The 117,330-nt window shown below is 41.8% G+C and overlaps 3 protein-coding genes across 8 annotated transcripts; 2 read left to right on the top strand and 1 right to left on the bottom strand.

Moving 5' to 3' along the window:
- Positions 1 to 21,870: 21,870 nt before the first annotated feature.
- Positions 21,871 to 106,355, top strand: LOC139622941 (A-type potassium channel modulatory protein KCNIP2). 5 transcript variants are annotated; one of them, XM_071480672.1, is made up of 9 exons: positions 21,892 to 22,175; positions 101,885 to 101,983; positions 102,805 to 102,929; positions 103,166 to 103,235; positions 103,620 to 103,690; positions 103,899 to 104,006; positions 104,578 to 104,682; positions 104,867 to 104,929; positions 105,034 to 106,355. In XM_071480672.1, the coding sequence occupies exons 1-9, from the start codon at positions 22,103 to 22,105 to the stop codon at positions 105,079 to 105,081; spliced, it is 762 nt and encodes a 253-aa protein (XP_071336773.1). In that variant the 5' UTR covers positions 21,892 to 22,102; the 3' UTR covers positions 105,082 to 106,355. The 5 variants fall into 5 exon arrangements, with proteins under 5 accessions (XP_071336777.1, XP_071336773.1, XP_071336776.1 ...); XM_071480676.1 differs by lacking the exon at positions 101,885 to 101,983 and having other exon boundaries at positions 21,871 to 22,175; XM_071480675.1 differs by lacking the exons at positions 21,892 to 22,175; positions 101,885 to 101,983 and adding an exon at positions 59,924 to 60,263.
- A 920-nt stretch (positions 106,356 to 107,275) lies between these two features.
- Positions 107,276 to 111,232, bottom strand: cox15 (cytochrome c oxidase assembly homolog 15 (yeast)). Its single transcript, XM_071480671.1, has 9 exons — positions 111,018 to 111,232; positions 110,057 to 110,244; positions 109,852 to 109,974; positions 109,397 to 109,583; positions 109,044 to 109,211; positions 108,836 to 108,917; positions 108,515 to 108,669; positions 108,269 to 108,382; positions 107,276 to 108,175 (listed from the first exon to the last, which is right to left on the bottom strand). Exons 1-9 carry the CDS (start codon positions 111,090 to 111,092, stop codon positions 108,044 to 108,046), a joined length of 1,224 nt encoding a protein of 407 aa, XP_071336772.1. The 5' UTR covers positions 111,093 to 111,232; the 3' UTR covers positions 107,276 to 108,043.
- A 330-nt stretch (positions 111,233 to 111,562) lies between these two features.
- cutc (cutC copper transporter homolog (E. coli)) lies at positions 111,563 to 116,106 on the top strand. 2 transcript variants are annotated; one of them, XM_071480669.1, is made up of 9 exons: positions 111,563 to 111,694; positions 111,818 to 111,896; positions 112,158 to 112,217; positions 112,340 to 112,549; positions 113,698 to 113,733; positions 114,923 to 115,056; positions 115,177 to 115,204; positions 115,291 to 115,396; positions 115,504 to 116,106. In XM_071480669.1, the coding sequence occupies exons 2-9, from the start codon at positions 111,827 to 111,829 to the stop codon at positions 115,613 to 115,615; spliced, it is 756 nt and encodes a 251-aa protein (XP_071336770.1). In that variant the 5' UTR covers positions 111,563 to 111,694; positions 111,818 to 111,826; the 3' UTR covers positions 115,616 to 116,106. The 2 variants fall into 2 exon arrangements, with proteins under 2 accessions (XP_071336770.1, XP_071336771.1); XM_071480670.1 differs by having other exon boundaries at positions 111,568 to 111,694; positions 111,771 to 111,896.
- The last annotated feature ends 1,224 nt before the right edge of the window (positions 116,107 to 117,330 follow it).

Below are 117,330 nucleotides of genomic sequence, written 5' to 3'. Positions count from 1 at the left end.
TTATACAGTAGTAAAGAAACAAGGAAAGTTATAGTAACAGACATCCCTCTTAAACTAAAGCCAGAATGAGGCAAGGGGATTTTCCTTATTCGTACAGATCTGGGCTGGCAGAGCTCCAGCCTTGATAAACCACAGCCATTCCTCTCTGTATTTCACAGGCCAGTGACCAGCCACCACTTTCATCTGTGAAAACGGCTGTCATCCATTCCCTCATTCCACTCTTCCTCATCCACGACCCCATTCTCTGCGTGTATAATAGTCCCCTCTCCTCCGCACAACATGTAGCTTCCCTCTCCTACAGCTCGTTTATCAAGAGGAGGGGGATGCCTCCACTTTGCCGGCTTCCCAGGGGAGAGGGAGGGGGAGGGAGAGGAGAACTGTTGATGGCTAAAGGATGGTGGGCTTCCACTTCAGTGTGGCTGCGGTTTAGCAGAATAAGGAAGCCAGAGACTGATGAGGGGTTTGTGTAAGGGTGGAGAATTATTATTTTTTTTTAAAGAATACAAAGAAACACAAATACCTGAATCATAGTTCTCCAAAGATACACATAAACATCACTCCGGGTCAATGCAGAAAAAGGCGTCATGTGAATCTGCAGGTTGCAGAGGCTTGCAGTATCAAGCAAGCTGATCGATTGGACATAGGTTGAATACTCATTAATGTAGGTTTATTCATTCATTTGGAGTTGATTTTATTGTGTATTATTTACATCCATTTGCATTGCTATTAATTTACTTTTTGTTTGATTTGATTTTGCTTTGCATGTGGTTTTGCTTTGTGTTCCTTTCTCCTTGTGTTTTGGTCGGTGTGTTGGTTTCTCAAGCCTGTGTTCACAGCTCACTTTTCATCAATAATTGGATTGTTTGCACCTGTGCGCTCCCTAATTGATTTGACAGGCATTTTGCAGGCACCAATCCCTGCAAGGCCCACTGTGGCAACAAGCCTATAGGAGAACTAGAGAGGCGGGGCAGGTGCCCTCAGGTACTAGAAAAGTTGCTGGCAGCAGGAGTATCAGAGAAGCAGTACCTTCACACTTTAGTTTGCTGCAAACAATGTGCACATCCTGCAGACATGGAGCAACATTAAAGTTCTGTAAGCAATATTTTAAACCATAACAGCAAAGAAGGAGATAATTTTTACAGCTCCATTAGAGTCTTTACCAGGCTTATCAGTGTCATTCATGCGGTCCCAGCTGGATTTCTTTCCCAGTCTGACCATTGAGCCAACACTGGTGTGGCTTTACCAAGGTGGAACACCGTGCTAGCTGCTAAATAGGTTAGTAACCTGATACCCACACAGTGTTGCATATCAGTTTTCGTTGTGACCAGCAGTAGCATGATTATAATTAGCTAACTTGCTGTTAGCTGGCTCACTGCCAGCATTGCTGTGGAGCTATCATGACAGTGGGCCATGGGTCATGGACCATGGGCTAATGGTTGTGCCTAGTTTGTATGTTGTTGGCTGTGTTGTACACTGTAACTTTATTCATTTGTGGCTCTTGATGTGTGTTCAGTGGCCACTGTCGCAGGGCTTTGTAACACCCTGCTGACTGAGAAGTGAAGGTGTTGGCGGCCAAATGGAGGCTGGAGCTGGGGCCGACTAAGGTTTTGTTTTGGTTTGAGATGCTGGTGGTTTAATGCTACACTGTGGCATTGAGGATTTTTTTAATAGAACTTTTAACATTTATTTGGCATGTTTCTGAGCTCCTGAGTATATAAACATACTATATTATTGTTTTTAGTCAAATACCTACCCACTCTGTTTTGGTCTTCATATACACCTGAGAAAAGTGTCTAGATCTTAAAGTTAAGTTTATTTCCCTGTAAATCACTGTCATTGTAGTGACAGTGTCTCTGTCTGCTGTTTGGTGCTGAAGAGGTAGTGAACACAGGGTTTATCAGATGTCTTTTTTTTCCTGACAGCTGCTGCTGCTGGAAGCTGGAGCAGTGAGACTGAACAGGGATGCACATTTTTCAGGCCATAGAACCAAAACAAAGAGCTCAAAGAGAATAAGTCTAAAAAGCTGCAGAGTAATGCTTTGTTGGGAATGAACTCAGTAAATCTTTGATACTTCTGTACTAAAACATACTGTGGATGCTAACCAGTTGAAGGAAAAAATTAGGCGTGATGTGTGGACTAATTACTCATATTTACTGTTGCATGGATCATCACAGATTTAACCCCTGACACTTGCCTGGCTTTGTACTCTCTGGATGGGAGTGTTGGAGTAAATACTAAAAGTTTTGGTAGGAAAACATCTTTCAGTAGTTGTTCGTTACTTTCATATTAGCAGGAACAAATCGACATCCTTGCTATTCTGTGATTCTGGTCTTGTCTCCTCTTTTTCCATTTATGGTCTGGAAAACATTTCATTTCTCTCATCTTTTGTGAATGGGAGCATTTATCACAAAACTGAGCATAGATTCAAAGAGACCAACCTGAGTGCAAAAAGAATAATGTTCAGTGCAAACTGTTGCCAAGCTCCTGTCTGACATAGACACAAGGCAAATGTTTCATCTCCCTCCGCTCTGCCATTTAAACTTGTCTTGCATGAAATATATCAGAGTCACCCCTGCCTCTTTGCTGTGCTCTCCTTTTCTTTTGTCTGTCATTCATTAATAACCTCAAGTTCTGCCTCCTCATGCCTCCTGACGTGCTCCTTTCCCCTCAGTTCCTGCTTTCCAATTTCCCTCTCCACCCTCTGGGTTCCTGCTTTGTATCACTATTCTCTTTCATTTGCTCATTTCTATTCTCCTTTTCTCCCCGGCATGTTCTTCTATCAGCATCAGATTCAGGGTCAGCACTAAAGGGACTGCTGTCCAGTTTTCAATGAAACCAACTCAATTAGGAGGTCTTGCCTTTCCGTATTTGTAGCTCTGCCCTATCTGTATAATTCTCTAATGCCCTCTTATTTTTTGTCTTTCTTGTTTTAATTAGTTTAGTCTTACTCTTAATGCATTGTGGTATGGGAAAAAGGTCCCCTTTTAAAAATTAGTTGTGCAAATGAAAGTTTAGTAGCCCCACAGGACTTTGGAGTGTTTCCAGAGAATAAATATTGCAGGAGCCTCAGTTCAACTTCCTTCCATAGATGTTTCATTGGTGCAGTAAACAGTCACTCAGGTTCATTTGAAAGCCACACCTTGCTCTCTGTAGGGGCTAGTCAACTCCATATTTCCTAAAAATAGCTTTGTTTTCTACCTTCCTGTCAGTCACTGAAATATTTTCAGATGGCAGCCAGAATACTTCCCTGCAAATTCACTGTAGCCAGGGGACTAAATATAAATTGCAGCAAAGCGCTACTGCTGCATCATTAGCCGAGCTATGATTAAACACTACTCCTACCATTCACTGTTTACAGACTAATAGATTTATACCTCTCATTAGCATGAAAACTTTAACTTGGCTAATGATAAGTGAGACTTGCACAACCCTCGAGTCTTATTAAAAAAAGTAATATCACGAGAAATAATAACGCTTAATTGACTATGTGCCTTTAAGGCTTCAGATTTGCTTGAGGAATCATTGAATACCCCCCCCCCCCGGCCCCGCCCACACCTTTACGATACTGGAATTTCTGATGATTTTTGTGAGTTTGGAAAACCATTAATCCAACAAACACGCCCACTTCAGGCAGCAGTTGGCCTGCTCTAGCTCTTTTATTTATTTTTTTAATTCTTCACAGAATCACTTCTGTCATTTTTTCTGAGCACAAACAAGTGCAACACTATGATCGTCTCTGATCAGATAATGTCCAAAAGTGTGCCGCTTTGAGTGTGTCCAGGTATAAACACTTTGACACACGAGCCATGTTTGGAAGGCACTTGTGAACCGTGTTTTTCTCACCTAAGGACCTCTGTGTTTGGGAGCAAAAACATCACACTGAAGTCCTAACTGAGATCTGATTGGAGAGTATGAAACAAGTTTTGGATGCAGTAATAATACTGCAGACACAGTACAATACAGTATACCAAAATATGTAGGAATTTACGCTGCCTGTTACTGGATACTACAGCTATGAGGACATTTTTCAGATTCGTTTTTCAAATATTAAATAGAGTATATACCAACTGCATAAAACGCATATGTAAATCATATAGTCCAGCCTCCTATTATTTAAAAAAAATCCCAACCATTATTAAAACTCAATTTATTTTAAAAGTACAATAGTTCTAATATTTTTCAATGAATGACTATCAGGCCCGGTTACATGTTGAAATTGAATCTTTTAAGTAACATAGCCCAGAAGTATTGCAACAAAAGCCAATTAAAGTCATGCTCTATAGTGTAATTCCTAATCTTTTCCAGGTTAAAATCAATCCCTGACTTAATCTTGTATCTGTCAAACCAGCACATACTGTTAGATGCAGATCTCTCAGTCACAGTCATGGCTCAGTTCCACTGCTGCACACTGTTGGAGTTTGACCTTCATCTTCACTGCAAGCAGGGAAGTAGTTGCGCCCTGCCCTCGGTCACAGGGGGAGGATTAATCTACACACCTTCATGACTGATTTCACACTAGATTAGAGAATTTCAACCACTGCATCCCCTCCTCCACTCATTCCCACTCTGTTACTGAGGTGGAGAGTGAGGGACTTCAGCCACTGTGGGATTAGAAGGGCAGCCTTCATTATGTAATGGCTGCACTTTAGTGTGTGCCTGCGAGTGCACGAGTGTGAACATTCCTAATTGCATGTGTGTCTCTGTCTTAAACATGTCTGTGGACATTAAGTGTGTTAGCTAAATGCTATACTGTACATACAGTATGTGTATGAATGTGTAAGCGCGCAGGTGTGCCCTAGCAAATCTAATCCCCTGGAGAAAGCTCTATGAAGGTCTGATTTATTTGTGGAGTAGATTCATCTTCTGGATGGCACATCTGCCTCTGTGCCTAGGGCACTGTGCAGGCTCTGGATTTGTTGGTCCTGTGCTATGCAAACGCAATGAGTATGCATGTTCAGTGCCTGTGTGTGTTTAAAAAAAAAAAATAAAAAAATTGAAAGCCCTGCCTAACTGTAATTGCGTGTTTATTGATACACAGCAACTCAGCCCGGCTTGCCTCAAACCTTTCAGTGTGGGTGAGATTGAACCTGACACATCAATATTTACTAAATATAGAACCAGCAAGCCCTAATCCAGCAAATACTACACATAAACCGAAGCTTTAACCCTCAGTATTAGCAAATCATTTCTGAAGGGAAAGTTGCGGTTTCCTCTCTCCTGATATTTCAGTTACACAACTGACATGTCTCCAATTTACAACCGATGATGATTGTTTTGTGAGTGTGTGGGAATGCCTGTGTGTATGTGTCACTCTGGGTGCTGTTGCTTGTTTGCGTGGGGGATCTTTTCTGACACGTCTCGTGCTGTCAAAGCATATTGTGTGTGAGTGATTACCTGTCATCGCAAGCCTTGAGCTCTGCTCACTCCCCAATCACACCATTGCTGTTGCTTTTCCATTGCTCTCCAACTGTGTCTTTCCTTCTAACCCCTGCCAGCCCTGGTTCTCTCCTGTCTTTTCTCTCTCTCTCTCTCTCTGGTTCTCATTTTCTCCTTTGCTTTGAGACTGTGTATTCTGCCAGAAAGGTGATACAAGGGTATGGAGGTTTGTGGTTTCTTTGATCTGTTTATTTTTTTTTTTTCATAGTATTTTTCACCAAGGAATTCAGCCACAAAACTACCAATGAAGGACTTCATGAAATCCCTGCTAGGCCTGGCTGCAGCTTCCATTTGAAACAATGTAAGACAACCAGGTCCAGAGGTAGTTAGTGATGAAGACAGGTCTGCTGGCAGTCTCTCTACATGTAGGCTGTGCAGATTACCGACCAAAAACCAGCCTAGTGCTTTAATGTTGGTCTGGGGCAACAGCAACACGCAGTGCACAATATGGGACGATGGCACTTTGTTCCGTTGCTTTTGGAACTGTTCAGTTTTATTTTTTTCTATATTTTCTTCTTGGTTTATTCTGTGTCTTGGTTTTCTTTACGATATACTGACAGGCTGATAGGAGGTGAATATAGTAGACTGTGCACAGAATCTGATTCATGTTTTTGGATGGCTTTTTAATAAAGTTGGATTTTTAATTAACCTCTTTTCTTCGGCCATATATATTTGACTTGGACATTGCTGTGCAAGTCTGCTGTTTATGTTGTATCTGCATTATGAAAACAAACTGCCTCTGCTTTCCTTCTCTAATCAGACATAAATACCTGCAGCTAATGGGAGGCAGTACAGAGGCAATGGTGTATTGATTGTGAGGACCGCCTCTCGCCATAAAACTGTTCCTACAAATCCCTTTCTAATGGCTGCTTTGACGAATAATAAGTCTCTCATTACTTATTATAGTAATGAGACTCAAGACTCTCATTACTGTGTGCGTGCATGTGTCTACCTGTTCTTTCTAAAGAACAATATCATTAATGTGATAGTAGTTAGAATTGGAGCGCTCAATTACTTTTTGGCAAGAGCAAAACAATAAAATTGTGTGTATGCTAGTGGGCATGCCCGTGTGTGTATGTGTTTGAGTGCTTTTGTGGGTTTGACCCTGCCATCTGTCAGGTCGACTTCACGCCAGGTGGTAAGAGAGCTGTATTTTCTGACGGACACTGCCTCTGATGCTCTGTGACGTCTTCTTATTGTCTACTGGATAAAAAAAACTTGTCTCCATATGTGTTAGAAAGGCCGAGGTCAGTGATTTTCTCAATGCAAAGTTAAGGCAGAGTTATTGAGCATGCTGGTGATGGAAGTGCCCGTGCCTCATTAAGGATCTAGCCCTGGCCAGTTTCACGCAACTAGAAAAGACTTGCAGTTCTACTTAACCTGCAGGCAGGAATATGGTCTTATTTCACTGGAGACATGTTGACCTGGAACAGCAGGAAAAGCACAGCTGTAAATAATAAAATGAATGATGGCTCGATTCCATTTAGCTGATTCAGTTTCGGGGTCCTGGTATTGTGCATGCTGGCACACTCATTGCTTACAAGGGCACATAAACAAAACCAAACTATTGTTAATGGTTTTAGTAACACCTGTGCTTTCTTACTATAGAAAGTCAAAATACCTGCTCATGTGTATTAAAAGCAGTAACCGTTAAAACCTGTGGATGTCCAGGCAAAATGATGCAAGTGTTAAAGTTGAAGCAGTTTTTACTCTCTTGCTGTTCCAAGAGAAAGTCTGGAGAACCTGAATGGCTGCTGAATGTGAATTAATGAGTTTGTCAGTCAAAGGAGTTTTGTTTAACTTAGGGTGTCAAATACTTACTAATTGGCCTCACACTTTAAGTTGATTGATAGCCACTGTGTGCTTCCTTACTGTCACTGTCTCTCCTACTGCACTTTAATGTTTGATAAATGTGCTGTTACTTGTTTTACAGATTAGGCATTGACTGACTTCTTATTACTAAGAAGTGGAAGCAGGAATGAAAACTTTGTATCTGAGATTCACTCTCCTGCAGGCCTTTCCTTTGTCTGTTTTACATGTTCACAGCGAGGAATCAGCAACAGCAACTACTGAGCTCTGTCTAGGGTTTATTTACTGCATTGTTAATGGGTATATTCATAGATTCCTCTTGTGCAGACTGTATATTTCTGGACACATTCCCGCGTTTGGTGCTGCCATTTCTGTGCTGTACATTGTTACATTACAGCAGAATGATATCCATCTCGTCTTCCTGTGTTTTGATTGCCACCATACAGATACAGGGTCACCATACAGCATGTATGCATGTGTGGCCATGTGGCACGGAGCTGGTGGTTCGATGACAGAGATGGGGTGAGCTCCAGTGAAGCATCTCTGTTTGATGAAAGCTCTGCCCTGTGGGAGGAAACAGCAGGATGCCTGAGACAGCTTGGCTCTGGCACTGCTCTCTCTCAACAGGTACAGGGGAGTGTTGAGCCGAATGCTGATTATCCGCTTGGATTCTGTGTGAGGCCAGGAACGACAAAAGCAAATACGTGGAATAAATGAAATCCTGAGGGAATTTGCTGAATCAAACAAATGTCACATTATTAACATATTGATCTTGACTTATTTAATATTTGTTTAAAACATTTCTTTGACGTTTGCTCTTTGGAACACAATGGAACCTCTCGACCGGGGAAGGACTTGTGAGCGCCAGTGGGATGTGAAAAATGTCCCTTCTCCTTTGCCAATCGTATCCCACACATCCCATGTGCATCCACCATTGCTAGGTCATTATAAGCCAGGACCACACACAACCACACAGTGCCAGCCGGCATTTAAGGGCAGATGGAAGCCTTAGGGCAGAAGTTTGCTTGCATTCAGACAATAGATGGGGAATCTATTTTCATTCCCTTGTGTTGATCAGGGACATGACTTGCATAAATTAAAGTGATGGCACCTCACTAGTTTATAATAGTATCGACCACACAGAGTAAATGCCAGTCTTAAGTGGGACGACACACAGAGATCGAGACTTTACGGCTGGCAAAGCACATTAGTTACAGTGCACACTCGTGTTTGAATCAATAGACCACCAAGAAGTTTGGAGCTGTGGTTTACAAAGAATAATAGATAAGAGATGCACACACAAATTGGAAAGCAGATACATAATTTAATGCCCGAATTAAAAAACACAAGTGTAGTGCTGGTGTCAGGAAAGATATGGTTTCATTTAAATCCTAAAATAAGTTTGGATGTTTTGAAAGCAAGGTGGTTGTCTCTCTCAAGGCCATCCTGTCTTCATCAAGCCCAGGTTGGTGATAAAGCCTCAGGGCAACATGAACAGTGGCAACACATCCTTGTCTTTTACACTAAAATAATCAGACAACTTCCCCTCAGACTTGTTTTATATGTGTTATCCATCACAGTAAATATGCTGCGGACCATTGCCTGGGCCACACCTAATGATTTACTACCCCGAGGGGCTGTGTGTGTCAGTGTGCATGATGGTACTTGTCTTGACTGAATGTATACAGTGCGGAGGGCGACCACTGTGCTGCATATACACTGCATTAGGAGACCAGTGGTCAGTGGTGTGCTTCAGCGACTGACATAATGAGATACTATGGTTGGTAGTTTATCCATGTCTCAGGTGCCGCTTCATGCACGGATGCTCCTGTGGGTGGAGGTAAAGCTTAGATAACCTCATACAATAGCTTGTGAAAAATGAAACACGCTGTACATCCGAGATTGTGACCCAGTGTGTGTGGTCTTATCTGTGCAGCAAATGTACTCTTGTGTTCACCAAGCATGTGTTGGTGTCTTCAGTCAGGTACTAAATCTGACACTGTATGTCCCTCCTAGTTGGTCTGGACACCACAGTTAGACTCACTGTCTTGTTTGTCAGCTCTGCTCACCCATGTTTCAGAGTTCACCTGTGTGTCAGTAGCTTGGTCAGTAAACACATTTAACTGGGATTCCTGCTTCCCTGTAGTGGTTCTCTTCTTACTGGGTCTGGCACCTTATGTCTTTTTTTATCCAACAGTTTAAAAAAAGATCCCTTCACTGAATGTATGTTGTTATAAGTTAGTGTCATTGTACTAGGACTGCAACTAAATTGATAATTTTATTTTATTTTTTTCAATTAATCTTTTAGTCCTTGAAATGTCAAAGAACATGTGTCAGATCCAAACCCTGGATAAAACCCAAAGACGTTCAATGTAAAATAATAAAACATACAAAGGGAGGAAAACTTCATATTTGAGAAACTAAAACTACAAATGTGTCTGTAAACAAATTAGCTGATCATCAGAGTAGTTGCAGATTATGTTTCTGTTGACTGACTAATTAGATGATTATTATAGTGCAGTGGAGACTTACAGGAAAGGGGGTAGAGAGAGGGGAAGGACATGCAGGAAAGAGTCGGACCGGTCGGAAGTTGAACTGGTGACTGCCTGCTAAGAAGTTGAACTGGTGACTGCCTGCTAAGAGTGTCTTGCGCTCACATGGTGCGCGCCCTAACCACTCGACTACCGGGCCGCCGCTGTCTTGCATTCTTATCCTTCTCACTTCATGTGTGCTGCCGTATTTAAAAAGATTCAATTTCTGCTTTAAATGGAGCCCTGACCTATGTCTGACCTCTTTATCTACAATTCTTTTCCCCATGTGAAGCAGTGTCTCTCTCTCTCACACACACACACACACACACACACACACACACACACACACACACACACACACACACACACCTCCTCGATTCAAGCTGACATGTGGTCGGATCATCAGCAGTAAGCACTGATGAGACGTGTGTGTGTGTGTGTGTGTGTGTGTGTACTTCCTTAACTCGTCTTTCACTCCAAGACCCATTCATTCACTTCTCCTGGCTGATTGTGCATTGTTTTGATTCAGGTTTGAGCCACATCTCCATACAGCGACATCAACACTCATTGCGTCAAGTATTCAAAATTATTCTGTAGGGGCTCGGTCTCACTGAGGAGGAAAGCTGTTGCCAAGATTAGTGGTAAGAGCTCTTCCTGACAACGATGTGTGGTGAATAAAGCAGAGGCTAATCCTCCCTCCGTAGCTGTTGGCTAGATGGCCATTTATGGGTGGTTTGGCGGTTGTGTTCTGTTTCCATCTCCTCCGTTAATCCACAGGCAGCTGAAGTGGTTGATGAGACGCTTCAGCACTTCTCGGTATATACACAAACAAACCAGCACATTCACTGGCACCCAAGCTCAGCCTGAGCATAACACACTCAGCATTGAAATGCTTTTGTATTTTTTTCCCCTGTGTTTATATATGTGTGTACTATATGTACACATGAATGTCTGTGTGTGTGTGTGTGTGTGTACAAAGAAGTAATATCCTCCAGTATGAGTCACAGGGTGGAAATTAAACCTAGGGATGATCCCTTCCTCAATAAGCAAACACTTCATTTTGACAGATCATTAACTAGACATTATCTTTCATTAGGCGCCTCTGAATTACTTATTCAACACCCATAGGACACACATGCACATTTACAAATGGAGGCAAATACACACACACACACACACACACACACACACACACACACACACACACACACACACACACACAGCTAAACCATGGACTAATGTAATACAATGCACTCGGAACACTATGGCTGGATTTGACTCTTCCAGGAAAAATGTTCGGACCGTTGATAACAGTCGTCATGTAGCCTGCTATGGATCGACACATCTAATATATACTCAAAACTCTTTTTTTGTACCTCCCATTCATCTCACTCATTCCCCACTGGTATCATAGCACACTGATCACACAGCCACTTTACAGATGGTCAGAGTGATTAGATTGACAATGAGTTTTATGAGAGAGAAGAGCAGACAGTGTTCTAAAGAGCATCCTGATAAAAAGAGGGATGCACTTAAGAGCGGCATGAGAGAGGAAATCATCGCATCGTGTAGTGGTAATTCAGATGCCTGCTGCTCCTGCCTCTCACAGTGGAGACAAGTGGAGAGGGACTGAGCTAAAACACCCGCGATGCAAGCCCATCCACAACAGTATTAAAGATACAACATTTGCTGCAGCATGAAAACAACCCTCTGGCGACATTAATGGGTCACACACATTTCGGGGTAGAGGCTGGGACAGTTTTCGGCCCGCCAGACTCCATCCATCTGTCTGCACGGTACATCGGCACTTTCCCTGTTTGCTCTCTCCATCATATGCTGCACCTACCCACCAGTATAGCTGCTCTCCATCCATCTCTGTTAGCGGCTTTTTTTCGCCTCTTGCGCCTATAAAACCCATGCGTCTGCTTCGACCAAGCACACCCCAGTGATCTATCAGAGGGTGATTTTATGGGCTTTTTCCCCCGACTGATGGCTGTTTAGCTGTCCTCACCCAACCCAGGACAATTTGTTATTGTAAGTGTTTGTCCAACTCATTTAGATTGTTTGCTCTGACGGTACACCAATGAAATACGAGGAGTGCTTATGGAAAGTTATGACAATTTATTGTGTCGACAGATCAATGACGCATCAGGGAAACGGGAAGTGATAATGAGATTGCTGTGAAAGAATATTGAATAGATAGATGAAGGATGTGATGAGATGTTGCGATAAATGGGATTCTCTCTAGAGTCACCGTCTAACCAATGATATCATGAAAAAAGATCTCCAGACTTTAATTCCACCTCTGCCTCCCTCTGTCTTTCCTCTGTATTGTTGACCGTGTTGGCTTTCATGGACACGTGGAGGACTTTAACTGGATTCTGTGCGCTTGGCTGCTGTCACTGCTTCAATACACAAGCTCAGGTTGCATTGCCGTGATGGAAGAGCACATACACACACCGACACCACTAGAAGAACATGAGCAGCTGTGTATCTCCTCACGCGATGCCCATTAAACCTCAATGAAAAATCACTCTGAAAATGGACTGCTATGTCCCACTGGGAAACATCGGTCGGTGATTATACAGTGAGGTTTATATGCTTCCAGTCTTTTATATTAGCTTTGAATTCCAGTGGCGTTCTCATGTAGGACTGAAGTGAGAACAATACAATCAGGTCTCCAATAAGCAAATCAATTAGAGGTTTGTGGTTTGTAGCGTAAACAACAGCCTCTCGGTCCAATAAACACCACTTTTCATTACTCTGGGGTAACACACAAGGTGCATGTTTACATGTGTGAATGCACATGTGTATACATGTGTTTTTGCACAATGTGACACGTCTGTTCTCTCCCTGTGCAGACACATTATAGCATTTTGATGCACCCTTTCCCCAAAAATTACTTTGTATATACCAGACACCTTTTGGCTTTATTTGAGAAACTCAGTAGAGAGATAACCCAGATAGAATAAATCTGGCCCATACTTGGGCCACATGCTTGTTTTGGTCTGGCCTTGGTTCCATGGCCTGAATCTGGCTCATTTACAGTATTTTAAGATGCTACTTCCACATGTGGACCAACTCTGGTGAACACACAGAAAATCCTCCAGCTCTCAGTCAATACCAGAGGGTAACAGCCAGACTCTGCCCAGATGTGGGAGTATATGGGCCGGACTTGGGCCGAGGACCAAGGCATAAGTTGGGCCTGAAGTTTGATGTTGCTATCCGGGTGAGGTCTGGGGACGTTGGGGCTCATGGTTAGCATACCAACTCCTAGACCTGCAAGGCACCCCATCAGCAAGTGCCCTTTGGAAGAAATGGTGAGTCTCTTAAAATGTGCTTTTCAACATCATGAGGAACCATTTAAAAAAGAAATGCTGCCAGTGAACATAATCCAGGCAACAATTAGGTTTCCTCCAAAATATATTTGAGAAAAACATTCAACAGTTTATAAATGACATTTTCAGGGGACAGGTGGGGACGTATGATGAAGAGGCAATACTTCAACTACAGTCAGTTTTATGTTGCTGTGAAAGCCTTCTATAAACTTACTGCCAGGACATAAAGAGACTTTTAAAATGAGAGCCCACTAAATCGAGTTGAGCCTTTCACTGTTTGTGTATGTGAGTGAGGGATGTGGAAGCAGATAGATGATTTGTGTAAACAGCAATCGTCTGCTGATTAACCATCATAGAGGGCACCTCCACGTAATATGCTCCAGTTCAAATGTTTGTGGGTGTGTGAATCTGTTTGTCTACCATTCCACAGAAATGCCCCCACTGTCTGGATGGAGAGGACATGTCTGGGACCCACTTCCACAAGGACACACATAGCAGTAAAAAGAAAGATGGCAAAAAGGAGCAACCCCCCCCCCCCCCCCCCCCCCCCCCCCCAAAAAAAAAAAACAGTAAGGGGAAATGAAAATGAAAAGTGAAGCAAGTGAATCAGAGAGAGAAAGCATGCACTTTACACTCATGAGTAATTCATACGGGTTTCTATTCTGCCTGGTTTTCTTTCCTCCAGGCCAGTAAACATAAGGACATGCAACATAATTCAGCTGCTCTGTATAGAGTGCTAGACCTAAAACACATGCTGTACACACTGTAGTGAGGCAGAATGGGAAAAGGGAGGTCATAATTCTCGCACGCCCACTCTGTCACAGAGTCACTACTACCCAGATGACAGACAAGTTGTGGCGTGACAGTGTGTGTGTGCGTGTGTTGGAGGGTGTCATCCCTCAGGCAAAAGGTGATGTCGGCAGCAGCCCATCTGACATCTGTCAAAAACTATCACAGGTTTTAAATGCTCGCTGCAGACAGCAAACGTATCTGGGGGTCGGAGGTTATGTTATCCTTCTTTTCCTGGGACAGCAGCGGGGGAGCAAAATGAAAACAATTACAGTCAAGTGTGATTACAGGGGGAAAGCGTTCGACATGTGTGGAGAGGGATTCTGTCCATGTTTCCTGAAGGTCACACTCACTTGTCCTTTCCTGTATGGCGTCATCATGTGTCTCTGGCTTAGAGGAGGGGATGTGCAGGTTTCAGAATGATGGAGATACAGAGACAAAAGAGAGTCAGAGTATGGTGGGGGCAGGTGGAGAGTCAGTTATGATTAGGGGGGACAACAGGCTTGACGTAAACAGAATGAACTGATACTAGTAGGTTAAGATGGGTATAAACAGTTAAAAGGGAAGGGAGGGGGACTGCAACAACTGCAAAAATATATTTCCTTTAAAGTTCAGATGATGGCATGTGGTTTGGAGCCAGACTGCAGCTGTGGTTATTAGGACTACACATTAGAAAGTGACATTTATGGATTTTTTTTTTATTGTTCTGTTACTCCAGATGCATACATCACACACAAAAGAACAACACCAACAACATAATGAATCCACCAAGAAATCTATATGTAATTTTTTTCTGGACGCAAAGAGCCAAAATGTAGCACTACATAGAAACAGTGATTACAGTAACTCCTTGATTCTGTCTGTCATCGTTTGCCATGCTGAAATAGAATCAGATCAGTTACAAAATGTATCGTTATACATGTATGTATGTGTTAATCCATTGAGTTTTTGTCACTGTATGCAGAGGTTTTAAACGTAAAGACGGCATCTTTTTTTGGCAGCAGTGATGCCCGTTAGAATATGTCTATCCAAACATGTTAATTTAAATGAGGAGAGCATGGCACAGTTACATCCAGTACATAAAGAGTGGCAGAAACCTCATCCCCAAAAAGCCTCACATCCCTGCATTCCTAATACATATGCATGTGAGAACCTGTAAGTCCATCTGTGCACAAGGTGCAGTTGGGAGATGATAAGAGTTTCATGAAATAACCCTTCCTCATAGACAATTAAGTCCTAGAGTTGAAATGAATCTACTGATGATCTGGCTTTTCAGAAGCAATGACAATCAAGGACAGTATTGTATTCCAGTCAAGTGAATCCTCTCCAATATAGTGCTTCAGCTCCTTAGTCTATATATGTATAATAGAGAGAGCTTTATAGGAAGTAATCCAGAAGAATGAGTATGTTTGGGAAACCAACCCCCCTTTATGCTGATGGGGGGTAAGGGATGTGTGGTCAGTGGAGTGTTCCACGTTACTCCATATTTCATGGATGATTGTGGTTGGAGATACAGAAGAAAGGATAAAATTTGTACATTTTAAGACAGTCTCAAATCATTAAAGTGGTTGAAGCTTGTTTGCATTGCAAATGTTGGCAAAAGTATGGACACCTTTAGTACTCCAGGCTGGCTATGAGAATAGGACAACCCCAGTGAAAAGAGGGTAGTTATTAAAAACTGGGCTATATATATATATATATATATATATATATATATATATATATATATATATATATATATATATATATATATATATATATATATATATATATATATACACACACATACTTTTATGAATACAGAGCTTATCACATTCCCACAACTAATGTTTTTAGAAAATATAGCTTTTGGCCTTTTGTCCACATGCAAATGGCGTTTTAGGTCACTGAAAACATCTTTTACAAAACTCTGGACAAGGTGAAGATTTTATGAAACTGTGTATTCAGTGTTGTGGTGTAGCTCATATCATTGGGACAGCAGAGTAAATCAGGTCCTCCTTACTGGGGTTTGCTAAGTTACTCTAGGTTTCCAACAGGCAATTTTTGAATTAGGAACTGAAAAACAATCCTCTGATTTGTGATGCTGGAGAATTCTTGGCTTTATATGTGATCATTTCCTGTCCCAAATAAATGTTTAAAGACTGAAGAGTGAATTCTATCCCAGTAATCAGTTGGGGGTGGTGAATGTCACATAATGGAAAATTATGGTATCTGTGATAGTATGTCCATTTTAAGAACTGCCACATGAGCTTTATTGCTTTCGGGAGGTAAGACCATCTATCAAGATCGGATTTAATTTTATTATGTTATGTTGTTTTGCTTTATACAATGGTCATTTCAATAGTATTAAATGAACAGTATAGAATAATGAAAGTTGAGTCCTGGTTGTATTTTTAGATAGAGAATTTTTGTTTTGTAGCAAAATCAAGATGTTTTCAGTAAGAATGAGCCCCTGTGATTTGTTTTCTGTCTTTGTCATGGAAGATAAGATCAACTTTACTGAAGGGCCAAAGCAGCAAAAGGAACTACAAGAACTGATGCATAGTTTAGATAAGCAACCTCAGTAAACTACGATACTAATATACATCATGAGCATGTACACGAGACTTTATATATCTACACAATAAAATGTACAGAGCAACAAAAGTTACTGAAAGACAAATTTATTTAAATTTACAACACATTGATGATTCATTGTTTGTGACGGCATGTGTTTGTCAGTGTGTGTGTGTGTGTTTCTGGGTGCTTGTGTCTCACTGGGCACCATCAGTCAGTCACTCAGCCGGTATTGGCTGTGTGACAGAGGCCAAACTGACAGCTCTGCGCTGGAGGTCGCTGGCTGCAGTGAATAATGAAAGGAAATGTCATTTAGACGTTTGAAGTGCTTTTTAATTCTGCTTAACAAGGAGGGTTTTCTTTCTGCTTTGGGAAACTTGGCTTTGAAAATACCAATAGTGACAGCTCTTTCCAAGTTAATCCTTCTTATTGCATCTTTTATGCTGAGGTGCAGAATTGTTCCGGCAAAGAATCTTTACGTCTCTGTCCCTGTGATCCAACAGAAACTGCAAATATTGAACATTGTGTTTGAGGAAAAACAAAAAGCTTCACATAGAAAAAAAATCTGCATTGTTTTGCTGTTACAGTGTAGTATGTGACATACTGATGTGATTCTCTTTGGCATCACTGATTTGAACACACACACTCTCACACAAACACCTTGGTTTGGGGATCCCGGGGTTTTGTGCTATTAATATTCACAGTGCAGTTTTGCCAAGGACAGGGGACTGACCTTGGGGTTGCAGTGGGAGCCAGAGGGAGCATCTCAATAGTTTAGTGAGTGTCCTCCCCCTCCTTTCCTCTGCATTCTTGCCATCTCCTGCTTTCACATCTATGCATTTTTTTATCCATTACCTAGAGAGACCAATGACATGACCTGTCTGTCCGAGCGTCTGTTTGAGCTTTTGAGTAGGTGTGAATAATCCACGCAGTTGCAAAATGGGATTAAAAACTTAATTTGGGTTTGATTAGAATTTTTCCAAGTTGCATTATGCAGCTACACTCACATGCACACTGACAAGTTACTCAAGTTTTACAGTATCAGCGTGGGTATGTGTTCCAGAGAGAGGATTTGTGATGACCCGGATCATAGACCCACACTGATAAATCACTGAGAATATAAAGATGTTGTGTGAGCTGAGAAACCTGTCACAAAATCTCCCAATCAGTCAACAATAGTGTCTTTAAAAGACTCTTCTCTTGTCCTCAATGTTCTCTGGTGTTGAAAATATGGAGACAAACAACACCTCATGAACAAAACAACAGCAGACCTCGCTGCCCAGCTGGCATCATGCCCGGTATCTGCTATTCTGTTGTAGGATACAACAAGGTTGTCTCTGGGTCACTGCACAGCTGCAACATGTGCACGTCCATATCTAGCTTTATCCCGAAGTCCTGACCCCATCACTTACCCCTGCAGTAACAGACAGCCCCCTCATCAATGATTTGCCAATTCTCTTTATTTTACCTCTGAATCACTAAATCCCCTCTAACTCACCATGAATCGATCTCTGCACTTCCCCTTGCCTCCATTCTTGCGCACTCCCCCTCGCCTTCATTTAGAATCCACCTCTCCTTGTCTCCTTTCATTTGCCACACACAAAAATCCAATCCATATCCAATCGTCCGTATCTGTGAAATATTTTGTTGGTATTAGATGACAGAAAAAGCAGGCCTAGTGATTATTGTGGGCCTCCTCCTGTTTATTGGCAGCATGCAGGGTTCAAGTGAGGCTTAGCAGGGGGAACATCCAACTCCTTGTGACCTTAACTTACCTCAAACTGTAAATGATCACAGATAAACAACCATGTAGGCATCTATATGATAATGAGAGTGGTGGCCGGGGACTGTTTATCAGGATGTTTGTCCACTTGCTGCTCTTGAAGTTTCATCAAACAAGCAAAGCCAAGAGAGGCAACGTTAAGGCTTCTTATTGTGTGACGGATTAAAAAAGCAAGTGGCAATAATCAGGGATCTAACCAAAGAGAGCTGGCTTTACACACTTGGACAAAATTGTTGGTACCCTTCCATTAAAGAAAGGAAAAACCCACAATGGTCACTGAAATAACTTGAAACTGCCAAAAAGAATAATACATAAAAATGTACTGAAAATTAACTAATCAGACATTACTTTTGAAATGTGGTTCAACAGAATCATTTTAAAATACAAACTAATGAAACTGGCCTGGACAAAAATGATGGTACCCTTAACTTAATATTTTGTTTCATAACCTTTTGAGGCAATCACTGCAATCAAGCGATTCCTGTAACTCTCAATGAGACTTCTGCACCTGTCGACAGGTATTTTGGCCCACTCCTCATGAGCAAACTGCTCCAGCTGTCTCAGGTTTGAAGGGTGCCTTCTCCAGATTGTATCTTTCAGCTTCTTCCGCAGATGTTCAATAGGATTTAGATCAGGGCTCATAGAAGGCAACTTCAGAATAGTCCAATGTTTTGTTCTTAGCCATTCTTGGGTGTTTTTAGCTGTGTGTTTTGGGTCATTATCCTGTTAAAGGACCCATGACCTTCGACTGAGACCAAGCTTTCTGACACTGGACAGCACATTTTGCTCCAGAATGCCTTGATAGTCTTGAGATTTCATTGTACCCTGCACAGATTCAAGACACCCTGTGCCAGAAGCAGCAAAGCAGCCCCAGAACATAACCGTGCCTCCTCCATGTCTCACAGTAGATACAGTGTTCTTTTCTTTGTATGCTTCATTTTTGCATCTGTGAACATAGAGCTGATGTGACTTGCCAAAAAGTTCCATTTTTTTTTCATCTGTCCAAAGGACATTCTCCCAGAGGCTTTGTGGCTTGTCAATATGCATTTTGGCAAATTCCAATCTCGCTTTTTTTATGATTTGCTTTCAACAGTGGTGTCCTCCTCAGTCGTCTTCCATTAAGTCCACTTTGGCTCAAACAGCGAGGGATGGTGTGATCTGACACTGATGTACCTTGACCTTGGGGTTCACCTCTAATCTCTTTGGAAGTTGTTCTGGGCTCTTTGGTTACCATTTGTATTATCCGTCTCTTCAATTTGTCATCAATTTTCCTCTTGCGGCCACGTCCAGGGAGGTTGGCTACAGTCCCGTGGACCTTAAACTTCTTAATAATATGTGCAACTGTAGCTACAGGAACATCAAGCTGCTTGTAAATGGTCTTATAGCCTTTACCTTTAACATGCTTGTCTATAATTTTCTTTCTAATCCCCCTGAGACGACTCTCTCCTTAGCTTTCTGTGGTCCATGTTCAGTGTAGTGCACACCATGATACCAAACAGCACAGTGACTACTTTTCACCCTTTAAATGGGCTTACTGACTGATTACAAGTTTGAAGACACCTGTGATACTAATTGCACGACACACCTTAGTTTAACATGTCCCTATGGTCAAATTATTTTAAGTCTTTTCTAGGGGTACCATCATTTTTGTCCAGGCCAGTTTCATTAGTTTGTTTTTTAAAATGATTCTGTTGAACCACAATTCAGAAGCAATGTCTGATTTTCATTAGTTAATTTTCAGTAAATTTTTCTGTATTATTCCTTTTGTCAGTTTCAAGTTATTTCAGTGACCATTGTGGGTTTTTCTTTCTTAAACGGAAGGGTACCAACAATTTTGTCCACGTGTGTTTGTGCTGAGGCCAAGGTCATCTGTGTGTGCTCCCAGTGTGTCATCAGCACTTGCAAATTCAGCAATTTTCACCCAGGAGGAATCTTACTGAGTCAAACCCACATGTCTTTTGGTCCATCAGCATAAAAGGACTCACAGGAACAAATGAATTCAAAATGTGGTGTGTTACTACACAATGGCCAGTTCAGACACAGGAGTGACTCCGATTTTGTCCCTCAGAGAGAACAGCAGCTGTGGCCAGCTTCAATTCATATCAGTTACAGGTGACAAAATCACACCTGCTGTGAAATATTTTATATTTTGGCAAAATCATTGTTTGGAACACACTTAGCATAATGGACAGAGTGGATGATGCTGCAGGAGTTATTTGAAAAGTTAGACAGACATACAGATTTTGATCCTTCGTTCCACTGTGACAATGAGCACTATTAGCATGCAAATGGGGATAAGGGCACGGACTTCTGGACAGACTAAACATTAACAGTGTTTTGGCCTCTGGCGCTGTTGAACAATCCCACAAGCACTTAATTGAAAACACAATGAAGCCTTTAGAGTCTATTATAAGCAGCATGACTTCCACAGCTGACATCTGTTCTCTGTGACAGACGAACAGTCTTTCAAGGCATATTTGATAGCAAAAACAGTTCTGTCCGGGTATCACTTTGAGACCTCATGTAAAACAAAACCAACTGATTAGATTACAACATGTCACCTCTTACAGAAGCCAAACATTCATCAACAACGTTGTCTTCAAGAATCTACTTACCTGTAACTGTATAGTGACGTGGTAACAGGCAGGTCAAGGGCTACATGCCATGAGATTTTCACGCAGGAATTATGGGACCGCTACATGAGAGACATGTACGCTTGAATGGTGATTTCAGTGACAGATAAGACACTTGAGGCAGTCCCATCTGACGACAAGCATCCTTTCAGTGACGTGTCTGATTCAGATGTCAATTGATTCCTGAGAGAGCCACATGGACGACTGAGCAGAGTGGCCAATGAGGAGGGAGTCTAGCACCCAGTGCACTACAGCTCACGCCCTCCCTTCAGCAGGGGTCAAAGGGCATCCACATCTAAATAAAAGAATAACTTCACCACACAGTAACAGACTGACAAATACTACAACTGTTCATGTGGATTTCATGCCTGAAATGTATAAATGAATGGAGGCACAGACGGATGGAGGAGGGTTATTGATGCAAACCCTGATATAATGTAGAAAAATATGGCATCAAAGACAGATTGCCTGACAGATTGTGACCAAATGTCATAGTGTAGTAAGCAAGCAGGAGAGGCGAAGGGAGGCGAAGACACCGATGGGGAGAGAAAGAAGAGGGGGAGAAAAGGGATAGATACAAGGCTTCCCAGAGCCAGTGAGTATTTATAGATCTGATATAGTCAGAACCTCTGCCTGGCAGCAGCACTGAGCTCCTTGTTGCTCCTGCTGATGTCTCTGTACACATCTGACACTGCTCTGAGTCAGTGGAGAACATTAGGAGAGGATGTGATGGTGATATTAATGGCAGAGAGGCAGGCTGACCACCAACTCACTGAGGGAGATACTGCAGAAATGAAGCCAACTTTATATCTCTTTAAGCCACCGGTGGATGTTGGAGAAAACTCACTATTCTCCTGTTCACATTTGTCATAATCTCCAAAAAAAACCATAGCAATTTAATATAAAGATTTATTTTGTTTACTCTCCGTCTTTGTGTGTGTGTGTGTGTGTGTGTGTGTGTGCGCTTAAGTGTATGCGTGAAGCGCGCCTGGTTCACTCCGCTCCTGGATGCCGAGAGCGCACACAGAAACAGAGCTGGGAAACAGCGACTTAGATGGCTCTCTTTTCTGATTTGCTGCAAGTCAAGTATGACTCGTTAACGGTAACATAGTCGTAACCATCCTGCGCGAAGGCGAACAACGAAACCGCTGTTGCTTTCGCAGCCAGAACCGTGAACGTATCCGCTGTTTTCACACAGTTTCCACATTCCGGCGCACAGGGGTGAAAATGAAGGCGAAAAACCGCGACCAAAGCCTGTCGGACTCCAGAGAGCTGGACGGATCCTATGACCAGCTAACGGGTGAGTGAACCGGCGTCTGAAACACAGCTGAAATGTTGTCTGATTTGCCTGCAGAAAAAAAAAGATTTAATATGCAAAGCAGATAATCTGGAAGGAGTCAGGTCCACCTAACTTCTGGTGGCTTTGAAATGTCACAACCTGTTCGCCATTCATCTCTTATGAAAAAGAACTATTTTTAAAAAAATGTTTTTTTATTTTTTATGACTGTTGACTGTTTATTTTTAGTGCGCCACCGTAAGTTTATATGTAAGTTTATATCATCTTTGTCGCACTTTAATTTTCAGCTTCCATGGTAACACCATTTTTCTGTTTTTATTCCCGTAGCTGTTGTGTTACCTCACTGAAGTAGTGGCATGTGAAGAGTTCTTTTTTCTAAAGGAATAAAAAAGAGAGAGGGGCGACTAGTTGAAAAACAATATTTGAATGGGGGGGAAAAAAAAAAAAACACATATTGAATCTTTTAATGTCAGTGTTGCATGTCAGTGTGGTTGCGTAAGTGGTGCGTAATGTTAGTGAATGATGCTTGGTCTCTGTCAACAATTGAAAGACAACACAGTGTGTGATTCTGCCGGCCTGGCTCAGCGATGGGAGACCACCTTCACGTCGCTGTCTCGACTGTCGACAAAAGCGCTGCCGGGGTAGAGAACACCTGTCCGACCGATCTGATGCTCACGTCGTGGAGGTCGAGCAGATTCCTCCGCTTTGGTTTGTTCATCAGGTTTACACAGAAAATCTCTCACATCCGTGTCAGCTTCACCGGCCGACGTCTGTGCCTGTAGTTTATAAGAAGGGGCTGATGTTCTCTGCACACACAGCGGGCACCCGAGCGACACTTAATGCCATGTGGGTTTTCAAGCGGGGCGGTTGTGTGCGTAATTTCGCTTGCGAGCATCTGCTCTGTGGTTTTAAAGCGAAATTAAACTTGGTCCTGTTTCGTGCTTTCTCTTTCTCCGTGTATGAGTGCATTTGAGGAGACTTTATCAGCTTGACACACATCGGCGTTATAGCGATATAACGAACCCGTTCATTGAGCGACACGCAGCGTATCTGCGCATACCTGTGCTCTGTATGTGCTCCTCTGAGAGCTGAGCCCCCCCTGAGGTGCTTTTCCTGTCACCACGTCCCTCCGTTGTCACATTATAGCTCACAGGCTCTCGCTGCTTATGTGAGCACCGTTCGCCCGTTAAGTGCCAGCTGCCTAAATAAAAATGTTTGCTTTTATGCCTGAGCACATCTCAGGCCTGCAGAGGGAGGTTGTGCGTGGCCAGACAGCTGTGCGCCTTTGGGCTCGACGGGGACACTGGAATCTCATTTGCACTCGTCCACGCATTAGCAGCTAAGCAGTGCTTTGTCACAAATTTAATGCATCCTAGATTACGAAATGACTGCAAGGTGTCTGGGTGACACCATGTGTGCTGATGTGCAACAGACATCCAGTATGTGGGCATCTTCTGCTGAATTTATCTGTGAACATGTTTTTTCAAAGCATGTGTGGGTATCTATGTGTGGGTGAGCTAAGAAGCAGCAGATTCACTTTTTTCTACAGTCTATTGGTGAAAGTTAAAAAAACAAAACAAAAAAAACAAAAAAACAAAACAAAACAAAGAAGAATATGTTCTGCTGAATTCAACTGCATCCTTCAGGCTTCACAACTCACCATATTGTAAGTCATGTCAACCAACCCACACAGTGTGCTGCCCGTCATGCTCGGACGAACAGTGAGCATGGCAGAGCTTCTCGGGAACACAACACACTTGAGCAGCAAGACTGTCTTTTCCTCTGCAGCCTCACCTTTGGCTCTGTAATCAGTTTCAGATCAGTATCTCATACACACCCACCTACCACATGATTACCAAACGTGACGCTGGGGGAGATGAAACTTTCTGTGATGTAAATCTAAACTCTACAGTCTTTTTTTGACATTGCGTGTCTTCCGGTGTTTCAGTCCTGCTGAGATGGTCCCCTGTGCCTGTCCACAAGAAGTGATGCTGCTTTTTTAAGAGTTGCGCAAGGGGAGAGAGAGTGCGACCAAGTCATCCAGTGTGGCGGAGCAATTTGCTGCTGGCATAGTTTTTAATGACTTCTTCAAAGCTGCGAATTGCATGGTTAATTCATCTTTGTGAGACGCTGTCAACTCTGAAACATACTTAGCCCTGATAGTTGCATGGTTATTAAGGCTGGCTCTTGCCAATGAGAGTCGGTGTAATGAAGACGTGAGGCAGCTAAAGCTGTGGAGCAATACTGCTGTGTGTTGTTTATGGCACTTTTGATATTATAGAAGCAGTTGACCGCAAAGTGAGCCGCTGTATACTGTGTGTGTGCGAGCATGACAGACGGAGAGAGAGTACAGTTGACTGGTGCTTTTCTGTGTGATCCCCTCTAAAATGAAAAAGTATATAGTGTGATGTGAGTGCATGACTTGAGAATGGATTCTTAAGTGGGTTTTTTTTTTGTGTGTGTGTGGGAAGCACAGGTGAGTCATTCTTCTTACTTACAAGCAACTTGTGTGAGTCTGTGTGTGCGTGCGTGTGCTCGACGCAGAGCTGACCTGTGTTGCTTAAAGGTAGTGTGGGTGGTCTCCAATCACCATTTGAGTGAGATGTAACCCTCTAGAAATAACTCCCTCTCAGCCTGCCACATTGTACAGAAGTGTGACCCACTGTGTGTGTGTGTGTGTGTGTGTGTGTGTGTGTGTGTGTGTGTGTGTGTGTGTGTGTGTGTGTGTGCGCGCCTGTATTGGAGTGTGTGGCAGCCTGGCATTCCCCGTTGTGTTTAAGAGCACCGGCTGAGAGATGAGAGGTAATTATAGAAGCGTGGTGCAGTAATCTCCTCTTCCACCTCACAAGCCACACTCAAGAGGAATCATATCACCTACACACACGAATGAGCACGCACACACACACACACACACACACACACACACAATGGCTTCTCTCCACATATGCACACGCAGCTATTATCTCAACCTCGTCATGATCCCTTCTCCTCACCGCCAGTCCAGAATATTATCTAGAGGCTAATTGGCAGCCAGTCTGCCAATCATCCCTTTGTTCTGTCCGATATTCAGATCGTCTCATGTGCCGGTGAAGAAAATGAGGTTATTAAATTAAATTTTCCAAAAATACATTTCATCAAAATATTTTTTCTTCTTCTGCTGTATCGTGCCACATCAACCTGCTGTTCAGATGGCTTCTTCTTTTGTTCCTTCATGCATCAGATTATCTGTAAACTCAAAAAAGGTTAAACATATATGTAATAATGTGTGGAAGGATATTTCCAACCACTTTTAATAGAAATCTGGTTTGTGTATAGAGGTAAAATTATTAATCAATAAACAGGAAGTTAATATAGAACAATTTTGATAACTGATTAATCATGCAAGTTATTTTTTAAAGCAAAAATACCAAAAATTAGGTTCCGGCTTCTCAAATATGAATATTTAATGGTTTCCATATTATGTTAGTAAATTGAGTGCATTTGGGTTTTGGATGTGTGGTGGATAGCGGTCATCCTGGGCTCTGAGAAACTGAGATTTCTACCATTTTCTAACATTTTATGGACAAAACTGAAAGTGTGTGTTTATTCCGAGGTACAGTCAGACTCTCTGCTTCAGAAAAGGATCATATAGAGGTCAACTCAATGTAGCTGAAAAGTCAGTACGAAGGACTCAAGAAACAGAGAATTTAAGTTAATTAGTGAATGTGTACACATGAGACAGACACTGTCAGGAAGAAAATATTATAGCGTACAAACACTGTCTTGTTTGCGTCGGCGTTGTTTGCTTTTAGAGGATACAGTAAGTGGTACATTGGTTACACATCGACGTCCATCTCTCAGAATTAACTGGAGATCTGTTCTTTGCAAAGTGAGCTAATCGCTAATTTCCCAACAGTCAGCACAATCATATGGACCTAGCACTCAGACTCATAAGTGTAGAATTGCACTCACGCACACGCACAAAGCATGCACTTTTATATACCATTATTGTTGTTGTTATCATAATTGAATCTATGGCGTGTGTGAGGCTGCACAGACATAAACTCATTAGGTTGCTTGGGGTGTATTGTTGTTTTTCACTTGGCCTAACTTAACAAACATGTAGAACTTCCCTAGAGTTGACTTTTCTCACACAGCTCTCCGCTCGAGGAGAGATGTTTAGCCTTTGATTCATCTGGACAGTTTATTTCTCACACACGTAGCTCTTAATGAGAGATGTTAAGGGTATTGGCATTCAGAAGTGTGCCAGGCTTAAAGTCAGGAAAGGCCTCTCACACAAGGACGATAGCCAAGAGAGAGGGTAGACGTGTTGAGGTGAAGGGTATTAGCTGGTCTGGAACCCGCATGACACACACCCCAGCCTACTGACTGATGCAGAGCACCCCATGGTGAAAATAATAATTCACAATTGCTAGACTGAAATGATTCCAGGGCAAAGATTGCTTTCATAATTGAGCCTGTCAGAGGGAGTTTCGCCTACAGTCACCTTCTCGGCACGGCAGTTTTTGCTGCAGCTGGAATCGTAATGGCCACTGGCACTAATTAAAATCCTTGATTCAATGTGTCATCTGATGTGCCAGGACACGTGTGACACGCGTTGCCTCATCAGGGATCCTCTCTGGTCCACGGCCCGGGTTCCTCCAGGAAGTGCCAGAATTGCTGATGTGAAATGACGGGATTCCTGTGTGAAGGACTAAGGCTTATCTGTCACATTGGTTACATCACTGATGGAGGGAAAGAAGGAAAGAATCATGAAAGACAGGAAGGAAGGAAGGAAAGGGGCAAAGGAAGGACAGGAGCAAAGTGCAGGATGATGAATTAAGCTGCAGACAGTATTGGGTTTGCCAGGTAAATCCCAGCGATGCTCTTTGGTAGTCTGTAGGCGTCGTTTGCCCTGTTACCGAAGCTCCTTCTGCCAATCTTATCCTGTTAATGCACACCTCCCATCCATCAGTGTAGTCCTGTAATGATACAAGAGCAGCCCACCTGAGACCTGAGTTCTACTTGACATTCACATCTGTGCCTCTGAAGGTATGTTTGCGTGTAGAAATAAAGAAGTTTACATAATTACCCATCCATCCTCACCCGTCTCCTTCCTAATGTCTCCACTACACGTCTAAATAATCTGACTCGCGGTCCCCACTTAAGCCGCTCTCTCATTCTCCCTTTTTCTCTAACTCTATCAAACTCCTCCCTCTTCCTCTGTCTCCACTCTCACAGATCAGATTATGTAATAACACCATACATATTTCTGTCTCCAGCAGTGTCTTCAGCGTCTCACTTTCCGTGTCCTGATTCATCCCGCCTCTCTTTCAGTGCCCCCTCCTTTGTCTTTGCCTCCCTCCACATACCACAGCCTTCACTTCTGAGCTTTCCCATTGTCCATTGTGCCAGACTCCCTCCCTGACCCCCTGTCCTGCCTCCCTCCTCTCCCACTCTTTCAGGCCACGGTGGGACCCTAGTTTAATGGGGCTGGAAGCCAGAATCGATCCTAACGAGTTTAAATCTTTGACCAAATCTACAACCGATCGTTAATTAAAATAAGCCCTGCTCACCTCTCCTCCTCCTCCTCTTGGTCCCCCTCACCCCTTCTCCTCTCCTCACCCTGCCACTTCTCTGTAAACACATTCATTTCTAAATGCCTGCAGGGGGAAGAGGAGAGGCGAGGGAGGTGAGAGGAGGGAGAGGAAAGCAATGGGAGATGAGAAGACGGGGATGGAGGAGCAGAATTTAGCTGGGAAAAGTCAATTTACATCTTAGATTGAAGACCAAGGAATTAAGAGGCGGTGGGGAATATACATTGAGAAGAAATACTTGATTCTAGACGTTACAAGCGTTTCTCAACATTGGTCTGATGCTGTTGCCTTGTCAGAGATGTTTATCAACAAGCAACTGACTGATTGATTGACTGACGGAAAGTGTCTCTGAGTGTGACAGAGCCCCATGTCACTCACTGTGAGTCTCTGTCTCTCTCTCTCTCCCTTTGCTCTGCTGTCACTCTGAACATCTGATCTGCATTAGAGGATGATTTTCTGTCCATTAGTTCAGCTGTTCTCCATTAGGCTGATAGTAACTCATCAGTATGGAGAGGAGGAGAGGCCAGCAGATAGCCACACTATGTTATTGTGTATTACAGTGCAGGTTGCAACCCTCGCTCCACCTTCTTGGTGCCCTTTGACTCATTCTGTATGTGAGTGTATAAAAGAGAGAGAGTCCTTTGTCATCAGAGGTTATTATCAGCTGGCACGTCTCAGATTGAAGATAAGGGAGAACTGTGGGTGTGCGTGTTTCTGTGTATGTGTGTGTGTAAAGATCTACGCATTTGTTTAGAGGTTGTCTGAAGGGCGTGCGTGACTGCCACTGACGGCTTCGGGGGAAAGGATGTCTGGAGGAGCGTGTGCGGCTATCTTTCCCCCCTTTTCTTATTACTACAGTGCAATTTGGTGTCTCAATTTGAATTTGAATAGAATAATGTGATTTTTAAGAATATGTTGTCTTCCACTTCCTCTTGTCACTTTGTGAGAAAAGTAGAGACGGCACAAACAAGCAGACAATAAATGAGTGTAATTTCGTTGTGAACGGGCCCACTGAGGTTAGAAACTCTATTCATGGAAGGTTCTTGAGTAACTACTTCAGTGTGACGGACAGCACAGCAGAGAGTGATAAAGACAGAGGTGGGGGTGATGGGCTTTGTTCTTGACAAAACCAGAATCTCTCGTGCACACAACACACATGCAGGCATATACATACACACACACACACACACACACAAACACACACAGGCATGGCGGTGCAGCTGGTCTAACAATCAATCACTTAGTTCTGACAGAACTTTGGACAAAGTCTAGTCAATAACACAAAGCCGTGCACATTCACACTAACACACATACACTTACAAATGCATGTGCATATACACACGTATGCGCATGCGCATGCACAGCTGTGAAACAGTGGGAGAGGAAAGCACAGTGGGTAAACCTGGTCAATATCTGTCAGTTATCCTACCAGTCAAGATAAACTCAATGTCTCCCAGTGCACACAGTGTCTAACGGACAGTTCAATGGAGAATGCTGTACGGTTTAACCTGGACTGTAGGTATCAGAGGGATGTCTTGAATTAGTCATTGAGGGTAAAATGTTTTACATTAACCTGTTGAGATGTGAGGGAAAGATTGAGGTTTATTGGTAAAACAACTTGTATCGATTTAGAATTGCAAAGAATACTGAAGCCTTCAAAGACTGAACACATCACATGACTGATGTGGATACAGGATGACACACTGATCAACATAGGCAACCCCAAAATCTTGCAAGAATGTGCAATAGTTAACATGATAGACTGAGAGTCAATTTGAGTTTCCCATTTGATGAGTGAGGAGTTTTAATGTCTATCCCTGTTGCATCGAATGGTAGCAGGGACTGTTGAACCAGCTGTCGTTATAAAAACATCTCTCGGACAACGTGATATTGTGTAACCTGCCCTTGCTCTAGCCCCAAAGTGGCTTCACCATTGCTCCCCTCTCAGCCTGAGGCCAGGTTGTCAGAGGTGACACTTCCTGGCAATTTGGTCTTTATCTCTCCCAGGAGAGATGCTGAAGTCAGCGAAATTCTCAGCCAGCTAAATATGCACAGGCAAGGTAGACAGAACCAGGACCAATCGCATTTTGGTGGCTACGATATGGTTTGAGGTATTACAATTGTGTGAGAGAGGGTTATTGAGAAACGTTAAAATGCTGAGGCTGGGAATTTTGTGTTCAGCTTCACAGAGCTGTGTCACTGTGTCCTGACTCGAATGTTGAACCAGCCTGTAGCTGCTTCCTCTCCGGCAGCCACACCAACACTGCACACTTGTAAATTCTAAGATGCGGACTTTAGGAGTCCGACAACATATTTGTGTTCTTGAAAATCCATTTGCTTTAATCATCTCCATTGCACACTGTTCGCTCTGGGTGTTTGCTTGTTGGCTGTGGGGCTTGAAAATCCTATTTTCCCCCTGCTATCTCCCTCTGGCACTGGTAAACCGATTACTCACACAGCAACCTGACGTTCCATAAGTGCTTCTCCCCAGGCACCGTGGCTTGGCACCAGAATTTCGTAAGAGTTAATGGAGTCTACTAATCAACACGAACACACACATAAACACACACAAAGGGACACACACACAAACTGACACAGAGGCAGGTTTGATTGATTGGTGGAGTGACAGTCATGACAGCAATGGGATCGTTACCGACCTGCAACAGCACAACAGCCACTGACATTACCTTCAAAGGGGGACCTGGACCTAATACCATGTATAGAAGGGAGGGAGAGAGTGAGAGAGAGAAAGAGAGAGTGAGAGAAAGAGAAAGAAGGAGAGAGAGAGAGAAACAAAATGCACTTTGGACTTTTGAAGAATGAGAGCACTTTTGTTCCACTCTGCTGCAATATACATAAATATACAAATGATACTGCATCATATTATTAATATAATACATCTTATATTATATTGTATTTATAGTTGAGTACCTGCTCACATTCACCAGCTGCTCATCTCATCAGCTGCGATGTGACATTTCAAATCAATCAAATCGATCGTTCATGCATAGTCACAGTCAGTGGAGATGGCTGCATCTTGTGCAACTAAAAGAAACTAACTTGAACTTCAAGTATTTGTGCTTTTTTATTTAACCACGAATAACTTTGTACACTCATGTTACCTAACAAAGAATCAGTTCCTTCCCTCCATGTATCCAGACAGATCTGTTGTTGTATCATTGGCTAGCAGCTTGTTAGAGGCAGTGAGGAAAAGTAATAAGTTACTTGTTCTAGCCCCAACTACTTATTACGCCTTTACTTATTACTTCGTATCAAAACTAATTAGTTGAATTACTTGTTCTATTACTGTATTACATTAGCTTTACAACAATATTAAACATTACACATTTAGGGTGATACTGGCGCATCCTGTTTTGTTATTTCAGCGCCAACATATTAAACAAGGTCCCGATGATCCCATACACAACTCATTACTGGGGAAAGTAATGATATTACAGTAAGGCGTTACTGAGTAATATATTACTGCCCAACACTGGAGGCTTGTAGCATTTAATGCTAGTTGCTTTTATTTTACTACCAGTAACATAATAGGCAGTAAACAAATTATTTATTATGAACATTTCCTGGGAAAGGACTAATCGGTCCCTGATTAGAAACATAGTGTTTTAATTAAAACTAACTAGTATAGCAGGCTAATTGTTATAGAAAAAACTACGCAGTGGCCTGTTAACAGCAGGTTCCTCTCTTTATTTTTATACAGATGTGTCTAAAAAAACAAACCAACAGTGAGAGTGATCTCATCTCATGACCAGTTTGCTATCATACAACTGCGACTCTAAAAGGGAGGGCTGCACTAAAATATTTTAACAAATTTTATCACATTCAAAGCATTTTTTGAATGTGTGTGTGGTACTTGAGAAATTTTCATAGTTGTTTCTTATGCATTAAGTCTCTCTGGGCCCCAGGGCCTCACCTTACCTTACCTGCAATTTAAGCTGTGGTTACCAAACTCATTGCACACTGCACAGCTGTCCTTGGTGGCCTGCTCAGGCCACTTCCTGACAGCTTGGTCCTTATCTCCTCCCTGGAGAAAAGCTGAGAATGTGCTTTTCAGCAGTCAGCCACATTCTCAACCTGCAGCAGGTATTTATATTTATTTTCCTGGCATTTTGGAAGATTTTGACAAGCTCTAGGTGGACAGGCAGAGATGAAAACACACAAGAGGATAAACTCAGAGAGAATGAGACACTTTTGTCCTCACGAAACACATAAAATATAAAAGCTAACTGAAAACGCTTTCACTGTATTTGATGCAGTTATAAAATCCACTTTGCCATGCATGACCAAGCGTGATATTGAACAGTGACTCTTAAATTCACAGCTTACTCAGCAGCACTCATATCCAAACTAAAATTACCTGTAATTATAAACTTGGTAATGAAAAATGTACTTGAGAAAGTCATGGGGTAGCATCTGTGTGAAGGTTGTGTTTTTGGTCACAATCTTTTTTTTTTTTTTTTACAACCACAAGATGTTTGCTTCTAATGAGGGTGAATTAAGGAGATGCGGTGCACACGTTCTGATGCACACTCTGAGAGAGTCATTAAAGGGGGTAACGATTATTAATGAGGCCACTATAAAATTCATGTGTTGAAATATGGGCCTGTTGTTTCCTTCCTGTGTGTTCATGACTGAGAGCGGCTCTGCTGGAGTTTGGCATCAAAGGGGACATTACTGACGATATATGATGGCACTCCTGACTCTCACTGAGCACGATGGGCACAATTTGGGGATTGAACCAGTTAATTAAAGTTTCATTTTTATGTCCGTTAATAAGGCTGTAAGATTCTCACAATGCTTTGACATGACAATCATATTCTTGTTTACTGTGGCAGGAAGTCTGTGGATCTCAAGCTCTTCCGTCCCTCCTCTCCTTCTTGTCTCCTTCGCTTCTTACTGTAATTACTCATTACCCATTTATTTCTGTTATTTATGACATTGGCTTCATGTTGGAATATTAATGTAGCCTAGTGTTTATGTCAAAGCTGTGATGGGGAAATCCTGGACTTTCCCATTAGAAATAATGGCACAATGGCTAATGTAGCATCCTGTAACATGAGAAGAAATTAAACTTGGATAATGTGCAAGGTGCCGTCAGCCAAAGGTTTCACAAACAATGGTCTGAATGGGGACCTTCCATATTTGGACCAAGTAGCTTGTGAAAAGTGTGCAAATGTTGTTATACGTGTTTTTATGTATCAGATACATGTCTAATGCAGAGATGGGTTTCTCATGCTGTTCATCCAATTTTGAAGTTGTAGCTACTGGTTGTGAACAATAATGTGGCTCCCATTAAAAACTGTATTGTTTCTGCAATCTTTGCCAACAAAACATCATTAAAGATCTCAAATAGGCAATGCTTGAATCAGTTTGATACTGGATTATTGTGTGATAAAAATGCTATTGAAACCAACCCACCAGCAGCCACACATTAATTCTTCATTCTCCTTCCTTCTTTCTCAAGATTTTCTTTGTGGTTTACTTCATGCTGACAGTAGTAGTTGCATTTAGAGCTCAGGCAAACTGCGAGCAGTACAGAAAAAACATCCTGGTTGTTGTGTGCATGTTTGTGAATGTCTTAAGTAAGTGTTTGTGGGAGTGTCTGTGGGTACAATACTCATTGGTATTCCTGAGTAGATCATGACATTAGGGAGTCATTAGAGTTTGACAAGAGAAAGGCAGAGGTCTATTGCAGATTCTTCTCACCTCTTCTGTCACCTTCACTTTTCAGCCACCTTTATCCCTCCTCTCCAGCTTCCTCCTCCTTTACATGCCACACTTTTATTAATGAGAGGTAGCATCAGTGATGATGTTTTGCCTCTCCTCTCCTCTCCTCTCTTCTCCTCTCCTCTCCTCTCCTCTCCTCTCCTCTCCTCTCCTCTCCTCTCCTCCTCAGAGGTGGAGAAGGTGATTAAAGTGGATGTGAAGCTAATAGTTTCAGCTCCAGCTCTCATGCCTGGGTGGGCACACGTCATGAGTGTGCTGGGCATGCTGATGGAAAACAGTGTGTGCGTGTGTGTGTGTAGGGGCTGTTTGTCACTAAGGGAGATTTATTCATGTAAGCCCTACAGTTCAGTGAGGGTAGCAGCTGAACTCAGATTAAAGTTGTACAGTTAAGGCAGTGAAACAGCATCTTTCTGCCTGTCAGACGTTATCTGACAGAGAAGAGTCCGTCTGAAAGGACATTACAACTTGAGATAAATAACGTCAGTAAAAATGTTACCCTTCATGCGTTGTGCCATGAAGTGACATATACAGTACAGACAGGCCATCTGGTGTACTTCCAGGGTGAATCATTTCTAATGCAACAAGCTGCCCTTTATTGTCATTCCAAATTTATGAATTTTTAACATTTCAGTCTGTTAATAGTGGAGAGTGCCAATGTGAAGAATTTGTGAAAATAATCACAAACATCACTGAGATTACTTGTTAATATGATGTAACATGCACATATGTTCACTCCTAATCAGGTTTTTTGTCATTAACTATTTTTTAAAATGTCTCTTGAATTATTCATGCACTCTTCATGTTAGCCCCGCCTCTCTGTGTTCATCTATTCTCATTCAAACAAGTTGTTTGTGAATCCCGTCTGTTTTAAGTATTGTGTTGTGAGACCAGACACCAGTAATTACAGGCTGCTGTTTTGGTTATGTTTTCTATTGCCAGGAAAAAAAGTTACAAATATCATGTTTTGCCCTTGTTTCTCACTGTGCTAAATTAGAGTTGACAAAGGAACAGCAGGTGTTCTTAGGCCTGAAAAATTAAGCTTGCAGTGAAAACCCACAGAGGAAACTGCATCATTTACATACGCACATGCTGATTATCATGAGCACAGACACACATAAATCACAGAACATGCTCTGCAGTAATTTTTTCAAACATTTTTTTTTTTTATAAAAGCAAATTATTACGCTTTTGTTGAATGAAAAAACTGTTCTTATTAAAGATACATGGAACATCCAAAACCTGTGTATTTTAAAATATCTTCAGTGGACGAAATCAGAGTTAGACTGATAGATCAACCTTTATTTACTATTATATTGCTGATAATTCTGTATTAGCGTTGATGTCGGTGAACACATGATAAGAAACTGCAGTGCAGAAATGCCAAAGTCCTGTATACCTGTGGTAATGTAGAGACAGAACACTGTTACATAGTTTGTCCACCAAAGGACACTGACATGTTTTTTTTTCAACTGCTAAATATTACATATTGTGTCACAGTCATTTAGGAGAAAGAAAAACAATTTAAGGAATCCCAATCAAAAGATTTGTTAATCTAATCTGTATATTAAAAAAAAAAAAAAAATCACTATCAGCCAATATTTCCAAATCAGATTCTTTTAAATTTTCAAATATTGATGTCAAATGTTGTGTCGGCCTAAAAAAATCTAGTATCTTTCAGACTGCAAACAAAAAACCTACACAGATGCCCACACAATGCTACATTGAACAGTCTAAATTTTGACACTGCACTCCTATTTATTTATTTATTCGCAAAGAGTATATTCGGGTAACATGGTTTTTATTTTTACTATCAGTTTCACTGACCATTGGTTTTGCCTGTTAAAATGAGGTGGCAGCAGATTATATCACCTACTGCTAATTAACACAAATGAAACTTGGATAATGTATAGTTACAGTGTTCTCTGCAAGCTGGTGTCTGTACTCAGCCAAAGATTGTTTGTTAGAGGAATAAACAACGTTCTTCATCTGTGAGTGGACTGTGTGTTTGATCATTTAAACAAGACAGAGGCAGGAGTCTTCTCTGCCAGAGTCACCCAGTTAAACCTTTACCATATCATTTCAAGAGTTTGTGCTCATCAGCTTAATAGTTCTGAATCTGGACCATCTTTTCCATATTTGAAGCAGGAAGCTTGTGAAAGGTGTGCAAATGTATTTAGGCTACACCTTCTTGTTTTTTTTTTTTTTTAGATGTGTCAGATACATATTTAATACAGAAATTCATATAATCTAATAATAGAAACCTGTGATTGTGATGGTCATGTTTGCTGAATAATCTCATATCAGTTCTGGGAACCTTATTTTCCCTTTTGAGCGTTTTTTTAATTTGTAATTCCTGGGCATGTATAAAAAAAATCTCTGAGCTTAGTGTGAAGCAGATCAAAGATTCATGTCTCCTGTGAGTGTGTGTGTGTGTCATCTCCAGAGGCCCACTCAGTTGTTCCCTCTCTGTGATAGTGATCATGGTATAAAAACTATTCATCAGGCCTCAGATCCTTTTTTCTCTGAAACTCTCTCATTTCTATCAGAGATTCCCAGAAAAAAAAACACATCAAACATGCATTTAAATGTGATTGGGGCAGACAGCCAGACAAAAAAACACACTGTCTCCCACAAACACACATAGACTATGGGCAACAGCAATTTAATAAGCCTAGGTATGACTGTGTAGGTCACTGTTTTGACGAAAATGAAATAACTTCAATCTTGGAAGGCTCCAGTATCATCTGGTCTTGGTTCTCCTGTCATTTTTTTCTTTTCTTTTCTTTTTTTTGTTGTTGTTGTTGTTTGTAACTTAACATGCTTCACAGGCAGTGAACCAAATCAAAGATTTATGGATTAATGCAGCATCCATTTACTGAGTAGTAAAGGTACCAACTGTCATTTACTACACACTAACACACACATGCACACACACACACACACATATACAGGTGAGACTGATGCCCATTGATCTGTTCATTCAGAACTATAATACCACAGCTGCTCTCTGTCAGCACCTCCAAGCAGCTAGAAAAGAACCTCTGTCACCACTCGCATGCCTCTTAGTCTGGCTTTATGTCAGCATAATGCTTATGGGGAATGTTTTTAGCACCTGACTCATTTTGTCTTTGGATGAAGTACAGTATTACCAAGGCTGGAAAGAAGGGATGGGGTTGGTTATTGCATGAAATTAAACTAGTCTTTGGACCTGGCTTTGGGCTGCAGAGGTGTAGATATAGAGACAACTGGATGACGTCCTCATGAACCTCCGCCATTATTAAAGTGGGTCGAAATGTACTTGGGCAGCTGCTAATATAGCTACTAGTTCAGTTGCCCAAATATAGACTGTGTGGTGAGTAATGAAATGAATTTAAGTGTCCCTGGGACTTGGGTATGGTGAGGACAGTACTGGATACTTTCTGTGCTGGATGCATTTTACTCCTAATCTTAGTCCCACTACTCTGGTCCTTGAAAGAATGTCTCATATAAATTCTTTATGGGGAGCTTACATTAGATATGAATCATGTCAAAGTGTGCCACCACTTTCAGTCTCAGGAAGTACTGCCTGTGTTATATGCATGAGTGTTTGTTTGTGTCTTTGAATCAGTGACAGAGACTTTGTTATCCCTGTAACAGAGGGAAACTGTGCGCCTTCCTGTTCCTCAGCTCTACATCTCTTACTTTCCTTTATGTTTTAAGAGAGAGAGAGAGAGAGAGAGAGAGTGACACACATGAGGGGAAGCCTGTGACAGATTGTGAGTGTGTGTGTGTGTGTGTGTGTGTGTGTGTGTGTGTGTGTGTGTGTGTGTTATGCCGTCAACAGAGGCAGAGAGATAAAAACAGACAGGTGTGTGTTCCTCTTTCTTAAGTCTGCTTCTCCTGCTTGGCTGTGCCTTTACAGCAGCAGAGACGAATTGGTGCCTCTATGTCTCTGTTTCATAGCAGCTCCTTAAACAATCCTGTGCGCTGCTCTTCACTTTGCTTTGAGTTCGACAGGCAGTCTAAAGATAGAATGGAACGATGAGGGCCGCTCTACCGCTCTGCTCTAATGAGCAATGATTGGTACTCTGCAATTTTTTTAATGGCTCAAACTTTGAAATAAGAACAGCTGAACCAAGCCTGTTGATAGGCACTTCTCCTACTGCTGATTACTGATTATGCATGATGCTGTTCTCTCTCCTAGATACATAGGATCACTTATTATCATCAGTAATCATGTGTATGTGTAAGCGTAGGCTATCTGTAAGTTGAGAATAGGTATTGTTTGATTTACAACACTAATTCCCTAACTCCTCATGTGAATAAACATACATTTCCCAGGTGTCTCTCCTAGGAAAATATGTGTAGCACACAGGAAGCGCTGCCTTTTAGTCCGACTTACAGCATCAACGCTTTATTCTGTTATAGATACAAAAGAAAAATTGGGTAGTTAGCATGAGCAGTTGACAGTTACCATGGTTGACCAGACAAATAAAATTGGGTATTATCATGAGACAATCTTTGCAAAGTGCAAAAACACTTCAGCAATGAAAGCCAGGATTTCATAAATTGCCACTTTAAGTGTGTGGGTGTGTGTGCATACAGTAGGAAAGTGATGAAAGGTTTTGGCAACTGCTCTAACTGTCCTGATGGTGTGTGTGTGTGTGTGTGTGTGTGTGTGAGTGTGTATATGAGTGGAAGAAAAATGAAGGTTCAGAGGAAGATAAGGACTGAGAGGAATAGTGAAATGCTGGTCAGTGCCTCTCTCTTGGCACAAAAATGAAATGACGTGTCTTGAGGATTTTAGGAGCCTCTAAAGCCTCTCTAACGCTGATGATGCCGGTCGTTTCTCATTTGTTAATCAAAGTGCAGGCCGTCTTGGCTCAGTGGGAAATCCTCCTCCCCTCTCCCTCCCTTCTCCTCTGACAACCCTCTCTTTCTCTGTGGAATTTGCGACCTGCATTGTGGCAGCGATGACAGGAAAGCTTTGACAATAATCCCCTTGCCTCTGTTCTCCTCCTCACCTCCTTTATCAGCCCCTCGCCCTCAGCCAGCTCGACAGAGACTCTTTTCTGCCACTAGAAGACAGCTGCTGTGTCGGAGTGTCAAAGTATAGGTTTCCACTCAGCTCACTCAAGTAGGAGTGCTTTTCCCATTGTGTTGTGGATGGAAGTGATACGCTCTGGTGCAGTTAGAAATACTGGGATGTATGCACACACACACACACACACACACACACACACACACACACACACAAGGACTTCAACACAACTCATTCTTGCGGGTTATTTGTTATGGTCACTGTAGAAAGATTTCTTAATACCACGGATCCTCAGCATCATCCCCTCCCCCATACTCAACTGTATCATCCACAAAACAAACACACACACACACACACACACACACACACACACACACACACACACACACACACACACACTTGAAGTCACCCTTAAGACTGTTGTGTGACCGCACATCCATCAGAGCTTTAATGACCGCCTGCATCAGGAAGTTGTGTGACATGAATGAAGAGAGTGTAGTTTTCTGTTCAGAACGTAATAGGCCACCTCTCACTATCGACTCCTTCTAGGTGTGAGTCATACTTCAATTGTTACACTTACAAATGTGGGGGGTGAGGTGGGGGGTGGGGGTTCTTTCCATTATTTTGTCTTTCTCACCCTGTTGAAGTTCTGCATTTTGAGTACTGCACTTTGGAAAAAAAGTTACAGACAGATGGGAAATCAGACTGGGTAATGGCACTGGCTGATGGCCCAATGTGAAAGTATGATTTCAAACATACGCCCACATGCACACATACACGCGGAAATGTGTGCGGGCACATACACACAGAGGCGCCGTCCCTGTGTAAATCTTATAAAACTGTGACATTTCTCTGCCGTACACCTCCCTCTCCTCCTCTCCACTCATCTTCTCCTCCTTCTGCTCCTATTCAGCTGCGTCCCGATGGGCGAGCCTGTTTGTCTTATCGCCCTCTGCCAGCTGTGGTTCGGATTTGGGATCTAGGGGTCTCTCCTTCCCTCAGCTCTCCCCACGCTAAAAAGACAGGGGGACAATGATTTGGCATGCTACACACACACACACACACACACACACACACTCATAAACAACTCCAGCACACATGCCAGCACACAAAGACACATAAACACTGACGGACATCAAGCGGACGCACACTCACACACATTCATGCAGCTCATCCAGATTTCATGGCTGCAAGTTGTGTGGACGTTTCAGGCAAAATAATAATATTGAAGAGGAAATATTGTCTGGCTCCTTTCAGATGGCTCTCTCCCCTTTTCTCTGTCATTAGATGCTCTGCTGGACTCTGTAACGCCACCTGCCTATGGCTGTTAATGACTACAGCCACTCTCTATTCCCCCATTCTCCTCACTCGCTCCAGCACCTTAATGAACCACCTGTACAGTGTGCATGTGTGTGCATCATTGTGTAGGTGTATATTCATGTGTTTGTGTGTGTGTGTGTGTGTGAGGTATCTAAACTGCTGGAGGGTTGCTCCCTTTGTATATGAGCCAATTATCTTTACTTACTTCTCTCCTAATGACTACTTTGAAACGAGCACAGAGGAGGTGGAACAGAGATAACTCTGGCAGCCACAAGGAGCACATGTGCCGGTGTGTTTGTGCGAGAGGCCAGAGGTTGGAGTCAATCATGGAGATGACTCTGGCAAAGAAATGAGCCCAGATTTGGATAGTTTCATTACTTGGATCACATCAGCAGACCATTTTCCTTATTATTGGTTTATGATTTCATTATTTAAATCATGAATTTTACTCATTTCCTTTTAAATGCCCACATTCACTTACAATTTTCACTCTGGAATCTCAGAAAGGATCAAATTGATGTAGTATTGACATACTTTAAAAATGTGACAGTAATATTAAGCAGACTTTTAAAAATAAATAAATATAAATAAATAAAAAAAGTGGATATTATTGTTGAAAGTGAAGGACAAAGCATGCAGAAGCATCAAGATGTGCACTGCAGACATGACACTATGCTTCCTTCCTTGAGCTTTGACATGGTGAACTGGTCTCTTGGTGGATCTTGAAAAACCTCAGAGAGACAGTCTTTGTATTAATAAGTGATTGAGAATTCACCAGATTATAATGACAACCTCACAGGCTTCAGGAACTTAACTGGTAGCTTATTTGACTGTGATTGTTTGTTGTGTGACTTGTGCGTGCTCTGCGAGAACTAACATGATGCTGCATTAGTTAGCATTTTTATATTAACATTGAATCACATGACGTCTGCCATGTGTCTGCCTGTAAACTGAAAGTGGTTGCTGAAAATAGTGGACAGAACCAGAATTATCACCCTGCTCCTCTGCTGTAAGAGCTTTTACCTGCTGTGTCAGGCAGCTTCATTTAGCAGAAAAGCTACCGTACACTATCTGCCCAGCAGACAGCAAATTTGATGAAAAAATGTCAGACATCTAGCAGATATTTGAACCTACATTAATTATTTTTGTCTACCACTAGGGGGCAGCAAAATATGTTGTAAACACAACTCTGACATTATTTCTCTTTATTAAGTTGATGAGATTCATTTTGAGCTGCGTTGGTGCGTGTCGTCTCCTTCAAGCTCTGTTTTGGTCTCCGCCAACCCCTGTGGAAAAGAGCTGTTTTTAGCTGCTAAATGCTCCACTATGTTCACCAGCTGGTCTCTGCTTCCATCTGTCTGCTGCTTGGTGCTGGGCTGGTAGCGTACAGTGGGTTTTGAGAGCATATTTGCTGACAACAGCTGCCTGCTGATTCGGGATGAGGACAGTCAGAGCCAAAACAATAAAGACTGAGACACCAAAATGCACCATGGAGCATGAAACACACAGCTAGAAGACCAGCGAATATTGGACTTGTGTTTGCTAGAAACCAGAATTCAACATGGAGAGGATGTTGCTCCATAACGGCTCTGTGTCTGTCAGCTATTATGGGATGGGGGGGGCAAAAAATTCTTAATGCAACTTTAGTTTTTAGCTTAAGTGTGTTCAGCAGGATGGAACAGATTGCCTTTTTTTTCCAATAAAAAACAACTCTTGCCAGAACTGAAGTTAGTAATTGGGCTGTCTCTTAAGATTTTTTTCAGACCCTCTTCCCACAGACCTGCCTCATTAACCCACACATACCTCTGACAGTTTCACATCACTTTCCCTGTTCTCTGACCTTTTCTAATAAAACTGAGATGTTAAGAGCTAGTGGTGGTGGTGGTGTAGCTGACAATAATACCTTTGTTTATGCTGCTTTCCATGTCACTTTCAAATTATCTGAACACCAGAGGCAGCAGCCCCTATCCACTGGAACCTCTGTTTAATAAACAGAATTCATTCCCTCTGTCTCTCTGCATTGCCACAGGTGGAGACTGTGTCATGCTGTGTTGCTGGAGGCACAGTCAAATGGTTCAAGTATCCCAGCTTGTAATGCCAACGGGACTGTTGTTTTTGTGGGTTTTTCTCTCTGTTTGGATATCAAATGGCTGTCTTTTGTTATTCAGGTCGTTTCTTTGACATGCAGATATGTTCACATGGTGTTAATGCTTTCTTCAATAATCGCTTTATGCAGCCTTATATTAACAGAGACACATAAACAACAACACAAAGAAGCCCAACAGCTGGCAGAAATCCAGCACTGTCTAATACTTTAACTTGCCAACACATCACACAATCTAATTTTATCTCTAGGACTCTTTCATGGCTCCATAACAAACTCTAGGATTAGGGTGGTGTTAGTTCTCTAAACAAACGCGCACACGTACTCTGTGTGTGTTTTTGTTCTTTCCATACTAAGGCTTTTGCCAGACTTGTAATGTCTCTGAGGTGTTTGCTTAGATAAAGGTCATCCCAACAATTAACCTTGTGTGACGAGTATGGTAGCAATATAAACATCAGGACAGCAACGCCTCAGTAAGAGGCAGACAGTCTGTGCTTAAACAAACACTGACATATATACCCATACGCTTGGCACACTCTCACCTGGGCTTTGATTTCAGCTGGCTGATAGGTCTGAGGGCTGAGGCGGGTGACCCGGTTCATCATATGGTTAATGCCCGTCTGAACAGCAGACTCGATCTGACAGAAACCCAACAGAACAGAAGAGCTGCACCCGCTTGGAGCCCTGGAGGAAGGACAATACAGCTGCAGCCGACAGCTTGGAGGCAGGTTAGCTTTGTTATTGAACACCTGCTGGGCTGTTATAGGGCTTTGCCTTCCAGTTCTCTGGGGTATCTGAGCTGAAATCTGTCCAGGGTTAGTTAAAGGAAAAATGGGAGGTGTAAATGAAAACACCTGGAGGTGATTTTATTACAGTTCATAAAAAAATTGGTTAGATGGAGACTAAAGTGACAAAAATAGTGACAAAAACTGCCCACACATTTATTTCTTCATAGGTCTAAAAAAGTGATATACACATTATATATGACAGTGATTTATTTTTTAAGCTACTGCAACACTGTAACACTAACGCTGAGGAAAAATGAATGGTTTGAGCACAAGGCTTCAACATAACAAAATGTGAAAAAGTGAAAGAGTCTGAACTGTATACGTAGCTTCAAGAACGCCTGTTGTACAGAACATGCATGCACATTGGAGAGACACAGCTGGTGTGTTTTGTCACATGTAGAAGCTCGATTCCTTTTTCATCTTCCATTGCCTCCTACACCACCATACAGTATGCTCTGCTTTACAGTCTGTGTGCAGGAAGCTGCTCCGCAGGGAGTTGATTTCCAAAGTAACAAGACGGCAAAGTCTGCAAAACTCTGTCCCACACACACAGTACAGTAGGTGGCAGAATGGCCTTTGTGCACAAATGTCACACCTGCTCTTTTCTTTCCTGCCTTTTAAATTCTAATCTTTGACACCCAAATAGAGAACCGTACACCTACACGCTGCACACAAAGGGCTTTCATGATACCTGTACTTTGCACTTGTCTATAATCATAGTCTTTCTTTTATTATAGCATGACATTGGTTATTGTTGTTTCAACTTCAGTGTGGTAATACAATCTCTGTAGACTCTTGTACTTTACATCCTCAAGCTCAATGCAGTGATGATCACAGGAAAATCATAGGTAAACCACTAGAAATTGATTGGCTGTGTGTGTGTGTGTGTGTGTGTGTGTGTGTGTGTGTGTGTGTGTGTGTCATTCCCTCCAAGAGGATGTTACTTGTACAGTCAGTAATGCTTGCTGTCAGAGACATGACACTTATTCCCTCTGTACTGGATCCTCTCCTCACTCCCTGAGCATCTCTGTTGTCATTTCTCCTGGTTCGCCCACTCATTTTTACATCTAGTTTGTGTGTTTCTGTGTTTGTGCACAGTGTCATATGTGTGTGTGTGTGTTATTTAGGATTCAAGTGTATTGCCTTGGATGCATGCCTGTTTGGATAGAAGTAATCTCTCCCGAGAGATATAGGATATAATAGAAAGTTCATTCAGGATTTATGAGTGATGCACAAACATACGTTCACATTTACACAAACACACACACGCACACACACACACACAGATACAAACCCACTCACACTGTCTGATGCTCTTAGAGCTGGTCAGTGACCTTCCTTGTCACTTCCCATTATTCAGGGCTGCAAAAGCTGTCTATTTCTGTCTTTAGAAATAGATGTTGTACTTATATTGCAAACACACACACGTGCGCACACACACACACGCACACACACACAACAGCCAGATGTCTGCCTCAGAGTAAGAAGGCTTTCAATCAACATCAGTGTTGCTTGGTGAGGAGGCTGCTGCAGACACAGATGAAAAGAAAAGTAAAAACCTCCCATCTTTAAACCATCTTTGATTAGCTAATTAGACTTTAATGATGCATTTTATTGATGTAAATTCATAGTATACATTTATGAATTTGTGTCAAATATAAGTAATATAATGACATACTCTACATTTCAGAAAAAAGAACGGAACGGAAACCATTCATTTAATTCTTTGAAACACTGAATAGCTTAATTTATTGACAGAAAATGAATCCTAACCCCAAGTCTAATCGTAACCTTAACCATGTTGTTCTCTAAACCTCAGTCTGTGGTGTGACAGTCATATGCTTTGTACATCCACCATCCACCCCAACCACCTTGTGGTGACTCACATTTCCTACTTAACATACTTGCTGTTGCAGTTTAGTTGTATAGGAACCTAATTTCTAGGAGGCAGGGCTGACTGCTCTGTGAGGCTGCACACAGTCACAGCTGAGACTGATGGGAATGTCGTTCGTTTTTGCTGGTATGTGTTTATAAACCAAAGTATTAAACTTTTTATACAGTAATGGTTGGTTGAAAGTTAAAGACCAAGTTTTTAACCTTCTTAACATCTCCATATATATATATATATTTATACACACACATATGTAATACAAGACATATCATGAGTAAAATAAGCAGTCAGCGCTATGGCTGCTCATTTCCATCTTGGAACTGCACTGAACCAGTGACAGTCTCATAAAAACGGTTTTAGACAGCCAGGGTTTCATATGTCATATATCATAGGACCCAATCCTGTCAACTTTCAGGAGCAAGGGGAGGGAAAAACAAACCCTAAACCTTCTCAGTACAGCGAGCTAGAGTTTGCATTACCACAACCACTAACTGTATCAGCCACTGCCTGTTGCGAGCTAGCAAATAGCATAAACAAATAAAAGATGCTAACTATGCAAACTTTTTTTTTTTTTTTATCATAGCAGAGTATTTTTACATAGTTCGAAAAACATGTTTGGAGAGGACATTTAAGGGATCACCAAAATTATTACAATTTAACCTGAGGGGGACATGAATGTACGTGGCAATAAGTGGTGGACCGATTCCAACAGACACATCTATTTTACCATCACACCACCATTTCCATCAGTCCCTCTGTGAATAACAGGTTTCCTCAGTAAGTAGTCCAGTAGTGACATGGTGCTGTGGTCATCTGTCCTTGGCCATCTCTTACAATGAACATGTCACCTCAGCACTATAGAAATAGAAGATGGTCTTGCAGAGACAGCTCTCCTTATCCATCCTTGTTTGGAGACTGTCAGAATATTTTGTTTCTCCCTGAGGCAATCTGCCAATTTATAAACAAGAAAACTGTCCTCTACCTATGCCAATATGGAGGCTTGTAGTTTAGGTGTGTGTGTGTGTGTGAGTGAGCGCATGAGTGGGTGAGCCTTTTTCTCACCACCTCCAGGATCTTCAGTTTTTGTGCATGAATCAGACGGACAATTTCTCCTGATCTGGTTGAATCTGAGTGTTGGTATGAGTAGTGTAATTGTGACTGCCTTTTCTATTTGTTTGTGTTTAAGGATTTGAGAATGAAAGAGGCAGCAGGAGAGCAGCAGGCTGTTCAAATTGTGCATGTAATTCACTGCATCATTCATCTTTGCAGCTATTTGTGAATGCTCATCTCTGTTTTATTCTGTGCCTACTCTCAATTAGACACTCCTCTCTTTTTCTCTCTCTCTCTCTCTCTCTCTCTCTCTCTCTGCCATTTTTCCCACCACTGCCTCTTCCCTTTCCCTTGTCCAGCCTTCCAAACTGCACGTCAAGACGTAAGAAGTAGAAAGAAAAAGGATGGCAGAGAAAAGATTGAGTCAGAGATAGTGGGTGTAATAGACAAAATTGGTTGGCAGAGATGGGTCGATAAGAGGGGGATGGATAAATGAACATAAGGGGGGGAAAAAAAACTCTCCAGCATCCTTTCAGAGCTACAGGGTTGAAGCCCAGCCTTTTCACAGAGAGTTTTGGAATGAAAATGGTTCTGCAGGGGAGAAGCCAAGAGACTTAGTGAATTGGGAACAAGGAGCAGCACTGCTGCATTTATTAACAGCCCCACTATATTCTAGATAAAGGAAGCTTGTTGTGTGAGGCCTTTAGAGTTTCCTCCTTCATCGCTGGCCTGCCTGCTTCCCCTCGTGCTGCTTCCTCACCGCTCTCACTTGTGCAAAATAAAAGAGGAGGGTAAGCAGCAGGAGAGAGTAACACATGGTCGACATCTCAGAAGGAAACTGGAAGAGTAGAGCAGAAAGGAGGTTGAAGAAGGCAGCGCTGACAGAAAAGGAAAACAAGATTGTAATAGAATGGTCTTATACTTTAAAACAGTGCATACACAGGCTGTAAGTAAATTAATATAGTACTTTTGTGAAGCTCAAACTGTTTGAATTTAGTTGCCAATGTCAAAGTCCGTAGTTTGTTGAATTCTTAAGCACATAATATCTTATGTCAATGATGGTCTGATTATGACCACCTTGCAATGCATAACTCATCAGAGCCTGTGCAGGAGTACATTATTTTGCAATGACTAAGACTATGTATGACAATTTGCCAATTTCTGTTAGCAAAATATATCAACTTCAAAGGTCAGGTCTGACAATCACCATTTTTGTGATTGACTTTTCAAAGTGAAATAGGACAATTTTTGTCAAAATCATTGGACAGAGGACACAAGAAGACACACAGGTTCAACTGGATGGTGTTTCTGTTATTCTGTCCACCCCGTACAGCAGAGGAAGACATAACGAAGGAGATGAAAACAATAGTGAGAGTCATTGCGGGGTTTGAATAAAACATATAGACACTGACTCACACACAGACACACATATCCACAGAAAATTACCTCCTGTACGGTTTTGACGAGACCTTTATAGACTTGTTTTGTTTGTGTCTTCTTCTCTGTGAGGCATCAGATACACAGGCCTGTCACAGAGACTGATGAAAGCAGAAAGAGCTGTGCTTCTTTTCTTTGTATTTTTGGAATTGGGCTGTTCCTTTCATGTTTTCTTACAGCTCAGGGTTTCGCCACTGAAATAATGCATTTTAAAAAATGGCAGCTTATGCGTTGAGGTGTTCCTTGGCAGGTATCCTGGCTGATGATTTAGTCTGTGTCCCTGATATTAGTCAGGAAATAAACCCTGGATACATTTATTGTTAGAGGAGTAATGAGGTGTAGCTAAGAGCTAACTGGATTTATTTTATTTCTGTCTTTATAATTTGGTTGAACATATAAACACCTAGAGAGCAGGTGTGCCTCCTCTGTTTATGGGCAGGCCAGAGTTCATTGATAAAAATCATTTTTTTCTATGTGACAGCAAACACTTATTTGGTTTTAGTATCTGCTCCAGACATTTAATACAGTAATTTTACACAGAAAAAAAAAAAAAATTAGGCACAACAGCTCATGTTCTTCTCCAAACTTCTCACAAACATGCCCTTTGAGAATCTGACAGTGCGTCTTTTATTCCTTGTGTAAGAAATGTGTGTGTAATCACAAAACAGTTTGTCTTACACAGTACGTCCAGACAATGATCAGGTTAGGTGTTTAGAGAGACATGTAACTGTTGAATGTGCAGCTCCTCAAAAGAAGTGAACCACTGAACAGGTGCAGGTACTTTGAAGGAAAGAAGAGAGAGAATCCCTAAGAGACAGAGAGAGACACTGAGAGAATGAGAGTGTTTAAAAAAAAAAAAAAAAAAAAAAAAGTGTTAGTGAGTGAACCCGGTCCAACCTACCCGCTCTCCTCCTCCTGTCACCGATCCATACCTGTCCGCCCACTGATTTCCCATGAGCCTTTGGGTGATTGTGTGAATTCAGCCAAATCGGGCTCCTTTCTACGGAGCTACCGTTCATTCACACAAACGCACAAGCAAGTACACACTTGTGCAAGAGCACATACTGAACGCAAATGCTCACATTAGCATTCACTCCCACACGCGCGCACGTACTCACTGTCCTCTGTGTCTTACATAAGAGTTGTGTTTACAATGACGGAGGATAGATGAGCTGCTTGTTAGGAGAAAACTTGCAGGCAACAAGTTTAGCGTCCTCCAAGAATCAACACAACACAACACTTTTTTTTTTTTTTGCTGTGAAAGACAGTTATCTGTATAGTGTGCATTTGCGTTTACATTGTCAAGTCTGTCTAAATGCTAGAGAGTCTGCTGAGTGTCTGGTCTTTCATCATTGTGTTGTTATAGTGGGATGTAGCTCACCCCGGTTCACCTCTGGCTCCCTGCCCACGTGGAGAAACACAAGCACAGAAAGAGAGATGGAGAAACAGAGAAAAACTATTTTCCATTGCTTCAGTCCACAGGATCTCTTGTTTTTGAAGCTGTGACCCCCTTCACGCCATCATCCCAGTGCCATTAGACTGAGGCGTCTCCTGTGCACATGTACACACCCACTCGGCAGATATAGTCAAGAGGTGGAAGCACTTAAGAAGCCCAGCAACAGCAGGAGAAAGAGCTCTGAAAATTGAGTTGAGAGCGAGGTGGAAAGTTCAGTGGCAGCTCCGCTGGATAGACAGACACAGAGAGAGCTCCTTGAGAAAGCTGTAGATGATGTCAAGAGAAGTGAGGGATTACATTAGGAGAGTTAGTGATTGTGGTGGTGTAGTGTAAGTGCTGCACTTGTCACCATCAAAGCTGCTATTAGTGCTCTTAGTGAGGATCAAATCAGGCTAATGAAACATGTAACATGAGCACAAACGGAGGAGCTGTCAAGTCGAAGAGAAAAAGAAGGGGAAGTTGGAGAGAAATGGAAAATATTTGGCATGTTTTTTTTTCCTTTTTGAGGGAGTTTGGTTGTTTTTTGCCAGTGAGTCGGGGCAGTGAGGTGTAGGTTTAGTTCTTGCTCAAGGAGACACTGGCAGGACAAATGGCTCATTTGGGATTAATGTGGGCTCCGTCTGTCTTGGGGCAGTGACTCCAAACCACCCTGCTTAGGCGCAGGTTCAGCATGCTCTTATGTCTGTATAACCTTTGCGCTGACACTTTTTTGATGAATTATCCCCTCGGGGTGCAAGGTGTAAATACTTTCCCATCAATAATTCCCATCCACCCTTTCATTTTCCCAGCAGAGTCTGTGACAGCCTCCAAATATCTGCACTGTGGCACAGAGCATGAGCAGAAAGTTGCTGTAAGCTTGTTGAAAGACACACGGCATTCTTGACACTTTGTATATAGCTCACCCACTCACACACACACACACACACACACACACACACACTGACACAAACACACCATCCATGCACATGTAGACAGCTGCACCGCTTCAGTCGAGTCTCTCTGTGGATTCCCAATCAAGTGGACTGTGCCTAAACCACAGCGAAGGTGACCTCTTGTCCTCTGATGGTTGACAGCTACGGGACTGATCTGTCCCCGTTCTATTAGGACTGATTGTATCATTTGGATACAGATGGGTCGTTTAACCCAGCAGCTGTCCTCATCAGACACACCAGACTGAGCCCCCTGGTTAATGGCTCACACGAAGTCATAAGGGGAACAGAGGCTGGCAATGAAGAGGAAACACAAAAATTAAACACATAGGCTCCGGGGTGGCGGAGTGGATGGAGTAGCCAACCTGTTACCAAAAGGACTCGAGCTGCCAAAACCACAGATGTGGGGTCCGTGTTGACTGAAGCAGCATCCTGAATCCTTTTCTTTCCACTCCAGCAGTCAGTGATTCAAAGTTATTACAACAAAGTTAAACTTGTCCCCAGCAGGGGGGACAGCAGCTCTAATTTTAAACCTGAATTGGTTGTGTCCAAATAACTTTAGAAAAGAGCCGTATTTCCACTAGATTTAGTTTTGATGTGAAGTTTAAAGCAAGGGTCATTAATTGCCCAAGTGATCAATGATCTGACTATTGGGTGATGAGTTACATCAGCTGTCTTTCAGATTGAGCAGTTCTGCCATTCGATTTATCACATGGTTTTCTCCAAAGAATTGTTCCTAAACTGCAGTAAGTTTATTTTGATATTCTTGGGCAAGTATTTAGCATGTTTTGGCTGCTGTAGACTGTGCTGTGCTAGAACCAAACTTTGTTTCAGATGAAACAGGCCATATTGTCTGCATCTCCAAGCCATCTGCAGCTCCATATTTTTCTTGTTTTCTATTCATAGTTGGCTTGCACAAAGTAACACTTCTTACTTTTTTCTGTCAACATTTTTGAGGAAGCTGTCAAAGGGAAAAAAACGATCAGGGATTTTGTGTTTGCATTCAGTGTAAGTGCACATATTGGCACCAGGTCGACTCATCTCTAAGGTGCGAAGTTGTAAGTTTTGGATGTGCAGAAATTGCAGATTAAAAAACTTAGTGTGAGTTAACACAATTACAACAGTGTCTGCCCGGAGTAATGCAGCTCACGGTTTATGACCTTTTAGAAAGTGACTGTTACAATTACATCTGAACAGTGGATTTATTTTGAATGAGCTGGCAGTGAGATGTACACAAAGGCAGTGAACTGGAAATCCAGTCATGTGATACTTTAAACCAGTTGGACACACAGTGGTGATTGGTGGGCGAACAACTGGACATGCTGTGTGTCAACACTGATGATGTGATTGATCAGTTTAGAAATTATTTCTTTGAGTGAGAAATTACTAATTTTGTCTAAGAAATGTAAAACATATAAACCAAAGGTAACACAACACAACTAACTAACACAATCAAACAAGCAACTCCATGCATTTAAGAGGCAGAAACACATGTTGTTATTTAGCATTTTTACATGACAGTAACTTTGAAATTGCTACTTATAAAGTTTCTTTCTGTGGATACAGTATTTTCTATTCCTTTTTGTTGGTGCATATGTTTTTTAACACTCATGAGCTGCCCTCAGATAAATTCCTAATAAAAACAAATGGCAAACATAGCAGCAAGTCAGAGGAGGACAGACAAGATGTTTTCAGAGGGAGAATTTTGTCAAACAGAAATAAATGTTCCACCCCACACAGTCATCCACCCACAAGTTGGAAGCCATGCTGTTTCCATGTCTGTTTTAAATTCAGACTACATAATGGAGGCAGTTAAGATGAAGGATGCTCTTTAAATTGGTCATTTACAGTTCTCTCGCAGGCCGGCCCAAGAGAAACGGTGAGCAGGTGAGAGAAAAAGAGGGGCCGTGAATAGGAAGTGGTCTACACATGAGGATGTGGTCCTGGTAGAAAGAATGTTCATTTACACAGAAGTCGTCGCTGCAGCTGCATGGAGTCTAATGAAAGCCTGCTATAATTCACAAAACTACCCTCAGAATGAGAGAGAGACAGAGAGAGAGAGAGAGCAGTAATGGAGTGTTTGAGTCAGCATCACTGAAACTAGTTTCAGGTCACAGACTGAGGTGCTGGGAAATTGGGTTACCTTAAAAAGGTTTGATTTAATCAGTGCAAAGTCCGAGTGCATTTTAGTGTTACATCTGGGTATTTCGTGCACAGCATGGACCTGGGGAAAGCAGTTTCTGTTACTCTCGCTTTATCTCACCCTCCCTCTCTCCTGTCCTCCTCATTTGCCATATTAGTCCATGCATGTGTGCACCAGCACTGCCTTTCTCCCTAGTTGACACCTCAACTCAGCAACAAGTAGCTCACATGCATGCTTCCCAATAAAAACGCTCCTCACTCAGCCTGCAGGAGACCTACTGTACATGAGCATATAACACGGATAAGACACACGCGCTCGTATTGAACTGGTGCGACTGTGGTCCGGGGGTGGGATAAGAGCGCTCTCCTGTTGCAGAGAGAAGACAGACTCTGAAAATGGAAGCGTAGATTTTCTGTCCTCCTCCTACACAGGCAGCCGAGCTCAGAGGGGCTCCGTCTCTGCGCGGCTCTCTGATCTTCAAGTCACAAAACACCTGCTGCCTGCCTTCAGACAGGCACGGAGAGCGAGGGGTGTGAGGGGGCGAGGGGGTTGGGGTGGTGGTGGTGGTGGGGGGGTTTACAGCAGTCAAGCAGCCAGGAGGTTGGGTGTGACAGCGAGTGGAAGAGGCTTCAGAGGAAACACAGAGTGCCTGTGTTAGATGATAACATTTAAAACAGCAGCGGAGCAGGGTGTAGCAAAGGCGAGGCAGTAGCGAGAGTTCGCATCAAGAGTGGCGCTTAAGGAATATCAGACACCTATCGGCACTCGCAGAGTGTTTGTATGCCTTCCAGGAGGTGCAGGTAGCAGCGTGTGATTTGCTGCTCCTCTTTCCCGGCGTTCGGCTCTGCTGACTTTGCTACTAGTCGGTGCCTGGCAATAAAAACAACGTGAAAGCCACAGATTCTCCCCCGTGGGTTATTTGTAGGCCTCATGGCCCAGTGATCCATTCCTCTCCTCATCTCTCCCTGTTTACTTGTCACTCTTGTCTCCCTTGAGTCTGTCCCCTTTCCATCTTCATCTATCCACACAGCAGCAGCTTCGTCCCTCACTTTATCCAAAGGAATATGTTGGGAGCTCCCTGAGGGTACAAAAGCTGAGAGCAGTAAAAGAGAGTGTCTGTTTGTGTAGCTTTAATGTAGAGTGGAAAAGAGTCTTGACCTGAATCTAATATTTATTGTTTTGTGTCTAACTGAACCTCAGTGATGCCTAGGATGAAGTTTTCATTCTCATTAATTCGTTTTTCTGCATCTTCTCATTCCACTATGCTATGAACAAATCCCTGACCACTCTCCTGTTCTCTCATGACCTTTCCGCTTTTTCTCACCAGCTTCACTCTGACGCCCAGAGCAGGGAGCAAAGCAGAAGTCTGATCCTTAAATCTGAGGTAACTCAGCTGTAGGCCGATAAAGTCCAGTAAATATCTTGGCTGCATTCATCCTCCCACTCTGTCTTCTACTGCTTCAATTACACTTTTGTTATATTTTCTACAGGAGGGATAATTAATCAGACAGCAGTAAACTGGTGCTTGACGTTAATCCAAGGGAAGTCGGCACAAATAAATGCTTTGCCCAGACTTGTTTGAAGTCATTACCAAGATTTAAAATGGCTTTACCCATATACTAAAATATTAATTTGGAGGAGCTGCCAACCTTTTTACAATCTAACCTAATCAGAGTTGAGGTAATGCATTGGTGATGTATAGTACTGTAATGTATAATGTCATGTGCATTTTGCTGCTTATTTCTAAAGAATCTAATTTGCCGGCAGGGCTTTTTAAGTCCCAAAAAATGAAATGTAGAAGGAAAATAATTCAGATAATTTTTTTCTTTGAGGGACAGTTCTGAGTTTGTATGCAATATTTTTTTTAGGCCTGCAGTACCTGTGGTTTTACTTGTCTGTATCTGCCCTCTACTGGTCTAAACTGTTTGGTACAGCCAACAATTTTAAAGTCAGTGGAGGAGGCGGTGAACAGCACTCTGTACTCTAATGTGGAGTGCCAGATGCCACTGCTGGAGTATTTTCCTCCTGTCAGTCATCCAAAGTGTCTGTATAAATATTGGAGATTAAAAACACATATTTCCAGGTCTGTGCAGTGGTGCTCAAATCAGAGGAAAGTTGTTTTGGAAAGACTGAACCAGCAGATATCAGTGCTGTCACCTTTATGTTCATTAAGACGTCCTCTAACCTGAAAATGCTGCAGTGCCTCTCCTTAAGTCACCTGCTCTTAATTCTAACTCTGCAGGTCGCTCTTGTGTGCCGATTAGTGGTCAGAGCAGTGATGGAGGAACCATAAGGCCTGTGGCAGCCTGACCCGTCGATGCTTAAAAACATATTTGGTGACGCACACACAGAAACAAATAATTACTGTGGCGATCCATATTTTCTTATCTTTAGAACAGCTTTTAATGAATATTCAGTAGTGTTGAAATTGAAGTGCACTATAGTCATATTTGTCTCCCAGCTGGAAGAGGCATGCATTATTAGTTACATATAGTGATTAGACTTCATTAATATCCCCTCTTCCTCTCTGGTCTTCATTAAAGTTAGAGGGTGATGCGTGTGTGTGGTGTGCATGCTCGTGAAGTTTATGAGTCTCTTTTCCCCCCGTGTCTGCTCTTGGTCCATCTGTTCAGCCTCAGGGCAGGCGACTGCTTCTGGAGTTGTGACTGTGCAGGTTTTTTCCTGCAGATGGCAGCAGCATCATGGAGCTTATTTTATGGTGTTCGGTATCTGCGCCACTACACAGCCAATGGCCACAGTGCTGGGGTGTTTGATAAAGAATATTCACCGTCTCATTTAAAATCTAACAGTGTTCACAGTGTTGCTGTTAAACGTCAACAAGGCACAGACATGGATAGGTGCGCTCATGTTCTCCTCCTGAATTTTAGTTGCCTTTTCTAATCACGGACAGAAACTTTTGTCCTGGAGATGTTCCATTGTTTTATTGTCAGATCTACTGAAAAGATATCACTCAGTTTAAGTGTGGGTTGCTGGACAGGCTGTCATGTCCAGTGGGACTTGTGGCATTAAAATACATGGCACATGTGTTATAGCTGCAGAACCACAGCAGTGCTTGTCCTGAACAAGTCAGATTAGCTTTGACTGAGAGTCTTAATATACCTCATGGTTAATTAGGGGCCCATTGATGGACTGAGGAGGCCTGCTGCTAGCAAAGCTTTTGATAAAGATGAATTTCACACTGTCCAACAGCTTTGCTCTGGATTCTGTCTTAAATTTAAACTTGGATAAATAAAGAAATATTTAAAAAACTACTACTTACAGTGATTAAAGCTTATACTTTATATATGTGTTTACATTGGTCCTTCACTGTGGAGTGTCATTCTGCATTAAGTCATACTTAGAGTTGTGGAAAGCCCTCACAGCACAAACAAGCGGAGGGCATAAATAAACAGATACTCTCCATAAGCAGCAAACATCCATTCCCGTGGATATGGATGACTGCTTTGCTCATTCAGCTATTAACTATTGGTGTAGTGTAAATGTGTAAACACACATCCAAACAATCTGCGTGCCATGTTCATTTTATTTGAATGATGTGTGCATATGGGTGTAAGACAAAAGAAATAAGTTTGGGACTCATTGCTATTCTGTGACCTATACCTGAAACCATTATGAAAAAGGCAGTGTTAGGAAAGTATAGCAAAGGTGTATGACCTAAATGCTGTAAAACAACTGCTAACTGTGCTATTGGCGAGAAACAGAAAAGTATGATTAAATTTTATTCAGCTTTAAAAACAAAGTTCTTGTGGTGCTCACGCCACTTTGCTCTGTCAAGTCAAATTTATTCATAGAGCACATATAAAAACAACAGGTAAATTAAATGAGATGATAAAACAAAAATTGTATTTTATTTTATGAAATGAAACAAATACAAAAGGGTGTTAACTGTGACAGACAATGTAGAACAATTATATCATTCAGTTCAAGTTAATAATTATGGGGTCTTTAGCTGGGATTCAAAAGTGGCAACAGATGGGGAAGATCATTTCTGACCATGCATTGTAGATCTTCAACATAACTGAAGAGACCGAAGATCATGAAGTTTCATTTGGTTTGAAAGGGAAATATGGCTGCGTACAGTCAGTGTAGCATTGGTAAGGAATGTTGTGGGATCATATACAATAAGAACCGTATCAGGCCTAAAATAGAGCCTTGTGGTACACCACAGGAGACAGTAGCAGAGGTGGATGAGAAGTTCTTCATTGTAACTGCTGATCTATGTTTCAAATACAATGTTTGAGCTGCTCCAAGAGTCAGCTGCATCAAACAAAGCAGAAAGGCCCAAGAAAATGAAATAATGGCACGATTTCTTTCCAGAGTGTAGTGACAGTAGTAAATCATTTGTTACCTGTTAGCAGAGCTGATGGGTATTTGTAAAAAATGTTGTGTTTTTCTAAGAAATGAAGAAGTTGTAAGAGAACAACTCTTTCCTTTGCTAGGAGCAAGAAGTCCAGCTAATGTCTTAGCAAAAAGCAATTTGAAAATACTAAGCATTAGTCTCTAACTATGTTTTATAGTAAGTTTTATAATGTGTCATACATCCTTGCAGGACCTTGGCAACACGCCAGTTACATAATAACAGAGAAGGCATTTTAGTAATGGCTTAAGTCAGCACTGGTGCAGATTGGCTGTTCAGGGGCTGTATAATCAATTTCCAATCCACAACAGCTGGTTTGTTACAGACTTTAACACACAAATGTGCAAACAGAGCAGCAGAGGATAGGGAAAGATAATGGGGGCCAGAATATGTCACTGTGAAAACTGCTCTTCATTACTTCTGCCAAGGAGGTTATGCTTTCACCTATGTTTTAGGATTACACAAAGAGTACGGAAATGATTTGCACCAAACTTGGTGGAGGGACTGGCATGGGCCAGAGAAGAAGCCATTCAGTTTTGGTGTGGATCTGGATGGAGCCAGGAATTCTTTTCATCACTTTCTTTAACATTGCAAGACATTAGCATTTTTCAACATTTCTCAGGAAATAATGTACAGATCTTATGACTTGCCACATAATATTAGAAATTAATCCTTTATGTTATAAAACTACTTCCTTTTTCCTTTTCATTTGTCGATTAGAAGAGCCAGACAGACATTTTTGTTTGTATTTAAGGCTTAACCTCACATCCCTGAAGACAAGTGTTTCCACCTGGGCCTTTCTCGTTCCTCCCTCTCTCCTCTCTCTCTCTTTCTCCTCTCTCCACCCTTCTCCGCTCCTCTTCTTCCCTCCACAGTCACATGTTCTCAGTGAATAGAGTGTTGAGTGGGTTTCACCAGCTGGTGCCTTTGCCCGTCACATAAATAGTGTTAAAAACAAATGTGTGAGAGAGAGTGCGTGTGCGTGTTTGTGTGTGTGTGTGTGTGTGTGTGAGTGTGTGTGTGTGTGTGTGTGCGCGCCTGTCTTTGCCAGATACTTGAGTGGAGTGTCAGTGTCACATCTGCCCTCCAACATTCCTGTGTGCCTTTGTGCTCATATGGCAGCCTACACAGACTGCTGCACCCTCTCCAAATCTGTGGAAAATCATTATGTTGTCCCCCATGACACAGAGACACACACTTTCACACACTGAGACACACAGACTCTATCTTTCATTACATTTTTTTCTTTTTGTGCAAACCTTAATATGCCAGTCAAGGTTTGAATTGAGTTTAGAAACAGAGAAAAACAGATGAGGTCAATCAGATAGTAGATTTGTAGATTTATCCTCCTGTTGCCCTGCCAAAAAAAAGCCAGAGATTTCCAGGCTGCTTGACGATGTTTCCGACAGGGTCTTGATGGTCGGGGCAGGTCTTAGTTCTTCAGTGTCTCCATCCTAATGATGGACCCAGTCCCTCAGACAGCTTGCAGGTCTGGAGCTTCTCTGACATGTCAGTGGTGCAGCAAGTCTGTCTGCTCCTTAACTCATCTTTCCCCTTGGCAGTTTGACCTCTCTGTCTCTGCCGGCATGCTCCATGTCCGTGTCTGTCGCCCTATCTGTCCATTTTTATGTTGTTGGTTTTTTTTAATTTTTTTTTTTTTTATCACTTCTCTGACATTTTAAGACTTGTCACTATTTTTGCTCCTTGCATGAAAACACAACTAAGAGTCACCGGCATTTGATTGAAGTCTCAATTAACATGTCAGTACTAAAATCAAAAAGGTTTTATCAACTGATAATTGCTGCCAAAAGGGGGCTGGCGTGTGAGGTGTTGTGTTCTTTGTTTGCATTGTGTTTCTTGGTAAGAATCGCTAATGAACTGCAGCCTGGATTTGGCCCTGCTCAGTTCACACCCTGGACATCTTGGTGGTGGTGACTCAGACTCCTGGATGGAAACATTTGGGAAAAAATAAACACGCACAAACACACGCATGCATACTCTGAGAACAGGGAGCTGAGTCTTGGCACAAATCCTGGACATGTTTAAAACAACAACAACATGCAGATCTCGTTCTGGAGCAGCCACACCCTTTATTCCACTTCTTCTAATCACTTCTTTCCTACCCTTCCACTCACCTCATCCTGACAATGTGTGATTTGACCACTGCTTCTTACAAGTTCTCTCTGCCCTGTGTGATTAGTGCAACTGATGGCGCCTCAGTGTTGCAGACAATCTTCTCTACATCCTCCGTAAACCTGTCATATACCTGCCGAGGGTCTGACACGCTCTGCCTCACCCACAGTGTCAGAGCTTGAGGTGAAGGATTTGGGACAGCTAAGGTCCTGAGAAATGAGCATGGTCCAAAGCTGAAAGAAAATTACATGTGGACCTTTCACACAGTTTATTGCTTAATTTTTAGAAATTGAAAACTATTTGCTGCTGAGTGCATTCATACTCAAAAATAAGGGAGTTCATTCTAAGGCAGGAGTCAAAGTTAATAACTAGTAGGAGGAACTTAAGTCTTTCTCATCTTCTCCCACATGTTCTTAATGCCTTTTCTCAGAATTGAAGGATTCAGACGTCCTCATGTGTTTCATGGTTACGTCAGGGCTCTTTACTCTGTTCAGAACTGCTGGCTGTCAAACGCTCACCCGTACTTTGACCCCTCCATGAGACCTCTAAATGAGAACAAGAGCACAGAGCCTGTTGGATGAGAGCGTTTAGAGGGAGCATCTGCCCAATGTTTGATTGACTTCCTCTCTGACCCGAAGAACAGACAGGTGTGTACGCATACATAAGCGTGTGTGTGTGTGTGTGTGTGTGTGTGTGTATGTTTGTATGTTTGTGTGTGTGTGTGTGTGCGTCTGCCACTTAGACCACCAGAAAAATCCATGGAGTCCGGGGGTTGCTGTGGTAACGGTAATCACTTTTAATTCAGCGTCAGGGAGAAAGGGAGAGGATAAAGGTGGAGTGGCAGCAGTTTAGTAGGCTAATGTGGGAGTTGTAGAGGGAAAAACAATAAGAATATGTCTACAGGGAAGGCTAAGTGTGTGTGCTTCCTTGTTTAGTGACTCTGAAAGTGTTGACACTGAGTGAGACGGAGATAAGAGGCAGGATGAAGGCAGGAGGGCTTTACATAAATACCTATTTCTCAATCTCACAGGATTTAAAAGCGGCTCCTCTTCTCTCTTCTCCCCCTTCCCTGCTGGCAGATAATAATCTGTCCATCGACTTCTACTGAGGGCTGGTATTTGTCCAACAATCTCTTTCTCCTGTCAAGCCTCTTCTCTTTAAATTTCACCACACTAGAGAAAGGAGGGAAACATATTAATTATGCATTCCCCTTTTTGCCCCATCTCCACCTCCCTATCTGTCTCTTCGTGTACCTTCACTTTTTTCCTTTTTGCTCCTCCTCTCCACCCTCTGTATTATGAATACCATTAATGGGCAAGCAAGAGACAGACACACACAGAAGGACGGTGTGTGATGCTAATTAATGGGTTTGCTTTGTTTCCTCTGTCACTTTACTCAACCTCTTGCTGGCTCAAACACACACACACACACACACACTCTGAGAGGCTGTCTTCTTTTCGAGCCGTGAGTGGAAAAAAAACAGAGGAAAAAAAAAAAAAAGCATCAACAAGATGTGTGGAGTGCGCAGCTAGAGAAAAAACACCACCTGCCACTCAAGCCAGCCTCCTCGTAGTATACTGCTCTCTCTTACACACACACACATACACACACGCACTCTCACATGAGCGCCGGTCCGTAATTTTCCGCCACACTCCCAGCCAATGAGAAGCCAGAAAGGGGCTTCTTGGAACGTGAGGGGGAGGAGACAGAGCGCGGCTGGCTGATTGACAGCCAGCGCCCTACAGGTGGAGAAGAACGGAGAGAACAGGAGAGGGGGGGAGGACGACAGAGAGAGGAAAGAGAAGGGGTGAGTGAGGAGGAGAAGAGAGGCAGCGGCAATCAGACTATCCATATACATACACACACACACACACACACACATACACACACACACACACACACCTACTCACACACACTCACAGTGCTCTGTTCCTCCCCTCCTACCTTGGAAGCTTGCTTCCGCCGGCAGACTAGCTGACTAACACCACCATCACTGCCATCATCTCCACCTCCACCACAGCTGCACCAAGATGAGCCAGTGCAGGAAAAGGTGCAAGAGGCAGCTCACCAAGGTGGCTCGCTATTTCTACCGCTTCCTCATGGGAACGCTCACCCAAGGTAGGCACCCAAAACTTCCACTCCCCCATCCAGAGGTTTCCTGGTGGGTCCACGTCTTTCGTGAGTGCAGAAGCCAAGTGGAGATGGTCTTCAGTGGAGTTTGCTGTGGATTCAGCAGAGGGGCTCAGCTCCTGCTGTGGTTTCTGATCTTTGCTGATCTGTTCTGTTGTTGGTCCATCAATTCAGCTTCCTCCTGTGTGTGTGGCTCAGTTTGCTTTCTTCCTTGATGATGACAGAGTAGACGCACTCCTCTTCTGCACAGATCCAAAACATGCATATTATTTCAAAGAGCATGAGTGGACTTGTAGGGTTTGTGTGTGTTTGTGTCCATGGTGTGCATCTGTGTGTATATATAGTGTGTCTGATTGTGATTTGTTTCATCTCCAGACTGAAAGACTACAAAGCTTATATATCAAACAGGCTAAAGATTGTAGTCATTACTCTTTGCATAATGTTCAAGTGTACTGCGTATATTTGTATATATGAATGTATGTATGCATGCATGTGTGCTTATGGGCATATGTTTTTTCCACTTTGCTCGATTCTTATGCATCATAATAGAATCAATGATCAGTATGCACAATGAGAATCAGAGAGCTGCTGGGCTTGAACTCACGCTTTCCCTTATTCTATCAGTCAGCCTTTTGACTCCCTCCTCCTCCCTTCACAGCTCTGTCCTTCTCTCTCCTCCCTCTCCCTCTCTACCAGTCAAACAGATTGCCCTCTGGAAGCCCGTGGCATTCCACCTCCATTGAGAAACTCTCAGTGGGAGAAAGACTCACAGAGCCTTTTATCCAGCCCTTCAGCCAGCTCTCAGTATGACATCCACTCCCCCATCCTCCTCTCCTCTCTATCGCTCTCTGTACAGATACACACAACTTTATAAAGCCAATCTGTGCACTGAGATTAGAATAAAGTTCTGTAAACTTTGGCAAAATCTTTTCTTGATACTAAGAAGGTCTTATTTCTTTTATGTCCTTACACTCTTTGTCCTACTGGGCTTAGTGTTGGCTGAATAAAGTGTCCTTTGCCAGAAACACCCTCTGTAACACTGCCTATTGACAGTCTGCTGCTAAGCTTTACACCCATTTTCCTCCGTTTTTTTCTTGTGAGTGATATTGAGCAGCAGCTCACATTGCCTTGGGGAAGTCACAACAAAGTAGGGAGGTTCTATTGAAACCCAGCAGTTGATCCTAGAAGGTGGAGATAAAGCGGTGTTTAGATGACCTTGTCAATAGAGCAGTGTGTGAATGCTAATTTGACGTCCGTGCAGCTCATCCCCACCTCTGCTTTTCTGCTCGTTATCTCTTCAGACTTTGACATCTGATTCGTGTTCGGGCCCTGAAAGCTGGAATTAGATGTGGATACATGTGTGAAGAGCTGTGCACACATGCTAGAACATGTCCAAAACAACTACACTGGGTGTGATACCCATTTCAGACACTTGGAAAAGAAATAATAACCAATGGTTGTGCTCATATAGATTTTCATCAGAGTGATGCTTTAGATGTCCCTAACATTTTACATTAAAACTGTGAAAACTCAGTATTTAAGCATATAACATCAATAAAAAGTTTGGATTCAGTAGTGAAATGCTTATACAAATTTTTTTTCAAATATTCCAGTATATTCATTAGGCAAAAATTCAGGGACTCAGTACGCCACCCAGCTCTTGGTCCCAACCATGGTTATCTCTCGCCTTACTGCAGTGCCCGTCTGGCGGCCTCCCCTCACGCACAGTGAAACCCTTACAGATGGTCCAGGAAGCAGCAGTCTGGTCTTTGATCAGCCCAAAAGGGCACATTTTACTCCACTACTCGTCATCTCACACAGGCTACCCATGGCCGCCGGAATCGAATTCAATTCACTAATGCTTGAACTCGGTCATACAGGCTTGTGCTCCTTCTCAGACAATGCATTCCTCCAAGGAATGTCGTCAAGCATTACCATCCCTGCACACAAGGCATTCACACTCCAGATTGTTCTCGTTTGTGGTTCCCTGATGGTGGAACGAGCTACCAAATGCTATAAGAGCAGGGGTGTCCCTCCCCATCTTCAATAATCTCTGGAAGACTCCAAGAGCACCTCCTCTCCTAACACCCCTAACACCTTAACATGCCTAACTAGTACCTACTCTGCACTTTCACTGCACTTCTTTACCTGATCTCCTTGCACATACTGAATAGATGTAGAGCTTATAGTAGTACTTGCACCAACATCTCTTACTGCACTGAGGCTTAAGTGTTGTCCCTTACTTTTAAGTTACTTTTGATCCTGTATTGTCAAAACCTGATTAAAGCTTATTTCTCCACTATCGTCCAAAGGCTAATAAATCACTAGATCACTTTTTTATTGCCAATGTGTGAATGGATTGTAATGTTACTGAAACAATGAGACCTTCCCTGATTTTCTCTCTTGTATATAGCAGCCTGTGGGCCGATTTTAATCAAAAGGACTCAGGCCAAATTTTCCACAAAAACCAAAAGGATGTGTCGTTTATGCCCGCTTCCAAGTGCCTTGCCTCAGTAGAAATGGAGTATGCTACACCGCCCCTTTCCTCTTGGTAATCCTTAAATTTACACTATCCAAGCTCCATACAGGGCTGAATTTCTTTCCCAGTCTGACAGTCACGCCACTGTTTTAGTCAATGTGCAGGATGCTCGCTACCTACAGAGCACAAGCATGCATGGTGTTCAAGCAACAGGGTGCTGACTGTAGGTCACTTAATGGCTACTAGTCATTGTTTTCTGAATGTTACATATAGAAACTTTGTTTTCATGGGATTTTTTGACTATAAGAAAATTACTGAATAATACCAGCCATAGCCTTTTAAGCGAAAAACTTCAAATTTTGGATTTTAGTGGTTCATTCAGTAATAAAACATAGGTATAGATACTTTAAATGTATCCATAACTAATTAATGAATTGACTTTGATTGTGCTAATTTGCTAATTTTATTAATTGGTGTTCCTGACATCTGTTGGGTGCCTCATACATATGCATACACAAATAGACACAGACACACAGACGCACACATAAAATCTGATAAGGAAATAGAAACATCGGTAAATAGTGGAGTTTCACATCATCCTTGCAAAACAGACTCACTGTTCAGATGGCTAACTGTGTGTGTGTGTGTGTACGTACATACACATCCTTAAGTTTACCCAGAATGGAGTTACCATGACTACTGGCTCCTGCGTGTCTGTTCCAATGGGAGAGCAAGAGAAAGAGAGCGATGTCTGCTTCGGTGCAACGGGAGCCAGTGAGGGCTGAACTGTATAATGGCTGTGCTACATAGGGATTTCATCAAGGCCATTCACAGTTTGGTATTTGAGTGTTGTGGCATTTTTGGCTGTGTCAAGGTGCTGAGGGACGTGCCATTTAAGTCAGACAAGGAGAGAGAATTTACTCCACCATCAAACTGTGTATGAGCCTAACAGTGATTTAACCTATGCAAAAAAAGGACACATGACATTAGGAAAGGCCCAGGTTAATTGCTGTTTATATTCTACCTCACTGGGTTAAGTCAGTAGACGTACCAGTTTTTCCTGACTTTATACCCTCACCAAACCTTGATAACACAAAGTGTGTTTCTGAATGGGCTCCTGTGTCTATAATTAGTCCTGTCACTGACCACTACCCCACCATAGACCTACACAGTGGTTAGGAGCCTTATTGTGTCTAGTTATGGCTCGTTGGCGTTTGTGTGTGTGTGAGCATTACTGATGACAGTCATTTGTAGTCACCCTCCCTCTTGCCCCTATTTTGCCCACTAATTAGTTTGTTTCATGAGCCTCTGTAGGGGAAACAAGACCATGCTGCTGTGTGTGTGGTTCCTCCTGTGTGTGTGTGTGTGTGTGTGTGTCCTCTGCTCCTCCCCTGCCCTAGAGCTTTGTTTGTGTCGATTTACCTAATAGTGGGACTACCTCTGTTTAGTGCAATTAACATGCATTAAATACTGTTCGACTTGTTTGCCCCCACACACATATACATTAAATATATCATGTCCACATACACCTTCTGTACACACACTCTTTTCCCTTTCCAATTCACCCTGTTGCGTGACATTATCTCAGTCTGTAGATGTTGTGGCTTTGGCTGTATAGAATCTCTGTGAGCCCTATTGATCTGTCCTTTAGCTCTGCTCTTATCTAACAAAAAGCTGACAGCACAGGTCTCCTTCTTCTTTCTGTACCCGAGCTTCTCCCCCTACATTGCCTCCTGTCCCCATCACTGTCACATGCCTCTGCTGTGTGTCATTGTCCTGTCAGGAGACCGGAAAGCAGCAGTCACTGGAGCTTTTTTTTCTCCACAATTTTGTGAAATGAGCATGAAACATAAGAACATGCTCTCTGCAAAAAATAAGACAAATGTGTCTCATATTGAGTGAAGAAATAACAGCTGTAGTGTATATGAAAATGAAAAGGTCAGTTTTATGATTTTATTTGGGAAAATTCAACCCCTGCCTTGGTTGAATTTGGATGGAGCCTAACAAGTTGAACAAAAGTAGCAGGAAAGTAAGACAGGCATCGATCAAACACAGTCTCTAAATGCATATAAACTCCTGAGAAGAGGTTAAGTTAAGCTTTAATTGAGCAACTGAAGTGAAAACACCAGTGTACCGTGGCTTTAACTGTCTATTTTTATATAATTCAGTCTTTGTCTAGTTTGTATGTTGTGACATGTCTGTGTTGTGCTCTTGTCCAATGATTTGATTTGTATAAATGCAAAACAATCTCCTCATGGTGGAGGAACAGAGTTTTTGTTGTTCAGTGGATCAGTAATCACAATATGAAACGTTCCCATTTTGTCCTAGTTGTCCATGTATTTTGAACAGGTTTACAAGTGTATGTGGCACCGACTGGTGAACACACTCTGGTTCTGTCTTTGTTAAATAACAATTGACTGTTTGACAATAATTTCAGTTGATGTTTTTTTCAGATTATTCATGAGCAACACCTTGTGCCCTAACAACTGCTGCACACTAACGCTACACAAACGCATTGTTTTGCCTCGTAAATTACTTTAGCTTGGAATAAATAGCCTTAAATCAATATTTCATGTCTGAAGATTAATGTGTAATGAGCAGCAATACATGCTGGTCTCAACTGCAAAAATAATTCCCTTCAGGTGATAAAGATCATGTGTTTACTCCTGCAGAGACCAGCTTCATGTGACTTATTCGTTTTGTACAATGCACTCTCCACCACTGCACCTATTTTACCACAGGAAGCTTTCACCTGCACTTCACAGTGTACATATGAGCACCAAGAAGCAGTCACATTCATTTCCTTCTCCAGAGTAGGAGTCATTTGTTAGGGGCTTTGACATTTTTCTAAATGAAAGTGGGTGTTAATCTTCCTCCAGAGGCCATTAGAACTTGGTACTTTCTAATTAATAACCTCTGATTACCTCCCCCATGTGCTGCTTCACCTTTGTGTTGGGGCATGCATGCTTCCACACCAGCAAGGCTACAAGAAACACACACATCGGCGCAGATTGATAGGAACACATACACACACACATTTCCACAAGCTCGACTTGTTTCTCAGCTCTAATACCTTGAAGCCAATTCTCTCTGCAGCTCACTCGTGGTTATGACCAAAGAGATTTTGTTATCAGCCCATCATCTATAAATAAAGAATGTTCTGTCCGAGCCTTGGCCCCGGCACAGAGATGCTGAGCTTCATATGTGTCTCTGTGTTTGTGTGCTGCCATTACATTTGGTATTTTATTATCAAAACATACTGATACTGCTATTTGGTGTTTACAGTTGCGCTGACTGGAATTGATAATCAACGTTTAATAAATACACTGTTGGTCCCCTTCTCATTTCACTTGGAGAGATGATGCATCTTTTTACTGAGGTGAGAAATACGTATATGTGTCTTTCCTCTGAACTTATCTCCTTGCAGCACCTGTAGAGTTTATGAAGTTTTACAGAGCTACCTCTGTGCCCTCCCTCTCGTCTCTGACAAACGTCATTACATACCCGTCCATCACTCTCCTCTGCTTTTGACAAAAAAATGACATTAAATGTCAATTGAAGGCTTAATGAATAAAACATAGGCTGCCTGTGATGTAAAATTCTGATGAGTGCTTGCAGGGGTTAGTGTGTGTGCATGTGTGTTGGTGTATTTGCGTACGTGGTGAGTACTAAGCCATATCACAGTGTGTGGTAATGGCAGTCACAGTGGGAAAGGAATTGTTCATTACCATAAGGATAACTTACTCCAAGCTAAAGTCCCCTGCTTGTATGCTTTACCATGGGGTGAAGACTGAGCTGGATGTTGTCTCATCAGTGCCTAATAGGCAATATGAAAACCCAGCAGGAAGCAGCACTGAAGCCTCGGGTTTGGGTAGACATAACTTGAAGGGCAGATATATTTGGATTCATTTACAAGATTTCGTTCCACTTCATTTGAGATTATTATTTTACTTGCTGCGGTGCCAGGTTGTGGGAACTGTTTTGTCATTTGATAATCTCGTCATGTGACGTGATGAAAAATGATCTTAAAGTGAGGGAAGATAGAAAGCGACAAAGTGGGAAGACAGGGAGACGGAGAGAGAGAGAGAGAGAGAGAGAGAGAGAGAGAGAGAGAGAGAGAGAGAGAGAGAGAGAGAGAGAGAGAGAGAGAGAGAGAGAGAGAGAGAGAGAGAGAGAGAGAGAGAGAAATGTCACATCCTACCCCGTCTGTGCACACAAATCCATTTTAAGAACACACTCGTTTTGTCGCCAGATATGTGAAGATTCTCACTTAAGTTGTCTCGCTTGGGCTGATTATTCACTTCTGTTTCTGTCTGCTGTTGACACCTCCTGACTTGCACATTCACAGTTGAGATAAAAAAGGTGGCCTAAAAATAAACTCCTTGTTTAAGTTCAAGGTCAGAGCCTGTGCAGAAAAAATCTCTTTGAGGATCTATATTTAAAAAAAAAAAAAAAAAAAAATTACATTTCTGTTTTGCACGTGCCACCATTTTTCTGCACACACAGTGGCATCCCAGATCAGGTTATTTAAAGAAAGAGCGACAGTTGGTTTGTAGTTATTTGTGCTCTCCGTGTATGCTGATTAATCCCTCTGTGTATCTGTTGCTTGCTTTCTTATCCTTTGTTTTCTCTGGCATGCATCCCACGGTTTTAGCCCTAATCTGCTCCATGCTGTTCACATTTCGCTCTGTCCCGGGCTGATTGAGTCAGGGCTCCAGCTTGCTCTGCCTGTCAGGTATTGTATCATATATATCAGTTTCTGCTTCTCATGTCCTCTGCCAACATGATTTAAAGCAGGTTACACCTGTGTCGCCGCTGAACAACTCTCCTCGACTTCCTCTTGAGAGATACTGAGGGAAAGACGCTAGAAATGATATGTGATATGTGATTTTTGCCCAAAGCAAAGGCCTGTGTGAGCTGCATTTTAATTGGACGGTACAGCAAACCAGGCCGTTCCTGTCATCCCTCATCCCCCTGAAGAGGAACACTACCGGCATGAGCGCAGAGCGGCCTGTTGATCTTCAGCCACTTGTGGGTCAGTTTGCTGTGCTAGCAGGGTTTTCAGGTTTTGCCTGCTCAACACTTCCTGTGTAGTAACTGCTGCTCCTGCCCATGTGTCCTCGCTCACAAAGCCTGCTTCTTGCCTTCAAACTCTCCTCCCTTCACCTCCATCCATCCAGCCCCCCACCCACCCCCACCCACCCTCCGCCCCCTCACAAGAAAGGTGTGAAACATCACCTCCATCCATCATGTGTATACACACACACACCTCACATGTGCTAAAAATAAACCCCTATTAGTAGCAGTCTGAGTGTGGGGGGTTGGAGGGGGCAAAACTAGGTGTGACTGGTGGAGAGAGAGAGAGGAAAAACTAAAAGGGTGAACGAGACCTTGGTGCTTTCTAATGTGTGAATGCATGCAGTGCATTGTTGGTTGGCTTGGTCTGTTGGGTCCACAAAATATAGACATGGCCTCACTCAGGTTTCTGAAGGATGAATTAATGCCTGAATTCTGGTTGATTGTTTGCAGCGATCAGGATTGGTGCTGGCATCAGAGAAGACCAATTTCCCCAAACAGGGAGAATGAAGTGGGGAGCAGCTGGCACAGCTGGAGTGTGTCAGACTCACAGTTCTGTCTTCCAAGCAAAAATACAGACACAGCTACCTGAAAGGATTAATATATTTTCTGTATTATCATACTCATTATTTCATCATTATTTCATTCCCAAATGAATGTGCTAAGAGAATATTTGACTGCAACTTTAGCATGCAATGCCCTGATTATGGTGGTTATACACTGATAGGAAACCTCAGCATTAGAAGAAAAAAATAAATTTGATACTAAAATTAGCTATTGAGGTAAAACGATATTGACTTTCACTGTTTTTTTACATGGTCAGCCTTGGATTTTGATTAGAAAAACTGATTTTACACAATATATAAACTTTTTGGCTCAGCCAGTGTTAAATTTGTAGTATCAAAATCCTCCTCCATTTACCTTGGAAATTAAAAAGGTCTTTGTAGCACTGAGGACATAGAGCAGCAATGTGCAGCCTTGGGTGTCTGTAAATCCAGTGGCTGCAGGGCTGCAGTGGAATACTATATCTCACATGCTAATGTAAGGTTGTGACCGCTTTCATCTCTGTCCCGACTCCCAGTTTTAAGTCAATATGCCCTCTGTTACAAAGTTAAGGCCTTTTTTTGTTTGGAAGAGACCAAAATGTCTTATTTGCTAAAATTGTTCATAAGGTGTCGGAAAGTGAACAATATGTTCGAGCAGAAGACAAAATGTTTGGTCACAGTGTTTTAAGTTTTCTGAGAATAAATGGTTCTTTTGCTTGTTACAAAGAAATGGAGAAAGTCCATCAGTCGAAATAAAACATTTTTATGGTTTTTTTCAAGGAGAGGTGTTGCATTTATTTTGTTTTTCTCCTTGTGTGTGAGGAGGCGACAGAGTGTTAAATCTCTTTCCCAGTGTGTCTCTGTCCGTGGTGCTGAAATACAGCTTCACTCTCAAGTTCTTCATCTGTTCCTTTTAACCTTCAGCTTATCAAGTAGTTTCCGTCTTAATGGAAAGTTTCTATTATTAAACAGCCGCATTGTGTTGCTGTGATTACACTGTTTTTTACCCATATTCAAAACTTGCTGAGTGTGCAGTTTCTGTAGCTAATAGGCTGAAACGTCCATTACTTTATCTAATTATCCGTTATGATATATATCAAGCTCACAGGGATGCTACAGAAACAAGAAGCCATAACTTCATATAGGGTGTGCTACATATGCATAATAAAACTAAAATATAGATATAAGTGCACAGGTAGCCCTCGACATGCTCAACAAATCCAGGTATCTCCATGGTAACTTCCAAGTCTGCATGTTTGGATCATATGGTGGAAAGGTCTCTTTGGATTACAGCTTTTCTGTAATATTATATTACCTCAGTACATGCCCCACGTTTCTTTATACGCTCCTATCCCATCCATCTTATTCCTTTACTCTTAGTTTCTCTCTTTTACCTCTGTCTCTCCTCTCCACTTGCTCCTTCATATCCAGCTGTTCCTGTTAGTTCTTGATGACCGTATCTTTGCCTCCCTACTCCAGGAGCTGTTACATCATTACTTAACCTCTTCCTGGTGGGAAAGGCATCAATATATTCATGCTTTACAGGTTATTGAATGATAAGAATAATTTGACATTTGACCATTTCTGCAACAACAGAATTGTGTATGTATTATCAAATTTACTTCATACAATAACCTCCTGGTTTCTGCGCAGAGATGTGATATTTGAAGACAGTGATCTGAGTGTTTAAAGGAAAACTGGCTTGTACATGACCAGGTGACAGTATGTCCTGTAGATAGAGAACAGCAATAGAACCATGGGGATCCCTAAGGACACCTTTAATAAACCTAAATGCCCAGCAACCAAAGACAATGTCCCATTTGAGGACATGACTGAAGCCTGCTTAAGGCTGATTGTCTATCCACTGAAGTGATCATCAGTACTGAACGCAGAACTGAGATTTAAGGAACTAAAGTAAAGGATTAAATGTCTGCAGCAGAGCAGTAAATCTTTTAGATCTCAAAGAACCAGATTGAAATTTCTCAAAAGGTTTGTGTTCATAAAACTGATGACATGACCAGGTACATTCTTTCAGGAGTGGGTGAATATTTCAATACTTTTCAGTACTATCAAGGCGGTTCAGAACGTGTAGTTCTAAAATCAGGGTTAACAGTTAAATATATTAAATGAATTATTCAGTCATGAAGGTAAATGTATACATGTCGGTCAGTGCGTGTAACATATGCATAGCAGGAGGACATTAACAAGGCTTTGTGGGCACTCAACACACCCGGTCAGTCAGTCATTAAACACAGGCAAGGTGAAAACAGGTTGGGAAGCTATCGATCTTTTCCTTGAGATTAATGAAACTTCAACGTGAGTCACACATGCACCAGAGCCCCCACCACACACACACACACACACACACACACACACACACACACACATATATTAACTCCTTCGAACTCAAACAAACATACATGCAAGCAGTGAGAAGCCTCATCTCTGCACACACAGACACACAAACACGCTCATGCACTCATGCATTAAGACTTACAGCCCTGATTGAAAATTCAGAACATTCAATTTACACTTTAATGACTTGTTCTCAATTTTTCAGTTTTCAGGGGAAATTTTTAGTAGTATTTTGATAAATAATTAATTTTCTAATCATCTCTTTCCAGCCAGCCCCTCCGTCATTAAAGGCTAACTAACTCAATGGACGTGTATTTTCCATCCTTGGTTGACAAGTCCCCTTGGCAGGTGGATAAATTTACTGCTAACTATAGCTATCAGAGCAGTGAATAAATCCAAGCTAACTATAGCTATTAAATGCCTCGGGGGTCTCTCAGTTACACTTCCACTGCTGCTTGGATGTGAGCACCATGTGTACAGTGTGACTCTTCACTCTCAATACAAAGTTCATTCTTGAGGGTGGACTGCATCTAGCCTCACACTAGATACAAAGATGAGCACCTCATTGGCAGTGTTGTGCTAAAGAACAGATTATTACAGCATTACGTAACCATGTTCATTGTTTTTTGGATGTGAAATGAGGGTTATGTACTTTTTTTTTTTAAGATCCTTGTTTGCTCTTTGTTATTTATGGACCTTGTTTGATATTTATTAACATGTCTGTGTATTTTTTTGTATGAAATGTTGTTTTTATTGTTATGGCAGCAGCATGGGTGAAGAGCCTGAGACAAATTTCAAGTTCAATGGTAAATGGATTGCACTTATGTAGCTCCATTCTAGTCATACCAACTACTCAAACAGCAACATTTGGGGTATTTGTGCTTGTAAAATAACTGATATGATCAATCAGTTATGAAAATAGTTGCTTTTTCTTGTATTGAAGTACTGGTATTATTAAATAAGTAAGCTTATTGGAGAGATAGTTCCCATACAGTGGGTGTTATGTCGTGACAGTGGTTTAATGTGGCTCTGAGCTCACAAAGAAATGGACAAAACTGAACATCAGTGAATCACCTCATCCATCAAAGAGGTGCCACTAGAAAAATACAAAGCAGGTAAAGCATCTGACACCTCAGCAAGATTAGAAAATGGTTTCCGTGATCTGAATAATAATCAGCTATTTTGTCATGGTTGGTTCATGTTGTTTTCTCACCACGAACAAACCACACTTCAGTCCATCTGGAAGATGACACAGATCCGCATTTCCGGGCGATCTCTGTGTGGTTGTTCCATGTGTGCAAAGTCAGAAGGACATCTTTCTCAACTGCTCAGGTGAACCCCAATATAGGAGCAAGGTTCAGGGGTTTGGATCTGTCAAACAAAACAGGACTGGAGTAAAAGCATCCAGCATTACATACATACTTGTTGACTAATGTAAAAATACAGTATATTAGACTACTAGACAAATCCTATTAACATTTTGGACTAATTCAGGAGGCCATTTAATTAGATTTATTGTGCCCATCTTCCTGCCACTCCTTTATTTTCTTGGGTCTGCCTTTCTCTATGAGTCACACTCTTTATAATGGACAGCAGAGGATGGGAACAAAGAAAGGATGCACATCAGGCCTATCCACCAGGGAGGCCAGTGGTCAGAGGCACTAAAAGTCTGATGGTCCCCAACTGGGACGGAGCTGTCTGTTCCACTCAGCCATCCAGGCATGAGGAGGCCAGACCTCGGACAGGGACGACCTTGAGAGACTGTGCTGTTGACCTGGAGTCATCACGGCAGAGAGGGAGCAAGAGAGTGTGTGAGAAGAGGGTGAAAGCGAAGGGAGGACGTGAAGGGGAAATAGGGAGATAGAAGTGGAGGTAGATGGAGGTGGAGGCAAAAAGAAAAGGACAGATTGTGGCAATAAGAGTGGGTTCCAGTGAGGTGAGAAAAGTGAAGTTATGCCAGGGGAAAGCAAAGCAGGGAAAAAGATGCAGCTGTTGGAAGCAACAAAGCTAAAGAGAGATAATACAGACATTGGGATGGGTTGAATGTGTCCAGAGAGTTACCAAATAATATTTTAAGCCCTGTTCTTTTTAAACTTGAACTCCTTTCTTAGTCTTCTTACCCATTATATTTCTGTGTTGTTACCCCTTCTCTCTCTGCCCTCATACTTAATTAGTCGGTATAATGTATTTCAGTGTCAGCTGGTAATAATCAATTTCATAGCATGTCAGGGCACATTTACATTTAGCGTAAAGCACGTTTAATGAAACAGGACTGTTGCAGAGTGTTAACAAATGGATCAGATAATTCAGATAAAAAGGAACTTAAAGGGCAGCCTTAATGAACAAAGGCTTGATTTAGTCAATTATATCAGTGCCGATGCTCATGAAACCAGCACCCTGTACTTTTTTATTTGATAAATAATGGTATGAGATAAAATTAAAATCTATGAACATATTAAATAAACAACTAAAAAGATGGATAAATATATCTTGCTCCACCAAGAGACTTCATCACTATCATTCTTGATTGACAACAGAGCCTGGTGTCTCTCCGCTCTCTATCACTGCAAATGTGTCGCTTGCTTGTCATTTTCTCGAGTGGCACTTGTCTGTCATCTTTTTCTTCTGCACCAACTTGATGTCTGTCAGTCACTTGTGTGCTCTAGAAACATGTTTGTGTGTGTGTCTGTGTGTGTGTGTGTGTGTGTGTGTAACCATGCCTCTGGGTGGCTGTCTGTGTGTCACAGTTGAGAGTGATATGTCTTACAGTTTGGGGAAGCAGAGCTGAGTCTGACATACAAAGCAGAGAAAATGAGAAGGCTTTCAGACAGGTTTTTTTACACATAGACTAACACACAAACACACTGTAAAGTTATTAGAGGAAAGAGACATTTGAAACTTACTTTGTGTGTTGTTTTATGTCCAGAATAAAGCAGCACATCAACTTTAAAATCCTGTAATGTAATGATATTATTTTTGCGTTTTCTATGAACAAAAATAAAATTTAAAAAAATTCAAAATCAAACATTGAATCTAGCCATCTACTACATGAAGGATAAGCAACATGCTGTAGCTTTGGCACTCTTCATCGACAAGCAGCATGATTTTACACCAACCATCAGTCTGAGCACCTGTTCGCTTTTTTTAGATGATGGATGTCTCCTCTTGTAATGGAGCAGTAATACAGTCTTCCATAGTCAGATCTTTGTCGTCCTTGGTGAAAGTCAAACATATTAAAATCACATTCATATGGAAGACAGAGTATACACTACATGGATGATGTATCATATCCAAGTTTTCCACTTTCATGTGTTATTAATACTGTGATGTCCTTGAAAGGCTGAATGCTCAAAACACACGTGAATATTACACGTCAACCACTTCACGTTCGTCATCCTCCTCATCATCACCGCATTCAGACCCTCCCCCGGTTTTTCCACCAGGTAGTCATCTCAGTGTCACTTCACACCGTCCTCTCTGTTGTAGCGGTGTGTTCAGCCCGTTCCCACTCTCTGTTCTGCCTGCTTCCCGCTGTTCTGTCTGCTTGTCTGTCGGCAAGTCTGCATGATGTCAGTCTGACTCCATCTCTGTTTTTTCTCAGAGCCAAGCCTTTTGTGGGCATGCATGTGTATGTGCACTCACACAGACACACACACACACACACACACACACACACACACACACACACGGGTATGTGTGATCTCATCAGTTCCCACCTTCGCTTCTCCAAATCTGATTCCTCTCAGGGCTATTTATAGCTATGGAGGCCCACTCCACACTGTGTAACACGTCATGACCTGTGTTCCTGTCTGCCATTGTGAAAAGGGGGCATGGGACCCGTTAAAACAATTTCATCAGGTATGTGTTTCTGTGTGTGTGTGTGTTTGTGTGTGTGTCTCTCTGTGTTCAGTTTTCCAGGAATCTAACACTAGCTTACTCGCCGTGAGTTTTGAGGTTTTTAGTTAAAGCTCACATATTCTGTGTTCGCGCTGTGTTAATACAATACGCACAAAGTACAGTTTTGTGATATTCATTTCCTCCATGTAGAGCATGTGTGGCATTTGTGACAACTGTTTTTACTACATGCGCAGGATCAGATTGAAGAAAGGAAACAAGCAACTTTAAAGTCTGAAGGCTGTATTAGATAAAACACACACCAAAAAAATAAAGGAAAGAAAAAATCTTTGAGTGATTGAGTGATTTCAGTTAAAGAGCAAAGGGATTGTTAAGATGAATGATGTAGATTCACACAAGAACAGACTAACTAATTAGTGACATTGTCCCTCGCTCCAGACAGAGAGAAAGTGTCACCAGTGGAAAAAATGAACACAGTCATTATTTCTATTAACATATACATAGTCCTCAAGAGTAAATGTAAAACGAGTGGAAGTGAAAAGCCAAACCATAAATTAAGCCAAAAGTTACTGATTTTCTGAAATCACTACTTCATCTTCTATGTAGTGTGCTATATATAGAGTGTCTCCTGTGTGGTGCCTTACGCAGTTCCACAATACAACAAAAAGAGTTTGGTCCATGGTATGTACACTGCTTTATGGAAACAATCCCACAATGCAATACTCCATATTTTATAGCCGTGAAAGTTACTCTGACACATGACCTTACACAGCAAAACTTCAGTTTACTGCTCACTATGAAGTAAACTATTGAGTGTCTATTACTGTTTGTGAATGAGGGATGGAGTTTGGTTTTATTTGCCCAGGTTTTGAGGTATGTGTCTCACACATACTTACAGTGGGTGTGAATGTAATTTCGGTTGTTGTGCTCACAGCATTGAAAAATGCTTTAAAAAGTCAATAACATCTTGCAGAATCAGTGTCCTCGTCAGTCTGGATAATCCACAAAGCTGGCTGTCAACGCATTTTATTGGAGCTTTGGTGTTTCTTCTGCAGAAATGGCTCTAATGAAAATTGTTCGCAGCTAGCTCTGTGGGTTTTTCAGAGTAACAGAGACATCGTTTACAGAAAGTCAGGCTGCTGTCTGTATTTGTAAAATGTCTTTTTTTTAGTGCTTTGAGCACTACAGCTATAGTTTCATTCGCCTTCATTTTATTAGGGTGCTGGCAAAAAACATCTCTGCAGAGCTACTACAGGAAAATATGTTTAATGCAATTTGGTAGTCACAGTTTATTTGCAGGAACTGTACACAGGACACAGGAGACAGTCAATGGGTCACACAAGAGGATAAACAATGATTGAGGTCAACAGTGTGCAGTGTACATAAAAAGAAACCCAGAAAACAGTGGTTGATCATGATTATGACCGATCGTATTCCTGCCTGCAGGGATTGATTTATCCGGCCTAGAAATAGAAATCTCCTCAGACAAATGTAGTACAGTATGTTTACTTCAAAGATGGAGGAGACGCAGGAAGAGGATTAGAAACAATTATCCCCTGGGAGGCATATGCAACTCTTCTATGAAATGACCCCACTCCATGTGTTTGCATTTGTTTGTATGTGTGTGTGTTTGTGTGCCTGCTCTGCAGAATACTAATGGGCGCCATGATAATGAAGTTTGTCATGTCCACAAGGTCTGGTAATATCAGAGCACTGCAGGAACTTAACTGTGTATTTTGGAGCACACACCGTACTGTGTGTGTGTGTGTGTGTGTGTGTGTGTGTGTGTGTGTGTGTGTGTGTTTGAAAAAGTGTTACTGTGTGTCACTTGTATGCAGGATCAATACACTGGCCGGCACAATATAATAGATGAAATGGGAATATCTGTCTGTGCTGTTTTTACCAGTGCACAGAGCTGAGTGAAAATGAATGGGGTAGGTGTGCGTATGTGTGTGAGGCTTTGTGCGCACCCAAACCTGGGGAATTGATGTTATGTGTCGTGTCCATGACAACAGCCTCTCTCACTCTCTCTCTGTCTCTGTCTTTTTCTCTCTCACTCGCTCTCTTTGGTGACAGTTGACAGGTTTAACACAATAGAGCATTTGACTGGGCCTGACTGTCAGAGACCATCACAGCTCTCCTCTCCTCTCCTCTCCTCTCCTCTCCTCTCCTCTCCTCTCCTCTCCTCTCCTCTCTTCTCCTCTCCCCCCTTTTACTCTCCTCTCCTCCTTTCTCCTCTCCTCTCTTTTACTCTCCTCTCTTCTCCTCTCCTCTCTTTCTCTCTCCTCTCCTCTCCTCTCTTCTCTTCTCTTCTCTTCTCTTCTCTTCTCTTCTCCTTTCCTCTCCTCTCCTCTCCTCTCCTCTCTTCTCTTCTCTTCTCTTCTCTTCTCTTCTCTTCTCTTCTCTTCTCTTCTCTTCTCTTCTCCTTTCCTCTCCTCTCCTCTCCTCTCCTCTCCTCTCCTCTCCTCTCTTCTCTTCTCTTCTCTTCTCCTCTCCTCTCCTCTCCTCTCCTCTCTTCTCTTCTCTTCTCTTCTCTTCTCTTCTCTTCTCTTCTCTTCTCTTCTCTTCTCCTTTCCTCTCCTCTCCTCTCCTCTCCTCTCCTCTCCTCTCCAGCCCTTTTATAGTGTAATTAAATGTTAATAAGTCTTTTTTATAATCTCCAGTCTTTCTTTAACTCCACAGTTATCTACATTTTATCTCATTCCCCAATGTAAACAATTGGTTGCACATATCGACTCATAAATAAATTGTCCCTATGTGCAGGTATAGGTTCCTGACCTTCATCTCGTTTGTGTGTCCTTGTGTTTTTTGCTCGTCCATCATTAGTGTGATCTGAGGTTTTTCCTCATACAGTACAGGCCGATTTGTCCTTTGGTATAGGTTGGATCATTTTGTGCCTTTTTATAAACTGCTGAATCAGCATAGCGTCAGCGCCACGTGCTTGTTGTCATTGTCCTGTTGTCCTGTTGTCCACTGAGACATTTGTTTAGATTCCAACAGATGGACTACGAGCCTAGCAACAGTAATTGTCCTCAGCTAGACTAATATGAGTCAGTCAAAAATAATGAATGATGAATTCAGCTGGCGGTTGGTTTATTCAACAGAGAAGGTGACACATTGTGAAGATGTTGCACATGCTGTAATTAGGAGTTTGTTTTGTGGTCTTTGAGGACATTTTGCTGCACTGGTAAAAACAGCAAAGCGCTGCCGCAAGGTCCTTCTGCATCTGAACTAAACTGTGACTCTTCAGTTATTGCCTCGTCTAGCCAAACGTCAGGCCATCCAGCCGTGTGCCAGGCTTCATACTCTGCTCACTTAAAGGATTAGCTGATGAGATGGTGCGACAGACTTGGCACCAACACAAAAGCGCTTTATGCTTTTATCAGTTAAGTGGGCACGTAAAGAACATTTGAAAGTCACATGATAAAGAGCTCTTTGGGGCCAGAATATTCTCTGCACACCAAAGTGTCATTGTTTAAGTAACTGTGTTTGAGAAAGAGTAAGGCAGAAGCAGAGCCATGGGTGTTATATGTGTTTGAAATACTTTGAAATATATGTAAATACTTTAATCTGCACTGACCTCTAGTGGAGGTTGATTGAAGTTGCACTTGTTTTATTCAATGTGCAGTGACCCTGCTGAGCGACAGAAAAACTTTTTCCGATACATTTCTATTTTGTGATTCCCCTCTGCAGCCAGTGTTTTCCTCATGCAGCTGCGCCTTCTATATTTTTTCTGCAGCTCACACTCACTCCTGTATTATTTTGTAATTCTCTTTACCTCTCTTACAGTCTTGTTGGTCTGTCTTGCTTCCCTCACAACCTTCTTTCCCATTCTCTTTCTTCTCTCCCAGTAGCCATCCAGCACCTGCTCACTTGCACTGTGAAATTCAAAGTTCAATCACTCTGTATTCCACTCGTGGTATAAATAATACATTGTGTATTTCGAACCCTGCGTGAGAGACTTTTTTTTTGTACTTCTGTGTTTGCTTTCAGTGTTGGGAATTGGAAATTTCCTACATTCTTATCCACATATCTCTTAACAGCTGTGTTGCCATTTACTGTAGCCGCACTTGTTTGTGTGCTGTGCTGGCCCACCCATGTCACTGTTCCACTGGTATTGTGTGTTGTCATGGGGTATAACAGCAACGACGGTAGTTTGTAAGACATACTGTCAGTGCACAGACTGTATCTAAATGAATGACATAAAGGACCTCATTCAGACCTGCTGAATAGTTAATTGATAGTGGGTGGCCTTTTTTTGTAAACCTCTACAATAGCAGCTAAATCATGAGTGAAAAACAATGCACACCTTATGAAAACAGCTGGTGCCTGACAACATGTTTGCTCATGTGTATGGGTACACAAAGTGCATGTGGAAAACCATTATGTGTGTGATTACGCCCACAGAAGGAGGGGAAAACCCGGCTTGAGCCGCAGGTTATCTCTGAACAAAAGTGTCCTGTAACACATAGTCACACACTGCACAGTGACCTTGATCACTCGCCTGTTGTGTTAGTCATGAGGGTTTTTGATTCTGTGGTCATCCTGGGTTGCCGTGAGGGGGGCATTGGAGGTTTATATGCACTCATCCTCATGTCAATATTCCCTCTGTCTTACTTCCTGTTTATGAGGAAAGGTGAGTGGAACTTTCTTAAAGCAAGGTTTAAGTCATTTTTGATGCCATACTGCATTTTTGACTTATCAGTGGACCAAATGTTAATATGTTGAATGCATATGCCATTTTAGTGCAAACCAAGAAGATAACATTCATACTGCAGACTCTTGTGATGTCTATGCAGTATGAATGTATTTTCTTCTTTAGTGCTACAGAGTGTGATCTTTGCCCTTTGTGCCCACTAGATGTCCCAGTCTAGCTGACCCAAAAACTGCTTTCCTCTAGTGTACCAGTCAAACTGTCTCTTCTATCATGTTCTTTTGTATCTGTATTGACCATCCATGCGGCCCAGCTCACACTATGACATGGAAACTAAAGACGACATGTTTGGCCATACATCCATCTTGTTATTGATTCCAAACGTATTCTGCATGCTCGTCCGAGTCCTCGTATGATGCCAGAGCATCAGGTGAAATGGCTGTGTGACATCTGGGGAGCGAGTGTGATCTCAGTAATCATAACAATTTTCTTGAGCTGCTCTCTATTCTTAGAAGGCATTTGCCATATGTGCCTGTGATTTTGTGTGTGTGTGTGTATTTGTATTTGTGAGCTCTTTTAAGAATCGTCAAGCCTTATTGAAGCAGAGATCAATAGTCATGTTCTCCAATTAGCACATTCTGTGGATTAGAGAATGTTACATGCAAGGATCAATAGTGCAAGACACAGCTGTATAGCAGCATGGTGTAGTTTCGACCCTCAGCACTGGGAAAATGTATTTTTATGTAGGCTACTACAAGAACAGAGAGCCGGAGGTCTGCAATCTGTCATAAATGCTTCTCCCCTGCTCTAAGTCACAATCTGTCCACCCGAGGTGATAGAGCTCAAATAACAGATCACTGATTCACAGGATTCCCCCAAGGCCTTAAGTTTGACATATCAACATATCAACAATATATGAATATGGAGACACAAGTCAGTAAAGAATTTCATGTCAGTCCATCATAAAACCTGTAAACCAATCAGCACAAATGTGAACAACACACTCCACAGCTCAGCACCTATCAGTTGACTAGTGCTGCCGTCTCACTGCATCTCTTCCAGTATATTTAGCAGCAGAAGAAATTTGGAAAAATCAATAGGAGCCTGAGAGGAAAGAGAGAGGAAGTGAGGTAGCCTAATTTTGTTTTGTTTTTAGAGCTGAGTGATTGTCTTAAATTATAGGTCACATTAGAGACAAAAGCATGAGTCTGTATGTAGAGTTTTTTTTTTTTGTTTGTTATTTTTTGAAGGGCTTCATTAGTCTCAGATGTCTGAAGACACACAGGCATCAGAATCGAGAGAGCAACCTCAGGCCCTCTATATGTAAGGGACTGTATGAAAATTACTTTGGTGGGGAGAGGGACTAGACGTTATCTTTCACTTAAAAAAATCCATTCCCTTAATCCCCACTAATAAATGGATACATTACTGTCTGTCTGTCCTTCGATTTTCTCGACAACCACTCATCCGATCAACTTCACACTTTGCGGGTGTAATGCAGCCAAGGAAGTGCAGTGTCTTGAGAACTTGGTGAGTTTGTAAACAGAGCCCATTACCCACTGACCACACACACTGAAAGCTGCGCGCTGGATTAATGCAGACCAAGCAAAGACACCAAAGTCAACTCCAGGCTGAAATGGAGACTGTTAAGAGCATCAGGAACTGACCCCTCAGGAGAGAAGGAAAGAAATGTTTAGAGAGTGGAGGGAAATGGAGATGGAGCTCAGAGCGAGAGCTGCTCTGGAAGAGCTTCAGAGGTGCAGGAGGGAAAAAGAGGAAAGCGATAAAAGCGATTGAATAAGCAGAAAGAAAGAGTTGCGGAGGAGAGGAGGAGGCAGGAGGCCAAACAGAGAGGAGGAGGGTTAATGAGCAAAAGGCCCTGGAGAAACAAAAACAGGAGCAACTGAAGACTGTGCGACTCTCCAAGAGGAGCTCCACCTAAACGCCTCCACAACATTTTCTGAAAAAGCAGCATCACCAGAATCATTTAAGCCCCTCCAGTGGCAGCAGGGGAGACTCTTTGGACGCTTTGATAAGAAACAGAATCAGATGGAGAGGAGGAGGGAGGCGCGCAGGCTCAAAGAGCACAACAGAAAGTGGGAGGCCTGCGAGGACAGACGCTGTAGCCATATGTCTGAGCAGTTTGATGGTTATCACGTGTCCAGAAACAGCATCCTCAAAAAAATCCATCAACACCTATTACTATTAATTTTCCAAGCACGATGGAGACAGCACGGTGAAGGAGGCTGCTGGTGTTTCGACTCACTCCTCCCCGCTTCACCTCTCGTTTAAAAAATCGAATTAAAAAATACAGTCATATTTCTGCATGTATCAGCCTCTCTGAACAAAGATATACAGTATATGACGTGGTCTGTCACCAAATACTGCTTTTTGACAGGACTAGTATTTCAAAATAAGATGATGATGCTGGTACTAGTGCATTGCTGAACATGGATTATATTATAGGTTTACTTTAAATAGCACAATTATCTCCACTGTTCTGCTTTCTGTTCTGATGCAGAAGAAAGTGAAACTTTAAGTGAAAAACAGACTGATCACGATTGCAATTTTATTTTTTATTTTTTAAAGCCTTGTTGAGATTTTTGTTTTTTTTCAAGAGATCTGGCCAAGAAAACACACACACATACACACACACACACACACACACACAAAAACAGAAAACAAAAAACAAAAAAATACACAAGAAATTTAAATGCACCAAAAAGTATTTGAGTTTTCAAAGATCATGCAAATAAATAAGAAGCAGAAACTTGACCAGGTGTGCTATTTGAATATGTCAGAGCCGCTATGCACTCTGTGAAAACTGAAATTCTCTTTTCAGAAACCTATTTGTGCTCAGTGGTGGAGAGTAAACAGGCCTGAGTTTCTAAATGTAATTAAACTTTCAAATTGAGATAAATGTCCTTCCTTGTAAAATTAATGTTCCAATTTTATTATCTCAAAAATTTGAAATGAGAAGTTACTGTTTTCTTTCCGAAAGGAAAAAAAAAAGTTTCCCATGCGATGGAACATTTTGGACAGGAGGGGGCAGTGTGAGACGTTGTCACGCAAAAGCAAGCTACAACTCCCTGTCTCATAATTTCTTTTCTTTATTCCAGAATAATAACATATAAAACCTTATGGAACGCGTTTATTTGAATGATCTATAAAGAGTTTATTTCTCTGTAATAAAAGTATTGCTCACCGAGAGTAAGTGCATTGGTGGTGGTGTGTCATCTAAAAAACTTGCAGTTGACTCTGCACTTCCCGAAGTCCTCAGCAATACACTCTCCAAGTTTGAGGTCGATCAGATGAGCAGTTGTCAAGAAAATCAAATGACAGACAGACTGAGGGAGAATCGATTTATAGTTAGATGTACTGTTAGTGTTGTCAGCCTTGGCTCTGGAAGCCTAAATATGTGCTTCTTGTTTGTGTAAATTTGATGAAGAGCAGAAGAGAAAGTAGGTGAGGAGAATTGCGAAGGAGTAGAGGACACATCTGCGGGTCCAATTTTCTGTTGTGACAGCCAGAATGAGGTGAAAAATCCTCCAGGAGGGGAAAGATGCTGGAGGGTAATAAAGAATAGATGCCTCTTCCCTTTGTGCTTTGCAGACCGCTACACACAGGGATCTGACCTTAGTCACTCATGCTCTTGAGTTTGTCCTTCCTTTGTTCCTTCATGTTCTGCTTCTGTCTGTCTTTTCTAACTTCTCATTACTCTCCTGTGCCACTGTGTCTGATTCAACAGCCTGCCTCGCTTCTTCTTTCCTTCCACCTCTCCCTTTCTCCCTTTAAATGACAACTCTTCAATAAATAAATGGGGAAAAAAAAAAAAAAATTTAACCAACAGGTCAGGCTCAGTTTTCTCTCTCTCTCTCTTTCTCGCTCTGTCTCTTCTGAGAGTGCGTGGTTCAATATTCCTCTGTTTACATTTAGCTCGTCTGCAATCGGAGCTCAGCTCCAATACAACTGGTATACATTACTGCCACCGACTGGAGAGAAAACTGCTGTGGTGTAAGAGTTTATTTTGCCTTCACGCCACACATGAGAGAAGCGACATCACGTAAGATTAGGTTTCCTGTCACCTTGTCTGACTTGTGTGTGTGCGCATTCAAGTGTAGTGTGTTTTTGTGTGTGTAAACATTAGAGCGACCCACATGGCCCTTAGTGATGCAGTTTATGTGACAGGCCTCCCTGTAATGAGGCATGCTGCTGTATAGCCCAGTTAAAAATGTAGGAACAGGAACGTCAACAAAGAGAAACAACAGCAGAAGTGGATGTAGACACAGCACATTTGTCAAACCCCGGCTGCCTTGCCTCTCTCAACCCTTCCTCCCTCTAAAGAGAGAGACAGTGGGAGAATGAGACAGAGAGGGAGCGTACCTTTTCCCGATTCTGTTATTTTTGTAGCATTAGGCGAGGTGATACCCTCACTGGGAGTCGTGCAGGGAGGGGCAGAGCCAGAAGCAGCCTGCACTGATTCTTGTGGATGCTTTAAGTATCCCAACCTCAGCCGTGACTGACAGATGATATTAGTTTATTTCATGCAGGAAACAACCAAATCGCTCTGGGCTTCCTCGCATGTGAAGGTGAATGTGGTTCTGCTGGTGTTTTTTATTTTTTTTATTTTTATGAGTCCCAGCTGAAGCCTCAGGTTCAGTGACTTATTACTGGTTAAAAAAAACTGTAAGGAGCGAGTGTTTGCACAAGGATAAAAAATCACTAATTAGAAGGTATACATACATTTCTGTCATGGGTCTGCTTTGTCAACTTCTACTTTACATTCTTTTAAAACTAGAAATTCTACTTTCAATTAGACTGTACTAAAATGAAGGGCAGTTTGTTAGAATTTTTTCTGAGAGAGCAGCGGAGGATCCCTTTTTTCCATCTTATATCCACCTTCATATTTATTTAGATTTATTTGATATGTAATATAATATAATAATATATATTTATGTAAAATAGTTACATTAAAAAGATTTATTTTGTGTGTGCCATGGGTCATAAGGGGCATTTTGCCAAACTAATTTATTTTACTGGCCAACTTTTTTTTAAATTCATACAATCCCTTATTGAAATAGTTTTTCAGTTGAGAACTGATCTCAACTATTACGCCAAAATCATTCACTTATCAAACACTTATTATTCACTACTCACTAGTTGTGGTTATCTGATGAAAAAAAAAAATCCTTTACTTTCATGAAATAATTGTCTAAACTTACCTTTTGTTCACCAACAATTGTACACTAGTTTTAACATTGCATTGTGGGATACTTTGTGTCCACTAGGTGCTAAATAAATTCAGACACTGCCAAAAGGCAAATGTGCCATATTCTAAACGGTGTATGATTTTTAGACACGGACAAAAAGTTGCCTTTCAACCAAAAGACAACTTGCACTTTCTACAGCAACAATAAAGATTCACGAGGGGTTGGTTCATACTGAATCACCGTAGTTAAAGTCAGGCTGCCGTGACTGTTTCAAATGAGCTACTTTTGTACTTGGTCTTAAATTTAACTGATATTGTTTTTACCTTGGTAATATTCAAGTCGTGCAACAGGGCTACTCGAGTGGGACATTCTTGTTTTTCCTCACCTGCCTCTCCATCACAATCAGCTCTCAGGCACAATCGACAGCCACTTTAAATATTTCCTAATATTATTGCATTTAGCGTTTTATGTTTTTTTTTCTCATCTCTGATGTTTGTCTCCCAAATTTTGTGCTTTGTGCACGGAGACAGAAATCCTCAGAGCTCTGATCACATCACATTTAAAAAGTTAATGAGACATTGCATCGACTGGCAGACACAGAGGCTGCACAACAGATGCGGCAATCTCCATACAGTGAAAACACACATTTGAGATGGGACTTGAATTCAGATGAGCATAAATTTATTTTCTTTCCATTAGTTAAATCTGGCTTTAAACACTCTCCTACAGTTACCAAGGAAACCACATTAGGCAAATCAATGAAAGTAATGTCACTAGAGAGGGAGGGCATACCTCAACACTCTCATCCCAAACAATCTCTGTCTCACTATGAGTGTGTGTGTGTGTGTGTGTGTGTGTGTGTGTGTGAGTGTGTGTGAGTGCGTGTGTGTGTCTGGCCCTCTCTGTCTCCCTTTCTCTCTCTCTCTCTCTCTCTCACTCTCGCTCGGTTAGTCTTTCTCCCTCTTGCTCATTTTCTATGCCATCTCCCACTCATCCTCTCCCCCTCTCTTTATCTGCTGCCTCTAACTCACTCACTCCCTCTTTCCCCCCTCACAACACTCGCTTTCTGACAACCACTGCCAAAGGACTAGCCGGCACAGCTCATCCCCAGATTCCATCTCTCAACGGGGAAGAAGAAGCCTGAAAGAAGAAAGACGGAGGGGAAGAAAAGAAAAAACAACTTAAAACTTTAGCCCAGGTGACAGTCTGGAGTTCTGTGTTGCAGCCTGTAGCTCCAGCAGTATGGCCTCCACCAGGGGATAAGAAAGGGTTGACTGAGGCCAGGTTTTGAGTGAGTGCGGAGAGACGCACATCAAGTCCACCCAGCCTCTTTATTCTCTTTTTATTATAGCTGACAGAATTTTTTGATCATCAGTCTCAAGTTAGAAAACTACATTGGATTCAAGTGGATAAAAAGTGAGGAAGTAGGCGGAAGTCGACTCAACTTAAGTTGGACAAACTGCTTGGTTTGGGTAAAGTTGGACAAGTCTTGTGTTGCTGGCCGGACACAGCCTGGCCCGACCCGGCCTGGCTTGGTGGTGCAGTGCCGGGCGATGACAGACAGTGCTCTCCCAAGATGTTGAGTCTAGATGGCTTGGAGATGATTGCTGTGCTGGTGGTCATGGGTCTCTTCATCAAAGTCCTGGAGCAGTTTGGGATGTTCGAGCCTGTCGGCGGGGAAGGTAATGGACTTTCTCTGAGATTTGTTGGTTTAATAACGGGACAATTATGGTACAGTAAAAAATTTAAGATTTTAATGGTGATGGGTGCGTACGAGTGTCGTGTGCATGAGCCGATACTTTGATCTGCAGTTCCCAATCTCTCTGGTCCTGAGTGGGCTGCAGTCCTGCCTGAGGGTTTGGGTTACCAGTGCAACTGTGGGCCATGCAACACACTCTCTCTCCCTCTCTTTCTCTCTCTCTTTCTCACTCACAGACAGACACACACACACACACACACACAGTAACTTTAGCTGTGTGTGATGCCTCCCTCTGCCCCAGGGGTGTGTGCTTTTACCCTTTAATCGATAACACTATGGACAGAGTGGGTCTGAGTGCTGTGCATAGGCCCTTGTCTCACTGAGGGAATGTCAGCCTCACTCTCAGAACTCTTATTAGGCTATAGCCACAGCGTGGAGCTGTATCAAGAGAAGAAATAAGGCTCTTTTTTATCATTTCTGCACATCAGAGGTCAACATGTTTTGTGAAAAGTGTGTATGTAAAAGAGACCAAACTTTATAGAAGTCCTCATTGATCTGTTATGGATCAGTAGTCAACTCTCAGTGAGGTCAATCCACAGTTTTTATGTTTATTTACAGTTTGACAAAATTACACTTTTTCTGTATTACACATTTACACCACTTCAAACAGTAGATGCCTGTAAATGAAGGGTTGACTGAGAAGGTCCTTTCCTGCTCTGGCTCACCTCCAGGAGCTGTCACCATGCACCAAGGCCTTGTTTGGCCTGTTCTATATGGATGACCTGCGTTTTGTCCCCCTCCAAGTCCAATCTACTTTAGCTTGTTCACACTCGCTTATCTCTTCTCTCTCAGTGACAACGGGAAAGATGGGATCCTTATCTCCATTCTCTGTTTCTTTTTTCTCTGCCCTGAGTGCCCTGTACACTTGGGCATCTGGCAGGCTCTTAAGTTTTCTTATCCTGACAAGAAACTGCAGTGATGCCCTTCTACTCTCATTTTGCATCACTATTGCACAGGTCAGACGTGCCATTTGCTCAGTTAAATATAAAAAATACTGCATACGTTAAGAATTTGCTGTGGCAGATTCTTCTGGATGCTACACTATAAGAGACACTCTCCATTTCTGATGCAGCCGCTGGACTGCACCCAGTAGGAATTGTTTGCCAACAGCTCTGTCATCTCAAAAAAGTTCCCCTTGGAAACCTATGGCCTATGCTACAGTGCTCTGCATACACATGTATGCACACACAAATAAACAAACACACGCACGCACGCACGCACGCACGCACGCACACACACACACACATACACGCAGAGTGGGGCTTCTTTTACACTCCCATTATACCCTGAGCATCAATCTTTGGAATATTTTGACCATACTCTATGGAAAATGGCAAACTTAATAAGTGTATGTGTGTGTGTGCCAACTCCCCTGTGAGTACTTAAACTAATGAATTTTCTCTTTAATGGAGAAACTTAGTCCAGATGGCAGAACGACTGTATTACTCAGACTATCTGCAGAATCACATGCACGCCGGAGAACCAGTGCACACTCCATATAAGGGCATGTGACATACGCTTGTTATACATGTCACTCCTTCAGTATGTGTGCTATGTTTATATGAAAAGCAATGTGTATTTACAATATGCCAGTGTTACCATTATGTAATTGGTCAATTGATCAATTTCCACCGTGTCTGTGCGTAAAACATGTCCATTCATATTTATCAGCAGTGACATTCCCCCCTTGCTAAGCCAGCTTCACTCCTCTGTTAGACATAAGAGCTTTCACTCTGCTTGACCTCTCTGCTGTGGGAGTGGAGTCTTGTGTGCCCTTGATTTACTTGACAGCAGTTAGTAGTTAGTTCCTGGTTATGTGTACTTTTTACAGAACAGTTTGTCTTACTAGCATGACAAAAAATAATACAAAAAATGAAGAAGTTTGGTTTGCCTCTGACCTTCCACTGATGGAAGGCCAGGTTTCTTTTCTCCCTCTTGCCAGCCTCATTTTCTGGTGAGACAAGTAAAATAAACTGTGAGACTCCCATAACTTTAATGAGATGTGTTGCTGATCCTATACTGATTAAACACACACACACACACACACACACACACACACACACACTGCATACACATGTTCCCAAGAGAAAGTTAAAGAGGCGGAAAAAGCCAGAACTAGCTGTGTGTGATGGAGGATGCATACACTTTCTGTGAGGTACACTCTGGTCTGGAAGTTTACAAGGCTTTGATAGATTTAAAGCTAATGGCTAATGGCTGGAGTGTGTTCTTTAGAAGTTTATGAGGTGGAAATTGAAGAGTTGGATGTTCTGATGGGAAGTTCTGGCTTGAGCTGGCTGGCTGTGTGCCTAAAAAAAAGTTTCTAATAACACAGCGCTTTCCTCATCCCGCTTCTTATTCTAATTTGTTGACTTTAACTCACTCAAGATACTAAAGAAATCTCTGTCTGAGTGTTTGCCAATGACAAATGCATCACTTTACTTTCTCTTACTTTCTCCCACCTGCTCCTGTCACTGAGATTTACCTCTTGCTCTCTCTTAGTGGATATATGTGGCTATTTAGGAGCTTCTTAGAAAAGCAGCACCTACTGTTTGAGCTGCAGTGAGCTGTGCATTTTCCTGATCACTCACTTCTTGCATGAAAGGTGTGGCATCTTGCCATATGCACCACTGTCTCTTTCAGACTCTGATATCATGATAAATTGAACTGGCACTGGGCTTGATGAGGTCCTGGATGTCAGGGAGATGTTCCAACGCAGTTTCATCACTTCTGAGAGGCCTTTGATACTGTAATGTCTCTCCTTGCCTTCATATCATCTCATACCTGATTCAGCAGCAGGATGTGAGCCATATGTCAAACCAGCCTGCAGAATCTAATCCTTTACCTTCCACAGTGATGTTTCACTTGGCTCCTCCTGTTTGATCCATATGCATTTACTGGATATTAGAAGCAAGTCTATGAGTCTTGTCACTGAAGTGGCACACAGTTGAGAAAGAATGTTAGATTTGTTGTTTCAGAGTACTGTGGAGGACCCAGGGAGGGCATTCACCATACAGAATATTGGATTCTGTAACTATTTTACATTTTTATATGTCGGAATAATTTTTTTAAATTTCCTGGAATCACCTCAGTGAGCTCTGTAGACCATATACTCCGATGATAAAGCCAGCGTTTTCCATGTTCAGAAATTATGGATGACAATGTCAACAGATTTGGACCGGACCAAAATATCTTGCCAACTATCAGATGGATTGCTGTGAAATTTGCTACATTCATGCATGGGTTTTAGAGTAGCAAGTCTTATGACCCAGGTGATCCTCTAGCACCACCAGCAGATCAACTTCTCACTTATTCAGTGAAGTATCTCAAAATCTACCAGATGAATTGGCGCAACTTTTCGTACAGACATTCATGTTCGCGAGAAGATGAACTGTGATAACTATGGGGATCTTCTAACATGTCTCCTGCTGTCATTAGGTCAAAATGTAAGCACTTTCATCCATGAACTAATTTCTAATCTCAGCTGTACAAATGCTAGCATGCTAATGCGCTAAACTAAGAGGGTGAACATGCTAAATATACATGCTAAACATCAGCATGTGTGAGTGTTTTTGCATACTCAAAGCAGCACTGTGCCCAAGTATGTCCTCACAGACCCACTAGCATGGCTGTAGACTCTTAGTCATGTTTATACATCTTTATATACAAGTGCGTCTATGCCTTTAAATGTGTAAATTGTGGATTAATTCAAAAATCCTCCAGAATTCATTCATGAGCAATTGCATGAACTGGACAGTGATGCCAGTAATCGAAAATTAGCGTGTCTTTAGTGAGCAATTTAGTTTTACCTTCATAATGGAGCAACATCCTTTGGCTATATACAATAAGGCTCAGCAAATCATTTATCACACTTACGATAATATTTGGCTATGATCAGCACTGTGTGTGTGTGTGTGTGTGTGTGTGAGGGAATGAGACAGTATGACGGAGAGGGATAAGTGCAGGTAAATTGCTTAGCGGTCAGCAGAGGACCCATTTGTGTCCACGCACGCATACACACATACATACACACACACACACACACACACTCACTCACAGAGGCACCTCCATCTACCCTCATTGTAATTGCCCTTCAATAGATAGGCAAGCTAATGGAATATGCAGCATGTGTGCGCGTGTGTGCAAGTGTGTTTGTCGTCCATTTAGAGCGAGCCACATCACTTCACACACTCTGTAGTGGTCTGAGGACATTCCAGCTGTCAGATCAGATGATATTCTGTGTCAGTCACCTACACCATTGCCTTGACCTCAAGACAAACACAAAATGTCTCCTGAAGCTTCAGATTTTTAAAAGAATTACTCCTTTAAACTTTTCAAGTACTCGACAAGAAGTGGTGGTGATTCTACTCTGTTGGAGAAAGTTGAGACAAGGGCAGGGTTGTTGGTTCCGTAGCCTCTATCAGTGGTTTGGACAACAAGTATCCTGGTTGTGGCAAACTTTATAAACACTAATGAAACTGCAGTGAGAGTGGAGGAGACTGTCCTTGTTGCCCTTGTCTGAGGCTCTTTCTCTCTCTCTGCCCCTCAGCTAGAAGATGAGAGCCGGGGACACAGGAGGATCAGACGGGGGATATTTAATACACAGCTCTCTCCATCCTCTGCCGTCCCTCTCTCTCTACCACTCTCTCTTCCTCTGTTTGTCTCCCCCTCTCCCCCTTTTTCTGTCGCTGTCTGTCTTCTTTTTTCCTCTGGCTCCCCTTCCCTCAATTTGATTATAGCAGTCGTGTGTGTGTGTGTGTGTGTGTGTGTGTGTGTGTCTGTGTGCGTTTGAGAGCGGCTGTATTTGCATGGCAGGTGCTCTGTGGATAAAAGAACAGAAGTTGTTGACGTTCCGCTGCTCTTCCTCTGACACACGTCTGCAGAGAGATGATAACATTGAGAATAAACTAATGATTTCTCACACACACGCACATCTACACACACGTATACGCACATGCAGCCGTGTCCTTGAATATATCCCTTGCTAACTTTTAGGAGTTGGAAAGATTTGCATTAACATAGCTTAGCCTTGTGTCTGAAGACCTTTTCCCGTATGCGGCTTAAATATTCCGGCATTTGGTTTTCTATGTAAGCTGCTGCGGCAGTTTGCAGGCACAATTAAAACCAATTACATGTAACCTCAAAAGGATCATGTGCTGTTGAGAGCCTCAGTATCCAAGACCTCAGAGTCAGCTATTAAGTAGCAGCTGACTGTGTGATGCACTACGGTAATTCAGTCCCACAAGCCTTGGCACTGTGAATATATCTGAAATGATGTCTTGCTTTAAAAAGGCTATGCCAATTATACATTTGTGTGCAAGAGAATTGTATCTTTTTTATGTGTAGCAGCATTTTTTGTTAGCTATTTATTAAGTAATTAGGGATTACCAACAATGCATTGCATCTAGATGTTGTTCTTACATTTGACATTCATTTCACATTTTGACATTCATTCTATGTCAATGTAAACTTCACATCACAGACACAAAAAAACTACCAAACAATTTAACCAACAAACACTTCAATAAAACAAAAAGTAAAATAAAAATAAAATAAAACAAAAAAAAAGTGAAGGACAGAAAATTTGGACTATCGTCATACTAGTAGCCTACAGGAATCATATGGGAATATATAAGTAACACTTTTCCAAGGAAATGTTATCGGAGCATTTCAAATTAAAGGATTGATTCACAGTTTCTCAAGTCTGTCTTATCAAAAAATGAATATTGAACCAATCCTCCTGTTCACAATGGCCGTTAAGAGATTTCCTTTGTGTCGTGCTGGACAAATCAAGTAACCATCTCCCCAAACTTCAGACTTTTCAGCACAAAATTCCTTGTTTGTGTCACCCTTCCTTCCACCAAGGAAACACAAACATACTCCTGAAATGAGCTGAGGTGGAAATAGTTGAACCTGAAATCAGCTGCTAATGACTAAACTAACTAAATATCTCACAGTTTTCACTCACACTTTAATTCCCAGCTGCTCACTCATGATGCTGAATGAAAATGTTTCCTTTGGCTCTGTGATTGAAGCTGCTGCCTGTTAACACAGCTCTCTCCCTCCTACACTATATATTCTTCTCTCTTCTTTCTCATATTCTTCTTCTCTCTCTCTCTCTCTCTCTCAGAAATACAGTATTAACAAGGGCACAAAAGCCTTGCAGCAGGATTCACCAGGATAAAACATTTATGTTGGACAGACAGTGGCTATTATTCACTCTGTTTTACAACAACAAAAGAAGGCTACAGGCTGCTGTCCTTCTGTTACTGATGTGACTGTCAATTTGATCTTTATTCATGGCTGGATCCCAATAAACTCTCCTGTAGGCGGCTGCTGGCTGGTTGAGTTTTCCCCCAAGTTCAGTGTCTCCTTGTCTTTTGTTCCAACACAGCAATGTGTTGTTTGGCTGCTGTTCGCTCGCTCTGTAATACAGTTGCTGTGACAGTAATTTCCTCTCAAGATTTGTTGCAGTGGTCGTCTTAGTACCAAATCTTTCAACAGTTGAAACCGAACCTTCGGAGAGCTTTTCTGTATTATTATCGACCTGTTCAGGATGTTTACCTGATTTGGTTCCTGGCAGGAAACAGCAGAGCCGAGTGTTTATGATTTGATGGAAATAAGTTTAGGGGATTGTTGTGAGCGATGACAACACAATTTAGATTGACTGCTTTAAAACACAGGATGCGTTTTAAAAAGGATGAATGCAGCTGAGTGCCATAAAATAAGGGTCAAAGTACAGCAGCTTTAATATGGTTTGGTCTGCTTCAGTGTACTACACTAGCGTGTTACTGTCCTTTTCAGTATTATGGGTGTGTGTGTGTGTGTGTGTGTGTGTGTGTGTGTGTGTGTGTGTGTGTGTGTTGGAAATTGTTAATGGCTTGTGATCTTTCATTAGTCTCGAACTGTTAGTCTGATCTCTGGAGCTGAATTTAAATGAAGGACAATAATAAAGAGAATAGCTAGAGGTGAGCAGCACTGTTGAATATGGTGTTGCTAATCGAATGTCTTACCTCGCACTGCCCTCTTCAGGTGCTAAATTTAATTGCTGCAATATGTGGTTTAGATCATTTAAGCCTTGTCTGTTCAAGATTCAGCCATCGAGTTTTGGTTTTAGGGCTGCAACTGCATTACTTATTTATTTATTTTATTACGGATTCATCTGTAGAGTAATTTCCTCATTAATTGATTTTTGCTTTGGTAATATGTCAGAAAATAATGAAAAGTACCTGTTACACCTTCCTGCAGCTCAAGCTGACAAAATAAATGTCATGTTTTGCACATCCACCAACCCAAAATTCAAATATGTTCAAGTTAATTATGATAGAAAATCTGAAAATGTTGGCATTTGAGAAGCTGGAACCAGAGAATGTTTAACATTTATACCTAAAAATGATTATTAAATGATTATCAGATGATCAAATCTGCTGCTGATTAATTTTACAGTCACCCAATGATTAACTGACTAATTATTCCAGCTGTGGTTTGGTTGGAATATTGAACATTTCAGGAGAAATGTATACTCTCCAACTGCTGAAAAAGTATATTTAAAAAAAACAAACAAACATTAAGAAAGTTATGTTTTGGTAAAAAATATTTTAATCAATCATTACTGACTTTTTGCCACATCAAAAATGTACAAGAAAAATCCAGGAATGCTTCTCACATGTACCCCTCTTTCACATATTCATGTCTTTCCCATCGACTGTCTCATAAACGAGGTATTGCCATCTGCTACTCCACCTATATTCTAAAAAACCAATGATTAAATAAAATTAATGAACTTAATTTCAGTATAAATGCTAGATTCACGTATGCAGAAACAATCCATTACGTCTTATTTCCTCAAAAGAGAAAAGCCTCTGATCCCTCTGTCTGTGATTATGTGTCCTTTCTAAAGGGAACTGTTCATTAGCAGCCCTCTGTAGTTTATGCTGAAAGGGCTCTGCCCCAGTAGAATGGATCTGTTTTTGTCCCACATCGCGGTATTAAAAATATCCTCAAAAGCTAATGATCTATGCAAATGGATCTCTTCTTTCACTTATCTAATTGGAAACACACTAGCCAATTTTGAGCACCATTTGTCAATGACCTCCTCTGTGTCTCCTTCACTGCACGCATTCACACACACATACACGCACACACACACCAGCCCCCCCCCCCTCGCTCTCTTAGACATTTTAATCAGTTTTGAGAGGAATAATTGCCCAGGTAGACGTCTAAATATGGTGGTATTTCAATTACTTGGTGTGTCTGGCTTTAGGCAAAATATGCCTCACAGAGACTAATCAAGGAAGACTGATTAACCTAACATTTTATTACAGTCTGTGTGTGTGTGTGTGTGTGTGTGTGTGTGTGTGCACTGTGCATGTAGATTAACATTTAGGTAAGCGAATGTCCATCATTATAGATACATCATTACATCACTTGGGACATACAGTCACATACAGCCCGCAAACAGTTGAGGCTAAAATAAGCTCCTGTGGTTTGTCTGTGATTTTTCACGGTCACTGCCCTTACAAGACGTTTTGAGGTGATGAGTAGAGGTCAAGGGGGTTGAAGAGGAAACATCTGAGTAACTTCTCTTGGAGCTGTTTGGTACGCTCACCTCTGTCCTGCCAATTATATCACACACACTCTCGGTTTCCACGCACATGGAGCAACACTCACGCTCTGTTGGGCACAGACTGCACAGAGCTTGTATCTGCTTTGCAGTGATGTGACAGCTGTCATGTGAAGAGCTTGATGTGTGCGCAGTTGTTTACCTAACTTTTCTACCCAGAGATGCTTTCCAGTGTTACAGATTTGGTGATTAGTTGGTCAAAAGATCTGTAGATGCCGCATTTGCTTTTAGAAGGTGAACATTTTTAGCCATGCTAACAGCATAGCTTCGGGGATGGCAGTTACTGGCTGCTGGATGGATTGCTATTAATTGCATAGATATTTACGGCCCTGAGAGAATGCATCCTAATGACTCCAATGATATTTTAACAATTACTGGAAGAATTGTCATTAAATTTAATCTTGCCTTCCGGATGAATTGTAAACACTTTGACAAGCCCTCAATTTTACATGTGTTGCCATCATCGGGGCAAATTTTTAATTTGTCCAGTACGATAGCAAACTTGCTAATCATGATACCTAATTACCATCAGCATTTTAGCATAGTCACTGTGAGCACATTAGCATGCAGACATTAGCATTTAACTCAAACAACCACTGCCTCAGTCTCACAGAGCCTCTAGCATGGCTGTAGACTCTTGTTTAGACATACAGAATACTAATATTACTAATAATTGTTCTTTCAAAAAGCAGCTCCTAAATACACACTGGCATATAGTCAGTGAAAGAAAGGTTATATGAAAATGTACACATCTAAATGAAATTTAGCCCACAGTGATTTTGCAGCACCCAAGACGTCTAAACATCTTTTGACCTGCAAGGCACCAAATCAGTGCAACAGTGAAGGAAGCCAAGAGTTATGCTACCATTATTAGATGCAAACACAACAACAGTAACAGTAAGTTTAAAGGTCAGTGCCTCACATTATTCCTATAATCAGAGCTGTCCTGTCTGAGCAGAGTTTTAGTTAAGAATATTAAAGGGGAGATTTTTTATTTATTTTTTATTTTTGTTTACCTGTAATACATTGATCTTACACTTCTGTCTTGGTATATGGCAGATATCCTGATGCTTTATGTAAGAGATGATGACAGATGGGCATGACACGCCTTAATCTCTCACACTTTCATCCTTGATTTGAGTCTCCCACTGCAGACTGTCAGAGAATTTACTGGCCTGAATATGTCACTGTATTTAGGAATTCATATAGTTTAATTAATCATGTCCATAAATGTATGCAAAAATATAGGGTAATATAATGCTTCATGTAGATTAGAAATCTCTACAGATGACAAGCCGTGAAATAATTCATATTTAATAACCATCTTCTCAATTATCTTCTCTTTAGTTACCTCAATTTACATAATCATAAAGACACATTTGTAAGAATGTCCGATCCCTCAGTGCCATTAGAAGCTGTGATGAGTCTCCCTTATTGTATATTGAGCACTTGACAGCCACAGTTGACGTCCTCACATTAGATGACAGTGATTGACTGTTGCACACCTTGAGTGCCCATGGGCTAGTTTCTGCCTTTAGACATGAACTCAGTCTGCGACGGCAAAAATCATTGCAGTTGTCATTTTGTCTACCAAAGAGCATAAGTCTGTTTCTGATGGAGTGTGGGTTGTTTAGTCTCACAAGGCTGTGCTCAGAGATGTGTGCTCCCTGAGGCTCTGCAGCTATATTGTAGCCCTAGGTCTCATTTTGACTCTGAGAATCATTAATCACACGACAGACACGTCAAACCCTCCGTAGACCTCTCTGTCTCCCCCACTCAATCATAGTTGTGCTACATCAGAAAATTACTTTATTTTTGCAAGTGATTTTGAACTGATGTGGAGAGCACAGACATGCGATGTCATGTCGGTGTTGGGACTGCCAGATTGGAAAACTGTGGAGGGAGTTAGAAATTATGTATTTTGTTGTTTAATTACCTCAATACCTCAACTCAGGATATCTGCCACAATACCAATCTGATACCAGTGTTCTGTTTTTCCTAAATGTAGAATCTATATCTCATGATAGTCTCTGTTGTGCGAGGCAATACAGTAAGGTCAGGGTTTGCTGTGGGATTAAAAATTGCGCCGCGCTTTGACCTACTGAGTGAATGACTGAAACTGACATAAGAAACAGAGCTGAAGATTTTCATGATAACCTTCTCACAAAAACTAATGTGGTTCCTTCACATCTGGCTGATACCCAGTCTCTACAGTAATAAGGTTGGGATCGGGTTCGATCCAGCATTTAACATGAAACTGTGCCTCAACATTATGGCTCAGAGGGTTTAAAAGGCTATATCCTTTGAATACACTGTAATTCCATCTTTGCCTCTTGTTACACGTTGTTGAAAAGTTAATGGCTCACGCCCAAATCCTACGTGTGTTATATTAATTCTACATGGCACGTCTCAAAAATGGATCAATCTATCCTATTCTGACAGAAATATTTCCCAATGTGCTAGATTGCATATGAAATCCATGTTATAGCCAGATTTCACCTCTGGGCTGTGTGTTTGTGTGTGCACGTGTGTTGACTTCACACTCAAGGGAGACTGCCACATCTGCGAGTTTCTCCACAGTAGCCACTGGGTCAGATGTCTGTCGTCACAGCTTCCCTCCTCCCTTCTGTCAGTTTTTCTCTGTTTCTTCTACTCCAAATTCTGTCCTTAATTTTCCCCCTGCCACCTCTTTTTGATTCATCATTCGTCTTTTTTGCGCTCAGTCCTTGCTGTACCCCTGGCTGCTGTTATTTCTTCCTTATCCATCCCATCTTGCCCCTCCTTTCCCCGTCTCACTTCCTATCTCGTCTCCCAGTTCATTCTTCTCATCTGTCTTTTGTATGTTTCCCACTCTGTTTCCCCACTTAACCTACAAGTAGTACTCCTCCCTCCATTCCCCTCCTTACATTTCTCATCTCCCTCCTCTTTCCTCAGATTCACTCAGTCCCATCACTGACCCAATTAAGCATGGGGAGGGACACAGCAGGAGGAAAGTGACGGAGGTAAGGCGAGAAAGAGAGGGAGGACGGGCAGAGAGTAGAGAGAGTTTGAGAGTCAGTAGCTGGAAAAGCAGAGAGAGTCAGAAAACAATATCCACCAACCTGCCAGGAGAAACACAGTGAATTGTCTGAACTTCACCTGGAACTTAAACAACCTTTGACAGCCTCAGAGCTGGGCGGGCGGGAAGCAGCAAGTCGTCAGTCCTGCAGCCACGCACTTACTATTCTCAATGAAGAAACGAGGAGAATAACAATCTACCTTCAGTGAAGAAAGCGGGTGGGGTGCCGTGCGGAGTTAGGATGGCCGAATGTCGGCATATAGAGGGAGACTGAGGGGAGAGACTGAAGAGACAAAGACGGTGCATTCCTGGCTGGATCTGAGAGGGGGGGGGGCTTGGTTGCCCTGGGGCAAGAGAAAGATTTTTGTTGACAGAAACAGAGACAAAGAGAGGAAGGGGGAAAGGATGCATCTGTTCTTCCAAGACAAGTGGGAGGTGGAGGGGCTGCAGACTGTGGGCATCCTCCTGGTGGTCTGCAGCTCCCTCAAACTGATGCACTTTCTGGGGCTCATCGACATTTCCATGGCAGGTAAGAGAAGCTGTAAGAAAGCAAGAGAGAGAGGCACTGAGTGAGAAGTCAAAATGATGAATATGGTGAAGGAAAACTGGAAGGAGGGGTGTGTGTATGTGTGTGTTTCTGAATGTTTTTAGGTTTAAATGGCTGTTATGTTTCTCACATTTGTTTATAGTCCCGTGTAGTGTGTGTGTGTGTGTGTGTGTGTGTATAGCTTTGTCTGAGACTGAAATACTTAAGAACATACAGTATATCCACATCTTTCTAACTCACATATAGTTGCAGAATGTTAAAACTGCTGCATTTATGACACAAAGGAGATTCAAAACTTCCAAACAATTATATTTGAATGAAGAATTCCTGTCCAAAAAAACAAAACAAACGCATTTTAATCAAGAAAGAGATATTTCTGAAATTCATTATTCAATATTTTATTTCTTACATCTAAGGGGGGTGTCCGCCTCAAGGCCACACATTTTTTACAGAAAACCTGCATGACAAATTTGAGGGATGGAGTTAATAAGATGTGCACTTACCACATGAGGCTCTAACAAAAAGATGCATTATGGGAAATGTGGGATCTAGTGTTTTCGAAGCTTAAACTGCGTTAGGGGCTAAATGTCAGGGTATCTCGGCTCTTGCTGCATTGATTTTGGGCTTTTTTTTCTTCTCTTGTTTTCCCTCTTGTGAGTCCCTCAGCCTGATGGAAACGTATCACTAAACAGCTGGAGCACAGCAAACAGTAAAGATAGGCAGGAGGTGGGGGAGGTGGGACGAGATGAACGACATTAGGTAAAAGTCCCAGGCCTCATTTGAAACCACAGGCAAATGAAAAACCAGCTGGACCAGCTGGAGATTTTAGTTTAATGATCATTTCTGTGAAAATTACAGTTCCACTTCTCTCATCACGAGATGTCAGGGAGGCCTGGAGATCATAGCTGAACGGGTTAATGTTGGATCTGCTCCACCAATCTGCATCTGCATCAGCAGTGTACTGCATCACTGTGGCTCTGAACTGTAATATGTTTGCTGCTTTCACTTCAGCTCTCTGTGCCTTGAGAAAATTCTCAGATCTCTTGGGTTTATGAAACCTGAAGCTCCTTCAAAAGTTACTCGATATTGTCAAAAATGTGTTGCCATCAAGCTAAAAATAGAGCTGTTTTTCTTATATCCTGAAGAGTTGTGATGGTCTGTCGGTGTACTCTGGAGGAAATTATTGAACACTAATTGCTTAATCACTACAGGGCGCACTGGATAACAGCATTCCTCATCAGACCAGCTGTTGGTCTGAATAGACAGTTTTTACTTTTCCACCTACTCAGGCCAAAATGAAAGAATCTCTGGTCTCATTGTCAGTGCCACTCCAAAAAACAATTTTAACTTCAAAGGCTGGAGAATAAATTGGTCATGTTACTTCAATAGCGTAAGGAGTGCAGTAACTTAATTGTTTTCAACCACAGCAGTCTGTTAATGTTAGATCAACTTCCATATTGTTTACTATATCTTTCCAAATCCCAAAGATAGTATGTTTTAAAACAGCTGTGGAAGAGAAGAAACAGCAGCAGCTTAGCGATGATAGATAGATAGATACTGATAGACAGATAGACAGATGTTTTGGGGGCACGTTTCATCAAATATATGGACCTTTAAAGAGATGCACTTGTGTGCGTGTGCTTATGAAATTCAGGCTAATCCCTCTGAGATCAAATATCTCTATTCCAAGAGAGACTTTGCCAAGACAGCTGGAGCACATTTACTCAAAGACATCACAACAAGCAAGAAATCTCATCACCAGCAAAGGACAAAAATACAGAGAAGGAGCAGGAAAGGTGTCTCTGTCCTAAAACAAACATATCTGAGCAAATATTTGAAGCTCGGTGTTCCATGCACAGCAGAGGAAGTGAAAATCATTTTTTATTTTTGTTTTTTCTTTTGTTTTTGTACCAACCTTTATCCAGGCTTTCAAAACAATGAGGATACTTAAAAAAATATCTCACAACAGCTACTGTTCCTTCATTAAACTGTAATCTGTAATTCTATGCCAGAGGTTTCCCAAACTTAAGATATACCCATTAGATACACCTTAAGCACTAATGGCAAGTCTCTAAGTATGTTTACGTGCACCTACAGTTTTATGACTTTACTAGTGTTTCTGGGTTTTTTTGCTGCTTTAAAATTATTCTCACCTATAGCTTTCTAGCTGAAATTTTAACTGTACATTTATTTGATGCAGCTGTGAATCACTTTGAATGTCAAGTTTTATAAAACTTATGATTAACCTATGAAATATGATGCATGCAGTAAAGCAAACATACAACAGTCTATAAAGGAGTTACAATAAGTTAACAAAACAATCTCACCTCGGGATCATTTAGTAGCTATTCTGGAGCTTTTGATCAAATTACATGATCTTCTTCAGCAGATGGAATTGCAGCCATGACATAGTTAGTCTCCTGTGTCTTACTTGTAAAGTACTCATATTAATTTCTGTTTCTTGCGACTGTTGGCAACAGTATTTTGATATTCGTTTCTGTATTGTCGTCAGCAGTGAAGTCCTTATGGAAAAAGATAATGTACTCACTCGCACAGACCCCGGGGCAGAGGGCTGGGCCTGTGCTAGGTGGCTGGATGTATTAATCTGGTATCCATTGGACAATCTGCTCAGCCTGTCCTGCCTCCAAATGATGCTGGTGCCTGTGAGGTCAGGAGGACGAGAGTTCCTGAGGCTCCATGGTGCAGGGAGACAACAGGGTGACACATCACAGAGGCTAGATTGTCAGTGGAGGTACTGTGGTTGTGTTGGTTTTCAGCCTATCATGGCCTTCATCCCTCAGACTGCAGGGGTCCTGCTGAAAGGGATGAGGGGACTGTTACCATGGAAACTAAGAGGCAAGAGTAAGTATGGGGGTTCATGTGTGTGCATTTGTTTTACTTCTATCTGATTTTCATTATTACTCTGTAAATAGGCATCATGAGGTTGCATTGAGATGGACTGGTGCTACGGTGTGAGGCGTGGTCGGCTCTGGTTGAGGCGGTTTTGCATTTCTGGTAACATATATTAGACTAAGAAATGAAATGATGTCCTTGTTTAAGCCGATTGTGAAGTAAGACTGTTGATGTTTGACGTGTGTTGTAAGTTTATACTGTCCACTGGGTTTTCTAATACCTCAGACAGTCGACTGAATGTGGCAATGTGATATGAGAGCCAGTCTGATGAGGGAAGCTGTGTGTTTCTAGGGGTCACGTTGTGCTGCTCTTGTGCGATAATATCTACTGTTTGAAGTGCTACTTGTGGTCTCCCATCGCTAAACCAGGTCAGCAGGCAATTACCAGGTTGCCTAGTTGTTGCATCTGTCTGTTGCATGAAGTGTGTTTTACTGGCACTTGTGCATGTGTGTGTGTGAGAAAACAGAATTCAGTCGCAGACTTGCGTGCACGTGTGTGCGTGTGTGTCTAACCTTTATGCTATGGTTGGTGATTGCAGGTAATCCATCCAACAGCCAAAGCAAAAAAACCATAAAGCAGCGATTCCTCAAGCTGCTGCCGTGCTGCAAGCCCTCGGCTGCCCCCTCAATAAGTCAAAGCAAGTGCTCCTTCACTCTCTATACATCTCCACGTCCTTCCATGTGTCCAGCCTCTTGTGTGGATGCTGTCATGTACACACATCTGCCCAAAACATCCAGTGCTAACATAAACGCACAAAACCACTCTGGTGATATAGTGGCTAATGGGTCACACCTGTTTTTGTATTTTGTGATATGATGACTGTGCTGTTCTCTTGGGCGATGGAGTGTGTGTGTGTGTGTGTGTGTGTGCGTGTGTGATTGTGTGTGTGTGTGTGTGTGTGTGTGTGTGTTTGTGAGTGAGAGAGAGAGATATTAAGGTGAGGTCAAAACTAGCAGGTATGAGTTGACAGATATTTTTGGAGAAGCATGTTGACTGAGAATCAGAAGAAGAATAACTGTTAGGGATCCAAAGTCTCTTCTTTACCATTTTCATCATTGTTAAACCTCTTCTATCACTTCCTCAGTGCAGGACCAGTTTATTTAGTATACTTGAACTTGAAAATAGGACATTTTAAAGATATTTTATTCACCATGTTTTTCTTTGTAATAGGAAGTAATATAGCTCATGCTGGAACAAAGGTGTGTGGAAATTGCTTGGCCTAATGCCCTCATGATTATGTATAGAAAATTGCATTCCCTCATATTTTCTGTCAGTGAAATAATAAAATAATGGAAAAAAAATGTTATTTTACTCTGTGTATGACTTGTACTGGGTGGCGAGCTCACTTTCAGAATGACTTCATTAAAATATGTTGGCCAGGTCATGGCAGTCCCTGGAGGCTTTGTGTGGGTGTGGAGATGATTAATGCAAACTAACACTGGTCTCTCCCTCACACAGACAGCGTGGAAGATGATTTTGAGTTATCCACTGTGTGCCATCGCCCTGAAAGCATGGACAAGCTGCAGGAGCAGACTAAGTTCACCAAGAAGGAGCTGCAGGTCCTCTACAGGGGCTTCAAAAATGTAGGTCTGGCTGAACTAATGAGAAAGACTGCAAATCAAAAAATAAAATCTGGTCCTAGTTACATCATTATGGGAGTTAAGAGCAGAATCAGTCTGGCGAGAGCCAGCGTTGACATGTATCGCTTTATATATATATATATATATATATATATATATATATATATATATATATATATATATATATACTGTGCTGGAGGGGAACTAATGAGTTTTCTCAATTCACATTTGTATCCCAGGAGTGTCCGAGTGGTGTGGTGAATGAGGAGAACTTTAAGAACATTTACTCCCAGTTCTTTCCTCAGGGAGGTGAGTTGTAAGCTCCCACCACTGAACCTGAGGAGCTTCAGCTGTGTCCATAATACGTTCATTTACACCATTATTTCTGTCTTCATTCATTTCATGCATTTCAGGCAAAAGTGTAAATAGCACTATGTATTTGATTCTGTAGAGGAACATAATTAACTCATTATAAATGTGCTCTGCAGACTTATAGTACATGCACTGCAAGGCAAGGCAATTTTTCATTCCATGATATTTAAGTTGATGAAATGTTAACCACTTGCCTCCAGTTGTATTTGAAATTATTTTTGTATCCAGGCTATATTTAGCTTGCTGCTAATCCTAGCTCTTCAAAGACTTTGCTTCATGTTTTGATGGCACACATGTTACCATACGTCTCTACCTTTGCAGATTCTAGTATGTATGCACATTTCCTGTTTGAAGCCTTCGACACTAACAAGAACGGCTCGGTTAGTTTTGAGGTGAGTTCTATTCTGGTGTCTTTAAGAGATAAAAGCGAAAATGTGCTCCAGTGAAAGTCGCCACCACAGCTGTAGCTATACAAATGTGTTCCCTCTAAACACCTGCCCACAGAGATTAGTGCTGTGATAACTATTTGACTTCATTTACTGTGTCAAGATTTAAGAAATGCCAAAACAATACAGGAAATTGTTCCCCTTTCTATCTCAGGACTTTGTATTTGGCCTGTCTATCATCCTGAGAGGGACCATTAATGACCGGCTAAACTGGGCCTTCAACCTGTATGACCTGAACAAGGACGGCTGCATCACCAAAGAGGTAACACACACATGTACACACATGTTGCTCTGTGCTTAGATACAGTTGCTCTTAATCTGCAGTGATAGCTACAGCCTTGCTGTAAGGCAGTTTACTGAGATTACTAAGGACAATGAGGAGATGTCCTCATTGTGCAGGTTTTGGCAACCTGTTACTCTGTGTGTGGAAATTGTCTGCCGGGATATTGATCACTATATTGATCATCAACTTTTATTTTGAAATTTAGAACTCTGCTCCAGTTTGTCAAACATACCCTGTGGCATATATGGCCTCATATTACTATAATATAAAATAACAAAATTCTTTTTGGGTGAAACAGAACAAAATGATCACAGATCTCATATTTAACTAATAATAAATAAATAAATAAAATAGTGTATATCATATTAATCATACTAGTTAGTCATTTCTAATCAAACAAGGAGAAAAAAACTATTAACTAAATTATCCAAACAAATCTTGCATATAGGACTCAAGCTCTGTATTTCTAAAGGTGATTATTATTCAGTCTGACAACTTCTCCATTCTCACTCATATGTCTCTCTATGTCCCTTTTTCCTTTACTTTGCAGGAGATGTTGGACATCATGAAGTCCATCTACGACATGATGGGGAAGTACACATACCCCACTATGCAGGATGATGCCCCAAGAGAACATGTGGAGAGCTTCTTCCAGGTTAAACTCAACAGGCTTTACTTTCTATTAATTCCTCATTTTATGATTGCTTAAAACCACAGAAATAGTATTTTTCTATATATTGCTCTATAAAAGAATATAATGTACAAAATTCTTGAACATGCAATGTTCACTAAAAAATTTTCAGTGAAGTAAATCTCTGGCTGCTGTATTTTCCTTTCAGAAAATGGACCGGAATAAAGACGGGGTGGTCACCATAGAGGAGTTCATCGAGTCTTGCAAAAAGGTAGGCCAGTAAAAATTGAAAGCTGATTTTCCAGGGAATCGTTTGGGTAAGAAATAAGGAGACATGCCACTGTCTCCATATTCAAACGTCTTCTCTCTGTCTAGGATGAGAACATCATGCAGTCAATGCAGCTGTTTGACAATGTCATCTAAGAATCTGGACCAGTTAGGACCCTGGCACCAGGGAGGGGAGCGTGCGTGTGCGTGCGTGTGTGTGCGTGCGTGCGTGCGTGTGTGTGTAAGAGGAATCAGGATTGAAAAGTTTGAGTGTGTGTGTGTTTGGGTGTGGCCGTTTCCTGGCTTGCAGGCTTGTGCTTGTGTCTCTATTGAGAGCTGTGTGTCCTGAGGGCACTGAGAGGCCCTCTCCCTCTTCCTGGACCCCCAGTGGCATTTCTCCAAGCAACAGTGGAGCTTCCCCAACTCCCCTCCTCATCATGCAGAACCTTAGTTTCACCCCAGAGACACAGAGAAAGAAGGCAAGCAGCGGGCTCACAGGCACTCACCCAAGATTCCCCACCTGTTTTATCTGAACTTTTATTTATTATTATGATTATTATTATCGATGGAGGAACTATTGCAGCCTGTAACAGCTGAACTCAGAGGGAAGCAGTTGTCCCCTTACTTTGACCTAAGATCACTTTTCCCCTTTTCCCGGTGATGGCTGAGATTTGGATTTGTGAACCTGTTCTTGCCTCTGCGCATGTGGGTGACACATCCCTGGAGCTGCCAGAATGCTGAAGCCCCAGCCGTGAAAATAGAAATTAATCTACCGCCATCTAGTGGACATGAGTGAGAAAGGCACACACACTTCCTGAGGGAACAACTGATAAATTGGACATCCAAGTGATCCTGTTTTACAGATGCAGGTTCAAACATGTTGTTTTCCATGAGGAACTGATTTCAGTATCGCATGATGATGTCACTAATATCCAATTATGTATTTACAGAGATACTCCAAAGTCTGCTTGTCTGTCTGCTGTTCCTAGTCATTCACAGGTGCCTCACCCTTTGTGTATGTGTGTGTGCATGTGTAAAAGAAAGAGATGTCATCCATCTTACCTGTGTAAGACTCAAATGGGACGACACCCACCTCCATTCATGGGATTCTGGTAGAATAATTCCCGGCCTTCCAAACTAATACAGGTCTAGCTGTAGGTGTCTATTGACTGTTGTACATTTTCTAGCATTCCCAGTGGTGTGATATTAGGCAGTACAGTGTGGGCTTTGCACTATATGTGCAATGTTTCAACCATCCCAGCTTCTCTCAATATGGAACTGGCATACCACAGTCGTACTAGTCTATCAATATACATTCAGCGGGAATTTATTAGATTGCAGATTGTAATTGTGAACTTCTCGTAATCGGAAATGTCATGTGGTTGTAGCAGGTTCTACCACTTCAAAAAAAAAAAAAAGAAAAAAGAAAACTCAAAACCCTTGTTGCATTAAATTAGGCTCATCCAATTTAAAAGAGGCATAGTATGTGGGTGTGTACTGTTAGTGAGAGAGACATGGTTTAATAAGTTCTTTTTTTTTTTTTTTATGCCCACCCTTTCATTCCCTATTCTCCCTCTCTCTGTAACACCAAAGAGATGATTTAAGAGGTACATAAAGCCACTCTAAGTTAAGACATACAGCCCACCCGTGGGTGAAGAGAGAGGGAGATGCTGTGTATTACGTAGGACAAGGGGCAATCAGAGATAAAAGGTTGTAGTTTGGTAAACTGGAAATGTGGTTTACCTGCACACAGTCCAAACTGAAGCGTAATTTTAGGTTATGAACCCACAGGCTCTTCTGAATAAATTATTTTTAGACAATTTGCGACCATTTATTAATTTGGTCCTTTTCGCATAAGAACCACTCTTAAATCTAATATGATGTAAGTACCAGAGGCACTCAAGAAGCCAGAAATGGGCTGCAGTGTCTTTTTAATGCAGAGATTATCATGGAATAGCAATAATTATCTCTACCATGTTATCAGCTCCTCATCCAACCTCTCATTCCACTCAGAGCACAGTATAAGGGTGCACGAAGACCCTGATGAAAATATGCACTTGCAATTTCTTTTTTTTTTTTTTTTTCCTTTGCTCTTTAAAATTTTTTATTTTCAAAGGGAAGAAGTGGTTTGGCTCTGATTGTTCCTTGCCAGTTTTTAACTTCCATTCCCGACCACAAGTAAAACCTGTCTATACCCGCATGTACTGTGTCTAGAACAATGAAAACCTACTAACCTGTTGTACTGACTGTCTAGTTACCTAGCCTCAGCTGGTTGCATTACGTATTTAAAATGTGTATATTTTGTACAGAGACAATAAAAATCACAGTTACTATGCAACATGGACTGGAGTTTGAATTTTAAAGACTGTACATAATTGTCTTTATTAAAATAAGACAGTGCTTTCAGCTTTACATGTCTACAGATACAGTACAAAGCAACAATCAAGATTCCACATAGTTTTTTTTTTTTTTTATATATACCTTATAATCCATCATCACAATGTCAGCAAGAAATGGTTCATAATTTAAATATACATAATTATACATAATCCCCAACAGCCACAACTAATTCAACCAACAGGCAGTGTATGAGCAGACACAAGGCAACAGGTGAGTAACGCCCTCGGAACAAAATTTTCATTCAAACATCCTGTTAAAACTGTGTACATGAACGAAAAGAGCAATTCAGTCTGCAAACCAAATATGTACCCTTGACTGCAAATCCTGTTGCTGTGTCATTAAAGCTGGACAGAAACTGAAAATTTGCTTGTTTCTGCTTTTGCATGTCTTTGCGTGAATTCCTTGCAAACCAAAACACTTCACATTAAGTTGTCATCTTTTAATGACGTGTCCTCAAATGGTTCAGTCGATACCTCATGGAAAGCTATGAGCAATCAAATTAACACCCTGCTTTATTAATGTTGTAAAGTAATTCAATATCCCCCACATGAGGTTTACCTTGCAGCACCGCAGGACAGATGCATAAAACATCTCAGATTTTAAACACGTCCATTTTTTCAGTTGTTTCTAAATGCCTTGTTTAAAGTGACACTGCTGACTCTTAGAGGCTTGAGCTGTGGCTAGTAGGGACTGGATTTGCCAATAAAGGAGCCTGCATTTACTTGGGCATCTTGCGGAGCTCTGCCAGAACCCAAATGGCCAGTGAGAGAAGAGCCACAGAGCCAGACTGGTGAGTAGCTGCCAGTGGAGTGGGGACATACAGTAAAAGGGTGCTGATACCAAGAGCAACCTGAAGAGTGCAAACACACAGTTTGTTTGAGTTTAATTACAGTGAAGAGTAATAAACTGAGTTTATATGTTTCGCGGTTGACTGACAGCCTACCTGTCCATAAGCCATCGCTGCAAGGACACTGATGGCAATCTTAGCCCTCCTTGGCAGTGCCATCCTTCTTGAGAACAGATAGAGGCCTGTAATCGCGGTCAAAGAAGAGATCGCCTAAAGAAAACAAAACAAGGGAGAAGACCGTAAACACCCGACAGCTGCTTCTAGGTTCAGGATACAAATTATGTTTCATGTAAATTCAAATGTTGCCCATAAGATTATTTCTCTCCAGAAATTAGGACACACCAAAATTCTGTGGTCAAACTGCACAGTCGTGGGATTTTCGAAGAAGTTCTTGAGAGCGGGAGAGAAGGCCAGCAGATCATCAGGGACCCATCGATCTCCCATTTTAGGGAAGGAGTTATACACAAGCCCAGCATCCAAACCAGCAACAAAAGCACCTACAACAAAGCATTTTAGACAAACTTATATATAGATCTGCGTGTGTATTGGATACATGCACATTTATATTATGTTTACAGTCTACAGGAGTACATTTTTTAGCTAAAGAAATGCATTTACATGATTATGTCTTTAATACTGTACTGACAATACGTCATACAGTACCTGAAAGGGCAGTAAGAAAGACGAGTCCACCGGTACCCTTGGCAAACCTCCTGAGCTGCATGAGACGTTTGGTTTCTGCAATCTGAGAAAGAGGTGCCAAGAACAGGCTTTGATTAAAAAAAAAACAAAAAAAAAAACACAACAACCTGCAGGCAGGCAGAAACTAACAAAATGTGTTTGGAATGCAAGCATGAGGCTGCCTCTGTACCTTGTGTGCAGGAAGCAGCAGAGTAAGCCCTGTCCAGAGACTGGCACAGTAGAGTAGCAAGGCAGAACCAAGATGGGCACTCAGGCGATACTGGCTGACCCGCGGGATGTCGTGAGACTCTGGCTTTTCCTCCAGACCGCTTTTTACCATGTACCATCCCAGAAGGCCCTGAGAGGATACATGCAATGATGCAGGCATTCGTGTGTTTTTAATTTAATCTGACTACAAACTTGATGATGTTAATTGTGACAAACCACCAAACAACTGCTCTAAAAAATACTAACACTGAAGAGTGAGGTATGGATTCACTTCCTATGATCCTCTTTCATCGCCATTGCTGCACTGAGTCTTACCTGGAAGAAGACAAATCCACAAAGCCCCAGCACTTTTCCCTTCATGGAGCGGGTGAAGTATCCTTTCCTCCAGAAGTAAACAGTGGGGAGGATGTATGCAAGTCCAACCAGTCTGCCCCACATACGATGACCCCACTCCATGTAGAAGATAAACTTAAACTCTGACAGAGTCATGTCATGGTTCATTCTAGGAAAACATAACAACAACAGATAATTCAGCTTTAAATCAACAACCGAACCTATAATTTTCCAACATATCACTGAGGTATACGCAGGTACATAATTTTGAAAGCTGTGTTTTTCATTAAATAAAAATATAAGCCTGCTTGTATATATAGCTTAAATTTATTTGTTGTCAAGCATTAGTCTGTGATCAAAAAAACATGTTAATCAATTTCAAAATAATAGCAGGTTCCAAACTTGTGTTTTGGCAAATAGTAAAGACATTGCCTTACATTTTGAACTCTGGAAACTGCTGGTACTTGGAAAACTCAGCCTCCCACTCTGCTTGCGACTGAGGTGGCTTCATCTCTCTCACCAGATGCCAGTCAACCATGGAAAGCCCAGACTCTGTCAGCCTGATTGCAACAAATGCACATACACAGTAAGTACCTATAGACAACACTTAAATACAAGGAGGGCTATAAAAGTAACTTTTACCTTGTGACACCACCCAAAACCACAGCCCCAACCACCAGCCCACTGCAGCCTAATAACCAGCGACCTACTATACGATTTGTAGCTGCATTGGGCACAGAGGCTGCTGCCAGGGTGGAGGAAGTCTCTGCTTCTGCTGTGATGGTACTCTGACCTCTCTTCACAAGCCATTGTCGTAGCTGTGGACTCCGCTGATGTTTCAGAAAAGGAGAGAGAAGATTTTAAATATGATAAAAAGCCATGTCCCATATAACGATATTTTAGACAATAGTGTGGTTTGTGGCAAAAGTGAAAAGGAAGGCCTTTTCCTGTTCCACCATTAAAACTTCAAAATGCACAAAGCAAGGTTCATAAAGTAATGGTTTCTGGGAGTGGTAAGGAAAACTTAACTTTCCTGCAAAGACCCCTGGCCTTAACCTCACCCAACACCTCAACTTCACTCTACATAGCAGCACAATAGTGAAAATGGTTTTGGAAGGGGAAAGGTACAAGTGTGATATTCGGGTGTCCACATACTTTTGACCATGTGATGCGGTCAGAGATTCAGGACTTGTGGACAAGGTTGCAGGCTGATTGGTTGGTTGGTCTAATGTCTCTGGCTCATCGGGAAATTTAGTAATTGGAAACTGCAATACAAGTCCATTTAGCTTATTATGAATTTCATAATGTGGGTTTTCCAGCTCTAATGCTAGCTTGACAGTTAACGCTACATCGGGACGATGGTGAGGTGATTTACTGAGATGTGATCCATGCGGACGTGACTGCTGTATAGTCAGGTGACATTAAATGTTCTAAATAACTTAAATATGCGCTAAACACAACACCAAAGAGAAAAACAAGGCATTTGGCTGATAGCTTTGCTTTTTGACAATGTCTTACATATATTAGTTAATTGCTCACTGTCTGACCTTTTCAATGCTTATCCAACTGGTTAGCTAATGCTAGCAGCTAGCTATGTACTCACACTGCTGTGTTGAAATCTCTTGCTGGCGGTTCTGCAACCGCAGAACATCGATGTCCGTATTGAAGACAGTAACATTTTGAGCCCTGACACGTCCGCTGGCGCTGAGCTGGTCTTGCCGTTGTTTTGACAAAGGATGGAGCTTAGATAAAAGCTGTCACCGGCTGTTACACAAGCATGTTTCCTAAAAGGCTGTTATGCATAGGTCAACTTTGACCTTCTGACGTCACAACGACATGACGAGCAAGTCAAAATTAGCGTTTGTTTTTGTTTGTTTGGTTTTTTTCTTTTACTTTGTTAGACGATAAAAAAAACTATACCCAACAGAAATAGCAAATAATAAAAATATTGTTTATTATTTTTTATAAATGTTATTATGGGGGGATGGGACGCCCGGGTGGTTGGCGGATGTTTTGGCTTTTAGCGTATCCCGCATGGGCGGTCACATGCCTTTGGCCCAGTGCAGTTCATCGGCTCTGGCCCAGTGGTGCGGCATAGCCAGCATAGCACCGCCCACCCGCTAAACCCCGTGTGGTAAATCTAACAAGCCGGAAAACGTTGCTCCACTGTGGTCGCTGGCTGCAGGAGCAGAGCCTGTCACCCAACAACATGCTCTGACAATCACACGCTTCCAATCGACTGATAAGCTGCCATGAATCGATAGGAAGTGGATTTGACAGGTAGCTGCTGTTGTTGTAGCAGAAGTTAAAATTGTCTGATAAAGGATTGTGGACGTGTCAGCTTACACATTCACAGTGAATCTCTTTCTGTCTCTGTCTCTATATCTCTGTCTGCCTGTTCAGACTGTCAGTATGGCAGAGGGCTTTTTGATGGAGGTGTGTGTGGACTCCGTGGAGTCTGCTGTCAATGCTGAACGAGGAGGTTGGTAATGTGTCTAATAAACTCACCAAGATCTTCTCGTGGATCAGGAAATACAGGGAGTCACACTTGAGAGAAAGGACACTCCATCTAACGCACCTTTAGTGCTGTTTCAGGCAGATCTGGCAGTAATTGTCCGTAAACAACTGTCTGTACTCAGTACTGAACCTTAACCTGACATGCATTGTCATTCAATTTCTCAAAGGTCATGGTCATCGAGGTATGTTGTGTAGGCACAGTCTGAGTGTTTGTCTCTCCACACAGGTGCAGGTCGACTTGAGCTGTGCTCTAGTCTTCTGGAGGGAGGGCTCACTCCCAGTGTAGGTGAGCATGGTTCACTTCCATACAGACATTCACGCACAACCCAAAGTTCCTGAGCATCGGCTGAAATCAAGCAAGGTCGCAGTCTCACAGACAGTGTGACACCATTATTTGTTTTGCCGCAGGTCTGCTGCAGGTCGTGAAGCAATATGTCAAAATTCCAGTTTATGTGATGATACGGCCTCGTGGAGGGGACTTCCTGTACTCAGATCAGGAGGTAGAGGTGATGAGGAAGGACATAGAGCTGATGAAGAGCCACGGGGCTGATGGACTAGTGCTGGGAGCCCTGACAGAGGATGGACGGGTGGACGCAGAGCTCTGCATGGAGTTACTGGGTATTGTGTGCCTGTGTATTTGATCAGATCTGTCTGTGCTTAGGCACTAGACAAAAACAACAGTTCATGATGTACAGAAACACACCTACCGAAATGTCCTTTAATCAAGGATGCAGAGTGGTCTAGAAGAGCACTCTGCCTTAGCTGCCAGGCTCTTCATTTAAATCTTGCCAAAAACAACAACCTGCCCACTTAAATGCCATTTCATTACCTTCACACACCCTAAACAAATCATGAGTCATTATCTTTATTGGATTCCTTAGGTCCTTATTCATGTGATAATGAAATACAAAATGACATTTGTCCTCAACAACACCAAGATGATAAAAACACACATTGGGGATAGGTATAATAAAAAATATTAATGATGACTGTATTGCATTTAGGTATTTCTGTTGCAGGAGTTTGCAACTATTCAAGTTGGTGTACTGGAAGATTTACATTGAATTTAGGCATTAATGTTATTAGCCCTTCCTGGTGACCCTCTCTGAATCACATGTTTTTATTAAAAACAAAACCAAGACATTTGTAAAGACTGATATGCCTTAAATGCCATAGATCTAAACTGACATGGTTCACATATTTTTGCTCTGTTGTTCACGTTGTTTTATAAATTATAAAAAATTGAGTTTTTGATAGAACTGTTTACTGTATAAACCGTTTGTATTTTAATGGAATCCTTACATCATATAAAAAATGTAAGGATTTAAAAGCAGCAGAATATGTGTTGCAAAGTTTTTTCCAGGAGTCTCAGGTGTAGTGTTTGTGGTGAGAAATTAACTTAGTCATAAAAATCTGAAGGGTCAAAATCTCAGAATTCAGTCACAGAAATGGTTTCTATGTTCATCCTAGCTGGCAATTATAACAGGCCATGAAAAGTTGTACCATAAGCTGTACTGTGTGAGTCTGTATGAGTGATGTCCGTGTGTGATAGTGTATGCACACCTACAGTAAGTGTAACAGTCCTTGGTCTTGTTTTGCCAGTTACTCATAATAGACTCGATGAAATAATACAGAATGTGGTACTGAATCATTTGTGTAGGCTCATTAGGAAAGGAAAAATGTTCAGAATGTGCTAGTTTTTAATATTGCAACTCTGCAATTTTGTTTTTACATCATTATCCTAATTGTCACCGTTTTCTCAACAGCTGCTGCACGTCCTTTGCCCATCACCTTCCACCGAGGTAACATTGTCTTCTTTAAATCACATTCTGACTATTAGAAAACTTTTTCAAATCATTTGCCACTGCCAGCAATTACATTTGAAAAATATCACACAGCCACACTGAAATAAAAGCCCTGTGGAGTTCTTTCAACCATATTTTTAATTAAAAGGTGCAGAAAGACTAATAATATGTACAGAGTACAACAAAAGTCAGTCCACACCTGGTCAATATCAGTAAAATTTTTAAAATATTTTTCTCTGCCTTTATTGTTGATGACAGTTTTGACCCTCATGTGCACGAATGAGAGCAATCTTACACAAAGCTGTGGATAAATGTTCTGCTATTCTTCATAAATTATTCTTTTCAGCTGCTCTACCTTCCAATTAATACCACTCCAAAGGTGTCGTGTTTGATTCAGGGACATACTTGGCCAAGTCATACTTTTCATTTTTTTCTTCATTACAAACTTATGTAATTTTTGTGTTTGGGATCGTTGCTGAAATTAATGTTCCCATGAGACTGGGAACCATCTTTCCATTCAGTATTTGGGTATAAGAAATGGTAATCACACTGCCATCTAGAAATGTCAAATGGCACGTCCATGTTTTACAGTTGACACCGCGCCAAACATTGAGCATCTTTTTATGTTCTTTGGCAAAGTTTCAACTTGCAGTTTTGTGAGTAATGGTTTTCTTTGTGGACGTGATGAGTTCAGGTTGATTTTTGCAATGTCCTTCACACTCTGATCAGTCACTGAAAAGAATTTCCATAATAATTTCCATAATAATAATAGTAATGATGATGATAATACTTTTGCCAAGTGAGAGGTACTTAGCTGTCGGTTTTTTAAAGAAAGTTTGTGTAATGAGCAGATTGTGTGTGTTTGACCTTATGTTCAATAGTGCTCTTGAACCCTCTCCCATCTTTGTGAAGTCTCACAGTCTGGTTTCTCACCCACTTCAAGCTGTTTCTCATCATGTGGAGTCATGTTAGACAGACCTGAAGAACCTGCGGTCTTCTTGGGTTCTTTTATAACCCTGTTCGTGCAATTAAATCACAGGTGTCATTTTGTTGCAGTCTATCTAACCCATTTGTTTTTAATTATGCATATGATCAAAGACCCTGCTCTTCAACTTCAAAATAATGCAAATATCATACAAGGGTGTACTCAGTTGTGTTGTTTACTGTGATATTGATCCTGCTGCAGCTTTTGACATGGTTCACGACCCAGCCGTGGCTCTGGAGACTCTGGTATCTTTAGGGTTCCAGCGTGTGTTGACAAGTGGCTGTGACAGCTCTGCTTTGGAAGGACTCCCTCTCATCAAACGGATCATTGATCAAGTATGTGTAAACTCTATGTATGTATACATGTTTGCATGGTGTGGTTGTTCAACTGTGCTTCTTAGTCATTGTAGGTCAGCATCTCATGTCTCTCCCATTCTACTATTCTCCACTCAACAGGCTAAAGGGAGAATTATTATAATGCCAGGTTAGTGCCTTTATTTTTTTACTTCAGTCATTTACATGTGTATTTTTAATTGTTTTCAGTTGTTTATGTATTGATTCATTTTAAAGGAGGGGGTATCACAGAGAGGAACCTTCAGAGAATTTTAGAGGGGTCAGGGGCTCAAGAGTTTCACTGCTCAGCCCGCTCCACTAAAGATTCTGCCATGAAGTTCAGGTATGTTTAATTTAGCCAGGCTTACATACATAACAAGATTTCTTGTAACTTTAATGAATAAAAAGTTTTTTTTGTTGCTGTTTGAGACAAAATGTTTTCATGTGCAGGAACACCTGTGTGACCATGGGAGCTGCTTTCTCAGCACCTGAGTACGGCCTAAAAGTGGCAGATGTGAGCAAAGTCCGCACTCTCAATGCAATTGCCAGAAATACTTTGTGAATGGCTACTGGACAATCATGACAGACAACAAAACGGATACCTCACATGTGATCATGAGTAATGATACTGATATGTCGTCATTTATTTTCACCAAATCCCAGAAAAAGAAGACATTTCAGAACTGCCATAGAGTGCTTTTTTCTCCTCTTTTAAATCAGTGATCAAACATCGTCTGGGATCTGCAGTGCTGAGAGCTGTACGTAATTTACATGTATTATTATAAACCTGTATGTGGCCTCAGAAATAGACAGTGTAATGAAATGCACAGTAGATGGTTAAATTAAAAACAGCACGTATCAGTGCTGCTACTGTTTTCAGAATAGCGTGTTTTCCATTTATAGTATAATTGACATATATTTACTTCCAGCACTCCCTATGTAAAGTGGAGAATAATGCAAAGCTGTGACCTCCTGTACTTAATTTTTTTATGAGGCCAGAAACATGACTTCATTCAGTTTGCTCAGAATGTAATAAAAGTCAGCAAATTTCAACAGCTCAGTGAACTTTGTTTTATTGTTGATGTTGTTAAAACCAGAGTCCTGTTCAATTGAAGAAACAGGCCACAGAAATGCAGAATCATGCTTCATTTACACCAGCTGTAATAATGATGTGTAAGAGTTAGTGGGGGCATGTTATTATCTTTATGCTCACTTATTTAACCAGGCTGAATACACTCTCAAGTCTCTCAAATGGAGCATTACATCTTACAGTAAAAACTGACTTCACAGAGTAAATGAACATGTGATGTCATCAACCATAAAGGAGGTGGTCAATAGAAAGTCAAAGCAGAACTTGGCAGAGACAGAAGATGCTATCATGTCACTGTAAACAGTGCTGTTCCACGTCTTAAACCTCATTTGGGTCCAAGAACTCGGCCAACAAAGTACAGTCATTTACATCACATAAACAGACATTACAACTATGTGCTGTACAGAGTAACTGTAGGGGTTAGAGTTAGTGTTAGACACCTTACATGCAAATATCCTGTTTTACTGATTCATATGGGTGACTAAGAAAAACCTTGAAAACCTCTCAACCTCTCAGATTAATTGTCTGTTGACTGACTTATCATTTAATTAAGTCTCCACTTCAGCTTTAGCCATAGCCCACTGTGCTTGCCCTCCTTGGTGGCATATGTCTCTAAATTGACCTTAACATCTTTTCATATTGCGTTCCTTGGAAAAACATTTTTAGCAAAGCACCTCAGACTGGGTAGGAAACCAATCGAATGAAATATTTATGTATGTCTCCGGTTTCTAATTACTCGTAGTTGTAGTCTGCTATAGACAGCTAATATTTATCTATATTAATTTTTCTACTCTAACTGCCCTACCCCTTCTTGTGCTGCGCCCTGTGTGTTTGCCATCAACACAGCTCCTCTTAGCTTCACCGTAAGTCCCTGTCAAAGTAACTGCAGTCACAATTATATAACAAGCAGCTGATAGATACTGAGGGGTAATTATTAAAATGATGCCCACCTTTGTGCAAACAACCATAGTCATAAATCACGATACACATTACAGTGGCCTTTTATAACGTACGGGTTGCATCACGTGTCACAATGCTGTCCTTGGGGTTATACACACAGTGAGTCAGCCAGATTGCAACCATTTGGTGTTATCAAACATGTAATCATTAACCATCAGGCACTCAGCATAATCTGTTTGTGGATCATCACAGTCAGTGAGATAGTTTTTACACACGCTTTTTATTGC

Source organism: Trachinotus anak, unplaced genomic scaffold, assembly GCF_046630095.1.
Source record: "Trachinotus anak isolate AG129_WGS33_773 ecotype Australia unplaced genomic scaffold, CSIRO_AGI_Tana_v1 ptg000007l, whole genome shotgun sequence".
NCBI classification, from domain to species: Eukaryota; Metazoa; Chordata; class Actinopteri; order Carangiformes; family Carangidae; genus Trachinotus; species Trachinotus anak.
This window is presented reverse-complemented; position numbering and strand designations above follow the sequence as displayed.

Bases quoted from the DNA above. Each gene is read 5' to 3' on its own strand.
- LOC139622941 (XM_071480672.1), top strand. From the start codon at position 22,103: ATGAAGGCGAAAAACCGCGACCAAAGCCTGTCGGACTCCAGAGAGCTG. The intron at 101,984-102,804 runs GCAAGTGCTCCT...TCCCTCACACAG, and splicing joins TGCCCCCTCAATAAGTCAAA to ACAGCGTGGAAGATGATTTT. The intron at 104,007-104,577 runs GTAACACACACA...TTTACTTTGCAG, and splicing joins ACGGCTGCATCACCAAAGAG to GAGATGTTGGACATCATGAA.
- cox15 (XM_071480671.1), bottom strand. From the start codon at position 111,092: ATGTTACTGTCTTCAATACGGACATCGATGTTCTGCGGTTGCAGAACC. The intron at 109,212-109,396 runs GTAAGACTCAGT...GTATCCTCTCAG, and splicing joins GTGGATTTGTCTTCTTCCAG to GGCCTTCTGGGATGGTACAT. The intron at 108,176-108,268 runs GTAGGCTGTCAG...TGCACTCTTCAG, and splicing joins CAGCGATGGCTTATGGACAG to GTTGCTCTTGGTATCAGCAC.
- cutc (XM_071480669.1), top strand. From the start codon at position 111,827: ATGGCAGAGGGCTTTTTGATGGAGGTGTGTGTGGACTCCGTGGAGTCT. The intron at 112,550-113,697 runs GTATTGTGTGCC...TTTTCTCAACAG, and splicing joins GCTCTGCATGGAGTTACTGG to CTGCTGCACGTCCTTTGCCC. The intron at 115,057-115,176 runs GTATGTGTAAAC...TCCACTCAACAG, and splicing joins TCAAACGGATCATTGATCAA to GCTAAAGGGAGAATTATTAT.